Source organism: Tauraco erythrolophus, chromosome 1 (genome assembly GCF_009769465.1).
Source record: "Tauraco erythrolophus isolate bTauEry1 chromosome 1, bTauEry1.pri, whole genome shotgun sequence".
Lineage (NCBI taxonomy): Eukaryota > Metazoa > Chordata > Aves > Musophagiformes > Musophagidae > Tauraco > Tauraco erythrolophus.
This window is the reverse complement of record NC_141465.1, coordinates 56,731,526-56,875,704: the sequence shown is the minus strand read 5'-3', so window position 1 is coordinate 56,875,704 and position 144,179 is coordinate 56,731,526.

The window sequence follows — 144,179 nt, the reverse complement described above, 5'->3', positions numbered from 1 at the left end:
CAGCTCCCTGATATGTTCACTTTGGCTTTGTACGACTTTCTACACTATGTAGAGTTTTCCAGGATTTAGATCAGATCCTTAACCTGATGACATTACACTATATTAATGTAGCTGTTACCACTAATGCCAACTCAGTTGTAAATCATACAGCCAGATTGTTACAAAGTCTATCCCAGACTAAGACGCGTTGGTGCCATACGGCTTTGGGTTAGCTCAGAGAAAGAGAAGAATAAGGATACAGCTAGACCTTGTACACATAGCTTCACCCATATATATGATGGATGAGGCACAATTCATATTTTGAGAACACTTAGCTTGGAGCACAGCAGTTAATCACTTTGGGAAAGATTCATGTTGCCTAACTTTTGTCATCTAAAATGTAGGTGTTGGGTCAAAGCTTTCAGTATAATCAAAGTGATGGATAGATGTAAACATATCGCCCAACTTTTGAGCCGGTCTTTAGTCCATAGCTGAGACTCTTTGCCATAGTAGAGAAGAAAATAAGCTGAGCTAAATATATTACCTCACAAAAATCCCTAGAGGCTGAAGGGATAATCCTATGGCATATTCTGGCAACTGCTGCCTCTATTGAGGTTGCTAGGCAACAACTTGTAGATGATGTGCATGAGACCTATGGCTGATCCAAATGGAGTGGCAAACTGTAAGATTCCACAGAGATAAAAATCTCTTGTGGAATGTCAAAAAAAAAAGAGGGTTAGAGGGCTGTAGCTCCCTGAAAATACCATGATATTCCCCATTTATATCATGGTTGCACACACTCTTTTTTTTTTTTTCCTCTTTTTCCTCTCTCATGTGCTGTACTTGAGAACCGTTATGTTTATGGGATTTTCTGTTTGTGAAAACTTTAAAGAATTGTGTATTATTTTATATAACTGGCATGAAATTTATTTGTCTTTTAAATAAAGATCAGTAGAGAGATTTTAAAATTCTTTAACTTGAAGCATTATCTGCTTTATATTTTGGAATTATGAAATTAGCAGTCTGAATTTTGAGAAAGGTCAACAATGCACACACCTAAAACAATGCTTGAATTTTATTTTCAAAGCACATCCTCTGCAAGCCCTGGGCTAAAAATTCAAGTTGTGTAACTTGAATTGTGTTGATATAAAGTTACATTTATTTTTAGGAACAACGTTTTCTTCAAGGCATTAAAATCTTGGCTGCGAAGGCAAATGCACCTTTATTTGATGTTGATAAAGACATACAAGTGCTTTTATTTTCCTAATGCATGGTGAAGGTTTTCTGGTTCATCCACAGTTCTGCTATCCTGGGGGACACAAACAGAAGCATGCTGCACTAGCAGCGCAGCACTGGTCTGTTTTACTGCTTACAATGCACGGTGAAAGCTAGTCCATGTTTATTCTTTAAAGAGCATTGGAAAAGAAAACAGCTTAGTCTTTTTTTTGGATTTGTATGGATAAAGAAAAAGCTGGCACAGAAAACACAATATCTAACCTTTCAACTAAGAAAATAATGTAAAACATTAAAAGAAGAAAAAAATTTTTAATTTTATTAAATGCCAAAAAAAAGTCAATTTTGGAGTAGTTTTGTTTGAAAGACATTATAAAGCTAATCTCTAATACAATGTGCAATTATTTTTTTAGACAAGTCATAAACAGACTTGTTTTACTTCCAAAGCAGAAAAATGAAATTATAATGAAATTCTAATTAACTGATATTTGGAAGATATTGCACTTGTTACTTCATTTATTTCGGGCTTTATTTATAATAAAGAGCTTCCTTTCATAACATTTAAAGCTGTGTTAGAATGTAATAATAATTTTAATTTACATTCTGTAGTCACCCAAGGATGATTATAGCAGATATTAGTGAATGGAGCATACAAATTATTTCATGCCCTGCCTCCCCCTCCCTGTCCCCTATTTCGAACAAGTTAGAATATGGTGGTTTGGTAGAACTTCATTGAAAATTATGTACACAATGGAACTGGAAAAAAATTACATAATTTTGCAAGGACTAGCATTTCGAATCCACGCATTACAATCCAACCAACTGAATTTATAATCCAGGAAGTATATGAGGGAATTCAAGTCAATTGTAGGTGTACACAGAAGAATTACTGTTAACTAGGAGCATTTTATTTAATTAATAATTTGGTTTTGTTCTTGATTGTGATATTTTTCAGGCCAAGATAGTAACAAGTATCTAAAGCAGTTTCTCAACCCTATAGAATCAGAGCAAACAGCTGGCTTTGGTGATAGACAGCAAAAGGGGATCAATCTGAGGTTGGTTCAGGGGGTTTTATCAGAACTGTTTGGGAAAGCAAGAAAGACCATTGCTCTCATACAGCTCTGGAATATTTAGATGGCAAATACATGGATTCTGAGACCACAAAATAGACAAGAGTTGAGGAAAAATCTCTATTGTTTATCTGTGACTGTAAACCCGCAGTACAGAGGGCTTGCAGAAGAACATAAAACTAAAAAAAAAAAAATTCTTCTATTAAAACACAGGTGACAGAGGCAGAATGACGAAATCATTTTGAATAACACCAATATGCAGTATTGATCTTTTTTCTACAAGTCTTTTTTCTTTAAGTCTTTTCCTGATCTATTCCAAAGGCCATTTGTGCTCTGTGTATATAAACCAGGATTCATCTGACTTTAGTTTTTAAGAAATCTGTAGATTAAGATAGATAATTATATCAAGATTCATTTCTAGAGAAAAAAAAAATGTCACCCTGTGCCATTTGAAAAATCTTAGGGTATCCTAGTCATCTCCACAGTTCTGGCAGATCGAAAACACAAGACAAACTAGGGGAGCCAAAGGACTCCCAGGGCATCAGCTATAGGTCCGGTATCTCACAGTGCCCAAACTGACATTGCAAGCTTGTGTTTAAGCAACCAAATCTAGAACCAGATTTTACAGGTGGTGAATAAGGATAATTACTTCCAGAAAGTGATAGATCCCTGATAATTTGGACACCTTATTTAGGACGACATACATTTCTGGAGATGTCTATTTCTTTGTTAAATGAAACTGATTGAAAAATTTAGACTAAAGGTTTGATTCAGCCCAGCACTGGACACCTCAGCATAGTTTTCTGCCTAATGAAGTGCAAGATCTTATTCTACCCAATCTAGATAAGATAGCCTCTTACCTTGAGGTTGAGGCCATTAAGGGCTATTAATGCACTCAGTGCTCTGACATTTGATGACAAACAGGAACTTTTTTTGAGTTGTTTATAGGTTCCAAGAATGAGAAGTTGTCTAGTCCTGCTGATCTCAATGAAATATAGAGGACGATTTAGCTGACTGAACATAGGAGTTTACTTAGGAATAGTACTCCAAACTTTACCAACTGGATTGAATGATTTTCACTAGCTACAATGGGTGTTTAGATATGTGCTTCACATGTAGATATGTCTATTGTAGATACTTAGAGATATCTAAAACCAGATCTGAACCTCACTGTAAAGGCTAAATAGATTATACTTTTGCTTATCCTACTGAAAAAAAAAAAAAAAGGTTATTCCCTTAGACATGGATCAGGAACTACATCTAAGTTCTGGTTCTCACAACTCTTAGGTGTTACGTGAGCTCTACATGAGCTTTATCTTTTTGACAGGTTCAGTAAAACATATGGAACTCCGCCTTTTGATTCAGATAATTACAGGGAAAGTAAAGTCTAATTGTTTCTAATAGCAACACTACTACATGAGCTCTAGACACTGAGTGAAACAGTTTTCCATTCAACAGATTCTAAAATTTATCTTCAGGTTACAAAACCAAGGCCTTGCCAGTGTATTTTTAGCAAATGAACCACCAGCTGCTCCAGAAGTACTCACAGGTTAGTGACTTTTCTTGCTATTTGGCAAGACAAAATCAAGTCTACTCTAACATATCTAAAGTAAAGGCTCACACCTGAAGTCCAAATAATATGATACTACTTGTCATAGAGTCACCAACATCACAATGACTATTGGAAGAAACAAATTCCTTCTCCGACCTTATGATATCAGCTCTTTTTCTATGTCCTGTTCATGAGACAGTCCCTTCAAGATACAGTGGAGAATGCGCTGGGAAATAAAACATTTGTTAAGGTTTCTCAAGGTTTACAGATTTGTGTACAAGCTAAGGAATGATTTGGTTTTGTTTGTTCATCTTAAATCTCCCTTGGCTGATGCCAAAATAAAATTAAAATGCATATAAAAACATTTATTCATAAAATGAAAAATCAACAACATAGAAATTTAAACAAACAAAACCAAAACAAACACAAAAAAGAAACAACCAAAAGGAAGTGATCCACTTAAAGAATAAATATGCACAGCTGACTTAAATTAAGATTACTTCAGGAAGGTTTTATGTATCTTATCGCCCTGATTTACCATAGTTCTCCTGTTAAGGTGATATTTAACCTTTTAAGTTAATATATAACTTAATATATAATCTATAATTATAATATAATAAACTAATAAAGTTTCAGAATTTTTTGTATATATATGAACAGGTTGGACCTGATCAGCAGATTCTACATTTGACCTTGCCCGTAAAGGCAGCAGAACTCCAACACTTTATGGAACACTTGTTGCATGAAGATATGCATATGATATACATTAAAATAGATTATTTTATCCCTTTTCTAGATCTTAAATGTTTCAAGTGTCCAGAAAGTTTTGATCTCTCATTCAAAACTCATCCTACTTCTTCCTTATCCAGTAGATAACTGATCTTGACAGGCTTGAGATACGGGCCCACGTGAACCTCATGAACTTCAACAAGGCCAAGTGCACCTGGTTCGGGGTAGTCCCCCGTGTTACTACAGGCCGGGTAATGAAGGGATTGAGAGCAGACTTTGAGTACTGGTGGATGAAAAGCTGGACATGAGCAGGACATGTGAGCTTGCACCCCAGAAAGCCAAGCATACCCTGGGCTGCATCCAAAGAACAATGGCCAACAAGTCAATGGAGGTGATTCTCCCCATCTACTCTGCTCTGGTGAGACCCCACCTGGACTATTGTGTCCTGCTCTGTTATTCATAGTACAAGGAAGGCGTTGACCTGTTAGGACGGGTCCAGCGGAGGGCCACGAAAATGATAAGAGGTCTGGAATAACTCTCTTCTGAAGAAAGGGTTGAGAGAGTTGAGGTTGGTCAACCTGGAGAAGAGAAGGCTCCGGGAAGATCTTACTGTGGCCTTTCAATATAGAAAAGGCGTTTATAAGAAAGATAGAGATCTTTTGCCAGGGCCTGTAGTGACAGGACAAGGAGCAACAGTTTTAAACTGAAAGAATGTAGGTTTAGGTTGGACATAAGGAGGACATTTTTTACCATGAGAGTGACAAGACACTGGAACAGTTTTCCTAGAGAAGTTGTGGATGCTGCACCAGTGGAAGTGTTCAAGGTCTTTGAGCAACTTGATCTAGTGATAGATGTGATTGGTGAGGCACTGGAACAGGTTGACTGGACAACTTGTGGATGCTCCATCCCTGGAAATGTTCAAGGCCAGGTTGGATGAGGCTTTGAGCAACCTGGTGTAGTGGAGGATGTCCCTGCCCATGGCAGGGGAGTTGGAACTAGATGATCTTTAAGGTCCCTTCCAACCCGAACCATTCTATGATGCTATGTCTTTGTCCATGCTGGAGGGTTGGACTAGATGATGTCTGAAGGTTCCTTTCAATACAAACCACTCTGTAATTCTACGATTCCATGATAATCTTGTCACTCACTTATTGGAAATTAAAGGATTTTCCCCTCTCTTAGACTTGAAAATATCTTTTTGTCAGATTTAGGAAACTATTTAAATATTGCCTAATTATTTAAATAGCTTCTTAAATCTGACAAAAAGATATTTTTGAATCATCTATGAACTAGATGATCTTTGAGGTCCCTTCCAACCCTAACCATTCTATGATTCTATGATTCTATGATCCTATGATTCTATGATTCTATGATTCTATGATTCTATTCAGTGACATTTTAGATGTACCCGTGATGTTCACAAATAGTTAACAGATATAATGAAGGATCTCCAGGAGGCAATTTAGATGCAGTAGAATCTTGATGTTAGGTAGATGGACACTTGGGAGTTTTTACAGTTGCTCTAAAAGCCAAGTTTAAGCACTAAAAGTCATCTCCTGCACTTAACCTTACAACTGTTTTCCTCAAAGAGATATAAAAACTCCCCTTCTCTTGCTGTTTCTTTATATATTCTAGTTTAGGATAGCTTTGGGGTGTTTTTGGCTTTTTCTTATTTCCTATATCAGCATGATTATTAAAACCAAGCTAAAAACACTGAAATAGGAAAACTGTATATCATTCATTGCTGACTTGCATATCAGATGCGACAATAATTTATCACACTAATGTGGAAATCACTTTACGCTGTGACCTGTGATCTGTTTCTCTTAGGCACATAGTTTAATCATTTTCAGCAAGTGAATCTTGGAATGCCTTTCAATGGCATTTCATGGAGGCTATATACGTCTATGGAAAACTACATCTTTTTTTCTTTACTTGCTTTTTGCACCTCTTCAATGTAGCCTACAGATCTCTTACTGGTATAAGGAAAGCAGATGGAAATTTGTCATTGCATAAAAAAATACAAACATTTTGGGTTAGAATAGTTTAGGATATTTTAAGTAGTGCTCAGTAAGCATCTGAAATGTATATACAAACCTAGTTTACACAAAATAAACTGCTTTCTGACTTGTCGTTATGTATTGGCAGGTATGCATGTGTACTTAGCAACACAGTCACAGTGTTATCACTGCTTATTAGTGTCACTATGGACACTAATACCTGCCACATCAAATGACAGTTCGGACTTCAGTTTTTTTAAAAGAGGAAAAAGTTTCTTGGATTCAACTTGGGAATGAATGTTAAGTTGATTTTGAGGCCTTCTTCATAAAACTACATGTAAAATCACCAGGATGCAGCTGGGAGATTTTCAGCTGAAACATTAGCTAAAGAAACTGATATCTTCTCCATTTTCTGGAAAAAAAGGCCGCTTTATGGCACAGGCCATTCCTCCTGTCTCAACAACAATCGTTTCTCCATCACCTCGCTCCAAATAAACCACAGTGTAAATGATAAGAGATGTTAGTGAAAATGCAGCTTTACACACACTCAGTGCCTTGCTCAATATGTCTACTGGATGGACAATGAGGTAGAACAATGCTGTGAGTAGACCTTATTTCCTTCCCGACTGCCTCAACTCTCCTCCTGCTCTTGCTTCCTAGTATCATACTAAGGATATCTGTGTCCACACAAGATATCTAAATTCTGCTCAGCCTCATGGGTTTGTTTGTATTGATTTCGTTGGACTCTGGATCACAGCATTGTCTTTCTGATGTGCAGTGAATAAGTAAGCAGAGGTATTGGTTTATACCTAGGACTAAGACTCTTTATAACTTTTTTCAGTCATAAACACTAATGGGAGCTGGGAAAGTCACTCAGGTTATCACTCAAATCCTATAAACAAACATTGGGTGACATATTTTTTCATCAGAATTAATAGATGACCAATTCATGTGTTGCAAATAATTTATCTGAAGTGTAATCAATCCTGATTGCAAGATTCTGATGTTTATGAAATTACTTAGCCAACTATCAGTTCCCCCATCTAATCGTGTAAAGTATATGGCTACTTTTATCAAATTTACTGAGTGAAATTATAGTAATTGTCACTAATAGCAAATAAATAGCAGAAGAAAGAAAACAGAATTCTGCCACAATATTTTTTTTTTTCTGTTTCAGAGTTCTGTTTGCAAGCTTTGATCCTAAAGAGTTGCAACTGAAACCACTGAATTTTGAAAACAATAGTTTTTAATCAGAACTATATTTTTATTTAGGAAAAATATAAAGGGGCAGGATTATGTACATTCTAGCTAGCTTCTTACCTCAACCCACTCGTATGTAAGAAAATCATTGACAGTGTTTGTGGATTGACTACTTTGGCATTGGAGTGAGAAAATGAATGTGCTCAAATTCCAGTTCAGTTTATGAGGAAGACCCACATAAATCACAAACAAACAAACAGTATATTTACACACATGCATATATATTACATATAATATATGTTTGCAAATGGGTAAAGATATGAGAAAGGCAGAGATTATATAGATATAAATATAGACATCTATTTTTGTGCATACTTATTTTATGAAAAGCAATATACCACAGAGAGTGACAATAAATTTAATCTGAAAAATACATAAAATAAACAAAGATAGATTAAAAGCGTTGAGTTTTTTAAAAACAAACAAACAAACAAACAAGAAACAGAAGAGGAGAAAGTAAAAGAAAGATGAGTTCATAGATTAATCAGAAAATAAAAGAAATAATGGTTTGTTTCCTTGTTGAATTTTTTATTATTTCAAAGCAAATTTTACGTAAATCTACAGCTAACATTTTGTCTCCTTTTCTATTATTTCACATGCACCACAGGACTGAAATAGCAAAACTGACACTTAGACAGCACAGTATTAAATGTTCAACCATTTCTAGAACCTTTGTATGGTATGTCAAAGCACAGTCAACTTGCACCAGCTTAGTAAAACTACTGCATCACTGAACGTTAGCTCTATTTCATCCATTATGGTGCAGAGATTGCTTATTGTGTTCCCAGGGCTCTTTTATATGAAAGAGCAATAGTGCTGTCTGCCAAAACGGTCTTGCCCTGTCAGAGTAGTTTTAATTGAGCTGAGCCGTAGGACCCTGCCCAGTGCTATTACAGGAGCAGAGAACCGTTCAGTGAATAGCACTCTGTGAGATTACAGCTGTTAAGAGTATAATGGACAGTTACTTTAATATCCTACCCAACTAGGACACTATAAACATGTCCATAGGTAGTCATCTTACCTAGTTATCCCGTTTCCTGAAACAGTGTGGGTCTGATGCTTTGTGTCTGTCTTTTATGTGAAAATTACTGCTTGTATTGGCAACAAGTGTTATCCATTCTGTGGTTGTGGGAGGGAGATAGAAGAGATCATCTTTAGAAAGCAAACATTTACTGCTTAAATTCCTTCTCCTTCATTAGAGCAACTATATTACCCATGTAGAATGAAAACTAATGGGATTAAAACATTTTCTATATTTTTTCCAAAGAAAATATGTTAATGATTCAATGGAAAAACTAGTTGATAAGGAAAATATTTTATTTTCAAGCTTATGTGACTTGATTGTAAATAATGATAAATACAAATAACGATAAATAAGAAAAATTTATTTTTTCGATTGTTTTATTTGAGTAGTTCTGATATTTGAACATATATAACTTATTTTCAATCATTCTTTTTGAGTTTCAAATTGATTTACAAAGAAACATATCAGCAAAGCATGTCTGGAAAGAAACCAAACAGTAACTAAGTACTTCCCTGCAAGTTTATGTAAGGTTATGTATGAAAAAAAAAAAAGTCATCAAAATTGAATTAGAAATTCAATGTCTTTCTCCAGTTGTTGAACACAGGACGTAAATAGAAGCCCCCTTCATTTCATATTTCTTACAGACCACTGGAGATCAAATAAATAGATATGATGATTTCTCATGATGATGATGATTTGTGCAATCTCATTAATTCACTTTAATAAGTTAAGCTATGGCAGGCAGCAAACTGCTGTGAATCTGGGATGCATTTTACTTCTTTCTATATAGATGATATAATGTGTTTGTCCAACACTGGTGATGTACTAGAGAATCACAGAATTATGGAATTGTTTAGGTTGAGGATCATCAGTTTGCAATGGCACTGTGGAGACCTGAATCTGGAGGTGGGTTTTTTTTAAGAGACAAAACAAAAAAGCCCAACCAAAATAAAAAATAAAAAATAAAAACAGGCTGAGAATGCATGGGACAGCCTTTAGAAATTATTGAGGATAAGGTGAATTCTCCCCAACACAGTCTTTATAGCCAGGGGCGAGAAAAACAGACCTAAAGAACATAATTTGTTTAATGTTGTTTTCTACTTGCCGTAAGGATAAGAAGAATCACTGTCCAGAAATGCTTACTTCTTTTTAAAAGATTTTGACCTATGTTCACAAAGTATTCTTGAATGGTAAAGAAACTTAAGCAACCACCTGAAGATAGATACACTTTACATCTTCTTCACGTATTTTTGTACAAGCTAATCCAAAGAGCTCTTTAATGAGATTTATACCACTCCATGTATCTAAAGTGCAAATCCCAGTCTTTAAAATGTATAAGCATTACGAAAAAAGCATTTATACTTTGGGTATCTCTACTTCTCTCTCCAAGAAGGGCTAATAGGCACAGACTGTTTTCTGGAAAGTGCTGTTGTGGCAGCCTTGTTAAGACTTGGAAAAAAACCTAAAATTCAGATTGTCTGCAACAAAGGTAAACACAGGTACTGAATGAGTGTTCATTCAAAGAGATTATACTATAACAATGACATTTTAGCTCATAAACCAGAATGACAGCCACCTCTTCGTGAGCAACAGGACTAGCACCAGAAAACTGCCAGGTACATAATGTTATAAATTAAATAAAAATTAATAGCTAATTCAGAACTCATTACTTCCTCAAGGGCAAATCTACAATGAAGCCTAAACTTGTAATTAATCAATAATTTTCACTCCTACAGTGCTTTTCTTTTTGAAAGCACAAAACTTTCTACCTTTAAAAAACAATAGAAGCTGATGTAGGTCAGTTGTTGGTTTTACGTACATCACGACGACTGTAGTATTCCACTTTTCAAATAACATACAAATGTCTGTATTTTAAATCTACTTTTGCAAAATCACAACATGAAAAAAAAATTTCAAAAATTAGAAGTTTCTATTTACACACTTGGGAGAAGCCCTGGAAGACTATGTCTGTAGTAGTCTACCTCTTCTTCTGCTGAAGTGACATAAAGTGAACAGTTTGCTCTAATGCTTCCTGGCCCCTGGAGAAAGCAGTCCTATGCTACTGCCCTCCCACACTCCACTCCCACTCTTCCGACCTCATTTTGTCTGTGTGCTGTGTATGACGTTTTTCTAATCCTCAGTGAATCAATTCAGCTAACTGCACTGTTCAAAAAGTAAACACTTTCCCCCCTCCTTGTATGGCTGTTTTCCTACCTTTCCTTCCTCTGAGTCTCTCTCTTTGTCTCTTCCTCCTTCCCTTCCTCCCTTCCCTCATTCATCACTTTCTCTCTCTTTCTAGTTATTTTTCTTCAAGCTAACAAGGGGTTAGCTGCATGTCAGAGCTAGTGTGAAGAATTATGTAGGAATCCCTTCCATAAAATAGTACTGTTGCCACTGCATCAAAAGACCAAATACTCATTGGCGCCAGGACATGCAACTGACCTCTCAGTCTCAGAGACTCTTGCCCTGACAGGTCTAGCCCTGACCCTTGCAGCTGTAGGGTCTGTGATTGTAGGCTTGTACACATCTACAACACAATGGACCTGGAATGACCTACAAGAGCACTTGTCCTCACTGTAGAAAACTTGTAAAATGAAAGCAAGGAATGATAAGTCACTGTTGGAAAGAGTATGTGAAACATATTCTTAATCATTTTTTCATCACCAGGGAACCTGTACATTTTGGTTGAACATCGCTGTAGGGAGATAAGGCATATCACTCTAGGTCAAAAGTGAAATGCCAGCTGAATGGTGGAAATTATTTAAGACATTATGTACCAGCTATTTTGTTTGCCTTCTTTTACCCAATCTCCGTCAATGTCTACCAACTGTGTTTACACTAAAAACAGATCCCCAGAAACTTAACTGTGGTAGGACTCTATTTACTAGTCTTACTCAAAAGCAAATTTGGTTGATGTGGGGCAGGCGTTAAATAGTATATTGTGAGTTAATTCATCATCAATGGAGAATTTGAAATCGGTTCCAAATAGAAATGCAAACATCCAAGATATGGAAATTCCACTTTTTTTGAGCTGTCTTAACTGAATTATCATGTATTTTACAAGTCCGCATTCTTGAGTAAAAGATTGTGTTTTCCTCACAAATTAAATACGCAAATAGGCTCAGGCAGGAAAGTTTTAATCGTAGTGACAGCATATATTTTTGTTTTGTCTCCTATCAGTAAAAACAAGAAACAATGCATGCTACATTCTAAAATACTTTGTAAGACTCTTCTCGATATCTTTGACATTACCAAATGAAAATAATTTTCTCATTTCCATCATTTTAATAACTCCTGCTTCAATTTTGAATCCACAATGGAAAATAAAGGAAAACAAAGGAAACATCATTACAAAAGTTGATTACATATTGTACCAGGGATTTCAGTGAAAGAAAATTAATATAAAAGAAGCTGTTAGGTTGTCAGATCTGACACAGACAAATAGCATGCAGATATTGTGGACCTAAGATCTTTGGAAAACTAAAAATAGCTCCTTTACTATTTAAAAGAAGAAATTATTGTAGTCTTGGATATCACTGAATGACAGGAGCTGAAAAATGTATGTAAAAAGACATAGAAGGCCATTTCTTTACAAGAGAAAAAAGGACTGAAATTTAAAGAGAAACTTGGAAATATTTTCCACCAGTTGCTTCCATACATCATCACAATGAGTAGGACTACATAATACAAGAATAGTAGCATATTCAATTTCAGGAAATTAACTTTGAGTGAATTAAGAAAGCCAATGAGCAAAGTGTAGTGCATTAAAATAAATAAATTGGAAGAACTCTGAAAAATATTCAAAACAGCTCCTTGAAAAATGAAGTCTATAGGAAGTATATATGAGTCAATATGGAATTACAAAAGATTCCATGAATTATTGAGGATCAAAAGGAAAATGAAGCTGGAGAGGAAGAAGTGAAAAAAATGAGAGGCATGTTCAGGATCAATTAACACTCTTGATAAGAGCTTAAAAATAAAAGGACAATCAATTATTCTTACTTACAACCTGTTAAATTCCTGTAATTATAGTATGATCTAGAGCTCACTGTGACCAGTTGAATTTTTGTAATACCTTGAGTGGGTTGATGACAGAGAGAGAAATTTTCCTTTCTCATTGATTGCCAAGGGTGTGTAACATTTTAACAGTACTTGCAAAACAGAAATTAGGATAAAAGATGTTTTTGACTTGTTTCAAGGCTATTGTTTCTCAAAAGTAACAAACAATGAGATTCAAGGTTTTTCAAAACAAGAAAACAATGTCTGCGATTTTGAGATGGTACAATCATTCAAGTTTGGTGCAATGGTTTTAAGATAATTCCACAAAAAAAAAAAAAGAAAACGAGGCTTTAAAATTATTTATGTAACATTATACTGATCAAGTTAAGTCTGATATGCACAGGTAGGATATAGATAGAGATAAAGGAATTGTGGCACTAGTAAGGCCACCATATTATGGATAAAGTGATAGTTTCAAATTGAGTCTTTTGGGGGAGCAAATATTTTTGATTGGTAATAGTATCTGGTATATTATTTGAGTATTTATTGCATAAAAATAGTTGTTTTAAATAATAGATTTTAAAAAGAATTGACAACAATATTGTGGTTAACAGCTAAGACTGAATTAGCTCTTCAGTGAGTTTAAAGACAACAGATCATATTTTATTTCATGTACTTGATATAGGTTACTGTGGCTCCATACAGATGATGATTAACCTTGTGAATTAAAAGGAATAAGTATTTTTTCTCCCCAGCATCTTACATTCAAGAAGTGATCCTTTGTTTTTTCTAAAAACGTGTCTATGAGTGGTGACTGGTTCACTACCAAATATCCCTAGGGTCCTGCAAGTAGTTTTTAATCAGATCTTCCCACTGATTTAAACGATAAGTTTATTTAAGAACTGATTGTATGAAAAAAGCTCTTCGTTGTACTGTATCTCCAATGATAACTGCCATCCACAAACCATAATCTTTTTTTACGTCAAGCACATGCTAAGCAAGTAACGCACAAACATCTGCCAAACCCACTGCTCTTCATGGTAGTATGGAATGTTTTGCTTTTTCATATTGTTCTACTGAGAAATTCAGCTAATCATCTAATTTTGCTGGTATCTGGCTACAGACTGAGAAAAAGAAAATATAACATGAAAACAAATTGATTTTTACATGGTAAGAAATACCTTGATACCAGAATATTTAAAAATTGTCTTGTGTTCTCTCTGTGTTTCAATTCCAGATTTCTGTTATCCTCACTGATATTGATTAAAGCTATTTTTATTCAAACCCAAAATAAACAATAAGATAATCTGTGTTATCAGATGTAAAGCTTTTGTAATTACTTTGGAATAACTCAAATTATCTACAAGAAGAGCAAGGCGGAAGGAAAAGTAGGGGAAAGGAAAATGGAGCATTATGCCAAACAAAATGAGGAAAGATGGTGGATGATGAATACTTTTATTTGTTCAGTCCTTAAACTGCAGTTGGAAAACCTTATGCTGTCATTATTAGTTTTCTAACTACATTAGGATAAGATGGTTGAAAATGACTTGACATCTTTTGTCTTTTGACATTTTCAGATTTAATTATGTGTTAATTAACTTGGAGTAATTCTACCAGACATTTGTTGCCAACATTTTCCAGATTCCTGTGGATCTCAAATTATGGGGAAAGAAGCAATTAAAAGCATGTTGGAACATCCCTTATTGTTGCAAACCAATAAAACCTAATGTTTAATAATACAATTGTAAAATGAAAAGCCATGTGCTCTAAGCTCTCTTTGTGAGTCTGTGACTATTATTTTACAAAAAATTATTGGGAACTTCTTATAGATACTATTTAATAAAAATATAGGAAAAAAGGTTTCTTATTTAAATATATACATGTGAGAAGCTAACAGTAGCTTATCAATATGAATCAAATATAAATAATACTTTTGCATAATGCTTTGAAGAATCTACTTGCAATGCATTTCTGAAATATTTAAACTATGTATTTTATGAATTTTTATAAATATATATGTAGGCAATCTCTAAATATTCCTCTTTGCAAGTAGTGTATGCTTTCAAGAAATGTAACCAACTACTGATTATTGTAAGCCAAATTAGAGCTGACTATAAACTCCAAGCACTTTTAAAAATAGCCTTCTAGCCCCTCTGTTGGTAGAAAAACAAATCTCAGACATCCTAAAAACCTATAAGTTTTAATTAGATTAATAAAATATGTTGACAGAATAAATAAAAAGGATTTTTTTGTTCTAGTTATATAACTCAAACTCTACCTTCATATGTAAAGAAATAAAGAAAAATATCAGCTGTGATGGAAAACTATGAGCTTTGAGATGTCATTATGGATGAACTGGATAAAGAAGGTATAGAAGAGAAGGGAGGAAAAAGAAGAGAGTCCAGCTCTTCTTCCTTCCTTCAGGAAGGTAATGAACGTCAAATGATAAATATGAAAAAAAATAGAGAAAGGAAGATAAAAGATAAAATTTGAAAGAAAGAAAGAAATGTAAATTAATTTACTTTATATGTAAAGGTAAAGAAAGAAATATGCTTCATTCATTGTGAATAAAACGTTGCTTATGGCTCAGCAAAATCACAGTGCATACAACAAACTGGAGTTTCTCTAGAGTAGGACTGCACTGTTTCATAACTTACCTTCCATTCCTAGGTTTTGGTCCATAGTTGTCCGTCCTCCTTTGCCTTTTGGAGTAAACCAGCAAGCTCCCTGTGAACCAAGTCCAGTAGTGGCTCAGAGATAGTCAGCAACATTATTGCCCAGTGGAAGTACAGGTGAAACTGGATCCACTTTTACTGCCGTTTCTCTAAACACATCTCTACTATTTTACCAGCAAACATAAGCACTGGGAAGTATCTTTTTCTCATGTCAAACTCTTCAGGACATAAAGAACGTATTCTGAATAGTAATTAACACTATTCCTTCAACTTTTTGCATTTATGACAGAGAATGATATACTTTAGAACAAATGAATTTCTGCCACAAGTTCAAGGCTCGTAACTTAAGAATTCTTAAGGAGGAGGAGAAATTGGATTATTAATGTATAGTGAAGCTGTGAAAGGCAAGGACTGTTGTAAGATGCATCAAGAAAGGTAATTACATGAGAAACAGCAGGCACTGGTGAAATCTTACCTGAAGTAAGATTTATAATTCTGTTCAATAATGAGAAACATGAATTCAGACTGAAGCAGTTAGAGAGAATGTGATTGTAATGAACAGGTAACTGGAAAGAAAAGGAGTATGGCTTAACAAAGAAAGCTGGCACTGAATGTAATTGAGTTTTAAGTTCGCTAAGGGAGAAGACAGAGTGTAGTATTCATGAGGGAGAGAGAAGAGCTGTATAAGCTAAGATAAAGTAACAAAAAGTTATTCGATTAGATATGACAATATTGGCAGAAGAACACAGGAGTATAACCTAAATGCAAGAAAAATGGGTGCCAGTTTAGAGGACTTTAAAATGACATAGCTGTGGAATAGATTATTCTAGAAGACATGGCAACAAAAGTAAATATTTTTTTAGATTATCTCCATCAATTCTTGAAAAAGATATTACGGATCTGGTTCCACCAGCTCAGGAAATGTTGTTCAAATCCCCTGCCATTGTACTTCAAAGATAGTGGTTTGGTTTGGTTTGTTTTTTTAATTGATATACTGAGAAGGATTCTAGATATAACAATATGAGAATATAGCAAAGTAGAGGCAGCATATGTTATTCACTGCTATGAGAGGTTCTCATTCTCTTTGTTGTACATTCATTTGGGACGTTTTCTCTAAATAGATTAGATATTTATCTCAAAATAAGAAATAAACAGTTGTTTTTCCTTGCAACAGCATTGTTCGTGTCAATAAATTTTTATACAACTTTTGTTGGAGCACTTTTAAAATTTCAGCAATAAAATATTTATTGGCCTCAATAAAACAAACTCTAGAGAGGTATATACCTTGGCTTATTTCAGTAGAATAAAATATTGTCCAAATAGCAGAGAAATAGGTGCTATATTCATGTTCCTTTAAAGTAGAAATAAAACAATGGAAGTACGTGACAGCAATTCTACCTATACAGAGTGTTCCTAAACTAGAACAACTTACATAGCTTGCAGAAAAAAAAAGCATCATACCAGTAAGCTGAGAGGAAAAAAACAATAATAAACAACAATGACCTAAAATATACTACAATTTTTAAAGCTAGCTGAATAGAATAAAGCAACACAATATTTATTTATCAGCCAGACTGATATTTTACCATTCAAAAATAATGCTGTAAAAATTGCCACATAAGAAGTTTAGGGCACTATCATAAGTAAACCTGACTAAATGTTATAAACAAATAGAATCATAAAAATATTTTTCTAACTCTAACATTTTTTATGATGACACACAAGAACAAATTCTAACATCCTGTTTATACCTATACCTTATCTTTTTAAGTCATGAAACTGTAAGGCTGAAAGAGGTCTCAAGTGGCCATCTAGCCCATTCTTCTGGTGAAGGGCAGAATCATCTAAACTTACAACATCTCTGATAGATACTTTGAATTTGGTTGTAAAGAAGTCTGATAATGGAGACTGCACAGTCATCCAAGGCAATTTACTCCAATGTACATTATTTTTACTGTTAGAAAGCTTTTCCTAACACATGACCTGAATCTTCCTTCCTTTGGCTTTAGTCCATTATTTCTAGATGATTCACTGTAGACTTACAGAACAGATTGCAACCTTCCTTAGCTGTAGCAACCCTCACCTGAAGTCCATTATCATGTCTTCTTTCCTTCCTCTCCTCTCAATCCTTCAGCCCATCTGACTTCTTGTATTTAGATTAAATAACTTCCATTCTTTCACAAGTTACCTGATCACTGAATCATAATTTTATTTTTCAGTTAGAAGATTGCCAGTGATTTTTCTACTCTCTGTGTAAAACGCTATCCTAAGCAATGACATTTCCTGATTGAGGAGGTTGATAGCAGCAATCAAGAAGCATAAAATCCAGCATAATTTTTACATATGAATAAGCATATGATAACTGAGACTCCTGAACAGACTTTGGTTGTTGAATTCCAGAATGTCAGAATAAACATAAAAGGTTGAAGGAATAATATTCATTATAATTAAAGTAAATATTACGAAAAAGGAATAATATATTGGAAGGGACAAGATATATAAGGCAAACCATTTGTCTTCCAGACAAATTTTAAAAAGCACCTTCAAAGTAACCTCTGAACTTGTTACTGGTTACACAGAATTAAGAAATTACGCCAGTAAAAGTGCCATATCCAAGTATTGCTAATTTTGCTTCAATCTTCTTATCTGAACCTCTTTACACACCTTCAATTTTGTATATATGGTAAGGATTTTTATTCTACGTTATCAGACTCATTATCTTGGCATAATCCTTGAGCTTCTGTTTCATCACAGGTGAATAAATTTGTCAAAATTTCTGGTTAGAATTGACAGAATCAAACCACAGGTTTGATGAAAATAAATTTGCTACTACAATTGGATCTGAACAGCTCAATTTTTGCTACAAAAGACTAACAAAACTGGTCTTCATACATGGAATATCCTTACAAAAAAAGAAGAGAGATCCTTGTAGGTGGGCAAAACCGGGAAATGGCTACTTCTTAACTCAGAAGAGAGTAAAAATATTGTGAATTAAAGAAGCCTAGTTCAACCAATGCATTGAAATTGAGATTGCAGCAAGAACAGGTCTATCTGATAATTTTCAGAGACAGGGTCCCACTGGATCATTTTCTCTCTTGATTGCTTCAAATGTGTGAATTTACATTGATTCCACACCTAACAGAAACTGCTCTGTCATACAGCACTCACAGAAAATAAAGCCACTTTTCTTCCAAATAACAAAATACTCCACAGAGTGTAATCAGACATCAGTAAAGCAGACATAGATTTGTGTTTGCTATGCATCCGACAACTTTTTTTCCTGCAGAAAAAAAGTTGTCAGATTCTCAGTAGAAAAATTCACAGTAGAATTTATGAAACAATCTGCTAGATGTGCAGTGTATGTTCTGCTAAGGATCAGACAATGGAAGTTCTATAACCCAGGAAAGATCAACTTTATTTCACGTTTTTCATGTTTTCATTATACTATGTGAATATCTGCCATGAAACTGTGCTGGCACAGTGGACTGGAGAATGATGCCTGCAGCTGATGCACCTGTAAGATTGTTAAGAATTGAGAGATTCTTTAACACCTAATTCTCTCTGAAAAAGGCAGTTTTACTATCCCCAGCAAAGTTCTTCTCTATGTTGGGTTGATACCTTTATTCAATATAGGTCTAATTAACATTACTCAGTATATTTTGATGCAAATAGTATTGCCATGGTTTGAGTTTTGCCTTCATTAAATAGTTCCATTGATGCCTATATGCCAATTGAGTAGCTAAATTTGCATTGTAGGCCAATCCATAAACATCACAAAATCACATAAAACCTCTGAAGATAGCTCAAAATGTTAAACAAATTTTAACCAATTTGAATTAACATTCATTTTCAGCTTTTTTACTTGCTACATAAACTGGTTGAAAAATTCGTATTCTGTCCTGGTCCTGAACTCTGAAGTATTTCTATATTGTAATATATGTTCATCTGTTTGTATTAATTTACTAAATGGTTTATCTGGATACTATTCAAATTATTCATTTATTTTATTTTATTTTTTTTCCAAAAAATCTCTCTTTAATCTCTAACATATGGTCTATGTGACAATACCCAATAAATATTTCTATTTGTATCTTCCTCTAGCATAGATACCATTTAAACTTTGCATTTCTTAATATCTGACTGCTTGAGTTTGCCATTTAAACATCATACTTTTAAGTTATATTTTAGTATGACATTCTTGAATTGTTGGCTACTTTTTAAGTAAATATTTTAAAAATTCATGCAAAACATCATATCACTCACAGTAAATCTCATTAACAGATTCTGAACTCTGGAAATTCAGTAGCAGGAAACAAATATCTAGCAGCCAATTTCATCAGGAAGCTATGTTAACTACATGTTTCCTCAGAAGGAGTTTTTTTTTTTTGAGTAAAGAAAAGTTATCATACATTCTACAGCACCTTTCAGCATTGAGATAAGATTTGATTTTAAATACCTAATTTTGATAACTTCATTGTTTCTCCATGCGAGGCATATGCCTAGGCTCCTATGATAGTCAGTGGAATACGCTTATGTTCAGCTATTATTGTGACATGGTGCATGTATTTTTCTAGAGGGAGAAAAAAGAGATAAAAACAGTTTTCACAAGACTAGGAAAATTTGTGTATGTTTTTGAGGACCTTCTTCTGCACAAGTTACAAACATCAGAGGAGCATTTTGTAAAAAAGAGATGTGAGACTAATATGCAAGACAAATTTTATTCTTGTAAAAATATATAACAAGACTATTTCTTATTTCTGTGTAACAGAGAGGAACAATATCAGGAAGATACATAAATAAAATAATTCAGACAGTGCAGATATGCATCTCCACTATTTATGAAGCATATTTTTCATATGATATATGAAAGATTTTAACTTGCTATATCAGTGAACCGTGAGGTTAACAGTGTGCTTGATGTGTTGCTCACTTCTGTGCAAAAGTCATAGTTCCACTGTAGCTTGTAAAATTTTAGGTTTTGATAGTGAGTGGAAAATGTTTTGTGGCTCATGATGCACGGCCCTCTGGACTAAACATCTTTTTTTTACAGTGTCCGTGGCTACAGGGAGCTGGCATTGACTCAGATGTCCCTAGCAATCACATTTTCCTGGGAGCTTACTATTACCATCCTCAGTTTTTAATCTATGTTACCAGATATTTTACAGAAAAATATTCATTTCAAATACTTGAAAATAGATTTAACAGCTACTGTTATAGATTGAATTTGATGTGATGTTATTGAAACAACATATTTGTGACACAGCATGCTGGGATTCGTGTGCTGAACCCACAAAGCCTGATGTTCCATTTAAATTCATCTCAGTTAGCATTTCTTTGTCCATGAGAAGATACTAGCAAAGTTAATCTACTGAGTGGTTATCGTGCTTCACTGATTATCTGGATCCATTACATTTGCATAACTTTCTTATTTCTGAGAGTAACTGAAACTTCTAATCACTGGCAAGGGAGAGAACAATGAGACTTTAAAAATGGAGTGTTCATGAAAAATGTAAGAAGACTTGACAGGCAGAGCAAAGTGAAAAAGGTATTTTGCTGATTTGTCTCCTCCCCCTTTTATATCACTGGTTTTTAAATTAAGGCAGTATAATGACAGAAGTGGGGGAAAAAAAGCATTTTTGGCTGTTCTTTCAAAGCTTAGGAGATTGTGCTGGGGTTTTTGTAATTTTGTAATGGAATGAGTCACTATATAAAAACAATTGTAGTAATGAATTACATTTCAGATTGATTTTTACTATGTCTTCATTTCCATGGAAAATAGAACATTTACAACTGTACTTCAAAATTTTCCGATACAGTTGATAAAAACTGAATTTACTTTTGTGCACTATATAGTGATGTGCAACTGATTCTATTTTCTATATTCTATTCTGTAAAGTGACAATTTTCTATTGACACATACAAAAAATGCATTATCTCTATTCACTGTTTTACTCACCCTGATCAGAAAGTGGACAACAAAACAAAAGTTTCTCTATTTTTGGATTGTATCCTTCTGCGATCAACAGAAAACAAATAAATAAATAAATAGAAAGATAAAGAAATTTTACTTTTAGTATTTTGACATTTGGTTCTGCTCTTAATTGGACTTGCTATACAATACAGGTGAATAGGACTTTCCCCAGGAAGATTCAGCGTTTTTTTTAGCTCTTCAGCTAAAGAGTTTAGCTTTAGTCCAAACAAAATTTAACTACTTTTGTCACAGTGCAAATTGAAAAGAAACTGAGAAGCAGTAGTATCAGAATATTGTCTAGGACAATGACTAGAATCTTTTCTTAAGAGTCACTGCACATGAAGTCTCCTTCATACCTCTTTTCACCTTAAGTCTAAATTACCGAGTACCCCTTTTTGGCCAACAAAATCCCCAGTAAAGACTATTGCATAGACACACAAGTACACAAAGCTCTGTAATGCATTTCAGAGTCAGTAAAACAAAAAGTTACAGGAAGATATGATCTATTGTAATGAGTTGTTATATGTGGTAAGTTGCTACATGTTACCTCCATTTTATAAGGATCTGGTAGGAATAGACTTCCAGTTAAAAAAGTGATAGTTGCCCTGGCTACCTCTTCTAAGAGAAAGCTGAATTTGCTCCAGTTTCTAAGATGTTCTGAGACAATGCTATACTGACTCTTAACTGGTGTGTCAGGTACATTATTTTTATTTCAGCCATGAATCTCCTTGTCATAACTGGAATTAAGGAGGAAAACCATTTACCAATAATTCCTTCAAACTGCATTTTAGCTCCTCTCTGGAACTGCCCATGTGAGATATCCAATTAATTAACTATTCTTTCACACTGTACTAAAGTGATTCAAATTTAAAGTCACAAACCTTAACAGAATCAGGTCTCGAACAAGCTTAAATCTATTCTCCTGAAGTCCAGAGTTTATCCTCTGCTATTCTTTCTCACTCCTCTCAGGATCTCACGCCCCATCATTTCATTGTCATTACAGTCAAGGCTGCTGCTGATTACCACATCCCCAACCAGTTCTTCCTTGTCAGTGAACAGCACATCCAGCTGTGCACCCCTGGTACCTGGTTGGCCCATCCAGTACCTGTTTTAGCAAATTATTCCTGACGTACTCAGAAATTTTGATAACTGTTTGTGTCTTAGTGCGCTGCCCTTTCAGCATAAGAAGAGACATCCTTCAGTTGTTTAAAGACTCTGTCCATATCCTCAGCCTGATCTGTAACACACTCCTACCATGATCTCCTCCTTACCAATCTCTCTCCTGATCCTAACCCTCAAGCTCTCCACTGGTCTATTGTCTGTGCCATCAAAGAGCTCCGTATGCTTGAGCTAATCCTTCAAACACAGGTCAAGATCTTTGCCCCTTCATCTTCTCTGATGGTCTGTCCTAAAAAGCAGATATCTGTTCATTGCACACGGCCCATCATGTCATAGTTATTGCAACAGCGTTGTAGATTTGTGACCGCATTCTCATTCCTAGTTACGATTTCCAATGCTGTGCACATTTGTGAGCGTGCATTTGAGGAGGGCGTCCTTTCACCTTGTTTTATCTTCCCTGAGATGGCTCTTCTTACTGTGACCCTGCACACTTTCCTTTCCACTTCTGCGCACTGGCTATGGTTTTTCCTCTCCCATTCCCATATTATTCCTGGGTTAACAATCTCCTCAGTTTTTTGGCCAGATATTCCCTATTGTGGTGAATCTTGTCTCTCTCTACGAGATCCTCAAAGAGATTCCTGTTGTCAAAAAAAACCAAAACTTGTTAATGACACCAGCTTTCTAAACAGATGTTAACATTCCGCACATCTTTTGTGATAATATATTTAAGAAATTGTAAAAAATCACTGTGCGGCATCTGTGAGAGAAAAGTGAAAAAATGTGAAAGAAACATCCCTGCAGATGCCAAGGTCAGAGAAGAAGGAGGGGAGGAGGTTCCTTAGGTGCCAGAGCAGAGATTCTCCTTTCCCCGGTAGCCCATGGAGAATATCAAGGTGAGGCAAGTTGTCTCTCTGCATTCCTGAGGACCATGTCAGAGCAGATATCCACACTGCAGCCCATGCAGGGCATCATGCTGGACCAGGTGGATATATGGCAGGAGCTGCAGTTTGTGGAGAGGAACACACGCAGAAGCAGGTTTTCTGGCAGGAACTGTGACCCTGTGGGAGACCCATGCTGGAGCAGTCTGTTCCTGAAGAACTGTACCCAGTGGAAAGGACCCACGTTGGAGAAGAACTGTATTCCGTGGGAAGGATCTCACGCTGGAGCAGGTGAAGAGCTTGAGGAGGAACGAGGAACAGTGGCAAAGTGTTATGAACTGACTGCAACTCCCATTCCCCTGTTCTGATCAGAGGAGTGGAGGTAGAAAAGTTGGGAATGAAGGAGCAAAGTTGAGCATGGAAATAAGGGGAGGTTAGGGGAAGGTGGGTTTAATTTTAGTTTTATTTCTCACTATCCTACTTTATTTTCAATTGACAATGAATTAAATTAATTTTCTCAAAGTTGAGTCTGTTTTGCCTGTGAGCAATCTCCCTGTACTTATCTTTCCATCTGATTTTCTTCTCTTGTCCTGGTGTTGCGGTTTAGCCCAGCTGGCAGCTAAGCCACCACACAGCCACTTCTTCCTTAAAGAGGGAGGAATCCTTATACTCTTCCTCTGCTCCGTAGGGCCCCTCCTCATGAGACATAGTCCACAGACTTCTCCAAACTGAGTCCTTCCCACAGGATGCAATCCTTACCCATTGGATTACTCCAGTGTGGGCTTTTCCCACAGAGCCACGGCTTCTTAGAGCGCAGCCACCTGCTCCGGTGTGGGGTCTTCCACAAATGGCAGATGCCTCTCTGCTTCATCACAGTCTCTAGCAGTGGGGATGGTCCTTCTCATAGAGGCAATCCTCTAAGAACTCCTTGAGGCACAGGCATCTCTGCTCCAGTATGGCGTTCTCCACGGGCTGCGGGTGGATCTCTGCTCCACCATTAATCTCCATGGGCTGCAGGGGAGCAGCCTGCCGTCTCACCATATGCTGGAGCGCATAGCACAGCCATCTCAGGTGCCTCCTGAAACACTGCCTTCTGCCTCTGTCTGTTACCAGGGCCTGTTCTGTAGCTGCAGCTCTGCAGGCGGAGGGCTGCCTCAGTGCTGGAAGTCATGAGCTCACACCCTCTGTCACCACAGCACTCTTCATTTGCCACCCAGCAAACACAATCTTTGCCTGCACCGCCTGAAGGTTTGAGCTCTTCTCTTTGCAGGACCTCAGAGAAGATTCTGTCAGTTTCACTTGTATCTTCCTTGACTCTCTGCCATCTGCTCTCCTCTTGCCACAGCTCCTTTCCTGCAGACACACCTGGCTCCCACAGGCAAAGACAACACCTCTGCCAGCCCCAGCTGTGTGAGGAGCATCAGATGGTCCCATGGCCCCATGCCTGGGTGGTCCCGTCCTCCCTCCATCATAGTTATGCCATGCCATACAATCAGTGGGGACTGTGCCCTGTGGCACATCAGCCCTGTTACTGGTCTGTCCTGCGCTGCCTTCAGCAGTGTATCCTGCTCCTTTCCATACCCACGTACTGATGTGCCTGTTAGCTGCCTCCATTGATGCTACTTTCATTATCCTCTTATACCTTAAATCAAAGGACCCTCTGAGAAGTCAGATCTGCAGATCTCAAAACTTTGCTATAGTCTGTGAGAGAGACTATTTTTTACTGAATTATTGAATCCAAGGTTCATTCTACTACTTCTGCTTGCACATGTAAGGATGTAAAATGTTTCACTTTGAATGATTAAACTGTATTGAATTTGCATCAAGACTTTCCTGGAGCAATACATCTCCATTTATTAAAATCCATTTGATGCACTTCATTCTACATCTACTGCCAGTTCCTGTCTTCAATATAATGTCTCTCACGTTTGTAGAAATCACTGTTTCAGGCCATTATCATTTACATACGTTTTTAAGACATCAGAATTTTGTCCCTGAACTGTATGAGTTCTGAAATGAATCAGGAGATGTATAGCTAATATAAAACAATTTTACATTTTTGAAAAGAGAATAAAATTATTGTTATAACACAGTGAGTACTGTAACTAGCTTTTTATTGTTTGCATGATCATTCTTTTACCATAATTTCTGTTATAATTCCTTTTAGTAATACAGTAAATGAGGGGAAAGTGAAACAGAATGGCTTATAATATAACTTTATAACACAATCTTTATTCTTGTACACAACTCATAATCATGTCACTCAGCTCTATCTGACAATCTCACATATTTTATCTCTATTAAATATACTTACTGATATTATTACATGTATATTTAGTAATTTCTCTTAACTGGTAAGTTAGGCTGATTGAAACTTTTTCATATATTTTATAGGAATATACTAATTCTGTATTTTTGAAATATTTCATGCAAATATAGTCATTATATTAACATTTTCTAAGACAGATGTCAAAATAGTTTGTTTCAATGCAGCTTAAACAAATATTTTGTAAGACTAAAATAAGCAATTTTGAAATATTTTGTTTGGAAATAACCCTTTTCTCCTCCTCAAGTTCTCACATCTTTAATGCTGATTTGTACCTAAGTGGCATTTCAAAATTCTGAAACCTCAGAAGGAAACATTCCATGATTCCAGCAGTTTCATCTTTCTTGAAAATACTCAACAGATTTAAAAAAAAAAAAATCACAAAAACATGGAAATTTGTCTTTCTATTTCTAAATAAGTTGTAAGATATTCTGAGGAGTAAGAAGTCTGTTTAAACACAACCATGCACATAAAAGCACTGTAATCTAAATGGAAGAAATTGATTTGTAGTTCTACACGAGTCCATTGATTTTCATTCTGACAAAAGAAAACAGCCTCACTGAATACAGTCAACAGGAAATGAGGTCCCTTCTCTGAAGTTAAGTGTATACTTCAATGATCTGATAAACATATAATCTCTTCAGCAAGCAGATGCCATCACCTAAACTACAAAAAAACAACCAAACAGCAGCCCAATAAACACACTAGATACACTGTGCAGCATTACTCACTGCTATCATCATCACTGCACCCTTTTATGTTGAGAGGAGAGCTAAAGGTGATTGAAATGAAGAGTATTTCAAATCATGGCAAGCAGGTGATAAGTTTGTTACATACAATCTAGTCAATGATTTACTGTTTGTAGGTTTTATTAATTCTATCAGGTGATGAGACTTTCTAGAAGTCTATAACACAGGATTTGAAACTTAGCAAACATGTTGGACAAATTTAGGAGCAATGTAAGGTGGCTAACATCTACAAAGACTAATGTAGTCACAAAAGGAAACAAAGTCAACATTGCAGTGACTAACTTTTAAATGACCTAGGAAAAGCAGACAAATGCTATGCTGTGTTACTGTTGTGTTAGTGTTGATATGTACTGTCCAAGATGTAGACGTCTAACTCAGTTCTGTCCTTCCCAGAAATCTGAGGTGATGGTCCTTCTTTTATCTTTTTTCTTGATAGTCCACTTGCTAAGTACTCATGTTTATTGGTTTGAGTCTTACTCCACTATGTTTGGATTTGAATGAAGGTTAACCACTTCAGAAGACAAAGAACCGGCAAATAAGTGTTGCAAATGTCTTTGAGTGTCATCAGATGAAGTTGCTTCCTTTTGTCTAAGTATTTTGTTAATTTTTTAAAGAAAAGATCAAGATGACAGTCAGACTTTGAAACATTGCCATCTTAAAAATTTGCCTTTTATAATTTTCTTAATTTGAAATATCTGTAAAAGATCTAAACTCCGTGTTAGGTTGCTAATCACAATATTGTTAATAGTCCTCTTCATGAGTAAATAAGAAGTGCTTGTAAGATATACCATAGCTCTCTTTATTAGACTTATATTAAAAAATCCAAAAGCTAAAAACCTTCCAAACATCACCAGGATATAGTGTGATCAATGTTCCAAAAATATAAATAATTTCCATGGCTACCAAGTAAGATAGAATCTATGTTTGTTATCACAACATGAGGTGTTCTAACTGTATCCATAGTAGATTTTTCATTTGTTTGGTGTAGTTCAGGATAATCAACAATATGTATCCTGTTAAATTTAAATACAGGATAGACTGTATTTAATCACAAAATTTTTTATTACATTAGATATTTTTGAAAGATTTTTTATTTAACTAGTTTTTATGTATACGTATGACCTTTCATATGCATGAAATTACATTTAAATGATCTGTTTGCGTATTAAAATCTCAAATTTCTTCTCTATGTTTAGTAGAACACAGAAGAAAGGTCAAGAAAGTTTCCATTTCTACATTTCCAAGTATAAACCAAAGTTCAGTTTCTTAATAACTGGATAGGTGGGTAGGTACAGATGCCCCAGTCCCAAATAGGGATTTTTTTTTTTTTTTTAATGTAAACCATAGATGGAATAGCTGTAATAGTATTATATGTAGGGATGCAGAAAAGTATCCCTGTAGTGATAAGGTCAATACATGTCCTTTAAGGAGACCAGGATCATTTTGTCAGCTTTTTGTTATCTGACCAGGAATCAATGAATAGGTCTTAGGCTGAGACGTAAATATTTGTAGTTACTTAATGAAATAGTTGTGTTTTAAAGTAAACAAACAACACTTCCCCCACTCTCCACCCAACCCCACAAGGGTGTGGCTTTTTTTCAAGTTGGAGTAGTCCTCTTCAGGGCATTGAATGTCAAATTTCTTCTAAAATTGACCCAAAGAGAGAGTGAAATTTCACTGCCTATTACACTACTTTAAGACCATTCTACAAATAATTCTGAGTTCAATTTCACATAAATTAGGTCACAATTTCTCTACTGGCCTTGTCTTTTATTTTAATTTCTTATAATTTGAATTTTAAACTCAAGATATCCTCAAATATATAAAGAGTTACCATTAGAGAAATGGTCAAGTCTGTGGCATATTTTACAAATGAAGGACTACTTTTCCTGTCTATGATCATTAAAGCAATATGCATACAGTTTTAGTTGTCAACCTTCAATATCCATAGAAAAGGTAACAGAACTATTACAGTAATAATTTGATATCAATTTCATTACAACTTTTGAATTATTATCAGATCACTATTACCACCAGTGAATCTAGACTATCCACTACCAGGCTTGAGTCCAAATATGAGGTGCTGTACAAAGTATCTTTAATAAGTGCCTTGAAATGCAAAAATAAACATGTAAAATAGAAAATTTAAACAATGAAAACAGATAGATGACTTTGTAGGCATTTGGAAGGAAATTGTACCTTCCTCAATTGGTTCCTGGGGACCTAGATTAATATCTGTTCACAGTGCTGTATAGTGTTGCCCTAACGGAGATGATAGCTGAAGGATAGCTAAGTAATTTCCATTATGGTATGACTGACTATGGCATACATATTCCCTCAGGATTTGATCCATTTTTTTTGCAGTCAAACTAGCCAACTTGCTAGCTTCTAGCATAACCACAGAAAATAGCCTAAAATTTCAGAGGTAATGTGCATGTCCTTTCAATGGAATGACATGTTGCACACAGCAGGACGGTGAATCATTGCTGCTGCAGAGCTGTCTCTACTCCAAGAGCAGCAAAAAACAACAGGACTGACAGTGTCTTCCATTGTGGTTTTTTTGCCATGGGTGTTCAGGGAAACTTCTTCCTCACTTTAGGATTCAAAGTGCTCAAAGATGATTAAATGTTTTAGGGAAGACAGGGTCTGTGAGATATAATAAAGCTGATCTTTTTCTCCCTCTGAGACACAGTTTAGGGAGCTTTTGTGGAAAAAAAAAAAATATAGTAAGACATACGTTTACAGAAATTGAAAGTTTAGGCATCTTTTTATGTGACTTATTATAGAAATGCACAGTACTAACACAGTACTAATACTTTCAACTTATTCTATGGTGGTGTAAATTGAGATATATTAGCTTATCTGAATACAATCTCTATGAATTTTTCGTCTGTTTTATTTTGGGTTTTTGACAAAATAAATTTGGTTCAGAAATGAAAACAGACAAGATGGAGAAAGAGTACAAAATATATAAGGTATTTTATCACATAGTTAAAATTCCATCTAGTATAGTTTTCTATGATAAAGTAATAATTCAACCTATGGTCTTTACTTGTTACCTGTGGGCAATGTCTTTTATGTAGGGATATTCGTAACAGACTTCTCATATATTCATATCATGTGACTTCCATTATTAATAGAAGATTGCTAGAATTTTCCTCTACTTATTAATCAAATACAAAGAAACAGTTACTCCTTTTACTTAACATACGTGTATAGTCCACCTGAGTTAAACATAACTAATCATAAGAATAAAACAGTACGTATTTATGTTTCTATAGAATTGAAGCAGTGTTCAATTATAGATTAAAAAAAAAAAAATCCTTACTGATAATTAAAATATCTTATTTAGCAGTTCTCTGCCCAAGAAGTAAATGCAGCCCATATATTATCAAGTTACTTTTGGCCTATAAAATACCCTCATAATGCTCTAAACAGGGGTTGGGGGGGGGGGTGGCAGTGGTTTGTTTTGTTGGGGTTTTGATTTGGTTTGGCTTATTTTTTCTCTGTTTTCCCTGGAAATATCAGATCTTAAATTATATCTCTTTTCTTGACAATAATTTTATGACCCATAACTTGATTTTATTAATCATACTTTGAATATCAAATAACATGCTCAACTCCACTAAGAAGAATTCTGTTAATTGGAAATACTAGCACACCTAAATCTCAAGTTAAAAAAATGTCTTACTGCAACGTCAAAGCATATCACAGCCTGAATCTCAGCATAAATCACAAAATTCTTCAAGAAATCATATCGGAACATATCTAATATGCATTATGGCACTCCAATAATTAAAAATTATAAACATAGGATTTGTATTACTACTTTTTAATAAAAGAGATTGAGTTGAAAAATATTCTCATTCTTTTTTTTTTCCATTTTAAAAACACATTTAAGCAGTTGAATTGGAGGTATCTATGCCATTGATAGTTTAGTGTGCCTGCCACAAATAATTTACTGAAATATGGGTTAGAGGTGAAAGTAACATGTTGTATGCTGCCGGCATCAGCCTCCAGGTTCCCAGTGCAAAGAGTAATTCTCTCTCTTTTTTTCTTCCTTTTTTTTTCCTTGTTTAAGAACACGTGAAGTACAAGCTATCAATTCTCCACAGGTACTGAGCAAACTGCCTCTAAAATGTTCTTTTAATAACTTCTTCAGGGAGAATAGCATGGCCTTTCAGTCAAGGATACCTCTAATTGTGTTGGATTTACTTGACATTTTCCTAGGATCTTGGCAAGTGATGAGGAAACTGAATTTGACAATAAAGTGAAGTTTTTGACATTCACTTGGTCTCCAGTGAAGTTATAATAGTGCTATTAAAGAACTACTACCTCTCAGGATGCAGCAATTACTTTTCTCAATATTTTTTATTTGCTGAATAAGAGATGCAGATATTCATCTCTTACAAAGATTCTAGCAACCAAATTGTTCCTTTTTACTATAGAGAGGAATCATAATATAGACCAGACAACGGGAAGATGACTCATTGCTGAATTGCTGAAGCAAATGAATGGAATTAATCTTGAAATTATGCTCTGAAGAGAACAATCAGGTAACGTTCGAACGAGTATGTGTTGCACGGTATGTAGTTTCCAATAAAATTGTGTAATTTCCAAATTGTTTGTTCAGTCTATTTTAAAGTTCAAGGTTGCAGGACTAATATACAAGGAGAAATTCCTGTCACTTCTTGGCTTCTGACTCATTCTATAGCACACAAGCACTCACGAATTTAAGACAGAACTTAGTGTAAAAAGTGTTCAGTTTGATTCAAAGTTCCCAAGGCAGTTACCATCATTACTTTTATTTTCAATGAAGGCTCATGCAAGATCCCCCATGTATTTTATTTCCCCAATTACTTCCATTCCTACTGTTTTTGTCCCATTATTCTTCATTGTCTAGGGGTATAAGAGCAGCATTCATATAAATAAATCATAGAACTGGCATTGTCAAAGCTATTTTTACCATGTACTTGTTCAAGATGTTTCCTCAAAAGTGTGTTTATACACAAAACCCATATCACAGGCATTACATTTATAGGGCTTATCCCCACTGCGCAGATAGACGGTCCTGTAAGGAATACTTCTGAGAGAAAGTTTTCCTGCAGGTCTTATACTCGAATGGTTTGATGTCTGCATGCGCTCTCTTGTGCCAGTGGAGATTGTTTTTCTGAGTAAGTATCTTGCCACAGACAAGGCACATAAATATTTTACGCATCTTTGAGTGATTAACATAGTTTCTAGATGCCTAAATACTCTCGTATATCTACATTTCATAAGTGTAGATGTTTACAACTAACATTGTCATTTATATACCTTAGCAAACAACAGAGAGACACAGGGACACTTAAGGGTGTAAATCAGCATTCCCTAAAGTAGATAACTTGTTAGACTAAATGTCCAGACTCTGCTATATGCATGCAAGGAATGTATTTACTCAGTGAGACCTGAATACTTTGTTGGCATTCAAAATGTCCCAGGGCTTGAAGATTATTTTTTTTAATTTTATTTTATTTCTAAAAATGTATTCAAATCTTTTTTAACCAAAGCCGAACAAAATGCTAACTTTGCCAGCATATTTGATTGAAAATAAGAAGTCTGCCTATTCTCAAGAGCAAAGGATATTTTTAAATGATTAAGAATAGTGAAGAGGATATATTTTCTTCTTTAGAAGACAATAGGCTAAATTACTATTTGTGGTGAGCAAGTCCAGCTCCAGAGAAGACAAGGGGGATTTTCCTGCTTACTTCTTCTACTGAAAACATTTGTGTACTTGACACTAATATCAGTGAAACTGAATCTGTATAGATTAAGTAAATTTGTTCTCATATTGCTTGTTCACAATACTTTGGTTTAGTGCTATTTAAAATATACATCTTCATTATAGAAAGTAAGATTATATATTCCATGAATAATGAAATCCTTAAATTGAATAAAAAATAGCTCTTATCAGTACATTCCATCACCTGCAGCATGCTATTCTTCTAAATATATAGAAACTGTTCCCAGTGATATAGACAGTTCTGATAGTTAAAGCAATAGGTATTAAAGATGCCAGGAAGATGTTAAGGTAAGAATAATTTTTAAATATTAGGAAGTACGTTCTGACGATGTGAAGAGATAAACATTGAAGAAGCTTGTTGGGGCATTGTGCAAGCTTCGTCACTGAAGATATTTTAAATAGATCAGGCAAATATCTGTCAAGAATGACATGATACTTGCTGGGGATAGAGAGCTGGACTAGATACCATCTGAAGGTGCCTACATTGCATGCAACTTTCTTACTTTACCACCTGACTCATACCTATGAGTGTGCCAAATTACCTAGCTTAAATATTATAACTTAGTTAATAGGATAACTTCTGCAAGTAAACATTATTATTTATAAGTAGCTGGATATTCTTCAGCTTGCCAATACACATAGTCAACAACAATTGAAGGGTTTAATTTAATCTTTATAAACCAGATATTACTAGGCTTGTTTGTGTAAAATACTAATATACACCAGAAACTGCACCAGTAAAATCAAAGCAAGCAGAAAACAAAAAAGGAGGTTGGATATGACCTTGTGAATTAATAATACTTTTTAAATCTATACTGTATGTTCAATGTGTAGCTGAACATAATTGCAAATGTGAATTTAGGAGCAGTTTCTATTCTCAGATTCTAAATAATTGTATTATTTATAGCTACTTTTTAAATAATTTAATGAAGTTATATGGCTCTGAAGATCAAACTGGAGTGAAAAACCTTAAAGAAATCTTATGAAAATACTCTTGGATTTATGATGTAATCTTTGTTTAAAAATGAAAATCTTAAATCAAGACAGGAAGCAGTGTATGGTGCTTGTGAAGAACAGATTTTAATTTGAAAATAAATAGAAATCTCATGCAATTTTAAATAGTTTATCTATTTCTTTTAAAAACTGAGATGAAGAAGGAAAATATTGTGGAGGTTATTAGGGTTAGAATAATATGGAACTTTTATCAATGAGTGAATAAATAAAGATGTATTTATAATCCACCACATCCATCTTAAATTTGCATAGTCAAACCAGAGAATGTTTTGACATATTCTTGTGAATAAAATTGAGTTGTGTTCACTTTCTAAATCTTTAACTGTCATCTTTAACTGTCAGCCTCACCTCTGTGCCTGGCAAGGTCATGGAGCAGATTCTCCTGGGAACCATGCTAAGGCACATAGAGAGCAAGGAGGTGGTGGGTGACAGCCAACATGGCTTCACCAAAGGCAGATCGTGCCTGACCAACTTGGTGGCCTTTTATGATGGGGTGACAACATCGGTGGACAAGGGTTGACCAACGGATGTCATCTACCTGGACTTGTGCAAAGCTTTTGACACTGTCCCGCACGACATTCTTCTCTCTAAACTAGAGAGGCATGGGTTTGATGGATGGACCACTCGGTGGATAAGGAATTGGCTCAATGGCCGAACTCAGAGAGTAGTGGTCAACGGCTCGATGTCCATGTGGAGACCGGTCACGAGTGGCGTCCCTCAGGGGTCCGTGTTGGGCCCGGCCCTCTTCAACATCTTTGTCGGTGACGTGGACAGTGGCATGGAGTGCACCCTCAGCAAGTTCGCCGATGACACCAAGCTGTGTGGTGCTGTCGACACGCTGGAAGGGAGTGATGCCATCCAGAGGGACCTCGACAGGCTGGAGAGGTGGGCCCGTACCAACCTCATGAAGTTTAACCAGGCCAAGTGCAAGGTCCTACATCTGGGTCATGGCAATCCCAGGCACAAATACAGACTGGGCGGAGAATGGATCGTGAGCAGCCCTGAGGAGAAGGACTTGGGAGTACTGGTGGACGAGAAGCTCAATATGAGCCGGCAATGTGCTCTTGCGGCCCAGAAGGCCAACCGCATCCTGGGCTGCATCAAGAGGAGCGTGGCCAGCAGGTCAAGGGAGGTGATTCTCCCCCTCTACTCTGCCCTCGTGAGACCTCACTTGGAGTATTGCGTCCAGTTCTGGAGTCTCCAACATAAGAAGGACATGGACCAGTTGGAGAGGGTCCAGAGGAGGGCCACGAAGATGATAAGAGGGCTGGAGCACCTTTCCTATGAGGACAGGCTGAAAGAGTTGGGGCTGTTCAGCCTGGAGAAGAGGAGGCTCCGGGGTGACCTTATAGCGGTCTTCCAGTACCTCAAGGGGGCCTACAAGAAAGATGGGGAGAGGCTGTTCAGGAGGGCCAGTTGTGATAGGACAAGGGGTAATGGTTTTAAAATAGAGGGAGGTAGATTCAGGTTGGATATTAGGAAAAAATTTTTTACCGTGAGAGTTGTAGAACACTGGAACAGGTTGCCCAGAGAGGTGGTGGATGCTCCATCCCTGGAGACGTTCAAGGCCCGGTTGGATGAGGCCCTGAGCAACCTGATCTAGTTGGAGATATCCCTGTTCCTTGCAGGGGGGTTGGACTAGATGACCTTTGAAGGTCCCTTCCAGCCCTAATGATTCTATGATTCTATGATTCTATGATTGCATATTGGATCACTGCAATATTTTAGTTTATATGAGGATAAGTCATGCTTTGGTACTTATGTCCATTAAAAGCAAAGCAAGGCAATATTTCTTTTGTTTACAAAGTATTTGTGGATATTTATTCCTATTACCAGATGATTAATTGCCTTAAGGATATTAAGTGCAATAACATGATGTAAAGAACATATGTGTCTATTAAGAAAAAATCATCTTTCCAAACACTTTTATATGTATCTGACTTCTCAACACATAAAAATAATGAAAATAATATTGTTTGACAAATTTTATGGTGAGCTTAAAAGCTTTCATTTTCATACTAGGGCTTTTCTGTTTTGTTTCCGATGGAACTGGTGATCAGTAACTGTTCTGAGAAGGTCTGTTTAAAAGTAAAGATTCTGAGTGGCTTTCTAAGCACTGTTAGATTCTGGATTTACCTAAACTTTTGTTGAGTTAGTGTCATAAATTCAGTGTGCCTTTGTGACTTCTAGAAGAGGCAGGGAGGGCATAGGGAAACATTTAAAATACAAGATGGTATGGAGTTCCCAACGTAAGAAGGACATGGAGCTGCTGGAGCGAGTCCAGAGGAGGGCCACAAAGATGATCCGAGGGCTGGAGCATCTGTCCTATGAAGACAGGCTGAGAGAGTTGGGGCTGTTCAGCCTGGAGAAGAGAAGGCTCTGAGGTGATCTTATTGCAGCCTTCCAGTACTTAAAGGGGGCCTACAGGAAAGCTGGAGAGGGACTTTTTACAAGGGTACACGGTGATAAGATATGGGGCAATGGCTTTAAACTGAAGGAGGGCAGATTTAGATCAGATCTAAAGAAGAATTTTTTTTACGATGAAGATGGTAAAACACTGGCATAAGTTGTCCAGAGGAGTTGTGGATGCCCCATCCCTGGGAGTGTTCAAGGCCAGGTTGGATGAGGCTTTGAGCAACCTGATCTAGTGGAAAGCATTCCTGTCGGTGGCAGAGTGGGGTGGAACTAGATGATCTTTGAGGTCCCTTCCAAACCAAACCATTCTATGATTTTATGATTCTATAATATGTTGGCCACTTTCCAGAAAAGCCTTACTCTGTAAGTAACCAATTTGTTAAAGAGCTCTCAGCATTGCCTAACAATTTCATGTTAAATAACCTTCTCCACTTAGAAATAACTCTTTTGGGAAGACAAACTGTCTGCTGTCTGGAACTTCATTGGGAAGGTAGCTTGGGTGGATAGACATCTGAATTCCTCTGTGGAGGAAGTCAGCCTCTGGGAAGCCTCTTTCCAGCAAACCCCAATACTCCTTATTGGTATTACAAGCAATTCTGTTCATAGTAGTCAAGTAGCCTGAGTAGCAATCATCGACTTTTAGAAATAAGATTTGGCTTGAATATAGGTAACAGCTCTAAGTCCTTACTAAAGACATTCCAAGCCATATCTCCAGTGCCTGCCTAGATTCTATGCTGAAGTACTTTGGAGAAGAACATTGTCCAGCTTCCTAGTGAAGGTATTGTGTAACCAAAATTATGAGAATATTTGAGTCAGAGGATGAATGAATGATGTAATTTTAATTCAGTCTTAAAGCCAATGACTTAAAGTCCATGACTTTCTGATTTGTCAAGATTTCTAGAACTGTTTTTCCTTTTAGAATGTGAATGTTTGAGGTTTTTGAGAAGGAGGAAAGAAGGTGTATGGTCACTGCTGCCACAATTTTTTCTGATGCCTGCACTGAATGCCTAGCTTAAGAGACTGTAATCTGTTGAAGGAATGCTACTTCCATGCTCGGGTTCTTATTCTAAATATTGGCATTCCATACAGCTGGAGTTGTACCCATTACGACCTTTGAAACTTAAGACCAATAAATGAGACAAATACCAGAAGCAGGACAAAAATCATGAACTACATCTCCATAATTCCCAAATAGAGTAGGTATCCCCAAAATACTTTCCATGCATATCCTTCAATCTTTAGACCTTCTACCATTCAAGTGTTTTCCTGTCAGACTGGAGGGGACCATTGCCGAATATCAACACCAATAAAGAAATATATGTGCTGTGCTGCTTTTAAAAAAAAAATAATAAAACTTGCCCTTGGTGGTGTGGTGTTGCTGTTTGTTCCTTTTCCATTTTTTCATCTCCAATATTCAGTGTTTTTTATTTGTACTTTGTTGCATGCTGCAATTATCCTTTAGAAAGAAATAACATATTTAAATTCAACAATAACGTGCCTGTCATTGCCCTTTACATCAGCAAAACATTTTAGCTTTAGGATTAGCCACTGTATGTGAAACATCCACTGTGCCTGTGTATAAACGAAAAGGATTTAAACAAGTTGATAGTCTTTTACCATTGAGTCTCTCTCCTGCTGCTTTGCAGAATCACTTCTGCAACAGTTTTAGAAATGGCTTGTTTATCTGTGATTATGTAATGCCTGTTTAAAAATTTTCAAAGAAATATCCAAGACCTCTGTAAAATTTAACTCCTACAGGATTTCTGATACAACACATGTTTTCATGAACGTATCACATGTATATGATAATTGTATTGTTATCTTTTTCTTATCTTTTTTGTTTTTCTTTATCTGTTATTAGTTATCATGTGCTTAAATGATGAGTTTTTAGGAATCTTCAATTTCACATTTATGTTGTGGATGGCACAATAGGACCTGGAAATGCAGAGTTATTGTAAGAAAGCACTACAAATAATAAATGAAAAATAAAATGCAGCTTCTCTCTGAATTTATGTGAACTTAATGTACATAAACTGAAGCATGTATGGGGGCTTAAGCAATGTAAGAAAAAGCATACTAACAATTTATCTGATAGAAGCAGATGACATTTTCTGATTAAAAAAGAAATGAGTAGCAGAAAAATCATACTAGCTTTTCTTGACTTCGGTAAGCCATTAAAGTAGGACTCAATTAAGTTCAAGCTGCTGATTAAATAAAAAGCAAACTTGACGAACCTTTAAGTGGTGTGACTACTCTTCAAGAGACTGGTTGAAGAGATGTTTCACATAACACGGCATTTCCCAAATCTGAAAAGATTATGCAACTAATTTAACAGAACCAGCTATGCCTATAGCTTATACTTGTGTTTTCAATTAACTGTTTTGTGCTTTACTGGGGTATATGCTTTACTGTCTCTTAGTTTTTATTATCATAGAATCATAAAATGTTTAGGATTGGAAGGGACCTCAAAGATCATCTAGTTCCACCCCACTCTGCCACCGACAGGAACGCTTTCCACTAGATTAGGTTGCTCAAAGCCTCATCCAACCTGGCCTTGAACACTCCCAGGGATGGGGCATCCACAACTCCTCTGGACAACCTATGCCAGTGGTTTACCATCTTCATCGTAAAAAAAATTCTTCTTTAGATCTGATCTAAATCTGCCCTCTTTCAGTTTAAAGCCATTGCCCCTTATCTTATCACCGTGTACCCTTGTAAAAAGTCCCTCTCCAGCTTTCCTGTAGGCCCCCTTTAAGTACTGGAAGGCTGCTATAAGATCACCTCAGAGCCTTCTCTTCTCCAGGCTGAACAGCCCCAACTCTCTCAGCCTGTCTTCATAGAACAGATGCTCCAGCCCTCGGATCATCTTTGTGGCCCTCCTCTGGACTCACTGCAGCAGCTCCATGTCCTTATGTTCAGGACTCCACAGCTGAAAGCAGTATTCCAGGTGGGGTCTCACGAGAGCAGAGTAGAGGGGCAGAATCACCTCCCTTGGCATGCTGGCCACACTTCTTTTGATGCAGCCCAGGATACGGTTGGCTTTCTGGGCTGCCAGTGCACATTGTCAGCTCATGTTGAGCTTCTCATCCACCAGCACTCCCAAATCCTTTTCCTCAGGACTGCTCTCAATTCATTCTCCACTCAGCATGGGATTGCCCCGACCCACGTGCAGGACTTTACACTTAGCCTTATTGAACTTCATGAGGTTCTCACAGGCCCACCTCTCCAGCCTGTCAAGGTCCCTCTGGATGGCATCCCTTCCCTCCAGCGTGTCCACGGCACCACACAGCTTGGTGTCATCTGCAAACTTGCTGAGGGTGCACTCGATCCCACTGTCCATGTCACCAACAAAGACGTTAAACAGCACTGGCCCCAGTACTGACCTCTGAGAAACACCACTTGTCACTGGCCTCCACTTGGACATGGAGTCATTGACCACAACTCTTTGATGTGACCTTCCAGCCTATCCATCTTCAACAAGAAGTATCATAATTTATTTCTAGACATGCAAAGACAGCAACTCGCTTACTCCTGACAGAACCAGAGTTTCTAGGAGTGAATAATCCACTGATTGCATGTAGAGAACTCTGTCTGCATAGAATTTTTTAGGACAACAGCAGGACTAGATCTTGCCCTCAGAGGCCCCTGGTGTCAGTCACCAGCTAAAAACAGTTGGAAAAAAAACCAACATATCCTCAGCTTTCTTATAGGAATGTCCTAGTGTAAAGAAAATTCTGCTAATTGTGCCTATAGTATAAAGAAATGGCTAACAGCACAACTATTTCTTTTCCTGATTTATTTTATGATAATATATCTTAGCAGGTTGTAAAATCCGCTATGAAAAGATAAACAGTGGTTAGCCTGGTGGGCTGGTTTTGCACAATTGTGTGGAATATTCAGTAAGTCACTACAATTTTTTTTTTAGCAATAAGTGTTCTTTGGCAGAGATTTTTCTAATAAGTAAAACCATGTTACATTTCGGTTTTCAGGGAGCGGAAATACATAGACTACTCAAATAAGACACTTAGCCTTCCAGACCAGCTGTTGGTATTGCTCTCTCTGGGAAGAAAGATATCACTGTTGTTTTGTGTTTCTTTTTTTTTTTTTTCTAATTCTCATGATTTAGAGACTGCATGCTGAATTTTCATGTCAGAACTGTGAAGGAGAGAAGACTTCAGGCTTAGGAAGAGGATTATAGTTTTCACCAAGACAAAGACATTGCTTCATCCAAGTCTCACATAATAGAAGCTACTTTCAATTTCTTTTTGCAAAATATGACCTCATTGCCAATGTAAACTCCTGTAACTGATCTTAGTCCACTTTAAAAGAGAGTCTGCATATGAAAAATTGAGAAGAAATCAGAGAAAAAAAACTCAAACCAATAAGGACCCTTTTGCTCATAATGCACTGTTTAAGAAAGTCTCTTTTTTTGAAATGCAACATCAACTGTTCTATAAAATTGTATTTTATCTTATCAGTATTGCATTAATAAATTCTATTTATGCATTTATATTTAAGGTTATATTACACTTTTCATTATAATCTTTATTTTCAAGTCCATAATACCAATTATTACCCAAGCATTCCCGTTCTTTATCTGCTTATATATTTTCCTAGAAGAAGAGAACTTATTATTTATGGATTTATTTTCAGTGCAGAGTTATTGAGGTTTTAATTTATATCAGCACATGGCTTGGTCACAAAGTGCTCACTGTGGTAATACTTTCACCATGGTATTAATGATTTGACATTTGAGCCTGTAACTGGCCACCTGATCACATGCTGTGTAGTCGTTGCTTGGATGACCTCATCTTCTACAAGGGAATTTCATTTTATCATTTAAAAAATGTTATATTCTCATTAAATAAATCTCACCTGTAGGCCTGAATTTAATCTTCTGAAAATACTTACACAAGAAACTTTCCTTTTGCGATACTGAAGGAAAATTGGTGTGGAAGTCCCTCTTTCATTAAATCAGTCTATTTGTGGCAGAAGGATTTCCGATATTTTAAAACTATATTTATAAAGGTTAAAATATGATCTCCAATAAAGAGTATATTCTCTTTTCCATTCTACTTTTAAACCAACAATTAATTTTACAAGAAAAATGTAAACTTACTGACCTCTTAATAAACTGTAATTTGCATATAACTCGAAGAACATATATCCTACATTTTTATGCACCCTTAAGACAGACATTTCACTTGTACACAGGTATGTACACACACTTCATATATATATATTTCATATTCTCATTTTAACGTGATAGTTCAGTATCACTTGCACAGACAAAGAATCCAAAATAACTCTTATTTTCTGTAGTTTTCATATTTTCAAGAACTAAAAAATCCTACAATGTAGTCAAGCTATGCTTTTTTTCTGTATGATACGTAAATAATAGGGCTAAATTTCTTCTCCTATTGATGTAAACAAGAATTTTGCTCTCTATATGAGTAGGAAAAGAATTAATCCATTTTTTTAAAAATTTATTTCTGACTTTAGTGAGATAGATCTAAATTATTTTTCCATCAGACTGAAGTAACTATTTATTAGATTAGAATTACACAGTCATATCATGCTGTCTCGGTTTGAAAAGACAGGGGTCTGCTAAGGAAAGCAGGAGCCTCCCTTGAAATGGAAAATGTAAACCCCCCTCCCTCCGAATTGCTAGAATTTTGAAATTAAGAGGCTCTCAGGCAAAGATATGGGAGTAGGAACAACAGCTCTTTACTAGGAAAATTAAAGAGAAGGGAAAAAAATACAAATGCAATAGTACACACACACACAAAAAAAAACCCAACAAACAACAAAACACTGACCCTGCGTGTTGGCAGCAGTCCGATCAAACGGTGGCTGCAGCCCTCCTGGAACGGCAGACGTGGCTCCGCTGGAGCAGCGATCCCGCAGAAGGGCGCAGGCTCCTCCGAAGGGCCGGCGGTGCTGCGGGGGGGCCCGGTGTTCCTCCGGGAACCCGGCGGAGAAGAAAAGCTGCTCCTCTGCAGGGTCAACGCCGACCGACCCGGGCCCCCCCGGTCTGAGAGGAAGGCACACAGCGGGCCTCGGGTGGCTGCGCTGCTCCAACCAGGCACCCAGCAGCGAGCGGTGCCCGTCTGCCCCCGGTGACCCCAAGAGCCCGACCGGCCGCCGCCGCTTTTTCCCGCGGCGGTCCCCTCCTGGCTGGTTTTCCAGCCCTCCCCTCCTGGCTGGAACATCTCACAATGGGGCTGATGTTATTCTGGGAGTCTGGCGGCGGATCCTTGATTGCCCATTAAGCAGAGATAGCTCCTGGAGGGAGTTATCCATGAGTCACCCGGCAGGGCATTGATGGGCCCATTAACAGAAGATAGTCTGGAAGGAGGAGGCAAGGAAAACATTGCCCCACCTGGTCTCAACAGCTCATGAAGATGGTGATAGAATACATATTTTTTGGGCACATCTTACATTGTAACCTAGGACACATGCTGTTCGATGTTTTCATTGCACTAATATATAGACTAATGATGGTCAAAAGAAAAATCACAACTTGGTTGCACACCTACAGTGGAGTCTCAGATACTGCCTAAAGTGTCTTTCTACGCTTTTAAGAAATATTCTTTGTTCTGCATTAAGAATCACTGCTTCTCTGAGTAAATGTTCTACTTCTAACCTAAATTCTTACTTTACTGATCAGAGATGATTTTCCCATTGCATTTCCCGTAACAACTAAGTACTAACTTCAGCTATTAAAAATCTTTACTTGAGAGCCTTTCACAAAGAGTTGTAAACTTATGGAGGATTCAGCAGTTCAGTCTGTAGCCTTCTTACTTTATAATCTACTCCTGCATTTTAAGAAGAATATAGTGATCATGACAGCAAAGTTTTAAAAGCATAAAATTGAAGGATGTCAGTATAAAATGTGCAACATTGGACATAGAGACAATTGTAGCTGACAAATACGGATTTCTCAAATCAACTATGTTTGGTTTAATGTATTTTCTAATAGTTCTGAGAGATAACACTTTCATTTATGATAGACTGTTCCAGAGCCTTCCGGCAATTGCTGCCTACTCTAAACATGGAAAGAGTACAGCGGATAGAAACTGCTGGCAAGTGTGTAAAATAATGAAGAAGCTTCAGATATATAATTTTCCACAAATTAATTCTCTGCAATCCATATGTGTTTTCTGTAGTTCAACAAACTCTCTAAAGATGAATTCTTCCATTTAAAATCAAATAGTCAGAATGACAATTGCCCATTTTCTTGTTGCCCAGGAGTCTCTATTGATATTTTTTTTCTCCTTCAGTAGTTAGTTTCTTCAAAATAATAACATATCTAATGCTTGTTGAATTCCAATTAGATCCAAAAAAGAATTTACCATGGGAGATAACTGAGAAACCCCATACATCTTCATGATACAGACTCATTTAAATATCTCTGTTTGCACTGTCTGCTTACATTGAATCTGCCCTCTGGTTAAGTTGAAAACAAATAAGAAATGCAGATATGTATTGAATTTTGTATCACTGGTTTACTTTCTTATCATTTAAACAGACATTTCAAATGAAAACTTATATGAAAGGGTAAGATATCATACACACAGGTGTTAGAGAGACAGAACTTCCATATCAAGAAGAAATGTATGGACCATACAGTTATTTGGTTTTAGTTCAGGGGTTGTGGTTTTTGTCTGATCAAACTTATCAACACTGCATGTCTTCTTACATAATCCTGGTATTTTCCAAGATTCAAAGCATTCAAACATATTGTGTTTCTCAATTAGATTTGTGATCATGATGAGATTTTGGTAAGACCTTCCACAGATTTTAAGCAATACTCGGTGACGATATGAATGAGTTCAAGCCTAGGCTTTCACAATCTCATTCTTACTCCACCTTTACCTTGACTTTGCGTCAGCTTTGTTACTTTCTGGTACTACCTGCTGGTCTGTATATTGACTCCAATACAGAAAAATGGACCCGATGTCCTACAATTTCCAGTCACAAACACCTAGCCACAGAATTAATATCTTGTGGGGTTTTTTTGTAAAACTTTGTAGATTAGTGGAAAAAAAAAAAAAAAATGCTGTGTGAGCTGGTTACAAAACTTGCAAATTTGAGGCTATCTCCCAAAGCAATTGAATTTTACTGATAAATAATATCGTCGTATACATCTTGCTGTTTCTTCAAACCTAAACCTGTGTGCAACTGTTTTGGACTGGAAGTTAAGGAGAACTTTTCCCTCGAAATAAGACTATACTAAAAAGAGTTTGCATAGGCACCAGATTCACCACCAGAGAGAAGTTTCCACCTATCATATCAGCATCTAAATGAGGACTGGTCACCTTCTCACTGGATAATTCCTGCAATTTCGTGTATGAATATTTCAAAGTGCTTGCATGTGTTTCAGGTGGTAGAAATTATTTTTTTTTTCCTGATTAAACTTAGTAAAGGAAGTGCTAACAGTCTCCCTTGTTTTTGGTTTATTTTGGTCAAGGTCTGCAAGCAGCATAGCCTATGTTTTTCTGGTAACAAGCCAGTCAAAACAGCTGATCCAGCCAGAGGCAAATCTACAAGAAAATTGCTCAGCTTTCAATCAGATCACCTATTTGAGTTGCTGATCCTTTCATGAGCAGCAGTACCACAAGGTTGTGGAAGTACAAGGACAGATGACTCAGGGAAGTATGAGGAGAGAAAGAAAAAGAATTTGAACTGGTTTAATCTGAATTCGACTGAATCCTAAGAAGGTTTGTGTCCTTTATTATCTCTTTTTGGACATGATCCATTAGATGTCATAAAAGACAATGAAATTACAGTAGCTTTTTGTACTTGGAGACTCAAACCAGAACATGGTACTTCAGATGAAGTCTCAAAATTGTAGGGAGGAATCACTGCCTTGTACTGTTGGCTAGATTCTTGCTAATGAAGTCTAGGATGATATTGGCCAACTTTGCTGACAGGACATCCTGCTGACTTATGTACAACTTGTTGTCCTCTAGGAAAGCTGGACTCTTTTCTACTCAATTGGTCTCCAGTTTACACCATTGCATGGGATTATGTCAACTCAGGTTCCAGACTTTGCTCTTGTTCACTTTGTGAGGTTCCTGTCAGCTTTCTCTAGCCTGTCCTGTCCCCTCAGAACAGCAGTCTTTCCCTCCAGAGTATCAAATGTTTGTATATATTTACATCTGGAATGAGAATTTTTAATTAGAGCTTCAGTATCTTGTTGATTTGTTATCTTCGTAATTTAACAGAAAAAAAAAATCCTTATTTCCTCAATGCCTAATTCCAGAGATTGTGTTTGTCTCCCTACCATCAGAAAAGAGGAAATACATTTCAGGTAAATTAGACTGCCAATTTAAATTAAGTAGAAAAGAGTTTAGGAGAACTGGTATTGATCTATTGCAGCAAGAAAAATGTTGACAGAACGATGTTTATGAATATTTCTCATGGATATCATCAACAAATGAATTTCAAATTTCTCCTTTCTTCATCTAGCTCTGACAGCTTCCTCTTCCTGGCCTCCTTTCTCATCACTCACTGAAGATTTAAGAAAATGTTTTTCTGCTTATTACCAAAAAGCACCAAAAGTGAAAAACCCAAGCTCTATTGCTCATCTTCCTTAGCTATAAAACAGTACAGCAGAAGTGAGAACTTTTCTCCTGAGATATTGACAAGTTGCAATACTGGAAAGGCAGTCAACATTGTGACTTGTCAAAAGTGTTTGTATTTTCATCATTTCTCCTGGGGAAAAAAATGCTGGAACTCAATACAAAGATATAGATAAAACATTGCAATGCTTTAGAAGCAGTTGCTCACTGCAGCAGAAGTCTATTTAAATTTAAAGTCAGATGCTAAAGATTCACATGTGAACTGGCATTAGCCAGATGTTCTACTTGCCAGAATTATCCCACCATGTTAGTTACTTAAATTCATCTCTTTTACCCTAGAGTTTCCTTGGGTACTTCATGTACTAATAAACACCTCTTCTGGACAGGTTTCTGGACAGGAGCTAGCCTCCAAGCTGCATGATCCTGTTTTATACAGACAGATAACCTGAATTCATTCTAATTTATACTGCAGACTTTGGGAAGCTAGATGCTGCCAGGCCTTCTGAAGCAGATGGTAATTCTAACTTTTGTGTAAAAGACTAGTGAGAGTACTCATTCAGAAAATATAATCTGAATCCTAAAACTTACTAAGAATAGAATGCACACAATAAGGTATTAAGTATAGATGAGAAAAAAACCCACAACCCTTTCATGCAGTCGGGCAAAGAAAATGTAAAAAAAGTAGGCAATGTTTACAGTTCCTATGGCAAAGGACAAAACTAGGGATATCATCTTTCACAGAATCATGGGAAGGGAAGGGAATAGTTTCAGTTGTAAGGGACTTACAATGATCCTCTAGCCCAGCTGCCTGACCAATTCAGGACTGACCACAAGTTAAAGCACGTTTTTAATGGCTTTGTTCAAATGCCTCTTAAACACTGATAGTCTTCAGGTATCAATTGCCTCTCTAGGAAGCCTTTTCAGTGTTTGACCACCCCTCTCCATAAAGAAATACTTCCTAATGTCCAGTCTGAACCTGGCCTGATGCAACTGTGAGCCATTCCCATTCATCGTATCGCTGGATACCAGGGAGAAAGAGCTCAGGACCTTCCTCTCAACTTCATCTCCTCAGGAATCTGTAGAGAGCAATGAGGTTGCCCCCAGCCTTCCTTTTCTCCAAACTAGACAAACCCAAAGTCCTTAGCCTCTTCCTCACAGGCCATGCCTCCCAGCCCTTTCACCAGATTTGTTGCCCTCCTCTGGATGCAACATTCACATCCTTCTTCAATTGTGAGGCCCAGAACTGTATACAGTATTCAATGTGAGGCCACACCAACTCTGAATACAGTGGGATAATCACCTCTTGAGCAGCTGGTTATGCTATGTTGATACATCCCAGGATGCAGTTTGCCCTCCTATTGAGCCTGCTGCCAACCAGCACCCTCAAATCCCTTTCTGCAGGGCTGGTCTCCAGAGACTCCTCTCCTCACTTCTACCAGCATTACGCCATCCTAGGTGCAGGAATCCAGCATTTTGACTTGTTAAATTTCATCCCATTCTTCATTGCCCAGTGCACCATCTATCTTTACAGATTGTCAGACACTGAAACAGGTTGCCCAGGGAGGTTTAGGAGTCTCCATCTATTGAGGTGTTCAAAACCCAACTGAACATATTCCTGTACAAACCTGCTGTAGATGACCCTGCTTGGGATGACCCTTCTTGAAGTTGAACTAAGTGATCTAATGGTGTCCTTTCTCACCTAACCTAGAATCTGGGCTTTAAACTAGAAATGACGGGGGAAGGAGATACCGTCAGAATTGGCAGCAGGTAAGCTGAGATTGACATGACATTGCCTGAGGATGGCAATGCTAGTGGGAACATTTACACTGCTCCTGGGAGCATGAAGGGCTCAGGAGCATATCTGAAATGCTTGTACACCAATGTACACAGCATGAAAACCAAGAAGGATGAACCGGAAACGTTGATCAGCTCTCAGAGCTACAATATCATTGGTATCAGTGAGACTTTGTGGAATGAGTCCTGTGATTGGAGTGCTGGGGTGGAGAGCTGCAGGCTATTCAGGAGGGACAGGCAGGGCAGGTGAGGTAGAGGTGTCGTGCTATACGTAAGGGAAAGGTTTGATTGTACAGCTCTTACAGTTAGTGATGATGACATGGTTGAGAGCCCTGGGTGAGGATTAGGGGATGGAAAACAAAGGAGATGTTGTAGTGGGTTGTCTACTACTGATCACCCAGCCAGGATGTAAGCATCAATGAGTTATTCTATAGGCAATTAGGAGAAATTTCAGGATTGGTAGCCCTTGTCCTTATTGAAGATTTCAACTTCCCAGACATCAACTGGGAATATCATACTGCTGAGACAAACAGGTCTTGTCACAGGTACTCAGTGAGCCAACTAGGAAAGATGCCCTCTGGATTTGCTGTTTGTGAATAGAGAAGGACTTGTAGATGTGATGGTAGGTGGTTGTCTTAGCCACAGTGATCATGGAATGGTTGAGTTTAAAATTTTCAGTGTAATGAGAGAAAGGACTACAGAGTTGCTATTCTGGACTTAGGAGAGCAAACTTCAAGCTACTTGGGGAGCTATTTAGCAGAGTACCATGGGAATCTGCTTTTGAGATCTTAGGAGTCCATGAGCCCTGGTCAGTCTTTAAGAATCACCTTTTACGAGCACAGGAGCAGGCAATTCCATAGTGTCATAAGTCAAGCAAGCAGGGCAGAAGACCAGCTTGGCTAAACAGTGAATTTCTTGTGGGGCTGAAGAGGGAAAGAAATTGTATGATTTCTGGAAGAGAGGTCAGGCTTTGCAGGAAGATTACAGAGCTGTGCTTCACATATATAGGGGAAAGCCATTGAAAGGCCAAAGCTCATTTAGAGCTGAAACCAGCCAGCGTTATGTCAGATAACAAAGGCTTTTTAAGTACGTTAATATCAAGAGAGAAGTAAAATACGTTTTCTTGTGTTCAGAGGGAACCTCCTGTGTTTCAATTTGTGCCCATTGCCTCTCGTCCTGTCACCGGGCATCACTGAAAAGAGCATAGATACTCTTTCTTTCTTACATTCCATTAGGTATTTATATACACGGTTAGGATTCCCTCTCAGCCTTGTGTCTCCAAGATGAACAGTGCCAGCTCCACTCAGCCTCTCGTGTTAAAAATGCTCTTCCTATTAGATCTCATCCTTTATCCTTGTAGAAATATTTAATCCAGTAATGTGAATATATTTAAAATGCATATTTTCCTCCAAAGGAAGCACTCATTGCCAAACTTGTATCATTCCTCTGCTTTCTCACTTTCCTGCTTAACCAGATGTTCACCTTCATAAGGATAGGATTTATGGCTAGTGTGCCCAAGAAGGTTATGAAAAACAAGAGTTCAAGGCAGGAAGTGCTGGAAACAGTGTGGCAAAAAATCCTTGATGTGCTTAATTTCCTTTGTGTGTGCTCTGGTGACTGTGCTATTCAGAAAAAGTTAGCCCCAAATGCTTCAACAAACACCTGTCTGAAGTCATTGAAGAACATTTACGCTTCCTATCTGTTCTCTGTGCTTTCAGGAAATAGGCAGACTGTATCTAGCCTTTGTGCACTGTGTTATCTTCTTGAGATGCTCAAGTTCCTTCTACAGTTGATGGATGGATGAAGGCTCCTAATTTAAACCTTGTTGGCTCTTCAGATGTGCCCAGCTTTCTTTATACCAACTTTGTATTCACTTAGGTGGTTATTATGCAAAAAAAAGTTTATTTTCCTAAAGTCACATCCATTTTTCCCACAACACTTGGTAAAGATTTCCCTGCATTTATCTTGACCCACAAACTTTCTCATTCTTGTTTTTCCTATCTGTCCTTCTGTCTCACCGAGAAGGTGAAGTGAGTGCACTTCTGGGTTGGAGTTTGGCTAGTAGCCAAAGCTATTCCACCACAGCATGAAACTCTACTGAAGCAAAGGATGTTTTTCTCAGTAGCTCATTCCTCAGTCTAGAAAAGACACAACTTTGGGGAGATAGCCATCTAAGTTTCACTAAAAGAGAGTGGTTTAGATCTAATGTCATTACATTAAGCAGGCTTTATCACTGCTGATTAAGTGGCACAGTTTCTCACAGCATCCTATTTTTTCTCTGTCAGAGATCTGCTGCATTTTAAATCAAAAGAGCACAGCCACTTGAAGAATGTAGTGTTAACATACAAATCAGCATACTAGTAAATAGATTTGTACAAAAATTTTAAAAGAAATCTCTTGACAGTTATTATAATGAGATTTACAATGGATTTTTGCAAGGAAAAAAAAATCCAGGATGTACATAGAGAATTTAAAACAGAATTAGCTGTGATATTTCTGTAGCCGGGGAAAAAAAATCAATAGAGAAATCTATACCACAACATAGTTTCCCAAGTCTCTCCATCTGTCTTAAAACGACATTTTTTAGAGGTATAAGAGAGTCTTACTATGGTTCCTGTAGGCACTTTGCCCCAAAATCCCTCTGCTCCTGAGTCTGATTTTCACAAAATGTGACAAGCATGTGAAGTGCTGCTGCATTATCTGAGAAAAAGAGTGAGAGAAGGACCCTGTAGAATTGGAGCCCCATGAGATGGATTGTTCTGTAGTCTATTCCTGGAGTTAGATACAGCAAAAAACAAGTAGCTTAATTGCACCTTTCTTGTGGTTCACTGAATCTCTGGGCTGATCAGAACTTTTCGTATGACTCTAATGCAAATGGAAAAAGAAACACTACAGGTCATAACCTGTGGATCAAAAACTTACTTGCCTGGAGCAAACTTCACACTATGTCAAAGAGATGTTCAGCCCTGTTGTGGGCCAGGGGACTTTGGGAGCATGTGACTAGAAAGAGCAGAACTGTGGTGCAACTACACATTCTTTAGCAATGTAAATAGTGAATGAAAAAAACTCAGAACAGAACATACCAAGTACACCAAAGTCAGTGAATTCTGACCTTAAATCTGGGAGTTACGGTAGAAAAAGTGAAGGTTTTAATACACAAACTGTATGGATGAGAGACAGAAGGAGTTAAACACTTTTCGCTGCCCACTACCTATGACTCTCTACTACCAGCTTGTGAAAAAACAAATCAGTATCTTATATCTGAGTTCAGTTTTGGAATAAAAAAGGAATCAATAGACAAATGAGTTTTACTGATTGGTGTGGTCACTATAAGTAAAAGGAAAAAATGGTAATTAGGAACAAATAAGATAAGCACAGAAACAGGAAGTAAAACCAGAAGCAGTACCCTGTCTTGCTAAAAAGTTGACATTTGGATCATTAGCAAAGTATTAGAAACAATACTTAGAGAAACTGCTAGCTATTTTCTCAGTCCAGTATGAGTTTTCTAAGCTATCACTGATTATCAACACATGGGAAGAAAAGGATAAGTTCAGGATGCTTGTTTTCCAAGATGGCAAATGCTTCCCTAAAGAGAAGCAATGGTGGTAATATGTGAGGAATGAACAGGAAAGCCAACAAAAATCAAAGAAGGGACAGAATGGATAAAAAATCAAGGAAGGATATCAACTAGCAGAGGATGCAGTCCTTCCAGGAGCTGAATCACTTGCTACAGTTAATACCTAAAGTATTGGGAAAACAATAACTTTTCCAAATGAGGACTTAGAAATAAAGGAGATACTAAAGATAAAGTATGTCAGAGCAAATATAAGATCATAAGGATGATACAGAAATGATAAGGGCAATAAAATTGGCTGTAATGGAAAGGAAACCAGGGGTTATTTAATATGATATGTACATGAACAAGGATTGCAAGCATGGAGGAGAACTCTAAAAAGGATTCTGCGTGCCAAACGGTGCTGAAGCATCGGAAAAGATGACTGATGTGGTTAAGCAACTCTTTGATAGGTTAAATGTGGATACTTGTGGTAAAAACAAGTATCTTTGGTATCAAGAAATAATTGGTTGTTTGGGCAAGAATCCAACATTACTTATAACTAGAGAGAGAAAAAGTATATGTAGTTGAGCCCTATTGAGAATGCTTCCACAAAAACAGTGTGGGAAAAAAATCTATGAAAATTAAATTATGTGAATTCAGGATGAAATCCAATTTTCTTGTGGTTACAATCATAATACAGGTGGGATCAGGGCTGTGCCTGTGTGAGTATCCAATGCACTCAGTCAGCAGTCCTTGGGTGGTGGAGGAACTCCACAGAGTCTCCGCCTGGATGAGGCAACAGGCTGGTTTGAGTCAGCAGACTAACTGAAAGACCTACTAAAGTCCAAGTCAGTTCCATAACAAAGCATTTTGACTACTTGTTGTAGCACCTTTTCAACTGGGAGTTTCAGTCTCTTCTGAAGAATACTCCCAGGAAGCCCCTACTTTCTACACACCAATTCCAGAGACACTATTTATATGCTTAAATATTAACACAGTCCCAGGTACTCACCCAGACAAATCCTGCTGCATAATTCACTAAATACGCACAGGTACTTGCACACAATCAGTAGAAACTGATTTTAGCAGTGTTGTAGTCTAGCCTACCAGCAGTAAACACCACACAGCCCAGGCGGGTGGCGTGTGGTGGGGAATGGGGAAGAGAATCAGTGGAAAAAGAAAGGAGATTTGTGGGCTGAGATGAAGAAAAATTTAGTAACAATAATAACAATAATAACATACAACAACAACACAGCAACAACAGCGATGATGATGATGATGATGATGATGATAATAATAATAATGTGTGTATAATGCTAATAATATATACAAGCAAGTGATGCACAATATAATTGCTCACCACCTGGTGACCATGGCCTACCCATCGAGCTAACCATTCCAAAACAGATAAGTCCTGACGCGCAATCCCAGGCAAGCAAGGGGCCCGAAACGAGACGAGAGTGAGATAACACTTCGAGAGTCCAAAAGTGAGTGCCCACAGAATAGCAAAAGCCCTTCATAGAATCATAGAATCATAGAATCATAGAATCATAGAATCATAGAATCATAGAATCATAGAATCATCTGATTGGAAGAGACCTTCAAGATCATCGGTCCAACCCATTCACCCTGCACTGTCAGGGTCCCTAAACCATGTTGCTCAACACCAAATCCAAACATTTTTTTAAACGCTTCCAGGGATGGGGACTCCACCACCTCCCTGAGCAGCCTGTTCCAATACTTCACAACCCTCTCTGTTGAAGAAATCTTCCTGATACCTAGCCTAAATTTCCCCTGGCGTAACTTGAGGCCATTTCCTCTCGTCCTGTCATCATAACGTGGAGAAGAGACCAACCCCCGTATCCCTACAACCTTCCTTCAGGTAATTGTAGAGAGTGATAAGGTCTCCCCTGAGCCTCCTCTTCTCCCGACTAAACAGTCCCAGGTCCCTCAGCCGTCCTCATAGGACAAGTTTTCTTAAACCTTCACTAGAATTGTTGCTCTTCTCTGAACCCGCTCCAGCACCTCAATGTCCTTCTTGAAGTGAGGTGGCCCAAACTGGACCAGTACTCCAGAGTTGGCTCACCAGTGCTTCTTTCTGATCAACCCTCATTTTTATACCTGGCAGACATTGCATGATATGGAATAATCCATTGGCCAATTTAGCCCTCAATCCTAAATCTAAGTTCACATCATAAGGGGAGTTGTGGAACTTCGTCCTGGCCATGCTCCACCCAGCCTTTTGTGCTCCTGCACACTGGCAAGAACGTGGCAGCTGAAAAGTCCTTGAGACTCAGTGCCAACCTATAAACATCAATGTGCTGTCAGCGTTCTTCTCAGAGCAAGTCTCAGACTAAACCAAAACACAGAGCTTTTCTAACTGCTAAAAAGAAATACTAGCTCTGTCTAAGCCAAAATCAGGACAAGCAGATACATAAAAGGTCATACAGGAGAGTCTTTTGTGGGTAAGCAAGATATTTAGGATATGTTCTCCACACGGTTTAAGATAACTAACAGAAATGATCATAGATGTGTTAGAGTGCTCACATAGGAGCATAGAACAACTGTTTATAATAGTTTACTGGAACAACTGAAGGATATGAAGGTCAAGAAGACATCAATTCAGATGAAGTTACAAGTTTGTTTTTACAGCCCATTAATCAAAGACTTCTCTGAAATTTTAAGTGTTAAAAAAGATAGCATACAATGGGTCAAGATGTAGCTCTAGGTAAGCAGGGAGATTAATAAACATTGTGTTAAGCTTAAAGAATGATGGTCAGCAACCCAGGAAAAGACCAGGATAAAGGATTTCTAGTCATCCTAATATTTTTATGTTTGTTCCTGCAACACGTGGATTTGTCCACCATATGGGAAAAAAAAAAAAATTGGCTGATGTACGAGAATCTCAGCAAAGGAAAAGTGGTAGAAACGCAACAGATGAACAGCAGTCAGAAATAGAAATAGCTATCTAGATAAACCCCTAGCTGGATTAAAAAAAAAAAAACGAAAAACTAACTAGGCAGGAAAAAAAGAAGCACACAGATACATAAGGAGATGTGAAAAATATGTAAACCATAACATAAAGGAATTTGAGGTATGCAGAACATTAAAGTGAAATCTTCCATGGGGGGGGGGGCGAGAAAAGCCAGTTCTACAGTGTGTCAGGCAGAAATAACAAAACAGAAACCAAACCAGCCTTAGAAGACACAGTTTCCATATAAGATGTGGAAAAATGCATATGAATTTTAGCAGGGCTTTTCACAGAGTCTCCACAATCAATCTTTATAAGCAACAGGGCATTTACAGCTTCGACTAGGAAGGGGTTGGAGCACATGACGTATCAGGAGAGATGGGTTTATTCAGACCTGAGGAAGCATGGACTAAGGGAGATCTACTTGTTTTCTTTGACTACATAATGAGTGCTTATAGTAATAGAGACAAAATTTTCTCAGAGATGCACAGCAAAAGACTTAGAGGAAACAAAAAATTGCAGCAAGGGAAATTCTGTTTGAATATGAAGAAACGGATCTTCACCATGAGGCTGACCAAATACTGGAATGGGTTGCCCAGATGGGGTATAGAATCTTCACCCTTGGAAATACTGAAACCTCAGCAGGACAAGGCACTGAGCAACCACATCTGTCTCTCTAGCCAGCACTAAGTTTTATGATGGTGTGCTTCCCCCCACCCCCCTGCCATGACCTGACCTGTTCCCACAACCCTGCTCAAGCAATAACCACCAGTGGCTATCCTCATGGATGCGTCTGGTTTTGATGACTGCATCTGGCTCAAAGTGGGTTTGGGAGAGACAAGTAACAACATAATAATCAAGGGCCAATTTATTATAATGCGCCCACCTGGCCACAGTGCTGGTTGGTGTCTGATCAAGCTAAATTTGGAAGAAGAAACTGTCATCTGTAATCAGTATATGAATATGACTGTAAGTCAATCATCCTGCTCCACAAATAGCGAGCAGCCCCAAAAGCCCTTGGAGCTCTCCTGCGTGTACAGCGGGCTGTATGCCAGGATCTCCCCTTGCATAGGGATGCCTCTCAAGGTACTCCTGAGGTAGAGAGATTCCTTGCCTGCAACAGATCCTTGGTAAGTGACTAATAGCTGGCTAACTTTGAAGCTTCGTTAAGATTATACCTGAGATTGGTTGTGCACAATAATCCTTTAGACTTAAACCATTGACCAAGTCTGAGACTAGGAGTGGATCCAGCCTCACCTAGACTCCTCTCTAAGAGGGAGTTTAGAAAGCAAGGGGTCCTTCTGAACCTTGTGACTCAATGGGAGAGTCTCCCCTAATAGTTTTGTTTGACCTTGTCCGCTATGCAGCAAATAATCAAGTGTACTTTGCCATCAAAGTGGCACACACTGTCACATTTACCATTTAACTTTTTTCACTTATTTTTCTAAGTCAATAAGTATATTGTTGTTTCTTCTGTGAGTGAATACTAACTCCATCCATGACAACTTTGAAGTTGTCACTGCCTTGGCTTCCAAAGGTCTCTTTCAATTTAAATTTGCCTGTGTTTCTCTGGAACTAATCAAAAGAAATCAGAAACACAAAGGAAAAAACGGTGAAGATTCAAAAAAGGTATGAAGAGTAAGGAATCATACAAAATGAAATCATGAATAAATAAGAGTAAGAAATTGAGAAAGGTTCCTAGCTGTAAAGAAAATATAAATTCTTCCATGTTTACACGTTTCAGAGTACTTTTAAAGGAAGCACTCAACCACTTACATGGCAGACTGTTTAATGCTAAGGTTAAAATATGTTCTATGATAGCATATAAATTCTATTTTTAAAGGAGCTCAAGCAACATCAGTATTCTCTATCTACAGTTCAAATCTTAAGGACAAGGCTGTTGAGGAGTCAGAAGGTACTTATGAAATATTAATAACTACATCTGTAAGACATCTCTGTAAAGAAAGTGATGTTAACCTTTGCAAGGCAAAGGACCTTCTTCTATGTGCAACTCTGTAGCCTGTCACTTTTAATATTGCAGCATGCTTTCACTTCTAGTTTATAAACTCACACCCTCCCTCTCCTTGGCTTCTGTGGCAGTCCTTTCCCATGTATCCAGAATGGTCATGTCCTCATGTCCCTGAACTTGCATAAAGCTTAATAGACAACAATAGTAATTACTAATAATTAAAATAGCCAATAATAAATTTTATACACAAAGCTTAGTAGTTAATAGAGTATGCAACATCTGCATCCACTCAAAGCATTTTCTAATCAGTGTCATCAGCATAATGAGCAAGAGCAGCCAGTAGAGAAACTGAGAAAATTCATGAAATCTGAAGAGGATGTCCAGGAGAAGACACTCATCTGTGAGGATCACAGACGTGTTCCAAACCAGTCACTGCAGGGTGTTTTCCTTTTTCCCTTCTATCTCTTTTATTTGAGTTGCTGAGCTTTTTGACTTGTTTAGGGATTGGAAGTGGGGGAGGGGGCAAGGAGGCAGTTCTCAAAAGTAGCCTATGCTGTTAGGTTCAATGTCTGCCATCAGCTATAGATATTATTGGGCCTCTATGTGTCTCCGTCATTTCCACAACAGTAACAAATTAAACCATGTTATATTAGTAATTGCTGGATGAACTAGTTAACTGTCTTCAGATTTTATAAATGCTATATGAGAGAGACAAAATAAGACTTCCTGAGGCAATTGACAGATGATGTTGCTAAACTATTATCTGTCATATTTGAGAAGTCGTGTGGTGGTGAAGTTCCCACCGATAGAAAAGAAAAACATAGCCCCATCTTTAAAAAGGGACAAAAAGAAGTCCTGGGGAACTACAGGCCTGTCAGTCTCACCTCTGTACCTGGCAAGATTACGGAGCAGATCCTCCTGGCGACTGTGCTAAGACACATGGAAATAAGGGAGTGATTGGTGACAGCCAACATGGCTTCACTAAGGGAAAATCCTGCCTGACTAATTTGGTGGCCTTCTATGATGGTGTTACAGTGTTGGTGGATAAGGGAAGAGTAACTGACATCGTCTACCTGGACTTGTCCAAAGCATTTGACACTGTCCCACACAACATCCTTGTCTCTAAACCGGAAAGACCTGGATTTGTTCAATGAACCACTCAGTGGATAAGGAATTGGCAGTATGGTGACACTCAAAGAGTTGCAGTCAATGGCTTGATGTTCAAGTGGAGGTCAGTGACGAGTGGCGTTCCTCAGGGGTCAGTACTAGGGCCAGTGTTGTTTAACATCTTTGTTGGCAACATGGACAGTGGGATCAAGTGCACCTTTAACAAGTTTTCTGACGACACCAAGTTGTGTGGTGGTGTAGACACGCTGGAGGGAAGCTGACAGGCTTGAGAGGTGGGCCTCTGAGAACCTCATGAAGTTCAACAAGGCCAAGTGCAAAGTCCTGCACGTGGTCGGGGCAATCTCAAGCACAAGTACAGGCTGGATAGAGAATGGAATGAGAGCAGCATGAAGAAGGGTGATGGTGGTTGATGAGAAGCTCAACATGAGCTGGCAATGTGCACTGGTAGCCCAGAAATCCAACTGTATCTTGGCCTGCATGCAAAGAAGTGCAGCCAACAGGTCAAGGGAGGTGATTCTGCCCCTCTACTCAGCTCTTGTGAGACCCCACCTGGAATACTGCGTTCAACTGTGGAATCCCCAGCACAAGAAGGACATGGAGCTCTTGGAGCAAATCCAGAGGAGGGCCACGAAGATGATATGAGGGCTGGAGCACCTCTACTATGAAGAAAGTCTGAGAGAGTTGGGGCTGTTCAGCCTAGAGAAGAGAAGGCTCCAGGGTGATCTTATAGCAGCCTTCCATTACTTAAAGGGAGCCTACAGGAAAGCTGGAGAGGGACTTTTTACAAGGGCGTGTAGTGATAGGACAAGGGGCTTTAAACTGAAAGAGGGATTTCGATTAGATATAAGGAAGAAACTTTTCACTCAGAGGGTTGTGAGGCACTGGAACAAGTTGCCCAGAGAAGCTGTAGATGCCCCATCCCTGGAAATGTTCAAGGCCAGGTTGGATGAGGCTTTGGGCAACCTGGTGTAGTGGAAGTTGTCCCTGCCCATGGCAGGGAGGTTGGAACTAGACGATCTTTGAGGTCCCTTCCAACCCTAATCATTCTATGATTCTATGATTTTAATATTATTGGCACAGATTGCTGGTATATCTTGAGTAACTGTAAACTTTCTAGAATCTTGTTCCGTAGCTTGAGTTTCCTGAGCTGTGCATTTATTATTTAACATGAAATCTAAAATTTTTCTACTTCTTTTTTACTCTTTAGTCTGACCTCTTTCTGAGGTAAATTTCAGTAATAAAGAGCAGATTTTTTTACTTCAAACAGCTTATGTCATTAATAAGCGCTTCAGAGTTTAAGAGAGTGAAAAGCTCCATTGTCACCTTTACAGTTAAAAAAGAGATTCGCTTAGTCAGCATGGAGATAATAAAGGTTATATGAGCATAATTAAATACCAGATTGAGTCTTGTGAGCATCAGACACCCCAAATGAATTGCAGATGAAAGAAATGTGAGAAAATGGGAATCTCTTTTTGTGTGGAAACCAACAACCAAGAGCTCTAAAAGAATTTTTTTTTTTTTTTAATGATGAAAGGGACATTTTTGTTATAGATGGCTTGCAAAGATGCAAGGGAAACTAACTCCATAATTTTAGGAAATGTTGTAGTAGATACTAGTTATCCTTATTTACCAGCAATCAATTTATATTTCATCTTGCATAATGTTTTATAGATGAAACATTTGCCTTTTTTTTTTATAAAAGGCATTGCTTTCCACTTTTCCTTCTATAAGCTAGAAAAAAGAAAGCCACAAAAGTTGTTGTTGATGAATCCTTAGGTTATTAAACTAGAGGATTTTGTTTTGTTCTGTTTAGATTGTTGGAGTTTTTTGTCATTTTTGGTTTTGTTTGTTTTTTTTTTTTAAAGACCCTAAGTTATTTAGGAATACCTCATACTCATAACTGGAGCATTCTAATTGTCTTTGTGTAGCAGAAATGAAGGATACCTGTAGCACATGTCAATCAGTATGGACTTGTTAGCCATGCGCTCTTTCCAGACTTTTGGAAATGTCAACATTTCAATAACAAAGAAAAATAAATCATCAGTGCAAAGCATATTTCCTTTAGAAAGAGTTATCCAAATTTTCAGATAGAAAAAAATCATATGGACTTTTTAAAACAGAATTACTGGGCCCTTGCAAGCGTGTCAAGTGACCTCTACTTCTTATTACACTGTTTTTTACACAGCTTTGTAGCTCAGGGAAATCCTGGTGCCCAAGACCTTCAGGCACTCAGCTGGAAGAACTTCAAGAAAACTCAGGAATCCTGCAAGTCTGAAAGCATCATAGCTCCTGGGAGTTGGACTAATAACTGAGAGAAACCTTGTAAAAACTGCATGATTTCCACAGAATTTTTTTCAAAATAAGTATTTCCTTACTGAATGCTTTAATGTGACTAAATGATCGAAGAAATTTTTGCACAGAATGTGCTGAAAAATATTTGAAAAACACTTTTTTTAATGATCAAAGATTAAAAATAGCAATCACTTTTCTCTCAACAATGGCAACTTCAAATACTCGATTTTGAATTCCTCTTCAGGAAAAATATTCCTCAATTTTTGCACTCGACTTTCAAAACTATGGTGCTGGATCAGTGCTAAGTGTCCCCTTTCCCTTCATTTGTCCTCACAGATTGCTTGTGCACTTGAGTGAGTGCTCTCCAGATGAGCCTGGACTCTCTTTAAGCTCTGTGACTCATTAAAATCTAAGACCTCAGAATGAGCCACACAGAACATGAGGCATATCTGCTGAATAATCACATTTTGAGCTCAACTATGTGAACTTGCCTTGGGCAATTGCAAAGCATGACACTTGATTATGATAAATGGGAATAGAGTAAGTTGTCAGGATGATACCACTGCAGTTGAGGTACACAAGTACGATCACAGATTTATTAGTGTAGACAGTCAATAGGATGGCAGAGAGAAGACTGCCAGATCCAGAACAGTTATTACAGCCTGGCAATTCAGCCCACTCATTTTGCTTTAAGGAATCTCGCTTTCACATTCCAGCAAAAGTGCTCCCAAATTGGGTTTATCAACACAGCTCAAAATGTCAGCCAGTATGAAAAAACACACTGTGTATTTGCAAAGAAGTTTAGCATAAAATAAACCAAGTTAACCAGCAACAGCCCTGTTAGCTGCTCATACTCTGGTGGCTGACTCAATCCCCTGTTGACTGTTTAAGTCAGTTTTCCTCCAAAAGTACACTCCTAGATTGCACAATCCATGAATTCAGGGCACGTTGAAAGCTGGCCCTATGGCTGTAAAACCAGTTATCATACAGATGTTGAAATGACAGGATGAATGTTTGAAAAGAAAGAGTGCTGGCTAGAAGCTGGAAAAATCGATAGAAATGTTACAAATGGAACATTTTTTCAAATATGTATGCATCCGTATATTTAGGAAAAAATAGCAACGTGGTAATTTACTTTAAGTATTCAAATTTACATTTACTTTAACATTTTATGTATAAACAAATGTTAATGAATTTGGCAACATTTCATTTCTAAATGATGTTAAAGCATCTGCTGACTCTACACCCATTTCTGAGACATCATTTGTATTCTTGTTCTATTAGAAGAGCTAACAAATCTAATTTAGCCTGAAGCAATTGTTTTGTTGCTCCAGTACAGTGAGAAGCTTTAGGTTTGGAAACTAAATTAGATTTTAGTCCAAATACTGAACATAACAGATGATTGGCTTTCTGTGATACACAGCTATCTGGAAACAAAAGCCCTGAAAAAGATATTTTAAAAGTTTGACCATGTTTTCATGTCCAAGTCTAATCACTGTTACTGACTCTATACCAAGATTTACTGGAGCCATTTGTTAATCATGGGTAAGTAATGCATTACTGCTCTATGTATACTGTTTGCATGGATTGATTGCTTGTTCTCATAGCTTGAATTTTGGCAGAAATCTCAAAATCTTTTGATAGAATAGTACTTTGTAGAAAGGTGTACTAAAAAAAAATCTCTATAGAAACTGTGTTGTCAATTTAGAGTGCTTTAGCCAGTGTAAGTATCAGCCTCTTTTCATAAGAATGCAAATCAACTGGTTTTACCCGTCTCTGTTAATGTATGAAACATACTAGTGAAATATTGTAAATAGATAGACTATTCAATCACTGGCTTATACTGTAATTTTCTAAGACAATTAGACCAGAGACTTTCTGATACTTTCCAAAATGCTTTGAGCTTTGATAATCAAAAGGAAAAACTGAAAAATGAAAACTGTCTGCTTTTTACTACACTTCTGTAGTGTGTTTGGTGGCAAGGTTTTGGTAGTGGGGTGGGGCTACAGGGGTGGCTTCTTTGAGAAGCTGCTAGAAGCTTGCCCTGTGTTCAATAGAGACAAGGTCTTGGACATGGGTCAGGGCAGTCTCCAATACCATTACAGACTGGGCAATGAATGGATTGAGAGTAGGCATGCAGAGAAGGACATAAGGATAAAGGTGGATGAAAAATTAGACCTGAGACAACAATGTGCCCTTGCAACCCAGATAGCAAATCATACCCTGGGCTTCATAAAAAAAAAAACATGACCAGGAGGTCAAGGGAGGTGATTCTCCCTCTCTGTTCTTGTGAGACCCCATCTGAAGTATTGTATTCAGCTCTGGCATCCACAGTACAAGAAAGACATAGACTTGTTAAAATTCACAAAAATGGTCAAAGGGTTGGCACACCTCTCCTATGAAGAAAGGCTGGGAGAGTTGAGGTTGTTCAGTCTGAAGAAGAGACCTTTCAATACTTTAAGGGGACTTACAAGAAAGACAAAGAGAGACTTTTTATTAAGGCCCGTAATGACAGAACAAAGGGCAACTGGAAGAAGGTAGATTTAGCTTGGCTATAATGAAGACATTTTTTACAATGAGGAAGGTGCGACACTGAGACAAGTTGCTCAGAGAAGTTGTGGATACCACATCCCTGGAAATGTTCAAGATGAGGTGTGATGGGGCTCTGAGCAACCCGATCTAGTGAAAGATGTCCCTGTCCATTGCGGGGGGTTGGACTAGATGATCTTTGAAGGTCCCTTGCAAGCCAAACCATTCTATGATTCTGTGAAATATCTCAAGCATACAAAATTTCTAGTCTGATTCCTCCCCTCTGACATATCATATTTTAACTGTGGAAAACAATGGTTTAATCTTTTAAGATCCAAGTAATTAATTTTCTTTTTCGACCTAAGACATTTTAGTTATCTACTTTATATAGTTAGCTATCTAGTTAGCTATCTCAGTTATGTGTTTTATATAGTTATCTTTTTAAATATGATATCTGAAAAATTTGAACCATAAATAGAAGGAACATTGCTACCAAAAATGTCTACAGGCGTATCTAAACTTTAATATTCTAAGTATTTTCCAGTTTTTGGATGCAATTGCTTATCCTAAGTGACTCCTGCCTGTGTTTCAGGATGGACCTCCACACTGTTGACCTGTATGTCTTTTTTTTCCAATAGGAGAAAGAAATTGGTGTGGAAGAGGAAAAATTATATATTCAGTAGCTCTCTTGAACTAGATTGATAGGGAATCAAAGCTTGGGATACAAAATTATGTGCACATGTCCCACGGTTAGGGAAATGTCTTAAGAGTTGCTGGCAGACTTGTGACAGTAATTACTATCATACTTTCAAAATTTGTAGATTTAAGTTCATGTTTCAGAGCAGAGAAAAAAACCCACAATTCGTTTTTAATTAAAAATTTTAAAGCAAATGTCTGATTTCTTCTATTAGAACTCAGCAGACATTAGTGTAGTTCCACTGGAACTGAACTTGGTCCTTTGTGCTCTTCCCTGGCTTAGAAGTTGGAACACTAAAAACCAATAGGTCTAATTTTGATCAGAATCTATCAGTCTAATACATTTCTATTAACTTCTGTGGATTTTTTGTATAATGGAGATCAGAATTTGTCGTGTGGTCTGAATGTAGTTTAAAAGAATTATGCAGAAAGAAAAGACAAGTAAAGCTGCTGTCAAAAGTTTAGAAAAATCAATAGGCAGAGCAGAGAATAAAATAGTAAAAAAGGAGTCTAAAAAATCCAAAAGTTAATATGACATTTTAACATGGAAGAGAGGAATTCTGCTGAGAAACTGCTGAGTTATGGCACAAGCTATCTGAATGAATAGACAACCAACTTCATGGCTGCTGGAAGACATGCTGCCACAGTTGTGTAACATAGACCTGATTTGTACCCTTGGAGTAAGTCAAAGTCTTCTGAGTTAATTAACTCTCCTTTGACACATGAAAGGGCAGAAAAGAGGTTCCCTTTCCACTAAAACACAAACTTATGTTTTCTTTGCTCTCTCTTAAACTAACTATGAATTTGATAGTCATATCCTTTTCCTGAGATGAAGCAACAGGTATTATTTATTTATTTTCCTATCTGTTGACATTTGTTGATGCAAATAGTTTTTTATCTCAGTTAAAAGTATTATGAATTATGTGGGAATTTCTAGTATGAAATAATTTGCTTAGACTCTGTTATAACACGTTGCATTATCAAGACTGTTGGATGATTAACCAAAATAGTTATTACAGTCTTCAAGTTTCAAATATTTTACAGGTTTTTCTCTACATATTTTATGGAAATATATCCTTATTTTAGATGAAACCTTCTCCAGTGTTTTCATATGGATTTGAATTAGATATCAGATCTTAAATGTAATCACATTAAAAATATAACAGTCATCTTTTTTAGTGAAAAAATGCATATGATCTTGATTTTTAGTTATAGTATCACTTATCCAGCCTGGTCTTGATAAACATAGTTTTTCTTTTATTTCTGTAAGTTTAATCAATGCAATTATGATATGAATTCTGTATTATTGAAGTTCAGGTTTTAGACAAAGTTTGAATCTTGGTTCACTTTTATCTGGGACTATCTCTTTCTAACCTAGCAACTGACAGCATATTGTTGTACTTATACAGCACTGTCTAAATTTAAGCGTTATTCCCCTTTTTTATTTGAAAAAGACGGAACCCTTCCTACTGTTTGATAACTCTAGAATTCAACAAGATTAACTGTAGCTGTTGTAGAATCTCTTCTATAAAAGTCCTGAATAATCTTCCTTTCAGATAAATCATACCATCTATTGGAAGGCCTTTGCATACGAGAACTCCACATCATCAGAAGGCAGCATGAATTCATATCACAGAACCTTCAAGAACTCCTGAAATTAAGAAAACTCCATAAAATCCATTTCCAGTGGAAAGGATTATCCTCTGAAACACATAAATTCTGTTTTCATAATATCTACTAGAATAATTGTCCAGTAACACTGGACCATGTGACAAGAACCCTTTAGGTTAGCAACCAGGGAATTTGTCTGGAACCACTTAATTAAGCAAGATACTAGTACGCCACCTAACTTGCAGGCGAAAAGAACTACTGTAAGACTTGTCATTAAAATGAAATTAATGTATACATCAAGAGAACAAAGAATTCAGCTGTCATCTAAAGTGCTTACCTAACTTTTAGGGTTTTTTTTTAAACTTATTTTTCCCCAAAAGTTAAAATTGTGGTTGGTATTTTCTACTATTGGATTCAAAGTATGATTATGGTATATATCACCTGGCTGTCATGTACCCACTGCATTTCTGGATGGCTTGTATTGGACTCAATCTCCATGAATGTTGTTGAAAAATAAATTTGGCCTAGTTGGTGACTGCACTTGTTATCAGTATGTTCAAAGATGGCTCTACTGTTACTTCTAAACATATTCTGAACATTTAGCAGAACGGCAAATTTCACTTATCTGAAGTAGTTGGCAGAAATGTCACTTGCAGTCGTGTGAAAACATTGTTTGAAATTTCATAATGAAAAGGTCATAACATTTTATCAGACACTTTGCAGAGGGAACAAAAACAAATTAAATCCTAGTTTAAAAAGAGCTGAACTGAATAGTAATATTACCATATCCAAGGAAATGCAGATTTGTGATACCGACATTAAGCAGCAATCTTAATTCAAAATTAATATACAGACTGTTGTGTTTTTCCCTCCAATCATAAAATTCTTATTGATATAGAATAAGAAAGAAACTAGAGAATATGAAAGAATGTCTGAAATGAAATATACTTTGACATTGAGCAAACATCAGTCATAGATCTCACAGCTGTATTCTCAAAAACATCCCCTAAAACCTGACCTGTACCCACTGATTTAAAAGATATTCACTCATAGATTAAATCCAGGGACTGACCTGATTACAAGTTATTGTGTGTTTACATATAATACTTCCACACCAATAAACTCATTCCACTTATGTCACTCAAAAAAAAAAAAGAAAACTAAAGTATGTTGTCCTACTGTTTTGCCTGTCTTCTACCAGATTCTGAAGTGAAAGTTTTAAAAGAAGTGTTTCTTATTATTGTAGGTTGAAGTCACTGTGAAGAATGTAAAATACCACAAGAAACGCATACTAGTGAGTCATAATTTCTTTAATGACACTAATTAAAGTCTGGTATGCCAATTGGGCATACCTCATGCTATACCACCAGTTTTGACTAATACATAACAGACAGGTGTATGACCGATGTGTAACTATTGTATACACAAGTTTTCTACACTTTATTTTTTCACACTCTTTTGGAAAAAAAAAATATTTCCATCCCCATGGACATTAGTTATGCAATATGGAAATCTGATATCAACATTCAAACTTACACTGTTCAGATGAAGTTTTAACTTGTATCAGGACTGTCACTGAGGTCAATAGAACAGTTAGATTAATAGGTAGACCAACATGTCATTGATAAAAATAAATTAAAATATTGCTATTTTTTTATTATTTTTTTCCCTTTGCACATTGTATGTTATTAAACTAAACTATGTATTGATAAGCTGAGTGGATTTACTGGTGATCACTAAGGAAGTTTAAAGCACCATCATTATCTCCTGACCTGACTGCTACAGGACAGTCCAATGTTTGCAGTCATAAGAATACGTATCCACACTCGATTTGTTCTTTTCTTTGCAATTGTATTAAAGAATTTTCATTAATTGTTTTCTATCTTACTACACTAATTGCTTATCTAGTACATGTTTAAACACACATACATTCAGAATAAAGCTAAAAATGTTTTCCAGAATTGAAAATATGAGCAGATTTCTTCCCTTTAGGCGTAGACAAGACTCTCCTCTGATATCAGAGCAAAGGTAGTTTCGAATTTGTTCTTGACTCTCTGCTACTTCCTTCCTCTGTATCAACATAAAACTCTTGATGTGTGCAGAGATCAAAAAGCATTGATCATATCTGTTTTAGGAAGAGGTCAGCAGCCTGAGGAGTGTTCCTGGAAATGCACAAGAAAAAAACCTAACTTTGCAGATCTGGAGTTTCTGAAGAACAAATATTCTTTTCCTTTCATGAGTGATCACAGAGGACTAGAATCCATTTGAAATAGTACAGACGGCAATGTTTATGTTTAGAGAACCCAGTGACACCTTTCTACTCAAATGTCAGCCAACAAATAATGAGCAAACAAGATAACCAATACACAGCAAAAAATCCACATAGCAAACCAAACCTCCTAACACCAGGATACGTTCACATTTAGCTTTTTAAAAAAAGCCTGTAATAAATCTATACTAAATTCCATTCTCGAAGTTTGTGTTTTGGGGTTTTGTTTGTTTGTTTTGGTTTTGTTCTTTTTTTTTTTTTTTTATGGTTTCATTACCTCTACGCTGACTAATTTGATAACCTCTCTGATTAATGTTGTTCCATATACTTGGAATCTCAGCTCCTATACAAACCTGCACCAAATAACAGATATTACATAACATACCAGTAGAACATCATGATGAAATAATTAGCATCACTTTTTTAATTGGAATAAATCTTTAAGAAGCTGGTTAATATGCTCAGATTTATTGGAGATATAACACTATACAGTGTAAAGAGATTCTGTGATTTTCCAAATGTTACTAGTATTTGTACGGGCAGTCTTATCAGTGCTTCTTTGAATCCTGCTTCTGTCTCCAGCATGGACTGTCTTTTAAAATTTATGTGACTTATCTTTTAACTTGCAAACAGAAGGAATAAAATAATAACATCTTTACATATTGTCATTTATTTATTTTTTTTATTCCTCTAAGACTATACTTACCTGCAGAACATAATTCAGTTTTAGCGACTATGGCACTTGTTTCCTCTAAGTACAGACATTTCTTGGCCAGAACTGGCCAAACATATTTGATGGTTTAATTTTTTTTAGTGATGTGTTTCAATTAATTTTCTGAATAATTATCACTGTTAAGACTGGTTTTCTTTAAATGTAAACTTCAAATTTGGCCATTGTCATCTGAAATGGAAAAAGAATAAGATCTAACATTTTCTGCAAATTTTGCCACGGAGCAACATCTAGAGAATGGATAAGTTAATGGACATTGTGGAGAGCGATGCCCTGAGAGGTATAAATTTACAGTCAACTGGTATTTTGTGTAGTCACTTTTCTTTCTTTTTTTATAGCCATTACAGGTATTTTTTCCATGTTAACGGTATTCAAAGCATAAACTGCATAGCTATGTCTTTTATTCCTGTGGTTTTTGAAGACACACTCTTCTGTAGTGGGGGTGGAAGTGTGAGGTGAGAGTGAGTTGGTGCAAGGCTCTTCCTGGATCTCAATAAGAAAGGCCCTAACATTAAAGGGGTTAATAAAGTAACCACTTTAATAAGACAGAATAAGAGGAGGAATACAGTAAAGTAAACTGTAAAGAGGAGTACAGCTAAAGTAAATCTTATGTCCCTATGGGCACCTGTGTTTGGCAGCATTGAACAGAACCCATTTGGATTTTCAACTGGTGCGCTGTACACAGAAGAGACCATGAACAGAAGCTTTCCTTTTGGTCCTTCAAGCTACTATCTAATTCCTTTTCAAGAAAACAACTCTATTCCTAAAGGATATTCTTACAAGAACTTGTTGTTAGACAAAGGCAAGGCCACACAAGTGGCATAATCTCTGGCACCGAGTGGGACCACACTGCAAAGAAGTTTATTTTGCATTGCTTTTCTTTATTTAAAATGTAGGAAATAAAATTATTTAATTAAATAATTTGTAAAGGACAAATTAAGCTTCATCCACTTATTTTACAAATATGAAACAGAATCCAATAAGAAACATGAAAAAATCCAAGAGAATCACATTTAAAACATTGTATGAATTATTCCTTCATCTGAATACAGCTTCAAGGACAACACAACACAATTATCCAGTGCTTCTGTATGATGCAGTGCTCTACTGTTATTCAATATTGTCCTTACTACTTCTACTATTACTATTATCACTATACAAGCAAAAATTGGGTTCTATTCTTAGTTCTCATCATGAATCACTTTATAAGTCTGGATGAGTTTCCTGTCTTTATCTGTTTCTTGTTTTTTTTTTTAAGAGAAGAAATGATAATGAATAATGCCTTTCTTTAGAAGATACTTTAAACTCTGCAGGTGAGATGGCTTCATGGCTTGATCTAAAGCCTACTAAGTTCAGTAAGAAGGTTTTTACTGACTTCAGTGCATTTTCGGTTAGACCACCTATGTAAAATGAATAATACTGTGCAACTATATTTTTCATGTGAGTGCATCTTATTTTGGGAGATGTTGCCAAATTTATCTTCAAATTTAATTCATGACATTGTTTTATGCTCACTCCCTTTAAATTATAACATTTCAGGTTTTAGATTCTTAATGGAATGCCAAATATAACTGGCCACAGTAGAGGAAAAAGGAATGTTAGTATATGTTTATCCTAAAAGGATATTTAAAATATCAGCTGAATTTGAATGTGCGAAGCTGGTGCTGTTATAAAAAAAATCTGAAAAAAAATTCTTTTTTTTCTTTACTGGAACAAAACCAGTTTCAGAAGGCGAAGAATGGAACATTTGCAATGTTGTGTTTCAGCACATACTGACAAGTTAACTTTTCTAAAGTGCAGAAAACATTGGTGTCGAATGGAGAATTCTGTGCTGAGATGAGAATTAACACAAAGAGCCTTCTCTGGATTATAATAATATTCCACCTAAGATCCTGACATGAAGAAACACAGAAGGAGAGCTGATTCACTATCCATTTTACTAAAAAAAAAAATTGAAATAAAAATAAAAGTCAGGAAGTTGACACTTGTGCAGTTTTCTCCTTTAACTGAACATATTTACTGACTTAAAGTTTAAACAGATAGTATATAAGTAAAATTTTTAAAAAAATGACTGAGCTGCTTATAAAAGGAACAGGGAAAAGGATGTGAAATGGACTGTATTTAAATGGTGTAAGTTCAGTGGAAGTTTAAAGTTTTCTTAAAAACAAAAAAAACCCTAAAACCTAAAAAAAAAAAAAACCACCCAAATAAAAAAAAAAAACACAACCTAACAAACAAAACCAGAAAGAGCTAGCATGTCTAAAAGAGCTAGCTATACTTTTTTTCCTTACCTTCTGAGTAATGCCTTTTGATGGGTAATCCAGGCAATGAGTTTTAATTCCTAATTTTTAAAATTATTTTAATCAACAATTTTTATATTTTTAGAAAAATTTAATGAATAAACATGTGTAAAACAGTTACTGGAAACCTACAGTAACTTTCTGAAGGAGATTACCTGAGTTTGCTTCCAGTTTGCCCTTTAACAAGGGCAACTAGACTTCTAGCACAGCAGAAAAAATGAAGGTGGTGTGAATTCCCTCTTTCCATCTTCAAAATAGTTATGCAGTTCTAATACGATTTTATTTTAGGTAGATATCCAGTTACAGTTTATCTGTGTGAATTTTCAGTTGATAGCAGCAGCAAAGATAAGCAATCACAGTTTAGCATCTGTAAAAGAAACTGTGAGACACTATAAAACACCTGAATGTATGAATGAAGCATTCTGTTTCATAAGGGAAAATTATAATTTAAATCTGTACCTATTTCAAGTACATTTTAATAAGATTAAAATAGGTCACTGAATGTGGAAATTAACATTTGATAGCAATCACTTTGCATAAAAGCAGTAGAAAGAAACTAGCTAATGATTTGTGGTGTATGCGGTTGGGCTCCGCATTGATTCCAAATTGCAGTTCCCAGACAACTTCCAAAAGGGTTCCTGTGTGTGGTCAAACAGCTAGAGTCATCACTCACATGTTTAAAAAGCTTAGCTGACTCTCTGGCTAAACAGAACAAATGCAGAAGTACCCACTGGGCATAATATCACATTCAATACAGCTAAGTGGTAAAAATAGGAAACTTTTCACCCCCTGGAGGGCCTTCACATTAAGAGCACATGATTTTAAGACACTGAGGCAGTGGTATGTCAGTGATCTAAAGACAAAAGTTAAAAAAAATAAATAATGTGCTGGTATAAGTTGAATAAGAATTATGCCATGGCCTAGTGCTAGAGGGATCTCAAAACCATAAGAGATTAGAGTCAGAAATCCCAACAGAAAATAAAGTTAGATTTTCATACTGCTTCAGTTACTAACAGAACCCTTGCTTTATAGCAGACACAATTTATCAAACACATTAGGTTTTTCCACTATATTTGTATAACAACAAAACCAGTGAAATAACAAATAAACATGTTTTATTAGGATAAGGAGGAAACTAAAAAAAGAAATAACTCCTTAATATGTCTGGATCATTTCCACAGTACTGCCATATGGCAGATTCAGCTAGCGTGCAGCAGAGCTGCAATAATTTGTGATTGTTTTAGGCAGATCTGGCAACTGTTTACTAAAGATAGCAGCAACTAACCCTTCAGTGAACCTAGAACTATGTTCTCATCATGCACCATCTTCAGATGGTCCCAAGTGTCTCAAGGGTAGAGAGCTGATCAAACGGGTTACAATGATCGTTACAATGATCACAGTTACTTTTTTTTCCAAATAGTCATGGTCAAAGAATGCCTGGAGCTTTCTTTCTGCGTCCTTTGACGTGAAAAAGGGAGGTAAATGCCATATAAGAATAACTCTACATACCCAACAGAGGAAAGAAGAGGACTCACCAAAATGGCTCCTAGGTCTGTAAACGTGTGCTGTACCTTAAATGCTGATATAATAATAAGTAAATAAACAGCTTCAACTCATCAACAGTTTTGCATAACAAAGCAGCTCTGAACTATTGTGCTGGGTTTATGTGATGGGGTTTGGTAGCAGAGGAGGGGCTTCAGAGACATTCCCTGTAACTTCTCAGGCTCCAAAATCAGTCTCTGGCCAGGTTGGACCCCACATCCCCTCAGTCCAGGGTAAAGCCAATCAGAGCCTCTATGAACGCCCTGTTTAAGTCAGGAACAAAGGAACCCGAACCGGGGCTGGTCCTGCAGCCAGGATGAGGAGAGGCAGGAGAGGTCCCCCCTCCCTTGGACTCCGGGGTGGGCAGCTTCCCGTGCTGGGCTGGTGCCACCCCACTGGAGACGGCCGCGGCAGCGCAGCTTGGAGAGCTCCTAAATGCCTCATTCCAGGAAGCCCGCTGGGCAGAGTTCGTCCTGTCGGGCTGGTCAGGCCAAGCACAGCTGCAGCAGAGAGAGAGAGAACTGAGATCTGAGAGAAATGGCCACACAGACCATAAGGTCAGTGAAGATGGAGCGGGAGGAGGTGTGCTGGAGCTGAGATTCCCCTGCAGCCTATGGTGAGAGGGCAGCAGCCCCTCTGCTGCCAGTGGAGATTAACGGTGGAGCAGAGGACCCACCCGCAGACCATGGAGAAGGCCACGCTGCAGCAGAGATGCTTGAGCCTGAAAGAGGTCCTAGAGAATTGTTTCAGTAGGTTACTGGAAATTCACGATTAAGTAGAGATGAATCTGCAGTTCATGGAAAACCCCACGCCGGAGCGGGTGACAGCTCCCTAAGAAGCCGTGACTCGGTGGGGAGGAAACCCACACTGGGGCAATCTGATGGTTAAGGATTGCATCCTGCGGGAAGGACTCAGGTGAAGAAGTCTGTGGACTGTCCTGTGAAGAGAGGATCCACTAGAGCAGGGGGAAAAGAGTGTAAGGAGTCCTTCTCCTTTAAGAAAAGTGCAGCAGAAACAATGTGTGATGAACTGTCCTGCAACCCCCCCATTCCCCTGCCCCTTCTCCACTGCTGAGAGGAGGAGGTAGAGCCAGGAAGAAGGGCAGGGTGAGGGGGAAGGTATTTTTAAGATCTGGCTTTGCTTTTTTTCTTGTTATTCTCTCAAATAACTTTTAATAAATTAAATTGATTGTCCCCAAGCCAAGTCTGTTTTGCCCAGGACCATGGTTGGTGGGTGATCCCTCCCTGTTCCTGTCTCGACCTTCAGGCCTTCTGTTACATTTTTCTCCTCTCCACCTCACCAAGGGGGAGGAGTGAGCAAGTGACTATGTGATAGTTTAGCTGCCGGCTGGGATCAACCACAAGTACTTACAACTGCTTACATAAAAAAAGATTCATCCTGACACATGCTACCTAATTGTTTTATCAGACCCTAGTTCTGTCATAGTTCAAGCCTATACTCTCCTGGAGTTCAAGTTCTATACTCTCCTGGACTTGTATTAGAATTATAAAATCAAAGAATCATAGAATGGTTTGGGTTGGAAGGGACCTTAGAGGCGATCTAGCTCCAAGCTCCCTGCCGTGGGCAGGGACACCTTCCACTACACCAAGTTGCCCAAAGCCTCATCCAACTTGGCCTTGAACACTTCCAGGGATGAAGTATCCACAACTTCTCTGGACAACCTGTGCCAGTACCTCATCATCCTCAGAGGGAAGCATTTCTTCCTTAGATTTAATCTAAATCTACCCTCTTACAGTTTAAAGCCATTGCCCCTTGTCCTATCACTACCCACCCTTGTCCTATCACTACCTGCCCTTGTCAAAAGTCCCTCTCCAGTTTTCTTGTAGGCCCCCTTTAAGTACTGGAAGACTGCTGGAAGGTTTCCCTGGAGCCTTCTCTTCTCCAGGCTGAGCAGCCCCGACTCTCTCTGCCTGTCTTCTTAGGCCCACATTTTCCCTAGTCCTTTTTGCCACTGACGTACCTATAGAAGCTTTTCTTGTTGCCCTTGATGTCCCTGGCCAGATTTAATTATATCAGAGCTTTAGCTTTCTTAACCTGATCCCTAGCTGCTTGGACAATTTCTCATTGTTCAGAATCACAGTGACCTAGGATTCTACAAGGTTAAATTTCGTAATAGAGATTTTAGATTAGAATTAAAAGCAGTGTTAGGACACAGAACAAAATCTTTTGACGGCACTGTTTTCTATGCATAGACCAAGTATATTTGGAATATACATGGTCTGTACAGGTTAATATCTTGTCTGTGCTATTTGCCGGAGACTGAAGAATATACCTCTCTATATTAAGTCCTTCTCTGCAAAACTGAAATGTAACATCAACTCACATATAGATTTTTGTTGAATGTTTCTGTAGTTTAACTGGTGGGGGAGAGGGAAAACAAACATGAAAAGAAATAACATGGCAAAATGCAAACAAGCAGAAGCATTAATCCATAGGTAAATCCCTTCATCCTTTTAATAGATGAACTGTAAGTGGTGTGGATATTAAAGTCTTGGGATGTTAGGGGATTATTTTAATTAAATAAGTTTCAAGTGGAGATAGCTTTAGTTCAATGTTTCAATATTGTACTATTTTTGTGGTGTGGGACTGATTAACTATATCAGCTATTGACATGTCATTTGTTACTTTTTAGGAGTTTATGTTAAATTTATCATCAGTCAGGTTTCCTAAGATAATTGTATGGGCTGTGTTTTTAGTAGAGCATCCAACAGTAATAAAACATTTAAATGTTTTCCACAAAGAACTATATTTAAAACTGGTTCATGGAGTGCAGCATTTAACTGTACAACGTTAGTGTCTTTAAACTGTGAGATAGAATGCCAGTTCTCCTAGCATTTGGTCTTTTTACAATCTTTGAGGGTATTTGTTTGTTTGTTTTTTAAAAGCATATGTGTAGTATTATTTGCAAATTGCGCAGGATAACTTGTGTCTCTGGTCAAGGCAGTTGAGGAAATGGTTTGCACTTAAAATTTCTGTTTCTGTCGAATCCACATGAAGGACTGCACGCAGATGTGAGGTGAGTAGTTGATTTCAGAGAAGTAATGGGAAGACGTTTTGGGGAGGAGATTCTTTCTATTTATCTATCTCTTTTTTCTTTTTCTTTTTTTTTAATAAATTGGGTTTTAAGAAAAAGACTGTAGTATCTACCAGCAAATTGTCTTCAGAAATATAATAAAAACTTCCACAATCGTGTCACTCAGACTCGAAGAATAGATTTTTTTCCTGGGAGGTTGTCAGAAGTTCTGAAAGAGGAAAGCTATATGAACATGAAAATTGAGGGGAAACTACAATGACTTACTTATATGTTACATATCTGGAATAAATATGTCTTTAATACAATTTTCAAGTCAAGTGCAGTCACAGCCATTCACAGGGTTGTGAGGCCTTAAGAAAAAAACTGTGCCTGTAACTGGCACTGTGGTTACCTGGAATGGGACTGTCTGTGTTTGTGCTATTGAATACACTTGAGTCTTTGCCTTTGCCCTTTGCTCGGATTTAGATCAGCCTGCTCACCTCCAAATCATGTATCAAGAATTTGTGAGCTAAATCCTAAAACATGCTCCAAAGTCTTGGTAAGTGCTCTTTGGCCTGAAAGAAATCTATACCAAGGAGTCTTCTTACAATTTAATAATATGTAATATGGTGTTCTGCTATACTAATACAGACACAGCCATTAGATGCTCTCGCTGTGCATTGCAAAACATGGCTACTGACACAAAGGGAAGCTGTGTATTTCTGTGTGTGTGAAGTTTATTGATTGATTTCAGAACATGAATAGTTATGTCTATACTGGCAAGCACTGTCCATCTGCAGAGCAAACCAGCTAGTAGCTGGTGCTGAGGGCTTGATAGCCAAGTGTTTACTTTGCCCCATGGACTGCTCCTCTTTTATGATTGTCAGAGTGGCCATTTACACCTATCCACACTGCCAGGATACATCTTCCAACTTAGCTTCATCTGAAACTATTTTTTGACCAGTAATCTGCCACATTCTCCATGCACATCACAACTAAAAACTTATACTTACTAAACCGGATTTTATTAGATCCATTGCTTCACATAGCACAAGAGAGTGGTATCCCATCTCATCCCTCATGATATCCCCTTGTCTGTGTGTATGTGTGTGCAGTTAAAAACATGGTCATATAATTCTGAGACACCCTCATCATACATATGCTTGTGCAATTATTACTTCCAAATGCATTGGAATCATAGTAGTTTCTCTTCAATCTACTAAAAAGTAGGCCTTATAGCATAATGGTTGAAATTCCTTTGCTGTTTGTATTTTTTCCATTTCTTTTCCATTTGGAAGTGCATTACAAATTTTCTTCAAAGTAGCTCAATACGTGATGTATATTTGTGAATAAAGAGATGTTGTAAATCTGATATTGAGATTCTGATTTTTCTTCCTTTATTAGTGGAAAAATCATTATTTAACTATATCTGCGATGCTACTCAAGCAGTAATAAATTATTCTCAGAGGGCATAGTGTTCTAATACTTTGCATTATTTCTTTTCTTTAATTGTACATTAGCAATTCAAACACAGACATAAACATTCTGGCAAGATCCACCCAGGTAATTAAGTTCTATTTTAAAATGTATAATCAGTTTAAATCCTGTTTAGGTAGTTCATTGCAACAGTTCAACTGAGTTTGATTAATTAATTGTCTCAAACACAGAGCAATGAAGGTATCATGAAGTAGCATTGAATTCTGAATTAAACTATGTGATTTCCTCCACTGTGCCAGTTAACTCTTGTAAGAGTATTATGGGCTTGTTCAGGCTTGTTTGTCACTCAAGACAAGGCAGCGATTGAAACAATTATCAAACAATATGCTCAACATATTAAGAAACAACAAAATGTAGTGATTTTATCTGGTTCAATCTGAAGCTCAAATACTTATTTTTCTGGTCAAAAGCAAAACAAGGATTTTTAATAAGTGACAGACTCTCTAAGTTGTTAAATTCCTCACTAAAGCTTACTTCTCCAAGTAATCTTGTGGAAGGCAGTGAGTGAGATGACAGATTGCCTGATTCAGTTTGAAAGGAGAATAGTGCTGAGCTTCCTGCTAACAGCTAGAAAGCAAATATTTGCAAAGACAATTGAATTAGTGTTTAAATGCCAAACATTGGGCAAAAAGTGCTAGAATCGGTATTGCCACTAGAAGAAACACTGCTGAAGCAATTACATTGTAATACAGTACATTTACATTGTAAACACAAGTAAATACATTTTAACATATTCCTGTTACTTGGTCTGGCTGGGAGGATTTCCCATAAATATCTACAAAGCCACACCATTGATCTGCTTGAAATCCCTCTTGAAAGTCATTCTTTGACAAGAAAACAGCTATGTCCCCTTGCTGAATGCACTGACCCACAGGCAGACCTCTGTTACTACTGCATGACTTTCCAATTCTCTGGTCTCCACATGTCTTTATCACCTTACTCAAGTTAACACAGAGTTTACAATATCTTTTGTAGGGGTAGATTTTTCATCAGCTTCTGTACAACACCAGCTGCAGAGGTTTTAAGTATTTACTTTCTGGATTACAGGGTTAATCACCTAAAGTCAAGAGAAATGTGAAAGGTGGCAAAGAAAAATAAGCTTATTTTTGACTGACTTCAAGTTCGCTATTCAGAAATCTGCTTCTCCAGTGGAAATATTTTATCAGACTGCAAAACAAAAATGTTGAAAACCACTGATTTAGCAAAATTGTATAATACTCAATGACTTTGATTCACAGTCTTGCAGACTATGGGAAGCAGTGTGAATATGGACTGTGTGCAGGACAGTTTTATACTGCGTACACCAAACTTTTTGTACATGAGATGCTCAGCTAAGCTGAGTTGTAGCTGGCACATGTTATGACATTTTCAAACTGGAAGTCAACTTCCTAGGTGTCCTAACTCTGTCCTTTAATATAGCCACTAAACTCATAGTAGGAACAGTCTTTGTAACAACATAATTATATGATGAGGTATCAAACCGTCCTGAAAATTAAGTCTTTATTCATAAAGATTGTGAGAAAAAACATGTAGAAGTACAGGACGGGCAGAGACTGGATTGAGAGCAACACAGAGGAGAACGACTTGAGGATGCTGGTTGATGAGAGGCTCAACATGAGCCAGCAATGTGCACTGGAAGCCCGGAAAGCCAACCGTGGCCTGGGCTGCATCAAAAGAAGCATGGCCAGCAGGTCGAGGGAGGTGATTCTGCCCCTCTACGGTGCTCTCGTGAGACATCACCTGGACTACTGTGTTCAGCTCTGGTGTCTCCAAAACAAGAAGGACATGGAGCTGTGCGAGTGAGTCCAGAGGAGGGCCACAAAGATGATCTGAGGGCTGGAGCACCTCTGCTATGAAGACAGGCTGAGAGAGTTGGGGCTGTTCAGCCTGGAGAAGAGAAGGCTTCGGGATGATCTTATAGCAGTCTTTCGGTACCTAAAGGGGGCCTACAGGAAAGCTGGAGATGGACTTTTTACAAGGGCGTGTAGTGATGGGACAAGGCATAAAGACTTTAAACTGAAAGAGGGTAGACTAGACAAGATCTAAGGAAGAAATTATTCACTGTGAGGGTAATGAGGTAGTGGCGCAGGTTGTCCAGAAAAGTTGTGGATGCCTCATCCCTGAAAATGTTCAAGGCCAGGTTGGCTGAGGTTTTGAGTAACTTGATGTAGTGGAAAGCGTCTCTGCACATGGCAGGGGGGTTAGGACTAGATGATCCTGAAGGTCTCTTCCAACTCAAACCATTCTATGTCTCTGTGATTCTATGATTTGAGAAATTTATTGCCAATTAATAATTATGACTAAATATATAAATACTGATTCAAAGGAATAAATAGCAAGCAGATAATATGCAAGCAAGAGAAGTTCAAAAGTCTTAAAAAAAAAAAAAAAGAAAAGCTTTTTGACTTTGAGTATCAAAACTTCTATAATGAGACATTTGTATGAGGTTAATAACCTACAGGGAATACGATGACGAGGTTCTGAAAGTCAGAAAGCCTTCTGGGTTTTTTTTGGTTGTAGTTTCTAAATAATAATGATAATGATAACAACAATATCAATAATAATAATAATAATGATCTATGTTCATTTATTCAACACCTCTTTTGTTTTGGCCATTCTTAATTAGCTCTGAGACACAAAGATGAATTAAGTTGATTATGAACAAGCATTTTAGGTCTATATTAGTGCTAGTTTTCTATTTCAAGTAAATCTTTCATTTCTAACACAGTCTTGCTTTTCCATATCCATTTACGTAAAACAGAAGGATAATTTCCTGATGTTACTATGACAATTAAATAATATACTTGGGCATCATTATTTTTATCAGTACTACAATAAGACATTAATGGCACAATGATGAAATCTAGTAAAGCTAACAAGTAATGACCAGAAAAAAAAATCAGAGTCTCAAGTACACAGTGTTAAATACCTTTCTTCTAGTACGTAATGAGAACTGTCATTGACCTTATTCAAGTCACTTCTCACATTTAAGGTACTTTCTCATTTAACACATCAGGTCAATTTGCAAGATTTAGTATAGACTAAGATGTCTGTTCTTATTGGCAATTGAAAGAGCTCTCAATTGCTAAAGCTGACAATAGAACTGTTGTATTTCTCTGGTTTCAGGTTTAAGATCCTTCAATTACTGTTTTTGAACACATTTATTAGACTGAATTTGAAAATACATCTGTCCTTTACTATTCTTAAACTGCTGAAATATTTAAGTCAATATATTGTGTAAGACATAATCAACTTTTCTTTTTTTCTTAGTGTGACAGAAATCCTCTTAAGCAACAACAACAAAAAATCCTAAAGAGGTTAGCACTGAAGAACCATTTTACTGACTGGTGAATTAAAAACCTGCTGGAAAAGTGCAAATTAGCATCTCTTTCCTATATTTTCCAATTAACCACTAGAATCATTGATCAAATAGGGACAAATATATTTACAGACAAAGGCAAATGCATCAATGTTCACCCTGTCTGTAGTCCCAGAGTGTTGCAGTCCAATGTTTTTAACATTTGCATAATAGTGTCCAAGACAAATAAACTTACCAATTGAGCAATACAGCATTCTGTGTATTTCTTTTTTGTTTGAATAAACAAAGATTGTGCAAAGGATAAAATAAGGAATACTTTAAGCACAATCCAGTATTTTCCAGAAAGCATTGCTGAATAATTTTTTTGTGCTTTAAGAAAACTCAGTATTGTTGAGAATGCTTCCTAGCATGTATGGCAATGCCATTGTAAGAATGGGCAAATGAGTCAGATTTGATGCCTAACTACAAAGGCAAATGTTAAGCACAACTTGATGCAAAATTCAGTGCATGAGTTGTTCACCTTAAAAGCAATTCTGAGCTCCTAAAGTTAGAAGCTGATGTTTCTCATTTGGTCAACAGAAAAAAAAAAAAAAAAAAGATGCGTCCAGAGAATGAACCTAATAATAAAGGCAGGTGTTTAACTTTAGACTGTAAAGTCTCCCTGCCATTTTACAACATTTATTATCGACTTTAAATTAGTTTTTTGAGTCTAGTCATCTGCATAGCTACAGGAACAAACTCTGCTGGCAATTTAACAAACCATGCGCAATCTGAAATATATAGTCGAAAAAATTTATTCTTACGGGAGACGGTTATTTCAGAAACCTTTGACCTAACTCTTCTGTCACCTATTCTTGTTAACCGCTTCCACAAAACTTTAATGTTATTTGGTCTAGTACTTCAGAACATGTATCCTTGGTGTTACAATTATGTGGTAATGCTATCCACCTTCAGCTGCAGTAACAAGAAATGCAAGACAAGATGCATGTTCTGTTTATTTTTTAAACCAACTATCCTTTCTTTTAATAGATATTTTGCTATTTCAACACAGGCAGCATGGATATTTTCTATTACACAGAATATTTTGTCATTTCTTTAAGAACAATTGAAGAAGGAAATATACCAGAGACTAAAAAGTCTGAAGGAATTAGATTTTTACTTTAGGAATCTGATATGTTGGGCAGTACTACGTAGTAAAATGGCCTGATGCTATTAAATCTGAAGTCCCATTAGGCTGAGATCATAATATTATACACTCACAAACGGGAAAAATCTGAAGTATCTTCAATGAACAAAAAAGAATTTCTGAAGGTTTTAAATATTTAAACCAAAATTTCCTTATAGATGATTATGAGAATGAACTAAAAAGAAATTGGTGTGTTGTATTTTATTGTTCTGCTTTTATTTTTCTTCCTGGTGTTAAGGGAAAAACAGTGCTTTTTACTGCATAATTTGTTTAAAAATATGATTAAAACATTTGTATTAGACTAAAGTCATTACATATTCACTTCTACTTATTTTTTCTGTGTGTACCAATATTTTATATAAATAAGTTTGAAAAACTCCTTTGATTGTCAATATAGAAATAAATAATGTAAACTTAGTATATTATTGTTCTGCAACAATCAGAAGATAGTTTTCTGTAAGCAGTTTACCCATCTGATGGATAAACCATGGCTGAGATATCCTTAAACTGCACCTATGGGTTGAAGCATCTCACTGTCCTGCTCAGCCTCCTGGCAGTCTGTCCTAGTTAGAATTCAGTATTCACCATCCCACCATATAATCTACTGGGTGGTTTTTGATTCAAACCACAGGTGCAGAACCTAGGACAGGAAATGGTGCCTCATCTCTCTTGTTCTAGATGAATGGGAGATGAGGAGTGAGGAAGGCACCCACCTTGGATTACATACATATTCAAGACAAAGTTGTTCTAAACCAGCTTCCTTCCCAGAAGATTGTCATGGACAGTATTAAACAAATGAGGGTCCGCTTTCATGTAGAAACAGGACAGATGTTTTGTTGTGACTCAGAGATTGGTTCTCTGCTCTTCTTGTAGCCCAGAGAATACAATTTTGCCATTATCGCTGAAAGGCCACAGGCTTTGTATCAACCTAATAATGTAGGACTTGTCTCAGGACTTGCCTGAACAGGTCCTGACTCGAGATGATTTTAGGTCGGTTTGGCTCTGATGCTAATTTGGTCAGGTAACAATACTCTAAATTTGTTTTAGCTTTAGTATAGCTTTGTGCTACTTTCTGGTTGTACTTAACTGTTGTAAGCAATCACAAAAATGACAGTTCTTCAGTGCAGAGTTAACTATCTGTGACCCTTGAATAAAAGTGTGATGTAGAAGAGTACAGACCCATGATGATAGCAGAGGACCCAGACTGTAGACCATGAATCAGAAAGGTCAATTACCACTTGTTAAAGGAAGGCAATCTTGTGAGTCAGGTAAAACTGATTTTAAAGATAATAGAGCAAAAAGCATGGTATAACGTGGAATTTCAAATCAGTGAAGAAAGCACATCCAAGCAGATAATTAGGAAATGTATGGAAATAACCCAAGTAACCTTAAGATTGAGGAGGAAGAAGCTCACACCATCACCCTCATATGTCTCTTGGCAAAGAGCCCAGGGTGCCAGTGACCAGGGGTAAGCTGTCAGCCACCTCATGCACTGTCCACTCAACTTTTCAGTATCAATTAGGTAAATTGGACTATGAGAGTTAGTATCTTCATAATTAAATAGATAATACCAATAGTCTACTGTATTTTATACTAAATACTCTTAGATCTTTGCTTAGAATGTGTTCACGTTTTGACCATTAAAAGATTTTCAATGTAACATTATGTTACACCCATACAAACTGATTTGATATTTAAAAAAATGCTGGATGTGAATGTGTAAGCTCATAAAAGTCAAACCAGTGCTGAGTCTCTTTAACTGTCTCTGCTTAGGACCACTCTACCCAGCTCTCTTAAACATAAACTTGCTGTAAAACCAACTATTCCTAAGCAATATGGACACTAACCAATCAGTGCAAGAGCTTTATAGCCAGGGATTGACATTTGTCCCCAATTTTCTTATTGGCTCTGTCAGTAGGATCTTGTTATCTGTAGTCTATGTCTCTTCAAAGACATGTAGGTAACTTTACATTAGATTACTAGAATACCCCTTAAGACCTACCTCATCTCCTCTGTTTAGCTTATCAGAATGTCAATGTCTCAGATAAAGAAAAACTGATCATATGAAGGACCTCATAGCCAAGGTCTGGTTTTAGCTATGTAAAACAACTACATTTAAATATTATTGCTACTGCAACAAATATTGTCATTCCAAATAGAATATGAGGAGTATTTTCAAGGACTTTTCTGTTTCAGGAGGTCAAAATTGAATATCTTATTGGAATTTTTTGTTGAAATGCTTTTCTCTGTTTGTTTGTATGTCTGTAGAATTTGTTTGTTTGTTTGTTTTTTAAGAAAAGCATCAGTTTTACTGGCATTGATTTGTTCTTCTTGGATCTTATCAGTGATAAGAAGAGCACTAAAATAAGGTAACAGAGAAGAAGACTGAGAGATACTTACATGATACCTGATTGAAAAATAAATGTCAAAACAATTATTTAAATAATGGAAAATAAGGATGGGAAGAACATATAATGGTCTTCAAATCCATACCTCTGTCACAAGAGGTAGTGAACTATCTTTTGGGCAAATAAAAATAACAATCTAAAGATAAAGAAATTAAAAAATATAGAAAATGAAATACCAAAATCAAACAGCAAAATTACTCAAGTTTTTAAAGAAAAGACTCTGAAACTCAACTCCATCACTTTACTTGTTTTCCATTTTCTAATTTCGCAAACTACATTTAATAATTGACTAATTACAATATTAGTAATGTGTAAAACTTCCAGGTACTAGAACAGTGACAAATGGAATAAGACAATTTTCAAAACTGTTAGGTAAACATGAGACACAAAATCAGATTAGTGAAATATTTTGAACTGTAATGAAATGAGGCAAAGATATTACTGAAGTAATGGTGTGTGACGGGTATCATAGACTACCGTAACTGAGGGCACAATTCAAGCGTGTTGAATGGTTGCAACTTCATGTAATACAGGAGCATTTACAGTATCTAATGACACTGTTCCTGAGTGTGAATGCTCAAAACAAAAGGACAACAAAGTTCAAATATCCAAGCAATAACAAATTTGATTAGAAGTCAGTTTTAACAAGGTTTTCCTTGTTTTCTCTGTCCTCTGAATCTGTTGTTCCATTTTAAATTAGCATTTTATTACGTTATGTGTTTTTTACTGTGTTATTAAGTTAATTAGCTGATCTTGTTTATTTAGATTGACCTTTTATTTGTTTTTGGATTCAGTACTGAGTTCTCTAGAAGAAACCCTGATCGCAACTTCAAAGTGAATTTGCAACTACTTCTTAAAAGTAGTTCTTTACTCTATATTCAATCTGTAACAATTATTTTTCATACTGAAGACAGACATTCTTCTAATGAGTTATTTATCATGGTCTGCAGTTGTGGTTACCAAAGCAGTTGCCTCCCTAGTCAAGTGGAAAACCAAATTAAAATTGCATAGTTCACATTTATGAAATTCACATTCTTTTAACATAGTTCCTATTAGCAATTCAGAAACTTTATTTTCTTCCCATCATTAATCAGTGTTCCATTGTTCAGCTGTTTTAGAGACAATTAAGTACAAAGAACTTAAATTTACATCAGTAACACTACTTGTACTTCCACTGCTGGTACATTAAAAAGACATTCTAATGAGTTACCATTCTATGATAGTTGTAATCTTGACTTTCCCTAAGAAATTATATGTAATAATAGTATCATTGCAATTTTTTCAGATATAAAGGTAGTCAACCAATGACATCGATTAAGGAGAAGATAAGAAGTATTAGAAGTGGCTGACACAGCACATTCACTCTCTCATCAAGTCACAGGAGCAGCGGGGACATAATTTTAATCATGTTGGATTGGAGCTTTCCTCTCTGCCAGAATACTTCCAGAATGAAGCATTCCTAACTTTTTCTTTAGCAGAGTGTATACTTTTTCCATTAAAATGGGAACCTTGAAATGGAGCTTTTACTGAGTCTATTTTTAAAGAGGATCATTGTTTAAGAGAATTCATATGGAAGGAAATTTCCTTCAGGGCAAAGAGGTTATGAAGGTTTTTTTAACTATATAGTGTAAATGTATATCCCAAGACATCTATTATATTTGCTACAAGACTTCTGTCATTCTTGTGGACCTTTAAAAATTAATTATCTTTTATCTAATTATTTTCACTGTTCTGATAAGCCTAAGATAAAGATTTAGATTACATTTGCACCACTAGGTAAGTTAGAATTTCATAACCATGCATGTTAGAAGACAAAAAAACCCCCAAACTTGACCAAATTAATTTATGGTGTATTTTATTTTGGTAAAAATAAAAATAATCATGATTGTTGAAGATTTTGTGGGTTTTACTTTCCAAGAACACTACCAGCTGCAAAAATTCTCTTTTTAATTGCTATAGCAAACTCTGGAGATAACCATATAGTTAAGAAGCTTGTGCAATCAAATTATAAATAAAGTATCTTAATTGAAATTCTGATCTCTGTGGACAAATTTAGAAATCTAAGTATAAATTTTTGAGAAAATAAAAAGTATATTGGAGCTGACTTTTGTTCAATTCATTATGGTCTGGAAAAAAATAATATAGGAGGAATTCTGCCTAATATTTGACACCAAAAAATATTTTGCAAGGTGCCAACAACCCTATACTTCATTGAAGATGACAGAAGTGGAAATTTCAGAAGAGTTCTAACATGACAACAAAAATTGTAGTCTTTTTTCCCCACTTTTTCAAAAGATAAAGCTGAATACAAGAGGAAGAACAGATGGATGATGTAATATAGAAAAAAAAAAGAAAATTTATTCGTCTTGAATAGTACTTTTAAGTGTTACGGAGTTTTTTCTGTACAAGAAGCTTATTTAGGTTAACATCTCACCATCACTCTCTAGGAAATAACACCTTTCAGTATTTACAGTTTTGTCTGATAGTAATAACACATTATCAAGGAATCACTCTTAGCTTTTATCGAGTTTGTAACCATGATCTTTTTTAGTATAGTCATACTTGGTCTGCTACTAGAGAGGAAGGGGAAAACCAAACAAAACTTGTTCTGCTCTGATGTCTGGACTGTGCTTTTAGGAGGTTAGAAATCATAATTGTACATTTGCTTCTTTTTCTTGCAATTCTAACTGCTACATTATGGAATAATAATTCCCTCTTCCCTCTAAAAAAATAATAAAAATTAAAGGTTAAGGCTTGTTAATTTCTGTATGCAGTTACATTTTCATAGTTATGCTATCTAGCTCTCCACATTGAAGGTTTGTCTCAGACAATATTTGACAAATTGAATATGAACTACTAACTCTGATTCACTTCAAACTACTATATTTATGTCATTATCTGCAATTTCAATACAAGGAAAAAGAAAGAGAACATCAGAAGTTGTTCCAGGCATTCCTGATTTTGTTAACATTTGTTAGCTTGTTTCTTTTCTGTTTTTTAGCTTAAATGTTCATTGCCTTTTCAAAAGGCTTTTATAAAAGACATCAATTAAATTTAAAATTATTAACTTCCAGGGCACTAAGCTTCAATTAAAAAAAATCCATATAAAGATCTTTTTCAACATAAGTAAGCTGAAGATCTGAATTCTTCAGAGAAAAAAAAAGTGAATAATAAACAAATTTCTGGTATAGTATCAGTTTCCTTTAGCTCAATATTGATTTCAGTCTACTAAACTGTTCCTCAGCGCTAAGCCTACCTTATTTCTAAAGCATACAGACAACAACAGACAGCTTTACTCGTGTTAGTTTTTTACCTTACAGACATGAACCTTTTCTGAGATGCTTTTACTGCCTGATTCTTCAAGCAGAATAAGAACTGATGTGGAATTCCAGAAGAACAAGAAGAAATGGTATGGAAGTTGCACATAATGTATTTAGACTCTCAGTTAAGATATAGTAGCTCATTTCCATCATTAATTAAAATTCTGTCTAATGTCTTGCAAATAATTTGGCTAAACTTACAGATGGAAGTCTTTGCACCCTGACCGAAACATTACCTTTGTCTAGTCAATATTTCAAAATGTAGGATTACGAAAAGCTATCAAATATATGACATTTTTCTCTTTATTAATGTGTTTTGTGATTTTTGTTTATCATATCAGAAAATTTGAAGTATTTTTCCATTGATATTCCCTATTTAAAGACTGAATGAATCAAAAAAACCTGAAAAAGTGTTTTGTAAATTGGGAAAACACTTTTCTAGGAAAAAAGAGTGATCAAGCCTCTGAGAATTTTCCAGTAAGATATACTCAGCATGCAAACTATAGATTTTTTCTTCTATACGTGATGTAAATTATACATTGGGTATTGGGGTAGTTTGTTTTTGGATTTGTTCTTGTGTGTTTGGTTTTTTCTCCTCCCTTCATTTCCTCTAGATATGAATCTCTCAGAAGAAAAGGAAAAAAGCCTTTGACAGTCTTAGTGAGATGCATGCATAAGCAAAAATGGTCATAAAGTAATTGTATAAAATATGAATTCTTATGCTTCTTAATCTAGTTGGTCAAATATCCTTTAGCTAACTCGAAACAGCTCCTCTAAAAAATATTAAACTTCATGGTTAAGGAGCTCATTTTGCATCACGTTGTTTTAATAGATTTTTTTTTCTTGAATGAAAACCTGCAGTTTTTCTTAAGATTTTCTCGGTTAGTAAGATAAAATTAATACTCATTTTATGGATAAAAAGTTAAATCTGTTTTTTATCTGAGTTATCTTTTTCTGAGTTGGAGTTCTATCCAAGGGGTTCTGACAATGCTAATTTATTTCTTTGTTAATCATGCCACTGCATTTTATGTAAATAGGCCAAGTACATAATTACCGCTGCTTGTCTGAAGTACGTCATTAAGAATTCCATTAAGGAGAGGGAAAAAAAAAGGAGATGTGGTTCGATCCTATGAGTAAAATTTATACTTACCTGACCTATTCATATCGATATGAATCAGGACTTTGAAGAACCTAGAGGATACTCACTTGAGGCTTTAGAAACTAAGATACTGATATTCTCTTTGCGTGTATCTCAAAAGATAAAAGAAAAGAGCAAAAAAGTAACTAGAATAGAAGGATAAAATTCAGAATGGTGATTTTGGATGACAGACAATGATTTTAGAGAGACAGAGATCTTATTCAGTATGCCTTAGAATTGTTCCCATGCATTTCAACGTAGTGAAAGCATAGATACTTGCTGAAGATATTTTAGTTGTCAATACTGCTAAATCATTAATTTCACTGTGAAAGAAGATTAAAACTGATTGTATATCATTTTATTACCAATACTTTTTTCTATAACAAGGGAAAAAAAGGAAAGAAGGTGAAAGACAAAAAAGAAGGAGGGAGAAAGAAAATGTGAAAAAAAGGGAAAGGAGGGAGATGAGAGGAGATGGGAGAAGGAAAGAGTAGTAGAGAGAGGAGGGGAGGAAAAAAAGGTTTGTAAATCACGGCAGAAAAACAGATGCATTCAAATCTGGTGAAGACATAGCTAAGCACCTTGAATATGCCTGCTTTGAAAACTTCCTATGAACCTGATTTTGAATCTTTGAATGATTCCAGTGAGTAGATTTAGGAAAAGCAGTATTACATTTTGCCTCCTGCTGCTCTAGACCTTTACAGTCTGATGCTTGGTGCCAGCTGTCTGAGGAGAATGGTGGGCAGTGCTCCCTGCTGTGCCAACAAGTGCTCCACAGAAAATAAACCACCTCCCTGCACTAGTCTTCACTAGATAACGAAAAATTATGGCAACTATGAAAGAATTCTGGATGATATTTTCTCCAAAAGTACTTTTGCAAACACTAGACAGAGGCAAAAGACATCTCCTAGCATTAACACTAGGATGACTCTATCATCATATCACCAACTCTCGCTACTGCTATGCACAGGCAACAGTAAGCTGCTGCACACAAATATTAGTCTGATTTGCCCAGGAAAAGAAACCAGGGATTTGCTTTTGACTACTGAGACCACATTTGACAAATTCAAGAGTACCAGCAGTTCCCAACTGCACGCTGGCCTGACATAGTCGAATTGATCAACAGTTCAAAGGTAGTGTTGAGAAAGTCTTTTTTTATCTTTAGAGATAGACATGGTTTTGATAAAAATGAGGATATTCCCAAGAAGCTTTTCAATGCTTATAGGACAGGAGGTGAGCAGGAAGCAGTGGAAGATAAAGGCAGTACACTTTAAATAAAACAATCCTCCTAGATGTGTACTTCTAGTCCAGTTGGCCTGTGTCATACACATTGGTCCTTTCTCATGGCTTGCTGCTTGAGTAAATGGGACAATAGCCATGGAAAGCTATAGAATCACAGAATCATAGAACGGTTAGGGCTGGAAGGGACCTTCAAAGGTCATCTAGTCCAACCCCCCTGCAAGGAACAGGGATATCTCCAACTAGATCAGGTTGCTCAGGGCCTTGTCCAACCTGGCCTTGAACGTCTCCAGGGATGAAGCATCCACCACCTCTCTGGGCAACCTGTTCCAGTGTTCTACCACTCTCATGGTAAAAAATTTTTTCCTAATATCCAACCTGAACCTACCTCCCTCTATTTTAAAACCATTACCCCTTGTCCTATCATAACTGGCCCTCCTGAACAGCCTCTCCCCATCTTTCCTGTAGCCCCCCTTGAGGTACTGGAAGACCGCTATAAGGTCACCCCGGAGCCTCCTCTTCTCCAGGCTGAACAGCCCCAACTCTTTCAGCCTGTCCTCATAGGAAAGGTGCTCCAGCCCTCTTATCATCTTCGTGGCCCTCCTCTGGACCCTCTCCAACTGGTCCATGTCCTTCTTATGTTGGGGACTCCAGAACTGGACGCAGTACTCCAAGTGAGGTCTCACGAGGGCAGAGTAGAGGGGGACAATCACCTCCCTCGACCTGCTGGCCACGCTCCTCTTGATGCAGCCCAGGACGCGGTTGGCCTTCTGGGCCGCAAGAGCACATTGCCGGCTCATATTGAATCATAGAATGGTTTGGGCTGGAAGGGACCTTAAAGATCATCAAGGTCTAACCCCCCTGCCACCGGCAGGGACACCTTCCACTATACCAGGTTGCTTAAAGCCTCATCCAACCCCACCTTGAATAGTTCAAGGAATGGGGTATTCACAACTTCTCTGGACAACCTGTTCCAATGCCTCATCATCCTCAGAGGGAAGAATTTCTTCCTTAGATCTAATCTAAATCTATCCTCTTCCAGTTTAAAGCCATTGCCCCTCGTCCTGTCTCTACATGACCTTGTCAAAAGTTCCTCTCCAGCTTTCTTGCAGGCCCCCTTTAGGTACTGGAAAGTTGCTAGAAGGTCTCCCTGGAGTCTCCTCTTCTCCAGACTGAATAGCCCCAACTCTCTCAGCCTGTCTTCATAGCAGAGGTGCTCCAGCCCTCTGATCATCTTCGTGGCCCTCCTCTGGACCCGCTCCAACAGCCCTGTGTCCTCATGTTGGGGGCCCTAGAGTTGAACACAGTACTGCAGGTGGGATCACATGAGAGCAGAGGGGCAGAATCACGTCCCTCTACCTGCTGGCCACGCTGCTTTTGATGCAGCCCAGGATACAGTTGGCCTTCCAGACTGCAAGTGCATATTGCCGGCTCATGTTGAGCTTTTAGTGATTTTTGAAGCACTATTATATGCCACTGGAGATTCAGATCAGCACCATATATCTAATAATAACATCCAAAGAGCACTGTGAAACATTAAAAAATAACAATAATTTAGAAATTCAGATTTTTTCAATTAAATAGAATAAGTAACTTGTAGAAATCTTTTACAGTGTTTTGCTCAGTCCTCAGTTAATATAATTGTGCCTGACAAAGTAGGAACAGCTGTTAATATTTGCATGTGCTGTTGAGTAGGGCTAACATTTTCAGGATATCATAGAAGAAACACATCTGCATAAAAATTTGAATTGCAACTGGATCTCAACTGTTATATATCATGCTGCCTGAGTTAAAGGGAAGGTGAAATTAGATTTTTTGTTGTTTTTAAGAACGCTTCACTGTCCAGATATATAATTGACCTTATTTTAAAGACAATGTCTGCTTCAGTAGATTTTCCTCTTTGACCTGACTCTATCTCAATTGTGAAACTATTTTGATCTCCTCTGTTAATACAAAAGAAGTATCTGAAAGTCTTAATAAACTCTGGTAACATTGATGATTTCAGGTGTACAGTATTTGTCATTTAGATTATTTTTTGTATAGGTAATGAAACTAGTAGACAAGAGGATGTTAATGAAGACACCTATCTTCCTAGATGTCCATTTCTCAAATCAGTGTTTTGTTGAATCCAATATTCAAAAAAACAGGAAGTCTTGTATCTAAAGGGGGGAAAAAAATATAAAAACCTTATTGATTTTCAAGCTTCACTTTTTCCTTAAGGTTACCAAGAAAAGTAAAAACATGAGTCACAACTCAGTCTCAACTATCAGAAACAAACAAAAAGTGGCAAAAGAATAAAGAAGGTGAGAAGACGAAAGAAACACCAATTTTAACTTGCTGCATAGAGATCACATTGTAATGCCTGTTCCTATAACTTGCTGAGAACATGCTAGGACAGAGATTGTGACCAGCTGTCATTAAACCGGAGGATATCACCAGACTAACAAGAGGGAAAATCCAGCGTTGTCTAGACATAGGATCAGTATCTGTGAAATCTATCAGAAAAACACTGTACAGAATTCAGGTTAATTTAATACCAAATGATTTTGTTTCAGGTTGCAGTGACCGGGAAATACACAGGGAAAATACTTTTGAAAGGCAAAACCATCATGCTGCTTCTTAGGATTTCTGAGCCAGCAGCAGGATTCCAAATTCACCTCTTGGGTTCTAGCAGTGAAATCATACTTTTGGTTAACAATGACAACAGCTAAGAAGTCTTCCTGATGTTCAGTATACCCTCCAAAACCTTTCCAAAATACTCTGGATTGTAATGTACTGCACATCCATGTTGAAAGAGCTGGATATTAATTTTACGTTATAGGATGAATAACCGAGAATTAGGAGATCCCCATGTAGTAATACCTTGAACCACAAGTTTGGGTTTTTTTTTTTGTTTGTGTGTTGTTTTATAGAGGTAGAGGAGTAGAAGTAACGTTTATTTTTTAACCATGCCTGAATTTAATTCAAGGTTTCTTTTAAATTCTACTGGTTTTGCCTAAATTGCCCACTATGCAGTAATTCTGTTGGCCTTTTATGTCTTCTAGTGAAGACACCAAGTTTACACCTCCTCTCCTTTTTATTTTCTGAGGAATTTAAAATGCTGAAAAATATCTGTACACAAATTCAGTTAAATATACTCTGGTGAGAAAAGTGCTGCATTTTCACAGAGACCTGGTGGACTGAGTAAGGACAAAAGCTTTTTTTTTTTTTTTCATTTCAGAGAGTGATTTCAGATAACATCCTTCACTTGTTTTCTGAAAGTACAATTGAAAAGAAAAGCTTTGAACAAGTATCCTTTACTTGTTTTCTGAAAGTACAACTAAAAATAAAAGCTTTGAACAAATACAGTAACAGTTTGCTCTTTTGCGGAATACTTTATTTGTGTTAGATTTGGTAACAGTTTTTTTTTTTTCCCTCCTCTCCAGCTCAGTACTCACACAAGAGAGAAAATAAAGATAGGGAAGTGCCATGATCCGCAGTCTCTAAGTTACTGATACGTGTGGTCTCCTTAAGCAGCAGCATAAGTCTCTCAAAAAACACCAAACTGAAACACTTACTTGCACAATCCAGTTGTGTTTTTTGTACACTAACCTTGGAACTGAACATATCTCAAAATATTCCTTAATGGTAAAAATAACAAGACAGAAAATAAGAGATAGTCTTAAGAAATCAATGAAAATAAACCCCACCCATATATAGACTCATCTAATTAAAGAGTTTTCTGTGGTGTAGTGAATACATCTTTCTGGGCATCAATGCATTAATTCAGCATGTGGGAGACTGTGTTTGTGTATAAATTAGTTTCTCATTTTGTTTTCAGTGTTTAAAAATCACTTTTCCCAGCTGATGAAGTATTCCTAACAACATACACATGTCAATACCTTGTTATGATTGGTCTAATGATTTTTTTTATAATTGACCTTTATTTGATAAACTCAGTGGTTCGAGTCACTGATTAAAGGTAGGGCAGGCACAGGGGACATAGTAGTAGCGGTCTGCTACAGACCACCTGACCAGGAAGGCCGAGTGGATGAGGCCCTGTACAGACAGATAGGAGCAGCCTCACGTTCATGAGCCCTGGTCCTCATGGGAGACTTCAACCACCCTGGTATCTGTTGGAAGGACAACATAGCAGGGCAAAAGCAATCTAGGAGGTTCCTGGAATGCATTGATGATAACTTCCTTCTCCAAGTGACAGAGGAACCACTGAGGAGAGGTGATTTGCTGGACGCTGTTCTCATCAGCAGGGAGAGGCTGGTGGGGAGTGTAACGCTCAAGGGCAGCCTTGGCTGCAGTGATCATGAAATGATGGAATTCAAGATCCTTAGGGAGGCAAGGAGGGTGCACAGCAAGCTCACTACCCTGGATTTCAGAAGAGCAGACTTCAGCCTCTTCAGGGATCTGCTTGATAGAGTACAATGGGATGAAGCCCTGGAGGGAAGAGGGGCCCAAAAAAGCTAGCTAATATTCAAGGATCACCTCTTCCAAGCTCAGGAGCAGTGCATCCCAACATCGAGGAAATCAGGCAGAAGCAACAGGAGGTCTGCATGGATGAATGAGGAGCTCCTGGACTAAGTCAAACACAAAAAGGAAGCCTACAGAGGGTGGAAGCAAGGACAGGTAGCCTGGGAAGAATACAGAGAAATTGTCCGACCAACTAGGGATCAGGTTAGGAAAGCTAAAGCCCTGATAGAGTTAAATCTGGCCAGAGACATTAAAGGCAACAAGAAAAACTTCTATAGATATGTCAGTGACAAAAAGAGATCTAGGGAAAACGCAGGCCCTCTCCAAAGGAAACGGGGGACCTGGCTACCCGGGATATGGAGAAGGCTGAGATTCTCAATGACTTCTTTGCCTCAGTCTTCACTGGCAAGATCTCCAGCTGCGCAGCCCAAGTCACAGAAGGCAAAGGCAGGGACCGGGAGAATGAAGAACCGTCCACTGTAGGAGAATCATAGAATCACAGAATGGCATATCAGGTTCAAGACCATCTAAAGAACCTGAAGGTAAACGAGTCCATGGGACCTGATGAAGCACATCCGTGGATCCTGAGGGAACCGGCAGATGAGGTTGCTAAGTCTTACCAGGAACAGAAACGAGTAGCTGCACTGAATCATTCAGGCAACACATGGTATTGGAGGTTTTATTCTTCCAAATATTATAAGACAGAAAATAACAGCATTTTACAGAAATAAAGGGGTAAATTTATAATGGAAAAATATTGCTCGAAAGAGAGAAGCCTGCTTGGTACTGTTTAAATACCCAGAGTACACCACTACAAGTGGAAGAATTAATTTATACAGAACCTTTTCCTCAGCAATTAAAAATTGAAGCCTTGATATTGCTTATCTTCTCTTTATTAAAACTGTCCTCACTCACAAATTTCTGTTCATCATGACCTGCCAATTTTCATCTTGTGTACTTCCAGTTCAAGCTTTGAAACATAAACAGAGAATAATTTGGAAACAGCTTGAAATGGACAATGCAAACACAGAGAGATTGTGGGGATGAGTCGACGTGTAACGTGACTACATGTTGCTCACCAGCCTGGGCTGCGGCACCAAGGATGCTGTTGCATCCTCCACAGCCAGGAGGAAATGGCCTGCCTCTTGTAGGCAGGATAGGTACCTTGAGTTGATTAGTAATTAGTAGTTCATTATCTCAACTCAGTCCAGCTGGGTAAGAATGATTGGTGCCATAATTCCTCCTTTTTGTTTTACCATTTTTTGTTTTCACAAAGGCTTTATGGTGAGCAGAGACCCGGCCAATTCATCCAACTCCAGCACACTTCCCTCCCGCGAATACCACATCGGGGCTTGCGGCTTTACCTTCTTCTCCGAAGGACTCTTGCTCAGGCTCCCAGCTCCGGCTCTGGCTCTTTTGGCTCGGGTTCTCGGCTCGGCGAGGGAGTCAGGGCTTCCCAGGATCTCACGGATGTATCACGTCGGGGTCACCAGTTGTTGCTCACCAGCCTGGGCTGCAGCACCAAGGACACTGTTGCATCCTCCACAGCCAGGAGGAAATGGCCTGCCTCTTGTAGGCAGGATAGGTACCTTGAGTTGATTAGTAATTAGTAGTTCATTATCTCAACTCAGTCCAGCTGGGTAAGAATGATTGGTGCCATAACTACGTACTATAGTGCATTCAGCATCTTCTGTAGTTCTCTCCCCCACTGTGTATGAACAGGTCTTTTGTAGTATCTTGAGCATCTAGGAAAGCCAAGAGTAAAATAGAATTAAATTTTTTCCATAAGAGGTGGAAGTCCATCATAACAACAATTCAGTAGCCTGTCGTCCCAATTATCTATGTCCCAAAATAATTTCAGTGATTTCATTCATTAATTTTGCAAGTAAAATTCCATAAGTTGTATTGTCCTCCCATTAAAACAACCAGCAGGAAATTCTAAACTCCTGATTAAAGAATTTTTCTCTTTGACTATTAATATAAAAACACTACATTTTTTTTTCCTTTTATTTAACATGAGGGAAAGAGTGAGTTGACTTTCCGTATCAATGAAAAGAAAAAGTCTTTTTTAAAAAAGAAAGGAAATAAAACTCCTGTTACCTTCCTTTAGGGGGTACTCCAGCCTTATTTTTACTGTCATCTCTTGAAGGCCTTCAACAATTATCCACAAAGTCTTTTTAGAAAAGTAGTAACAGGTAGTCTTGGGTAGTTCTGTCACGTTTATGACCTCACATCTTATTTGATTTCTTTTTTAATCTTTTGCATTATGGCTTTTGTTTCAGCTTGTGACAAAGGGAGAGGGAGAAAGAAGAGATAAGAGGTTGGATTGCAAGTCTTCTGAGTATTGTGAGACTTGAGTTCAATGCATGAGTTTGTATTTAAGAGTTATATCTGGGTTGATTAATGTTTTTCTGTCTGTAGTATACTGAAAGAGTTCAGAAGAAATTAAGTAAAACTGGTGATTTTTCACTCAGAGTTTTCAGACGGAAACTAAAGCACAAGATAAAATCGAAAATGTTAATTCACCTGACCCTAACAAAAACATTGAAATCTAAATACCGATTGCAAATAGAAACCACAAAGTTTTGCTACATACATACCTATATATATAAAAAAAATATATTTTAGGTGATATGAAAGAACACTAGAAATGTGATTTGTTTCTTTTTTTCTATAACTTTGATATCAAAATTACTAGTTCTATTCTTCATATAGATATCCTTTCAACAAATTCTTTATGTACATTAAAATTTGCTTTCTTATGGAGAAGACTAAGGCTAAGATTCGACCTCCCCTCCCCCACTCTTTTTAATCAGGGACACAAAGATAAAGTTAAATTCTGATGAAAATACTGACAGATATTATTCCTGGAGATAACAAATGGTTTATACTGCAAATTATTCCATTACACTGCTACTGAATGACTATTTATTATGCTGAGAATTTCTCGTGATAAAATTAATCACCCCCAAATTTAGCCACGTAAAAATGAACTTCAAGTTATTCACCTCTTGTCATTGCAGAGGTGATCATCCCAACCTAAAATATGAGTTTGACTCAGGTGCACATATGCAAACACCTAGAGTCACCTAAGATGCTGTTGACTGTGAGATGTCAGATAGTGGCTAGCTGTGGCACACATCCTCTGGGGACCTTCCTGAATAGTATCCGGAGGTCAGACTGGATACTGGAAGGCATCTCAGTGAACTAGATGCCTATTTGTAGGCAGCTGAACTACAGTCTACCTACCTCAAAGAGTTTGTATTAACTGTCTTCAGGGAGTCTGTATATCTGCATTGTCTATAGCAGAATGATAGATAATTCAATTACTTGGAATATTGTACGATACTAGTGAATACTAATTTCACTTAACCTATAAAGTTAAGTGAAATAAATCCTTGTTAATTCTAAATCTAATTATTGAATAGGATTTCCAAGTACTGTTTATATCTAATGAGAATAAGCTAACAAGATTCAACAAGCAGAATGAGACTCAGTTCTCTTTCTATATAGATGCTAAATTAGAGACTAACCAGAACAATGCCTTAAATCAGATTTGAACATTATACATAGTCTTCAATGTGCAGTTTCAACACATTGCAAGAATATTACTTTAAACAATCACAGATACTGAAAAGTTGTTTTGACTAGTCCTCAGTTCCAACTAAATGCACGTATGAAACTATGTTTTACCTTCTCACAGCATAACAAACAATAAACTTCAAAGGAATTCTAACATAAATTGACTTCTACCACGTGTGCTATGTTATATGTGTTATTTCTTTCCAAAATAAAGGAAATGAATTGCTTGTTTCTAAATTGTAAAACTTTAGGCAAACAAAAACTCTCAAAAAATTTTTTTTGTCATTATGTTCAGAGGAGGTTTTTGATAACATCATCTTTTTCCTCAAAGTAGATATAAAATATGGGACTTTCCAATAGACATGTTCAGAACATACTTTAAAGGGCAAAATTATCAAGAAGAAATAGAATCACGCATACATAAATACAATTTCAAACAGAAATTTTCCTTAAATATCTCCTTATAATTTCTTTATAGCTCACAACAGAAAGATAAAATTTGGGATATTTAAACTTGTTATACAATTGAAAGTATTTAACTTTACAATCCAAAATTTGTATTTCTTGGAAATAATTATTTTTTATGAATCAAATACAAACCTTAAAATGCTTATGATTATATTTAGTCACAAAAAGTAAAAATTATTAGAGTGGAATAGAAGTTAATTGTACAATTCAAACGAATTGCAGTGCAATGCTAAGCAGAGTATAGCTGCACAAAAACTACAAGCAGGAGAATTATAGGAAAATAAAATCTAGAACCACACATTATTAGAAGTTATCAGGATAGTCTTACAAAAAGCAGCATTTGCTTAGAATGTAAAAAATAAGGAAATTATATAAATCTATGGGGAAAATCATTCTATTTTACTTTTCATTAAATACTATATACAGTTTAATACAGAAAATTAAAGATAAGGAAAATCATAAATGTGCATAAACATATACATAAGTACATCAGGAAGAGTTGGGCAGATAGGCAAGAACGACGGGAGATTTAGAAGCTACTACCTGTCAGGAAAGATTCAAAGACTTGTATTTGGGTGCTTAAAGAAAGGGAAGAATAGGAAAGTTATAAAGAAAATAATGACTAATTGTTCTTTTCATCCATGAAAGACAGATAAAGAGGATATCAGATGTACAGGTTCCATAGCATAAAACTGTTTCTGATACTGTGATGAACTTGCAGACACATCTATGGTCAGGGAGGTGATAACTAGAAAGCCAAACTGCAAAAATTATTATGCACGCAGAAAAACTAGATTTTGTGATAAAAAGTTGTCTTCAGATGCCACACATTAATCAATATGAATTTAGGATCATTGGGTATTGGACGATGATTTCAAATTGACAATAAAGGAGCAGGGCATGAAAAGAGAGAGATGGAAATTTCAGGAGCAATTAGACATTTCCAAGCCCCTGAAGTTTTTGCTAGAGGTGCTGAAAACCCTGTGCATATATTCACTTGCTATTTGCAGAGTGGATCCTGAGTTAAAGGACCAGGATTCTGCGCTTTAATCCTGGGCATCACATTCTTCCACATGCTCAAGATGATATGGAAGAAGTAAAATAAGCTAAATAGTTCTGTATTATCTCTTGTACCTTGAAGGCACACTTACCATATTTGATGGAATTGTCTCTTATATTCCGAGTTAATCAACCATCTTGTGAGAAAATTTCTCTTTTCCCTGGAGAAACTATGCAGATAAGCAGCTTTGGGGACTTGTGTCAACTGTGATATACTCTTCCTCCCTTTAGTTGTACTTCTGGTCTCTTTCAGTAGAACTGAATCTGTTATTCAAGGGTAGAAATTACTACCATGTTCAGAGCCTGCCCCACCTTAGGAGAGTGTGAGGATATAAATTGGCTATAAATAATATCTGTGAGAAAGAATTGCAAGATTAAAAGAGCCAGAAAGAAACAATGATGAAGGAATGTTAATAAAACAATCTACTACTTATGAGCTAGCCATAATGTGTTCTATAATCTAGTCTTTCGTTTTCCTAAGACTGAAACATACTGTCTTACATAGCCTTCATGCATGTAAAACAAACAAATGAAAACCAAAACAAAAACAACAACAACAACAAAGACAAAAAATACTAAAACAAAACAAAAGAAAACAACAACAACAACAACAACAAAGAAAAACACCAAACAAAGCTGCTTAGGAATCAAGGATTGCAATTCAGAAGTCCTTGTTTGTAGGTGAATGCATTAACCAAAAAATAAAAGTAGACTTACGTATATACATTCCCTTTCTGGTTCCATGATACTTGTACAGCTTCAGTAGAGCAACCCATAAGATGCCTTAATTTCTATCTATAGAAATTAGAGCATGACCTATTCTGATTCTCTAATGATACAGAAAGCACAAAATAGCCTTTTACTTTCTGCTAGTTCTATGATTATTATAATATCCTATGGAAAGTAAAAGCTTAGTTAAAATATAATCATTGTAAGACTTTGAATCTCTTTGCAATTCTCAGTAAAGTCCTTCTGCTGCTCAGACCTTTAGAAGCACATGTATTTTTGTTGTTCTTTTTCAGTAACTCTATGGGTCTCCTCTGCTCAACATGAAGAAATTATGGTTCGTTGTTGTGTGCTGTCAAAGCTTCAGCAACATGCTCTGGGGGATCAATAGCTAAGAGGAGTTGGAGCAATGTAGTTTATTTACAGGAGCTTGTTCTGAAACACTGGTGTAGTAAACAAAACAAGTAATAACATGCAGATCAAAACTCCATTTTTTAGATTTTTAAATTTTTTTAGAAGTTCTTCACAGAGTGAAATTCCTTATTTTCACACACTGCAAATTATGGGCACATGCCACACCACCAGGAGCAAATAAAAAGGGATAAATAAAACTTTTACCAGCTACAGCATGCTGCTTTTTTTTTTGTTTCCCCTCCTTTGGTCAGCATTATCTTGAACTTTGTGTTGGTAGGTAGCAAACAGAGTAAAGACTCTTAATTATACAGGTTAGTTAATTAGGAGTTGTTAGCCAGTAGGCTGGAACAGATGCTGTTTATGCAATTCACTCTGGTAGGTACAGGTTTGAAAACAGTAGTTGCAGATTTCAGGTATTCATTTTCTGTAGCTGCATGAGATACAAGCTGTGCTCTATTTCTGCCCTACCTTGTCATCTTACTCCAGTAATTTGTATTACTGACTACATTTTATGCTAAAAATAGCAAGTCCCAGGACACATAAAGCCTGTAGAGAGACTTGACAATTGGTTAGATCTGATTATTATATCAAAATGTTAAAATTCACCTCATTACCCAGTGTACTTGCCTCAATTATTTATCCCATTAACCTGAGGCTAAAGATGCTACATATGATATCAGTTTCTCTAGAGGTTAATCTCCGTGGATCTTTGTCAAGGTTAAAGGCTTGTTACAGGATAGACTGCAGAAATACCGCTTTTAATAATAGCCTGTCATGTTTTCTTTTTCTTTTTTTTTTTTTAATTCAATTTAAGCTTCAGATTATGCTATTAAAAAGATATGCCTCCATAACGTGTTCTGTTATAATTTTAAGTATTTTTAAATGTTAAATAGTATGATGTTACCACATAGGAAAATTTAATCAGTGAAGATAGAAAACTACTGAGTGTTCTGACAGTTTGTTTTGTGGGGCTGATTTTGCTCTGTTGCTATTTTGTCTAAATTTTGTTTACCTGCTCATGTGAGAACTTTGGCTCATCAAAATTCAAATGTTTTCTTATCCAAGCAGTCCCAGCACTGGTTAACGTAACTTATCTTTCATAAATTATAGATTGTTGCTAAAAGAAATATTGGTTACTATCCAATGCACACCACTTTAAGTGCTAATGCTAACACACCTGAATATCTGAAACAAATTGAAGACCTCACCTACAAGAAAAATAGAATTGTTCTGTACTCCAGTTATTTGTGATTTTTCACTTAACTCCTCCCCTTTATGTACCTCTGCAATCCATTCCTATTGATGGTCTCTGTAATTTTTGTCAGCTTCTCACACCATGTTTGTCACTTTCAGTTTTGCATGCCTTATTTAGTTAACCTTAACCCCAAGTCAGGGCTTAGTTGATTGATTAGTCATTTGCCTGCAGCACTAGTAAACTCTGAATTAAAATTCCATTGAATAGAAGCAGCATACAGAGCAGCTTTTGCTAACAAAAGTCACTTCAATCTTTAGAAAGCAATATAAAATTAATGTAATAACTATTGATTTAGATGGGAAGAGACACTGGAAATTTTTTCTACACACAATTAGAATCATATTTATCATTTCCTTTCAAAATAGCAGAAGAGCAGATGTGGAAGCAGAGGAAGAGGAAGACAGTGGAAGAAAGTAGAAAAGTAAGTAGAAGAAAGAAGAAATACGAAGACATAGAAAAGACAAAAGTAAGAATGTTTCTGCCTAGGAGTTAAGACACTGTTTAGTTTGTCTTTATTTTCATAATAAATCATATCAGTCCTAGTTTCTGTGCCTGCAAGCAACAAATTAGGGCTCTTAAAACTAGCTGTGTAGTTAAGAATTTCTTCCATGACTCTCGTGTCTTGCTAAATAATTCAACTCCATCTATTTAGCAAGACTTTTCTTTTAAAAAGGCTAGAAATTGTTCCAATAAGTAGTGACCTGATTAAATTATCCTCTGCTAATTTGTTTGTAACAGGGACAAAGAAAGGTGGCTATGGTGACCAAAGGCTGATCCCCATGTGCTCTGACACGGGCCAGGAGGAGCCCCAGCAGCCCCCGGGTCAGTGGAGCATCCCCCTCCCTGAGGCTGCAGGAGTCCCTGGGGAGCCCCAGGGCAGGGCTGGACCTACCCAGATGCACCTGTGGGAGAAGCTCCATGGGTCGGGGCACCCTGTGGGAACTGATAGGGTATGAGCAGGGGACAGTCAGTCAGTCGCCGTACACAGCTGTGCCTGTGCCAGCTCCTTTTCAGATGATTTTCCTGGGTGAGGGGCAGGAAAGCAAACATGCACAAGGAGAGGGGAACTATTTTTCTTCCCAGTTGGAAATAACAAGTCTGTTCAGATCTTCAAAATAATGAACTTACTTTCCTTCTAGAGATTTAAGGATATTTTTAACAGAAAAAGTATTTGCACTGTACAAAAATCATAGAACATCTCTCTTGTGTCATAATAACCATAATACTATCTTATATGCTTTTTTCCATGTTCTAACAGCTTAGAGATACGATAAAAATGGATTTTGAATGTCATTGTGAAATAAAATTCACTATTGAAGAATTATAAACTGACAATATGAATCCCTTTAAATAATACTGATGTTTTATGTGAGTTAATACTAAACCATTTTAAGAACTTAAAATTTGCTTGCCCAATTCCATTTTAATTATTGATTATTTGTATCCATTGATTTTGTTTTTTCAAACCAGCATTGCTAATTAATCAAATGAAGGCTATAGAGTACATTTTGAAAGCAAAAGATAATTTCTTAAATTTTAATATAAAATTAGATTATTTATAATATTTATTCAGAGGCCGTCAGAGCCTTATCCAAAAACTGATGAAGGCAAATGGCTGTATCAGTTTATTTCATCAGGTTTTCAGTCAAGCCTCCTAGAATAAGAAATTATTATAAGTGTCTGACTGAATTATGAGTCAGGCATCCCTGAAAGAATCTGAATAGGACTTGAAAAACTTATGACATTTTAAATAGGCCCTTTTTCTATGAAAAGTTAATTTGTGACCTAATTCAAAGGCATTGGAAATTGTCTGAATCAAAGAAGTAATTGTTATATCTAAGAAACAGACATAAATATCTACAAGATAAATGTTGGAAATCACAAGGTGAGATTCAACTCTGCGTTCAGATCCGTAAATATGAATTTGTGTCTGTGTAGGCAAAGTGTAGATGTCAGCTAGATGAGCTGAATAAGGCTCTGGATTCCTTAGACTGTATTGACTAGGTTGTAATTTGAGATCTACATGGGAGCTTAGACAAGTTTTAACAAGTTATTTCCCATCCTAAAAGAAAAGTTAATACTGGGCAGTGTGTTCTCAGTTAATGTGGTTATACGCTGTTTCATTAATGAATACCCCTCTGCAGAGAGATGTTCTTGCCTGTTTATTTCCCTTTGAAAACATGAATCCAGCACTCCTGTCTGTGCGATGGCTAAGCATCAAGTGGGAGGAATGGACAAAAAGCTCGTATTTCTACAATGCAGAGATTTCATTTAGGTTAATGTTGTAAAGAGTAAAAATTCTGACTATCAATCAGGGCTTGACTTAAGCCATCTAAATATGGCAAAAATCCATTGTTTTTTACAGGTGTATATGATTCATTGCATCAAGGATAAATGGTGTGATGATCAAAATGTGATAGTCAGAATACTTGTCTAGACAATTGTACATAAAGTTGATGTTAAAGTATTTAATTAAATGTCAGAAGTTTTCCATGAACCATACTCAGGAAAACAACCAATTTGTTATATTCTTGAAAAGGATATTACAACACGTAGGGAAATCTCCATGTATTAAAACTTCAAATATAGAGTTCTTTTTTTCAGATCTGTATTTATTATTCCAGATAGACACTCTACTAAAACTGAAAAGATGCTGAAGCTGAAAGCTCATTAATATGTGATCTGAATCCAAACTGCCATTCTTAAATGAGGGATTGAGTCTGTCTGCCTACTGATACTCCCTGAGAATAGATACAGCTGATTAACCTAGTGTTACTGAGCCATCGCACTTAATGAAGTTGGCTGAAAAAGTGTTATTTTTCATCCTTGGAAACCTAATACTTACAAAACAAAGAAGTTCAGGCTCCAGGAGGCTTCCGTAGTACAGTACACTTCAGCCAAAAATCTAGCAAAAGAAATTGTGTCTCTCTAAAATGTAAAGGCTGCATTGATGGCTTTAAACTGAAAGAGGGTAGATTTAGATTAGATATAGGGAAGAAATTTTTTACAAGGAGAGTGGTGAAACAGTGGAACAGTTTGCCCAGGGAAGTTGTGAATGCCCTGTCCCTGCAAGTGTTCAGGGTCAGGTTGACTGAAGCTTTGAGCAACCTGATATAGTGGAAAGTGTCCCTGCCCATGGCAGGGTAGTTGGGACTAGATGATCTTTAAGGTCTCTTCCAACCCAAACCATTCTATGATTCTATGATTTGTAAGTTCTAATCTACACAGACCATCTAATAGGAAGAAAATGATACAATTTAAAAATTAACTTCTCTTATACTTCTAAAAATTGTATTAGATACTGTACTTTAAACACAAAAATGGTTCAGAGGATTACTAAAAATCCTGAGCCAAATATTTTCTTTTATATTTTAGTAGCTGACAGGTAGCATATTCTAGTAGGAAACTACAGTAAAATGTTATTCATATTAAGTTTGAGTAATGAAAATCTTTAATCTTACTCTTGTCCTGAGGATTAGGAAATGTGTGTAAGTTAGCATGACTAAGTATGAAATGAAAACAGAGACACTGTTGGAATTTTCATATGCCAAACATCTGTTTTCAGGTATTACATTACTGATGTATTTAAAAATTTACCTTTATTATTAATATTTTAATTATTGGGGTTTTTAGGGAAGAAAATAAGGGGAAAGTTTCTACTGACAATAATTAGCTGATATAGTGATGATGGCTTCTCCTTTTAAACATGTCCAAATATTGTACAGTTATAGTGATCAAGCCTGAACCATAGTTTCATAGTAAATCTTAAACATCTTATATCGAAAACATGGATCGTGTTCTGAAGAGATTTTGTCCAGCTTCTGTAGAACTAGAAACTTCCAAGGTTCATCTTTATGGAGATGTTAGATACAGTACCCACACACACAGGTTCAATTGGCGATTCTTGATTAAATACGAATAAAATTATTTTTCACAAGATTTTCTTGCCCTTTTCTAAACCTTACCATCTTGGCCTGTATTTTTGAATGAATGTGTCTCAATTGCATAGATTATTTTAATCAATAAAATTTATTAAACCATTCCAGAAAAACAGAGTATTTGTGAAGTTTCATTCTTTTCAGTTCCAAACCCCTCGTAAGAGATTTTCATCTTATGTAACTTTTATCTTTTTAAATATTACCAAATTTTTCTTTTTATTATTTTGCATTGTAAAAAAGAGAGTTCTTCGTTATTTAAATATTTTTCCTTTAGCCAAGGTTTTATTTTTATCAAGATGTTCCATGCCTAAAGTGTTTATCTGTTTCAATGTCCTAGGCCTTTGTATCATTTGTTAGACAGTAACACAACTTCCAAACATATTTATAGGTAAATTTCCTTTGTATATTTGAACTAATGTCATCTGCTGGCAAACTAAACACAGGGAGAAAGCTGAAATGCTTTAGTCTGTGACTTTTGAAGTGCCAAGGTTTCTATCACTCAGTTATTTTCTGGATGAATTCTTTCAAGATACTATGATTGAGTTTCTTCTTTCTATTCTTCCAGCTTCTGTCCAACCGGTGTTAATGTGACACAATTCTTTACTGCTGGAAATAGCCTGTCCCTTAGTCCTTTTCTAAAATACCTTTTGTGTTTTGACACCAGAAAACACATCTCTACAGCTCACATTGAACTAGAAAGATAAGTCCTCTTAAGCCTAATTAGTGTTTTAGCCACTATTACTAACCAATGTCATTAGCCAATATTTAGCTACTTCCAGTCACACCTTTCACTTGAAATGGTGCTGATAGAATTTAAAAAGAAAAAAAAAAAACAGAAAAAAAAAAAAACAGAAAAAGAAAAAGCTAACGAAGAAATAGCTCCAAAGAAAGAAAATGTGATAGATAACATGAGAACAGGTGTGTGAGAAAGAAAAATGTACTAATTTGAGTGTTATTCTAAATTTAACACTAAGAAGGAAAAGAATATGAGGGATAAAATTATCTGTAACTCCAGTCAAGCTCTTCCATTACACACACCCTGTGTAACAAAATCCAGCTGAGGCACAGGCCAGTTTGTATAGTTGGGATAAACACAATTTAGGCAACAATAAAAGTGCTGTCCTGTCAATATTGACTGTTACTTTTTTTCTCCTCTATACAGTTAACTAATAAATGAAATTGGGGCTACATATAAACATTACATAGTCACAGACGGCAAAGGGACTGTGAGGATGAAGAACCACCCACTGTAGGAGAAGATCAGGTTCGAGACCATCTGAAGCACCTGAAGTTGCACAAGTCCATGGGACCTGATGACGTGCATCCGCGGGTCCTGAGGGAACTGGCAGATGAAGTTGCTAAGTCACTACCCGTCGTATTTCAGAAGTCGTGGCAATCTGGTTAAGTTTCCAATGACTGGAAAAGGGGAAACATAACCCCCATTTTTAAAAAGGGAAAAAAAGAAGACCCAGGGAACTACAGGCCAGTCAGTCTCACCTCTGTGCCCAACAAGATCATGGAGCAGATCCTCCTGGCGACTATGCTAAGGCACATAGAAAATAAGGAGGTGATTGGTGACAGCCAACATGGCTTCACTGAGGGCAAATCCTGCCTGACTAATCTGGTGGCCTTCTATGATGAGGCTACAGCATTGATGGATAGGGGAAGAGCAACTGATATCGTCTACCTGAACTTACCCAAAGCATTTGATACTGTCCCACACGACATCCTTGTCTCTAAACTGGAAAGATGTGGTTTTGATGGATGGACCACTCGGTGGATAAGGAATTAGCTGGATGGTCACACTCAAAGAGTTGTGGTCAACGTTTCAATGTCCAAGTGGAGGCCAGTGACGAGTGGTGTTCCTCAGGGGTCAGTACTGGGACCAGGGTTATTTAACATCTTTGTTGGCGACATGGACAGTGGGATTGAGTGCACCCTCAGCAAGTTTGCAGATGACACCAAGTTGTGTGGTGTTGTGGACACGCTGGAGGGAAGGGATGCCATCCAGAGGGACCTTGACAGGCTGGAGAAATGAGCCGTGAGAACCTCATGAAGTTCAACAAGGCCAAGTGCAAGGTCCTGCACGTGGGTCGGGACAATCCCAAGCACAAGTATAGGCTGGGCGGACAATGGATTGAGAGCAGTCCTGAGGAAAAGGACTTGGGAGTGCTGGTGGATGAGAAGCTCAACATGAGCCGGCAGTGTGCACTGGCAGCCCAGAAATCCAACTGTATCTTGGCCTGCATGCAAAGAAGTGCAACCAACAGGTCAAGGAAGGTGATTCTGCCCCTCTACGCTGCTCTCGTGAGACTCCACCTGGAATACTGCGTTCAACTCTGGAATCCCCAGCACAAGAAGGACATGGAGCTCTTGGAGCAAATCCAGAGGAGGGCCACGAAGATGATATGAGGGCTGGAGCACCTCTGCTATGAAGAAAGTCTGAGAGAGTTGAGGCTGTTCAGCCTAGAGAAGAGAAGGCTCCGGGGTGATCTTATAGCAGTCTTCCATTACTTAAAGGGAGCCTACAGAAAAGCTGGAGAGGGACTTTTTACAAGGGCGTGTAGTGATAGGACAAGGGGCAATGGCTTTAAACTGAAAGAGGGCAGATTTAGATTAGATATAAGGACGAAATTTTTCACTCTGAGGGTGGTGAGGCACTGGAACAGGTTGCCCAGAGAAGTTGTAGATGCCCCATCCGTGGAGGTGTTCAAGGCCAGGTTGGATGAGGCTTTGGGCAACGTGGTGTAGTGGAGGGTGTTCCTGCCCATGGCAGGGGGTTTGGAACTAGGTCATCTTTGACGTCCCTTCCAACCCTAACCATTCTATGATTCTATGATTGTATGATCTCTAACCTTTTGTGAACAGACTGCTGTGGATTTAATAGAAGTGAACACCAGCATTACATGTGTATTTTTATTTCCATTTCAAAACTTAGACTATTTTTGGTTGATATGTTCATATCTCTATAAGCTTCAGGAAGGAGATAAATACAGGTAGTGGAAGAGGAATGCAGTTTTTCAAGGACATTTGTATACATTCTCAAAGCCTTTTTCACTGAATCATGTTTTTCAGTATATCATTATGATATATAATGTTTAAAAAACTCTTATAGAAAATAACAAATAAAGCTATAGGAGCAAGAAGAAAAGTAGGAATTAAACAAATATGTTGTATTGAGTTTGTGTGGCAAGGTTTCGGTAGCAGGGGGCTACAGTGGTGGCTTCTGTGAGAAGCTGCTAGAAGCTTCTCCTGTGTCTCATTGAGCAAGTGCCAGCTGGCTCCAAGATGGACCCACTGAAGGCCAAGACCAAGCCCATCAGCGATGGTGGTAGCACTTCTGGGATAACATATTGAAGAACGGGAAAGAAAAACTGCACAACTGAGCAACTGCAGCCAGAGAGAGAAGTGAGAATATGTGAGAGAAAACAACTCTGCGGACACCAAGGTCAGTGAAAAAGGACGGGGAGGAAGCGTTCCGTGTCTCCTTGCAGCCCATGGAGGTTAACAGTCGAGCAGAGATCCACTTGCAGCCTGTGGAGGAGCTGGAGAACAGGTGGACAGTTGAAGGAGACTGTGACCCAGTGGAGAGCCTGCACTGGAGCAAGCTCTTGGCAGGACCTATGGACCTGCAGAAAGAGAGGAGCCCATGAGGGAGCAAGTTTGCTGGTACGATTTGTGACCCCACGGGGGACTTCACGCTGGAGCATTTTGTGAAGAAATGTAGCCCATGGGAAGAATTCATACTGCAGAAGTTCATAGAGGACTGTCTCTCGTGGAAGGGACCCCACGCTGGAGCCGGGGAAGAGTGTGAGGAGTCCTTCCCCTGCAGAGGAAGGAGTGGCAGAAACGACATGTGACGAATTGACCGCAACCTCCATTCCTTGTCTCCCTGTGCAGCTGGTGGGGAGGAGGTAAAAGAAATTGAGAGTAAAGTTAGGTCTGGAAGAAGAAGGGAGCGTTGAGTTGAAGGTGTTTTAAGATTTGGTTTTATTTCTCATTATCTTACTCTGATTTGATTTCTAATAGATTAATTACCCCAAGTTGATTCTGTGTTGCCTGTGACTGCAATTGGTGAGTGATCCCTCCCTGTCCTTATCTTGACCCACAAGGCTTTCCCTGAGGAGGGGAAGTCATCAAGCAGCTTGGTGGGCACCTAGTGTTTAGCCAGGGTCAACCCACCACAATACACTTGACAAACACAGCAAATGTTTAACGTAAGTCTCATGATTAATTGTTACAGCTTTTGACTATTTCTTTTCCTCCTTTTTCTTCTTGTACAGCTTTAGCAACTGAAATCAATGCATTCTACTAGAATCTCACACTCCATACAAATGCTTAAAATATTAGTGGATATCTTGGCTATGAAATATGAACATGATTAGGACTATTAAAATAAAAATTAAAAAATAAAAAAGTTTTATACTATAAGTTTGTGGGTTTTTTTTTTTTTTAATCTAGCCTCACGATGTTTGAAGCCTCCCTGCTGACTGTTGTGTATATTTGACAGTCTGTTATGCAATATGTACTGATGAAGAAGTCTTTGTTGAACAAAGATGTAATCCTCTTTGCTGCACTGGTGCCTAAGACACAATCTTTCCTCTTTGTCAAAATTTCTATGCTCAGGGTTGTCATCTGTTTAGAATATATAGATTAGAGAATTCTTCTGAACTCCGGGGTCATTCACTCAGCTGTCAGACCCTGAATGATTTGTATTACAAATATTTCACCTTCTATAACATCAGTTCTGTTGCAAAAATGAGAATATTGTTTACTGAAAAGATAGAACAAAATTGTCCATCAGAAAGTAGTTATGATGATGTTATCCTCACATAGGAAAGACAGTATAAACACTTTCACTATCCAGCTTTTGAGATTTTAAGTATAGTGACTGCTATGATATTTTTAAGCTCACCCATTTCCTCCTCCAACATAGATTCATCAATAACTGACTAATTTAAATCGATTTTTCTTCATTATTCTGTTAAAAATTTGTACTGATTAAACATTTTATTTCCATATTACTTCAGTGAAGTTGTGTTGTCAAAATTAATTTAATCTAAAAATATTCAAGTTCTAATATGAAATACTCAAAGAGTTAAATGTAGCTTCTGATTTCCACCTTAAATATTGTTGATAGTGTTAGTATCCATTTGTCACTTTCTTCCAAGACATGGTGAGGCAGCAATTTGTAAGGTACTAGCTCTAAAAATTAACCATTGAAGAGTTATTGTTTAATTTCTCTTGTAATATCTTCATAGTTTGACACAGACTTAGATATATCTCTCCAATGTGTTTCCTGTTTCTTAATGCATCTGTAGATTTCAATACTTTGGAAATTATATGCACTAGTGAGTAAAATGAAAATCCATCAGTGTATTCTAGTTATTTAAAAATAAGTTTTAGACAAATACAAAACCAGTTTAAATAGAAGAAAAAAAAAACAGTCAAAAGGTTTCATCAGGCTGTTTTATATCTTAGTGTTAATTTCTAATTTCTAGGCTTTGTAAACAAAAGTGCATGTAAATGACTATTTCAGATGTGATATTTCTTTTATTCACTTTGTTGTTAAATATGCTATCACTGCAGAATAAAAAGTAATGTTTTTCACAACATTTTTATTTAAACTTTTTTATATAGATTTCTACATTTGAAATTAAACATATCACACAATTAATTACACCTGAATTTATTGAAATAACATTATTTTTTATTCCAAAATAATTTTTTTCCTTCAATAAATAAATGCACTAAAATAATTAAGAATGTTTTGAGATTAACTCTTTTTTTTATTTTGAGAATCTGTATTATTACTGTATGATGTGACACATTTTAGATCAGGGATCCTTTTTTAGCAGCTTTATTGAGATAAAACCTCAAACGATAGTCATCCTCATGCTAAGTGATGTAGTAGCCCACTTAGAAGATGCCCTCTACTAGAAACTGCTTATAATACATAAACTTTTAAGTGGTAATACATATACTGTATATAGGCTGAGCATTCTGGCATTCCCCCTGCACGTTATGAGAGCTCTGAGCAGAGAAATATAAAAGGTGCTAATGAATCAGAAAATAAACATTGGGAAGGTCACAAAAGTACATTTTACAATTGTGTTTGCTAAAATATATGAGGCATTAAAATTTGAATTCTACATCCTTGTGACAATGCCTATAATGAGAACAGAAAATACTATGAGCCTAATCTATTTTCCTGACAATTTAAATACAACTGTAACCCAGTTGTTATCTTGTACTTCTTCTCCAATTCCATAAATAAGGAAGGTCATAAAGATAGTGAAAATACATTACAGAATTTAAATCCCTGATGTTTTCTTAAACTGATGGACTAAGAGAATACGTGGATAATATGATATGACTTTCTTTGGAGGAAGGAATTTGGAGTAATAGCTAACCTCTCCATCAGTTATTTTTGTGATTTTTTTCTCATTTCAGATCACATTATGTTGTGGTTTAGGCTGATCTGGCAGCTAAACTCCTCACAGCCACTCACTCACCCTCCCCCACCCCCCGGGGATGAGGAAGAAAATTAAAAGAGAAAAAGAAAAAGAGACCCGTGCGTTGAGATAAGAACAATTTACTACTACAGCTACTATGTACAATGATAAATATACACAAACGAGTGATGCATGGTGCTCACCACCCCTTGACCGAGGCCCATCTCCCCCGAGCTAACGATCCTGAAACAGATAAGTCCCGATACTGCAATCCCAGACGAGCAAGAGGCCTGGGGGGAGAGAGAGAGAGAGAGGGAGGGAGGGAGAGAGAGAGAGCACTCAGAGAGTCTGAGTGAGAGTCCCAGAAGAGCAAAAGCCCTTCTTTCTGGCTGTCCCTCACTTTTATACTGGGCATGACGCTGCATGATATGGAATGCTAATTGGCCAATTGGCTCTCAATCCTAAATCTAAGTACAAATCATAAGGAGAGTCGTAGACCCTCTCTGTCGGCCATGCTCTCCCCATCCTGTTGTGCTCCTGCACACTGGCAAGAACACGACAGCTGAAAAGTCCTTGAGACCTCAGTGTCAACTATAATCATCAGTGCACCATCAGCGTTCTTCTCAGACCAAGTCTCAGACTAACACCAAAGCACAGGGCTTAAAAATAAAATAAACATAACTTCTCTGTGACAGTTATCTTTACATCCTAAGGCTAGAACTCTGAGAGTTAGTTTTGTTGCTGTTTTAATAAAGGACTCATCTTGCTTACCCAGGCTTTAAAATATTTTATAAGTAGAGGTTAAATCTAAACTTCTAAATCATAACCAAATTGGGATAAGGTTCCAAAATTAATATTTTGAAAACTAGTCCTTTCTACTAATATGGTACTTTACTTCTGAGGTGCCTTTATTTTTTGTTTCTTATATCTGAACATCTATAAATGTAGAGGAATTTTTTTAGTGATATTATTTATCAACATCATAGATTCATGCATTCACACAATGATCCTAAGTAAAAGGATATAAATTACAGTCCCTACAGATGATACACTACAAACCCATTTTTTACAAATTATACAAGTTCAGCAAAAATAATTTGTCCAAGGTCTGATCTTCTCCATCACCACTGCTCTTGGGTTTGCCTTTCAGTAAGTACAGGCTGTTTCTGAACAGGGGTGTTACTGTATGTTTATAAATAATGAAATACGAGAGAGAGTTGTTGCTATCCATCTGTTTGCAAGACAAGAGTCTGACCTGCAGAAGCTGCTGGATTCTGATCACTGTTATTGGGGAGCTGGATAATTTTAATGTAAACATAATAGCCAAGCAGAATTGTTGTTTCTCTCTGAGCCAAATTATTTATACCTCACTGAGAAGGTTAACACACTACCAAGACCTTCTTTTTAATGACGTTTTAACTATAGCTGTACTCTCTGAAGCAATTCCATGGCTGAATTATCTTTTCAGATCCAAGTTGTCAGCTATTCTGAACTGGGATTGCTCTGCATGTTTTCTTGGATTTTTCTCAGATGTTTACTGAATATTTTTGTCATGGTGACTGTTTTAGATTCATTTATCAATTTTATTTCTAAATTCATGAGAAGTTATGGTATAGCTGTTTCGTAACGAGCTACTCTGAAGCAAAAGGTTATATTTCCTCACTACTACTCTGATGGCATTACTATGCATGTCCTTGTCATCCAAATCTAACTTTCTGAGGAAGTGGTAGAGAACAGGGATCATCTTAAAATGTAATATTAATACCAATTAATTTATTCCCAGAGTGTCTAAAATCAAATCTGTAATAAATTTCTTCATTTAGCTACATGAAATTTTCTTGTTATATGGAGTACTAGTTAGAGTGGTAATTACTTCTAAATTATAACTGTATGTTTTATTTTCTTTGAACTTGGATCCAAGTCCCACGAAGACTTACACAAAAGAAAAAGCTTAAGTACATTAGCATATAGCTTCCCTTATAACATTTAGTTTTCAGGCTTAGAACCATAAAGTATAATTTCATATATAACTACTATTTAAAACAAAAACAAACACACAAAAGAAACTAATATGCTTTCACAGTTTATTTAGCATTTATTACCCTCAGTAATTTTTACACATTCATTACAGAAAGAGAAGTTTATTCTTCAGACATCCTGAAGTTTAGAACTTTGCTGCAAATATTATTTTGAAAATAAAGATTGCTGTGGATAAATGTCATTGAAATTTAAACATGGCTGGTCTTATCCTCATGTAACTCAATACTTTGATTTTGTTCTTAAAACTCCCTCTGGGATACAACCAACAAAAGCAGTATTGATGACGAGATGGAATTTTAAGTGCACAATAGAATTGCTCAGTGTAAATATATTCTCAACTACTACTTGAAGACAGCTTAAAGTCTGTGTTTCATTGCCCATAGGGCATGGATAGAGAAAAATCCAATCAAATACCTGGGAAAATTGGATCTTCAGAAGATCTGAGTGATAGAGGTTAGATTCACAGTAAACCCATCTTTGTCATAAATATCTGGGTTTGAATTCCAATTACATGGACTTTACAATCCCATTTGCAAAACTTTGCCTTAGATTTCAGTTTTCTTGCTTTGCACATGGAACTTTAGGTAGAAGAGAGAAAGATAAAAACTTCAATAGTGGTAATGTCAAACAGCATGCTCTCAGAGTTGTAGGAGACTGAGATGCACTGTATTGAATTAGTTCTTGATGCATCCTTCTATTCTTCTGCATTAAGATGACCTTTACCAGAGTCTTACTGCTGGTTACAACCACCTGGGAGTAAGGAACAGCAGAACAGGGAAGCTGGATGCCTGTTGTTTGGGGCAGGAAATTCATCTCACTGAATATGCATACTTACATCAGAGCTGCATACACTAGGATTTTTTCTAGATAATGAAGAGAAGAAAGTACTTTGAAAGCTCCATTCTTCCTACCCTGAAGCAGATGTCTAAAATAGGTCAGGTTAACACCTGGTAGGTGCCTGTTAAGCATAAAGGTAAAGGGAGTAGCTCTGATGTAGGTTTCTGTACTTAGACACTGAGGATGTTCTTAAAATAAACAAAAAAGACCATGAGACAGCATAAGCTGAGATACTGGTATGCTTTTACTATCATCTTGATAACATGAATACTGATTTACTGTAGTCTAATTTGATCCCTAAACATACTTTTTTTTTCCAGGAGGTATGATCTTGACATTTTGAGTGAGCTTTCCCCAAAAGTCTCAGCTTTGTTTTCAGTTATGTTATGCCTGTTTGGATTGTATTTAAAAATCATTTTATGTTTGCTGGTTCTCCATTCCCCATTCACTGTTTGTCCTTTGTTAGAGAGTGAATTGCAGTTGCACTAAATGTTACTAGCTGTCTGTTTCCCTTTTCTTTCTTTCCCTGGGTGTGTTCTGAGAACAAATGTAACACATTCTGCCAGTGGCATTGGGGAGGATGGGAGCTGAACCAAATCCTGTGAAGTATTCTCTTTGGAACAGATTGCAGCTCTGAAGTCAATATATTTTATGAAGCAATAATACTGAAAAGAATTCCCTCCACAACTAAGCTCAGGCTTCTTTTATGTCTGAAAAAGTGGCTTTTTTTTCCCATATGAAATGTTATATTCCTGCAGTCTTCTGTATGAAAACATTCTCTTGAGAAGAGGACATGTGCAGGGTAACAAGGATCTATGAAGCAAAATGAGATTTTCACTGCAAAAAAAAGAACATCAGCCGTTTGTCACCATTGCGGTTTCAGAAAAATAGTTTACACGAAATTCACAAAAGGTTAATTAGCTAGAGTTGGAGTGATTTTGACACTTACCTGGTATAAATCAGCAACACTATGTGAATATGTGCTTGCTCTAGAAATCTTAACCAGTGATTAGCCAAGTTTTTACCAGTTTTAAGTGATAAAATGTTCATGATATTCAAAGTATAGCATTTCACAATAACATACATGTTAGTTTTGACAAGGTCATTTATGTCTAAAAACCAAAGAAAGGACCGTCCAACCTGCCTAAAATAGCTCAAGATTCAGGGATTAGAGAGATCTTTCACTAGCTGTGAAAGGTCTAAACCCTCCGAACATGCGTTTTTTCGTTTATAGGAAAAAGAAGGATTGAGAGTGGGCATAATGGTCCGATCTGAATTATTAAACTGTTTCTTTGAATTTCAGCTTCCTGTGCTACAGTCGAGTTCTCTAGCTAACAGATTTCAACACACTGAATAATGGAGGGAAGTTATGGGGTTTTGATTTTAATGCAGGAGGTGGGAGGAGGGGTGAGAATGTTTTCTTTTTAACACTTAGAATGTTCCTCTCTCATGCTAGACAGGCAATGGTACAACAGATGCAATCTGTTTCTTAGGACAGGGCAGTTTTTCTCCTGCTGTGTACTCCTACCTCTCTTTATGAACTCCAAGCCTATCAGAAGGGCAAATATGACTACTGTTTCACTATTATTTCCAAATAACTCTAATTTTTCAAACCACAGTTGAACCTCTTCAGAGCACAGATTATCTGTTGATTATTTTTATAAAAATGCAGAAAAGATCTTGAACCTTGATGGATAACTTCTGAAAACTCAAATAATAAAAAATAATTTAATACAAATAATTCTGAATTTTTATTATCTTAATAAAGTTTTTTGCACAGAACACAGAAACTGAAATCGTATTGTTCTAACATGAAAATGAGATTAATATAAATAGACAAAAATATATAAATATATCTAAAATACTTCTATGCTTCTATGACTATAGAAAAGCAATTTGTTTCATTAGCAGAGGAGCAAACAGAAGCAGATGACTTGCGATTTTGCCTGCCTTGCTACCTGTCACCCTTCGCTCATAACAAGGGTAACACTAATTCTCCCTTCGGGTCTTTGTTGTCACCATTGATTCTTTCCACCAAACAGAAAACAACAGATGATATAACTTGGACAGAGCTGTGTGCATTTGGCTGGCCAGGGAAAGAAGCTGTTCTTTAGGCACTGACAGAAAATAAATACTTATAAATTCATTTTCTTTGTTTTTTTCTTCAGTTAAGGCAATAATCTGGGTCTCTCCCCAAGGCTGCCATAAAATTTCCTTAAGATTATACTTTCTTGGATTAGTGCTGTTTTTCCAATTAATTGTCTTTTTAATGTCATTATATCTTATAAATACATTCTGATTTGCTTACAGTCTATAACTAGCTACAAAGGGGGATCAATACACAAAATGGATAGACACATAATGGTATTGGATATACCCATTATTCCTACAAACTGTGCTAAGTTTTTTTAATTTTAAAATTAATACATAGAATCATAGAATCATAGAATCATAGTATCATAGTATCATAGTATCATAGAATGGTTAGGGTTGGAAGGGACCTCAAAGATCATTTAGTTTCAACCCCCCTGCCACGGGCAGGGAAACCCTCCACTACACCACGTTGCCCAAAGCCTCATCCAACCTGGCCTTGAACACCTCCAGGGATGGGGCATCCACAACTTATCTGGGCAACCTGTTCCAATGCCTTACCACCCTCTGAGTGAAAAATTTCTTCCTTTCAGTTTAAAGCCATTGCCCATTGTCCTTTCACTACCTGACCCTGTAAATAGTCCCTCTCCAGCTTTTCTGTAGGCTCCCTTTAAATACTGGAAGACTGCTATAAGATCAGCTCAGAGCCTTCTCTTCTCCAGGCTGAGCAGCCCCAACTCTCTCAGCCTGTCTTCATAGCAGAGGTGCTTGAACCTGATCTTCTCCTACAGTGGGTGGTTCTTCATCCTCACAGTCCCTGCCCGTGCCTTCTGTGACTTGGGCTGTGCAGCTGGAGCTCTTGCCAATGAAGACTGAGGCAAAAAACATCATTGAATACCTAGCCTTCTCTATATCCCAGATAATCAGATCTTTAGTTTTCCTAACCTGATCCCTGGCTGATGAGACAATTCCTTTCTGTTCCTCCCAGGCTTCCTCTGTAGCCTTTGCTTCTACCCTCTGTAGGTTTCCTTTTTGTGTTTGAGTTTGTCCAGGAGCAACTTGTTCATCCACACAAGCCTTCTGGTGTTTTTGCCTGACTTCCTCTTTTTTGGGATGCACTGCTCCTGAGCTTGGAGGAGGTGATCCTTGAATATTAGCTAGCTTTTTTGGGCCCCTCTTCCCTCCAGGGCTTCATCCCATCTTACTCTACCAAGGAAATCCCTGAAGAGGTCGAAGTCTGCTATCCTGAAATCCAAGGTAGTGAGCTTGCTGTGCACCCTCCTTGCTTCTCTAAGTATCTTGAATTCCTCCATTTCATGATCACTGCAGCCAATGGTGTCCTTGAGCATCACGTGCCCCACCATCCCTTCTTTGTTGGTGCGAACAACATCCAGCAAAGCACCTCTTGTTGTTGGTTCCTCTTACGTAAGCAACTATAAATGAAGTTTGTGATAAAATTGTCTTTTTAGTTTAGGGAGTGCCATTAGTCTGGTAGGAAATAAATATTTATCATGCAGATCAGTTCTGACTGAAGTCAGACCATTCGACAATTTTGTCAGTGTTGTAACAAAGCCCTTCTCAAAGCTTCTTAAAACTTATGTCAGGCAGGTTTCCAAGCCTTTGTGAGTTTTGGCTTGTTCCCCTACTTTGCTCTTTTGGCATGAGAGGCTTGCAGAACTGCTCTCAGGTCTCCACACTAGTTTGTCATTGCTGAAGCAGCACATTTTCACAACAGCCACAAAACTCTGTTTCCGTTCTCTTTCTTGGATTAGTGCTGTTTTTCCAAATTGCAAAGCATCAGCATTCTGTATACAAATTGTTATTATACCTTCCATGAAACATCTCCTGTTCTGTATTAATTCGGAGATTGACCTTGGATCTGGTTCATTTCCTATGTTCCATTTTTTTTCTTTATGAACCAATGGGACTGAATAGTTCATTCTCGGGGGGGGGGGGGGGGGGTGGAGCGGAATAAAAGACATAAAAAAGTTCTCAGATAACGATTGGTCTTTGAGAAGTGAAGAACGTCAAAAGATAGAGATTAGAGATTACACTGTTACATCCTAAAGGGTTACTCTAGAGAAAAGAACCTTATTAATGTAACAACAGAAGAGATCACATTCTTTCTAGCAGACCAAACTCAGTGATTGAGACCAACTTCTTGTGCTGATTTTTAGCCTAAAAGTAGTACAGTTTTCTTAAGAGAATAGGTTACTGTTTGCATTCTCATTTAGGAGAAAGTATAAAAAACACATTTGAACATTTCAAACATTTGAACTTATGGGCGAGCAATGGCACACACACAAATATGTGTCTATTTATAACAATGAATATAAGAAAAAACTGCTGAAATCACACAGAGTAGTTTCAACAAACTGAGTCTTTTATGGTTCACTATAAAATTCAACATGAAAGATTCATTGACTAAATTATCTGGAAAAATCTGCACACTCACAATCGTCCTTCTATTACTTTGAGAGGACCACATTCCTAACAGCATTGATACCAATGAACAATCACCACCACCATGTCCTCCCGAAAAATTGTGGCTGGGGCAGCAGTTTTAAAATACTACAAAAATAAATAAAAGACAAGTCCTTCATGCCAAGAAATATTTTCTAGATCCAAGAGTTATGGCATTAGCTTGGCTAATGTCTACACTATCTTCATAACAGAGTTGCCTTCGAGTTAGCACAAGTAGAACCAAGGAGAGAGGTAATGCTAAAGCAGTGTGGATGATCATTGCAGTGCTTGAGACTGTTCATTCTCCAACCCTCTATTTACCTCATACGGATGCATGCAATGAAAAAATGGAACAATCTCTTCTGGCTAAAAATAGTGGAAAAGTGTAACTACGTATAAACTACTGAGTACTGAGAAACCAGGCAAGTATGCTGACAAAATTCTTCCGTATATATGACAATCACAGCACAGCCGTAGTTCTCATGGAAACATAGGTTTGCACAGCATAATATCCTGGCATTTTTAGGCTAGTTCTCTTTCCTCAGCATCACTTTGGGTGAAACTCTAATAGAGTATGATTAGAATTGAATGTGAAGTGATTTATTTTTTTGCATCCCACATCTCTGTGATTTCAAAAATTATTTATCTTGAGGCAGAAGCCATAAAAGAAGTATACATAAACACTGAAGATAATTTTGGCTCTAATGAATGGAAATACTTCAGTTAAACAGCACAAACATTTTTATTTCATTTTGGCATTTTTACTTAATAGCTTTTTTCCTGACCATCATGTCATTTAATTTATTTTATGCCAATAAAACCTAATAACATTTCACAAATTTTACTTCAGACCATGTAAAAAGACCATCATTTTCATTCCTTACCCCATCCTACCTCTTGCCTCTGTGCTTTTTTTGAATAAAGTCAAACTCAAAATATATTTGCTAGATTGGAATATCTGTATTAGACAAATTATACAACCCAATTATAATTATGGCAATATTTACTAGTTGAATTATACCTCTAATTCTCATAATTATTATTCAGTCTGCACTACACCAAATGTACAGAAGAAATATGGCATGTTTGATTGATTTTATGTGCTTCAGAATATGGTTTTTCTGATGAAACTCTGAGCAATAATTAAATAGGAATGGGCTGAGCAACACTGCCTGAAAAAGTTTGTAAATGCGCAGAGCAGAGATTTATGATTCCCACACACATTGCAGATCACCGAAATAAGATAGATGAATATCCAAAATGTTGTACTGTCAGCACTTCACATGTCAAGCCAGAAGAATATGAAACTATGAAAACTGTAATGTACTTTAGGGCCTAAATTATGGTTCATAAAACTGTGAAAAAGATCCATAAAGACAATCACTTTCAACCTGCAAGAACCATTAAAGGAGATACACTCCATCTTAATACCAGGAAAATGTTGTGTCTTACCTTTTTTCCTATTCACAATCTTGAATTGGGCAAATCTGAGTAGTTCCTGGAAGCATCTAAGAAGACAAAAGCCTTAGATATAATTGTTATTCATATGAATAACTGCTCATTGACACAAACAGAGATAAATAACTTGCACTTCAAAAACGAACAAAATCCTCCATTCACTTGTAACTTCTTGTGAGATCTTATTTATGGTGTGAGCTACAAAAAACCCAAATTTTTTTCCCACCTTTTTTCTTCTCTTTTTCTAAAAGAGTTAACTGATCACACATCTTCATAATTTATTCTGATTTGTGTTTTTCAGTAATGAGCACTTTCTTTGTCTCTGGATGCATAGAAGATTTTGACCCGTTTCCCTATTTACAAGGTAGAAGCTTAGTATTTGTGAATGTGTGTGGAAGAGGCGAGGCAACTTCAGCTCCTTGTCCTAGTTCCAACCAAAATTGACGCTGACGATGTATTCTCAATAGGCACACACAAATGGAGCATAAATGTATGCTATGTATGTGCATGACCAGCCACAGAAATAACAGATGCAAGCACAGATAGAATTCACATGAACACAGACAGCACCAACAGTCTCAATGCTCCTTTCTCTGGCTAATGAGGATGGAGATGCACCTATGGGAACATGTATATACACTTGTATGTTGTGGATCCCTCCAGCACACTTGCACACCCAAAGCTGTCCAGGACTCCCCTGGTCTCCAGTAGCCAGCTCCCCTGTGGTCTTACCCTTGGAGATATGTCTAGCTCCTAGGTCACCTCACCGAGTAGTGCACCTTCAACTTCATTAGCTATCATATCCTCATTCACTCCAGCCGTTGCCACTACAGACACATGGGCTCTCCACTCCATAGTCTGACTTCAGTTGTTGACACTGAGATCCCCATTTATACACACACACACAGAATAGATATCCTTCAAACAGGAAAAAAGTTATAAAGGAATTTTATAAGGAGATAGGACAGAGTGTGCTATCAGGTGCAGGGCATGGCATGTCAACCAGGCAACTATTTACGTGTGACTAGCCCCTTTTATCCCTTTACTCCTCTGTATTACCATACTTGCCCCTTCCCAAACTATCAAAATGTAACCCTCTTCCCACTTTTGTTTCCTCCTCTAAATACCCCATAATAAAACTTCTACAATCCCAAAACTTTCTTCCCTTGCATCCTGTCTCCCACACCCCGAGGCAACAATATCCCCCAGTCAAAAGGGTGGCTCTTGTATTCCCTCATCTTGATGGGTTTTAGGCATGGGCACTGAGGCCAAGAGTGTCCTAGAACAGCCCTGGAAGGGTCTGGGTAGGGAGTCCCTTCTGAGTTCCTGTCTGCCTTTGGGAATCTGGGTTCCCATGTGCCTTTGTGCTTCTCTACTCCTCCGGCCTCATGGAGAAGCACCTTTAATAGGCTGATGGGCTTTTGATGGACATGAGAGCAGGTGGGACAGGGTACTATTTGGGATCTCCCACCTGCTAGCTTCTGTGCTACTTTATGGACATACAGATGAGCATTTATGACATAACCTAAGAGTAAAATATTTTCCACAAAGAGAACTGGACTGCAGTAATGCCTGTAAAGACACTAGCAAAAAATTCTGCTTGTTTCAGCTGACAGTAGAACATGACAGCTGAGAAAAAATCACTGTTGCCATTTTCGGTACTGGACCATTTCCTTGATTTTGATATATCACTTCTAAAAAGACCCATTGTCTATAAGTAACTTTTTGCTTTGAAAATATGTAAACATTTACATGTAAGCACACATATGCTTGCATATGCACGCACATATGTGTTCACTGATATATACGTATCAGTGTGACCACGCCCTGGAAGAACTGCATGTGTTTTCACCAGTCAGTGTCACTTTCACTTGTTCCCATGAAATATGGGATATAAATTTTCCCAGTATAAAAAATCCTTTTGTTTTAAAGGAAAAGAAAAAGGCTTTGAAGAACATGCAAACAGAATTGTGCAAATTTATCATTTTATCCTCTCCCATTTTGATGTTTGTGCTAACATTTCTCAGGGGGCTTATCAATGACTATTACTATTGCTGGAAAAAGAAGACTGCAAGAAAATCAATAATTAAAAGTTTAGAACAAGATTTGAACAAAGTGCAGTTAATAGGGAGGGCAAAGACTGACTATAAATCCTAAAAAATTTATTATCTTCATCATTCAATAAACCTTTGCAGCACATGAAATGAAACAACCGGAGATTTCTGTGGAAGAAAAGCATAGTTAAAGACTATTTTGTAGTGCATACAGAACTGACCAGGTGACTTTGATACTTGTATTTCCTAACTCTTATGATCTTACCTTTACAATACAATATTTTAATGCAATTGCTATAACTGAAGTATTATTAATGCTATGTGAAAAAGCAAAGCGAGATCACTTATGTGTCGCTGCTGTCTCGGGGACGGAGAGAAGAACGACACAGAATTCAGGTGCAGGAGAAAGAGCCAACGCCAACAGCAGGAGCAGCAGCAGCAGTATCAGCAGCATCAGCCGTTTATTAATTACAAATCCGTATATATATATAATATGGTTCACAAGGATGGCCAAGGCAATTGGTCGCTTGACCATCCACCTCCCAGAGTGATTGGCTAAATGCTACAACACCCATTTCAAAACAACTTTCCCAGTGTGCCATAAACAAGACTGCATAACAAGCTACAGGTGCAAGATAAAGTCTTAGTTTACAAAAACCTCAAACTGTTTCTCAGCTAGCCTGCATGGGAAAAAGAACTTTCACAGGACGCTGCAGTAGCTGGAAAATTTCTGTTTCTAGCCTTTTTGTATCCACAATTCCCCCTTTTTGTTTAAGACTAATTTAAAGTAGGCAGAGAGATTCTCCAGCAATGCCATAAGAGATACACATATAGCAAACCCAGTTATACGTCCAGTCATTAATTCTAAATAGCCTTAAGGGCTCTACATTCTGACTCCATAACATAAGAAACTTTAAGTTCAGTCTCTGCTTGTAGAAGGACCGGGCTGATGGTCGATGTCTTGGTCGTCATCAGGAGGATCATCAATCGAATGATCTGCATTCTGGCCGTCATTTGAAGGTTGCCTTGGAGGTTGCCTGTTCTGCTTCTGGTGCCGCAGGTCAGGGCGAACGCATCTTGCAGGCAGCCATCGTACCCCAGTATCTGTGGAAACGCAAGCATACCCACGACCCCAAGCAATAAGCTCACACGGGCCTTCCCACTTCTTAGTGAGTAGGTCCCGTACCCAGACTTTCGCTTGAGGCAGGTGCGTCTCGCCTGAAGACTGCAACGAAAGAAAATGATTCAGAATAACAGGATTATTTGAATTTGGTGGCACTGTAAGATGATTAATTGTATATAATGCTTTTTCTAGTCGACTCTGTGGGGTTTCTCCATGCATTCCCCCTTTTTGTTTATCTAAAACACGCTTCAAAGTGCCATGAGCGCGTTCAACAATGGCTTGGCCAGTAGGAGAATGCGGAATACCCAAGGTATGATTTACACCCCATAGGTGTAAAAACTGCCGTGTCTTCTGTGAGACATAGGCCGGGCCATTATCGGTTTTCACAGAAAAAGGCACGCCCAAGACCGCGAAGGCGAGTTTCCAATGGGCAATGGCATCGCGACCTTTCTCCCCAGTATGAGCAGATGCCCACATAGCTGAGGAGAAAGTGTCAATAGACACGTGCACATACTTAAACCTGCCAAATTCAGGAACATGCGTTACATCCGTCTGCCAAAGCTGCAGGGCCTTTAGGCCCCTGGGGTTTACCCCCGATGGCAGAGGTGCCGCAAGTCCGTGGCAGTCAGCGCAAGCGCTGACAATGTCCCGAGCCTCAGTGGGCGTTCAGTGGAACTGTTTCTGCAGGGTATGTGCACTTTGATGGAAGAAACTATGCGATGCCTTGGCTTGTGCAATTTTGTCAGGCTGAGGCGCTACCCACGCAGGGTTAGCTAGCATGTCAGCCCTGGCATTGCCTTCTGTTATAAAACCTGGCAAGTTGGTGTGACTATGGATATGCAAAATGTAATACGGATGAACTCGAGCTTGAATTGCACACCACAAAGTTTTCAATAGTGAAAACAGAGCCGCATTATTCACTTCCTTCAAAAGTAAACAATCTAAGCGTTGGGTTATGTCTGCTACGTAGGCAGAATCAGTGACCAAATTCAAAGGTACCTGAGAGAACCGCTGAAAAGCCATGGCAACAGCCCTCAGTTCAACCAACTGGGCTGAGCCTGACTCGTGGCCTTCCAGCACCTGCCACTCAGATTCCTCCTTCCAGGTAACAATAGCTTTCCCGGTTTTCCCGGACCCGTCGGTGAAGACGGTGGGTCCTTGCACTGGCACCCGACTATTTTTTGGCCGCAAGGTAAAGCTTGTCGATTTTGCCAATTGCAGTAATTTATGGCTGGGCAGATGATAAGCAATCTGTCCCGAAAAGTTTTGCAGCGCACTTTGCAGAGGAGCACTGTTAGTAAGGCTCCACTCAAAGTGTTCCTGCTGTACTGGAAGAACAATTGTCGCAGGATCCGCTGCCATTAATTGCAAACACCTTTGGCGGCATTTGATTATCAGACAAGCGATCAATTCAAACAATGTGGATGCTGTCTTTTTTGGCTGATGTGGCAAAAAGACCCATTCCAGAATATGCAAAGGGTCGGGCCACTGTTTATTCCACTGGCCAATGATACCTGTAGGATGAAAATCTGGAGTGGTAATGAAAACAGTGATATCAATGGAGGGATCCACTCGATAAACCTGACGAGCAGAAACAGCCTGTTGAACCTCCTCCAGTGCTCGTCGCGCTTCAGGAGTCAATTTCCGAGCTGAATTCAACTCGGGGTCCCCCTTTAAAATATTAAAAAGCGGGGAAAGTTGTGCCGTGGTTAGCCCTAGATAGGGACGTAACCAATTGATGATACCCAGCAATTTCTGAGCATCATTCAGGGTTTTAATAGAACCCGAGAATTGCACCTCTTGGTGTTGTATAGTTTGATCCAGAATTTTGACTCCTAAATATTTCCAAGGAGGATGCTTTTGAACTTTCTCCGGAGCCACCTGCAATCCATAAGAATGCAGAGCAGCGAGCAGCCGAGGCTGTATCCTCAGCAGCTCGTCCTGGGTAGATGCTGCCACCAGGATATCATCCATGTAATGGTAGCAGTATGCCTCAGGAAACTGCTCGCGGACTCCGGACAAAGCTTGAGCGACATACCATTGGCAGATAGTCGGGCTGTTCTTCATGCCCTGAGGTAGAACCTTCCATTGATACCTCTTCGCAGGTTCGGCATTGTTAACTGCAGGCACAGTAAAAGCAAATTTTGGCTTGTCATCAGGATGTAAAGGAATAGTGAAAAAGCAATCCTTCAAATCAATGATCAGGATTTCCCACCCTGCTGGAATCATGGTGGGTGAGGGCATACCAGGCTGCAATGCCCCCATACTTTCCATCACTGCATTGATTTTTCAGAGATCCTGCAACAATCTCCATTTTCCTGATTTTTTCTTAATTACAAAAACAGGAGTGTTCCAGGGACTAGTGGAAGGCTCAAGGTGTCCCTGTTGTAATTGCTCCTGAACTAACTGATGAAGGGCGACTAGTTTCTCTTTTGGTAGGGGCCACTGGGGTTGCCAGATGGATTTGCTTACTAGCCACCGCAAAGGCAGCGTAGGATACTCTGCGCCCTTCAGCACAGTGGCCCCCATCAAAAATTTGTCCCAATCCATACCCCCCAAGCCGCCAATACATCCCGCCCCCAGAGGTTAAGTGGAGCTGTAGTGACATAGGGCCGAACTGTAGCTGTTTGCCCCTTTGCATTTTTCACCACCACAGGTTGTTCGCTTAAATAGCTCTGTGTGGTTCCCCCCAACCCTGCAATGGCTGACCCCACAGGGGCTAAAGGCCACCTAGGAGGCCACGCAGAGAAGGAGATGATTGTCACGTCAGCGCCCGTGTCGATCAAACCTCGGAGCTGAATCCTGGACGGCTGGGCATTTGGCAGGATTAGGGTACATGTCATCTGTGGCTTTTGGCTAGAGATGTCTGCGGTCCAGAAGACCTGTGGAAGTCCCGTAGATCCAAAGCCGCCATCTCCACGACTTCGTTGTTCTGTCCTGGGAACACATGACTTGAAAGGCACAAGTTGAGCAATTTGAGTCTTTTCAGGAATAGTGACAGGGGGGGTGGGTGTGGAAACCATAGCACAAATCTGGCCTGTAAAGTCAGCATCAATAACTCCTGGGTGTACAAAGATCCCTTGAGGGGTGACACTAGATCTTCCCACCAGCAATGCACCTAGTCCCTGTCCTAGGGGCCCGAATACGTTCAAGGGAACCTTATTAACATGACAGGATTCTAAGATGACTGTTGCTGCGGTGTGCACATCCACTCCGATTGATCCCTGGGTGCCGGCTCTAAGCTGGCTGAGTAGGCCTGTGTCGGTGCCATGCCCTGGGGAAGTATTTGTGTCTGAGCGCACATCCCCTTTGCGCTCCTGGTCGAGTTTCCCGAGTGTGTCAAGGGTCGACCATTGGCATGGTACATAGATCGACAGTATTTTGCAAAATGACCTGGCCTATCGCATCTCTCGCAGTGAGCAGCTCCCCTGTTCTCCTTCTTCTTCTTCTTTTGTCTAATCTGTTTCTGCTTGCTCTCAACCTTAGGTTGCCTTTTTAGTCCACGATCAGAATTTAATTGAATAGGCTGCAGAACTGCAGCCAGAGCAGACTTAGGATTCTCAGATCCCATTTTGGAACAGGCTTCAACCATGTCTGTTAGCGTGGGTTCCCCTGGCAAAGCATCTATGATCTTTCTACACTCATCATTGGCATTATCTCTTGCTAGTTGTCTGCACAACAGCTGCCGCAAGGTCTCATCTTCGACCTGCTTCTCGAGGGCCGCAGCAATCTTTTCTACGAAAGATAAAAAATGCTCTTTCTGCCCCTGAGTTATTTTCACATATTGTGTTTTAGGAGCAGCCATGTCTATGCCTTTTAATAGGGCTCCCATACCAATCTTCTGAGCCTGCTCAAGGACCTGAGGATGCCAGGTGGCTTGAAGATCAGGATCAGAAAAGGCATTAGCTCCCATAAGAGCATCTGCTGGAACTCCATGTCTAGGATCAGCTGGAGGTAGTTGCATATTCCCAGCCGCAGCTTTCTCAGCCATCTTTCTCCAATTGGCCTCAAAAACTGAATATTGTACAGGTTGAAATAATACCTGACCTAAATGCCTAATATTAAATGGAGGCAGCAGGTCAGTATTCAGCACTCTAATAATCTGCATGACTTCAGGAGACCCTAGCCCATATTGTGCCACTTTGGATTGCAAATCTTGGACCACTTTCCAAGCGATAACATCATGTGTGTCAGATTGACCTGAGTTAGGAAGAGCTTTCTGTACAGGAAAGGCTTGGATGATACCCTCTGTGGGTTCACTACCACCTTGATCTACCTGCGCAGCACTTTGAGGCACTATAATAACTCGCTCAGGTCCCTTTTCATCTTTAGGCATCCCGACTTTCTCTATTAAATCCCAGTCCCCAACCTCCAGAGCCCGCCTCTTGACCGATTCCCAAAACCGCTTTGAATTTTTTGGACGCACAGTCACACTACATTCGGGAAGCGTCCATGGACGGTTGTGGGTCAGCTGTGTTACTGGTTGCCGATGTCTGACCACCGCCACAGTTTCCCGCAGAGTAGTAAGTGAGTCCGCAGTAACACTGTTTGCATCGTCGGGCCTCATGGATGAGGAAGGCTGGCAGGGCACAGGTGCCGGGCCAGCGGGCGGTGTAGCGGCGGAGGCTGTGGACGGTTGCGGAGCTACGCACGGCAATGCAGCTTGAGGGGCTGCGGCTTGCGGCGGCATCACTGTCCGTGCAGGCGCCGCCGTCGGGGGGGGTGCCGGCGCCGCGTTCGGGGCCGCGTCCGGGGCCGCCGTCGGAGGGGCTGCCGGCGCCGCACTCGGGGCCGCCGTCGGGGGGGGTGCCGACGCCGCCCTCGGCGCCTGTCTCACCGCCTCCGTCAGCACCACTAGTTGCTGTAGTATTTCCCGCAAAAGCGCCGTACGCTGGTGTGCCGAGAGATCCGCTACCGGCGTCTGCGCCGTTTGCGCCGGGAAATGCGCGGATGCTGGCGCGGGACACAAAGGCGCCGGAGCCGACGCCGCCGTGATACCTCCTGCCCCTCCCGGTTGCAGTAGAACCCCGGCTGCCGTGCCTGGCTGCGGCAATGGCAGAGCCGTAGGAAGGACAGATCCCGCTGCAGTCACTGAAGCAGCCGGCTGTACGGACGGCCGTAGTGCGGAGGAGGAGGGGGGGGCCGCTGGGGCGGAGGGTGGGGGACGCTCCAACGCTTTGCTTTGACCGGTTAGTTTTGCTAACTGTTCCACTGGTGAGGGGTACTCAGGCGGAACATAATCCCGCGGGGAGGGGTAGGACCTCCGCGCAGTCCCCGCGAGTCTCTCAGTGCCCGAGGGCAGCGGAGATGCGGCAGGTACGCTGCCTGTGCTGTCCGGGGTCAGTGTTCCCTCAAATAACTCATCGTCCCCTTCAGAGCCTTCACCCGCAGATTCGTCAGAGCCCGGTAATTCTTTTCCTTTTCTTCCTGCTGTCCACTTCCGCATTATACCGTATAGGGACCACCACGTACATAGCAGGTCAAGTACACTCTTATCTCCAAGCATGATCTCATGAAATAACTTATCCCCTAACAGTTCCCAAGCTTCTGGGTTAAGGGCAGTGTCCGGATCAGCTACAAACTCATGTTCTGCTGCCCAGTTTAGCAATTCACAGAGAGCTTCATCACTTATGTCAGCTCCTGCGATCGTTATCACATTTTTGAAGGCAGAAAATATCGTGCTTTCTTTCACGGAGCTTTGCCCCATCTTCTCAGTCTAGAGTTTTGTCCCCGGAGCCTCGGGGGAAGCACGTACCTTCTAAATTCAGTTGCGGTTGTATCACGTCGGGGTCACCAAATGTCGCTGCCGTCGGGGGACGGAGAGAAGAACGACACAGAATTCAGGTGCAGGAGAAAGAGCCAACGCCAACAGCAGGAGCAGCAGCAGCAGCATCAGCAGTGGCAGCAGCAGTATCAGCAGCATCAGCCGTTTATTAATTACAAATCCGTATATATATATAATATGGTTCACAAGGATGGCCAAGGCAATTGGTCGCTTGACCATCCACCTCCCAGAGTGATTGGCTAAATGCTACAACACCCATTTCAAAACAACTTTCCCAGTGTGCCATAAACAAGACTGCATAACAAGCTACAGGTGCAAGATAAAGTCTTAGTTTACAAAAACCTCAAACTGTTTCTCAGCTAGCCTGCATGGGAAAAAGAACTTTCACAGGACGCTGCAGTAGCTGGAAAATTTCTGTTTCTAGCCTTTTTGTATCCACACTTATGTACAGTAACTATGTGAGAGTGTTAATAGTTTATTAATAGTAGCATTTAATTTTATTGCAGAACTGCAAGGAACATCAGCTAAGCTCAAGTTTCTGGCATCTGGAAAAAATCTAATTAAGAAGTTTCTGCTCCACGTGTGTAATCTAAATAAGCAGGACAGGCAAATGAAAGTCAAAAAATGTTATTTCCAAGACACATTGAAAACCTGCCTAAAGCCATTTAAAGAAACTGGATAAACACCTTTACTTGGCAAATAATCTTCTGCCATGAGACTGTTCAATAGAAACCTCAACTCTGTCAGGACATCTGCCTATTTGAATACAAATAAGTCTTATATTATCTTGTCAGTAGTGTTAAAATGTGTAAACATTTTTTTTGCATTAAATGTTTTTGATGTCAGTCTACTTAAATGATATATATGTGTGTTTAATGTTTCGGACATATTACACTTTTTAAAAGTGGCCAATTATATAGAAATCTGTATATATATAAGGAAAGATGCAGTCACTTGACAGTAATCTAGTCCTCTGTTTTGAAATATCAGATTGCTATTTGGACTTAATTTAACTGAGAGCATAACAGTTATGATAGCTTTCATAGCAAATAGATTACTATCCATGTTAAAATAGGTAAAATGGATTTCAAAACCAGAAAACGTACCTTTGTGGGTTAACAGCTAGACAGATGTTGAAAAAGGGGTTCCTTGAGTGACAGTAGTAACAGTATCTAAACCTTGCTTTGTGTTTGGGTTAAATTCTAAACATTCTAGACAGTTTATTGTGGAAATTCGTGTGAGCATTATTTGTCTCTTTAGCACAGAAATAAAAATATGTTATATATGTATACATACACATTTACACAATGTTATTTAAAATGCAAATGAGAATGTTTTTTGAAGAATTCACTCATCTCTATTTAGAGATGAACTGATAAAATGCAGAAAATATATGCATTGTTATTTGACAAAGGAATTATGTAAGATAGATTTAGCATACTGAACTAGATACCATTAAGAACACTTTCTTTTACAGATTCAATAGATCCACTTTTGAAACTCATTAAGAACTCCTATTGAGTATTTCGTCAGCTGAACGTACTATAACACAGTATATTTCAAATAAATTTATATTGTAATAATACAGACTGGTACCAGTTCAGATCATAATGTATTCACATTTTGTTTAGATAGTACTAAGACAGAAAATGATAAATTTGTGCTGCATCTTGTTCATACAGAATACGCTTTCTTAATGCTAATAAACAGCTTGTGATTGTAAGCCACTATTCTCCAGGCTTACCAGACTCTTGCTCACTAACAGTGCTCAAGTAAAGCTCTCCCTGTCCACATGGGTGTTCGGGCATCAGCTTCTATGCTGTGAGCAGTGTGATTTCTGAGTGCATGATTTTTGAAAAAATTTGAGTTTGAGCTGTAAATTTCACAGGGACAGAAGAGCATCTGCATGCGTTTTGCATCTCATGCATGTGCATTAATTTCTTCTTCCACCACTTGCAATAAGATACAAATATTTCCTGTTAATTTATGCTGTTTGTAGAGCCTAGCACTTGTGCATGGAATCAGTGGCAGTGGTTAATGTACGAGGGAATCAGAGGCTAAAGTCCAGTCTAATTCCTCTTGCATCTCTGCAAAGGTGATGTGTAAGTGTCCAGGTGCTGACAGCAGATGGGCTGCAGGGTGGCCTCTGTGCAAAGAGGCAAGGGGCTGCCCCACGCTGAACACAGCTGGTTCTAGACAGCTCCAACAGACCCACCACAGGGCACAGCTGAGCTTGTCAGCCATGGGTGGGGCACCTCTGGGAAGACATAGTAAAGAAGAGGCAAAAGATGCTTCTCAGTTGGTGAGGAGTGATGAAAAAAAGTGTGAGAAACAACCCTGTGGACACCAGGGTCAGAGAGGGAGTTTGAGAAGATTCTCCAGATGCTGGAACAGAGGTTCCACTGCAGCTGAGGGAGACACTATGGTGAAGCTGGTATTTCCCTGCAGCCCTTGGAGAGGACTGTGCCAGAGGAGATATCCATGCTGCAGCCCATGAAGGACCTCACTCCAGAGCAGCTGCTAATTTCCTGGAGGAACTATGGTATGCAGAGAGCCCATGCTGTTGCGGAGCAAAAGTGTGAGGAGGAAAGAGCGGCAGAGAGAAGCTGTTATGGACTGATTATAACTGGCCCCGTTCCTCATCCCTCCCTGTGCTGCTTGGGATGGCAAAGAGGTAGAGGAGTTGGGAATGAAGGAGTGGAGTAAAGTCTGGGAGTGTGTAGGGAAGGTATTGTTTTAATTTGTCTTTTTTTTTTTTCTTACTATCCAAATAGATTATAATTGTCAAAAAATTAAATCAATTTTCTTCAAGATGATTCTATTTTATTTTACCTGTGATGGTAATTGGTAATATCCTTATCTTTACCTTGACCCAGGAGTTACTCCAGTTTAAGGAGGGGGAGTGAGAGAGAAATGATATGGGTTTCTGGCAGCCAGCCAAGGTCAACTCACCTCAGAGGAGGAGATGGTAATGTGTTTGGATGTTAACTCCTTTTCGTCTATATAAAGGTTTTAAAGAGACTTCTTTCTGTCCCTTTCAGCATGGTCATAATTGTGTTTGATAAGTATGTCCTCTGTTAGCTTTTCACAACAAAAAATGTCCCGTTTTGTGTTTACTCAGTGCTTTAAAAAATGGAACCATTGCCTTGACTGATTTTTAGCACAGCTTTAGTTATCATGGATATTTTATCTGACAATCTAATACAATTCTACCATTTCATCTGTCAGTTTACACATATATATATATATATTCTTCAGATACATGAATGTGTGCCAGTATGTTATTGAATTCAAATGGAGGTAATTAATGCCAACATTACTGTTAGGGTTTTTTTTTATGGAGTTGATCAAGTACCAGGTTAGGTCAACGGGAATTTTGTTACTGATTTGAAAACTGTGGTAAGAATGAGTAAAACATTTTAGCCCGCATTTAATGCAATAATGTATGTCTACCGTTCTTTTTAATCAATCACAGCTGGAATGCTAAAATGACCTTATGAAGCACCTGTTTTAAATTCAGTTTATGATTGACAGCTTAGTTCACCAAATGCAGAATTGAACATCTATATGCTGCTATATTTTTTCATACTTTGGTGTGTAATAACTTGATTTGTATTTAATGGAGAATATTTTGTTCACTGTTATTGCTTTTAAATAAACAATCTTGTAAAATTATTGATTTTTCTTTTGATACTTCGGCTGGCAATGGAAGCTTTTGTAGTAGATGGGATGCAACACCTACAACGTTGTGAGAAGAACTGGAGAAAGGAATCTGTTAATAGCTGAAGAACTTATATTTTCTGAGAATATGGCCTACCTGATTCTGGTGTTTTACTTTGAAATTCTTTCTTGATCTAAATGCAAATTGAACCAAAACCTGACGAAATTTTCAAAAGAGAACATTTATAAATATGTGCATATGTATATACACACAAATAATTTTAATCTCCTTGTACATAGTAACATTTTTAAATTTGAAGGTGCTTTCTGTGATCTACCCACAAATATATTTCTGGAGAGAAATGTAGGCAAATTACTTTACATTTAAGAATATCCGATACTGTTTTTTCAATATATAATTACTATAATGAGCTCTGAATGACACAACTGTAGCATTTAACCTACTCACTGACACATACAAGCTTTTTAATGTACTTAAAGGTTCTTCTTCCAAATGTCATTCTGTGCGTATTACCTTATTATATTTATATGGAATTATAGATGAAAAGGTGACAATATCACACTTTTAAATCTGAAAAAATAGTGATCCCAAATGAAGCCATTGTCCTTTGTGCTAACATGGATTTCTCAAAAGAATCTAGATTTAAAAAGTATAAAATATAGAGATACACAGTCTAGATGTAACTCAAATCTGCCATACAGCTTCATGACTAAAACTACTTTATCTAATGAGGAAGTAAATGTACTTGTGTACATTTGTATCACCACTAACAGTTGAGAACAACAAATCTCACAGGTCTCAGGAAATATGGATTTGAATTTGTGAATGTTATTGTATGATAAATTGTCATGGTTTGATGTGGGGGGGAGGTTCTGGTGGCAGGGGCTGGCCACCAGATCGGACTCCCATCCCCCTCAGGGCTTGAGCCAATTGGTGCCTCTGTGAATTGCCCTATTTAAGTTGGGAGAAAGGAACTGGAAAGGTGTGTGCCTTTGCCCAGGAGCGAGGAGAGGGGAGGGGGGCGCTTCCCCCGGGCAGCAGCCTGCACTGGGCTGACATCACCTGCTGAGGATGGCGGTGGTGAAGCCACTTGGGGAACTCGAGGAGAGCCCCGCTCCCAGGGTGCTCACCGGGTCGAGTTCACCCAGAGAGGACTGAGATCTGAGAGAAACGGCCACACTGACACCAGCTCAGTAAAGATGGAACAGGATGAGGTGTGCCGGAGCTAAGTTTCCCCTGCAACCGGTGGCGAGACAGCAGGTGGCCCCCCTGCAGCCATGGCAGTCTTTGGTGGAGCAGAGACCCACTTGTGGCCCATGGAGAACCCACATCAGAGAGGAGATGCCTGGGCCTGAGGACGGTACGCATCTAGAGTCCGTGGGACGACCCCCGTCGGTGGGGAGGTGTTTTGTTTGAAGGAGATGCTTGAGCCTGAGGACAGTTGTGAAGCATGGGCACAGGTAGAGACGCATTTAGAGTCTCTATGATGACCCATGCTGGAGCGAGTGGCAACAACTCCCTAAGAATTCAAGACTGTGGTAAAGCCCGCATCGGAGCAATCCGATAGGGAAGGATTGCATCCTGCGAGTAGGACTCACGCTGGAGAAGTTTGTGGATTTTCCTCGTGAGTAGGGGATCCACTGGAGCAAGGGACAATGGTGTAAGGATTCCTTTTCCTTTAAGAGAGGAGCGGCAGTAACAACATGGATGAACTGACCTGCACTCCCCCATTCCCTGCCCCCCTGCGCCGCTGGGGGAAAGAGGTAGAGCTGGGAAGAAAAGGAAAGGGGGGTGGAGAGGTGTTGTTTTTAAGATCTGGCCTTTTTTTCTTTTTATCCTTTTAAATAACTGGTTTTGCTTGTCTTTATTCTTTTAAGTAACTGTTAACAAACTGTTTTGCTTTAAGAAAGCTGAGTCTGTTTTGCCTGGGACCATGGTTGGTGGGTGCTCCCTCTGTTCTTGTCTCGACCCTCAGTCTTTTTATTATATTTTTCTCCTCTCCGCTTTACTGGAGTGAGAGAGCGGCTGCATGGAGTTTAGTTGCCGGATCAGCCTAAAACCATGACATAAATATTTTTATTATATAAGAAATCTAGTGTTGTACACGATCACTGATCTGTTTGAAAATACAATGCCCATTGACAAAAAGGTAGGCTTCCAAACTTCATTTAAATAGGGAATGGGGTCTTTCCAGAAAAAAATATTAAAGCTCTTAGTTGGAAAAAAGACTACAGGAAAGAAAATTTCAGAGAGCATATAGTTCTTTATTAATCCTTTGGAGAACATAATTTGTGTCTGCAAAATTTAAGGCACCTGCAGATCTCCTAAAGATTAATATTCTTTGCACACTAAATAGAAATAAGGAAAAATAGATCAAGGTCAAATAGTACAGCTAAATCTATGAGACATGCTAAGAACTATTTTCTACATTAGTATCTACTCTGAAGGGGGACTTCTGCATCCAAAGAAAAAGTATAATAGAAAGAATTGGGTAGCATATTAGAAAGTAATCATTAAAAGCAATAATTATTATCCATTAGAAGAAATAAGCTTGCCAAATTATAATGGAGTCATATTACATTTGTTACATGAAACAGTGACTGATTGCTTCAGGCTTCATTTGAAAATGTCTGATAGCCAACAGGTTAAAATAATAGCGTCTTAAAAGAAACACAGATTTGTTCACACAGTTCCAGACTTCAAAAACAGAGAGAAGAAACGAACAAACAAAAATTAACTGAAATGTAACCATATTTAATTCTATCCTTTTTATTCTTACATTTTTCACTATTATCAAAATCGGTGTTGAACAAATTCTTTATAGAGAATCACGAAATAATGTAGGTTGAAGGGCATCTCTGGAGGTCATCTTACTCAGCCTGTTACTCAGAGTCAACTTCAATACTCGCAGTCACAGAACCACAGAATAGCTGAGGCTGGAAGGCAACTTTGGAGATCATCTAGTCCAACCTCCTCTGCTCAGGTCAGGGCCAACTACAACAGGTTGCTCAGGTCTATGCCCAGTTGAGTTTTTAATATTTTTAAGGACAGAGACTCCACAACCTCTCTGGGCGACTTGTTACACTGTTCAATCACTCTCATGTATGGGTGGTGAACCATACTTACTTTCAGGTGGAATTTCAATTTGTGCCCATTACGTCTTATCCTGTCATGGGCATCAACAAGAAAAGCCTGGCTCACTCTTTACTTCACTCTATAAGCTATTTATTTGCAAGTATAAAATTCCCCTGAGCCTTGTCCTCTCGAGACTGAACAGTCTCAGCTGTATCAGCTTCTCCTTGAATGATACATGCTCCAAACCCTTCATCACCTTTGTGGCTCTTTGCTGGACTCATTTCAATATGTTCATGCCTCTCTTGTGCTGGAGAGCCCAGAACTGGATCCAGCAAGCTAAATGTGGCCTCAGTAGAGCTGAGCAGAGGAGAAGCATGATCTTGCTTTACCTGGCGGCGACATTCATACTAATGCTGGGGGCCGCCTTTGACACAAAGACATATTGCTGGCTCATATTCAACTTGTTCATCAGGACCACTGGTCCTCCTCTGAAAAGCTTCTTTCCAACCTATTGGCCCCTAGCATGCACTGATGCGTGGGATTGTTCCCCTCCAGGTGCCAGGTTTGGTATTTCCCTTTGTTGATCTTCATGAGTTTCTTCCCTTCATCTGCCCAGCCTTTTGAGACCCCTCTGAACAGCAGTACAATCATCTGATGTACCAGTCACTTCTCCTAGTTTTGTATCCTCTACTTGGGCCCATCATCCAGATCATTAAAGACAAACTTAAACGATATTGGACACAATATCAACACTCTGGGGTATAACTCTAGTGACTGTCCTCCAGCTGGATTTTGTGCTGCTGATCACAAACCTTATGACCTCAGCTGTTCAGTCAGTTTTCAATCCATCTCACTGTCCTCTTATCTAACCCATGTCAGCTCTCTATGAGGATGTTATGGGAGATAGTGTCAAAAGCCTTGCTAAAGGCAAGATAAACTTTCTACAGCTCTCTGCTTATCCACCAAGCTAGTCACCTCATGGTAGAAAGACGTCAGGTTGGTTAAGCATCACCTCCCCATCATAAATCCATGTTGACTATTCCTGACGAGTTTTTAGTCCTTCGTATGCCTGGAAATGGTTTCCAGAATTAATTGCTGCAAGACCTTTACAGGGACTGAGTTAAAACTGACTTACCTGTAGTTCCTATATCCTTTCTCTTGAAGATTAGAGTGCTGATTACTTTCTTCCAGTTTTCAAGAACCTCTCTGAACTGTCACTACCTTTCATCAGTAATTGAAAGTGACCTCACAATTAAATTGACCAGCATCCTCAGCACACATATGTGAGTCCTGTCAGGTCCCTTGGACTTGTTTGTGTTCAGTTTGTTAAAATGTTCCCTAACTTGATCCTTTTCTGCAAAGTCTAAGTCTTCCTTGCTCTGGACTTTCTGATCTCCAGGGTCTGAGATTTTCGAAGGCTGGTCTTACCAAGACAGAGTTACCAAGCCACCGAATACCTCAACCTTTTCTGTGTCCTCTGTCACCAGAGTCCTGCTGCATTCAGCAGTAGGGCCAGGTTTTCCTAATTTTCTTTGACAGCTGCTGTACCTCTCGATACCTTTCTTGTTACTCTTCACATCCCTTGCCAGATTCAAGTCCAGATGGACTTCAGGTTTCCTAATTCCAAACTACATACTCAGAGAGTGTTTGCATATTCATCCCAGGGCACCTGACCGTGCTTCCACCTCCTATATACCTCCTTTTCATGTCTGAGTTTAGCCAGGAACTCCTTATTCATATGTATAGACCTCCTGCCACCTTAGCTTGACTTCCTGCTCTTTGGGTTGAATCATAGAATGGCATAGGCTGTAAGGGACCTCAGAGATCATCTAATCCAACCTCCCTGTCATGGGCAGGGATGCCTCTCAACTAGACCAGGCTACTCAAGACTCTGTCCAACCTGGCCTTGAACACCTCCAGAGAGGGGGCATCCACAACTTCTCTGGGCAATTTATTCCAAAGTCTTCCCACCCTTGTACCGAAGAATTTCTTCCTAAGATCTAATCTAAATCTGTTCTCCTTCAACTTAAACCCATTTCCCCTTGTCCTATCAGTGGACACTCTTGTAAAAAGTCCCTCCCCAGCCTTCCTGTAAGTTCCCTTCAGTTATTGGAAGGCAGCTATTAGGTTCCCCCTAAGTCTTCTCTTTTCAAGGCTGAACAATCCCAGCTCCTGCAACCTGTCCTCGTAGCAGAGGTGCTCCAGCCCCTGGATCATCTTTGTGGCCCTCCTCTGAACACACTCCAACAAATCTATGTCTCTCTTATTGAACCCTGAATATCATTCAGCTGTCTTGGACCCTATTAGCTCCATGGTTGTATCCCACAGGATTCTTCCAAGGAGATCACTGAAAAGATAAAACTTTCCTGAAGTCCAGGGCTGTGATCCTGCGTTTAAACCTGCTCTCTCCTCACACTATCCTGAACTTCAGTAGGACCTATGTTTTATTTTAGTGTACAGAGGTATACTTGATAAAATTTCAGTGATTAAGGAAATATATAGACAATGTAAGACATTTTTCATAATATGACTGTAGAAAGAGTATTTAGTACAGATCTTTAATGCTGACTATATGTTTTGCAACATTCTTCCACTGTTGCCTCCAGTTTTCAGTTACTGTATTTAAATAGTTTCATTATGCAAATCCACTTGACATAGCAACTATAATATTACTTTACATTTACAAAGAACTTTTCATTTTATAATTTTTCAGCAGCAGCAGGGTAAACGCTGCTTCACTGCATTGCTGAATTTCAACATCATCTGCCTGCTTTTGGATTAAAAATGTGGCAGCCGTTTTGCAGCAGTAGTGCTGCAGAAAAAAGGTTAAGTAAGAGGTTATAAAGGAGAGTAGATTTTAGCCATGTGTTTAGTCTTGATTTTGGCACTTAGACTTGATAAGTCAAATCCTAAAATTCCTATTGTTTTTTGAAAACTCTGAAATCCTCAAGGTTCTCTGAGAACAGAGGAAGAGATTTATGTCTCCAGACTTCAATTTTTTCCTATTTAAAGAGCTTTGGTTAAATATTGTTCTTTTGAGAGCACTTATTCTTTTGCAAAATGCTATTATCGATATGGTCCGTTTCACTAGAATATCACTATTTCAGAAGGAAGTCAAGATTTCCTTTTAATACAAAATATGTTTTAAAAGATTATGCCTGTTATTAAACAAACCAACATATTTTTACAAGATTTATACCATTGTTACACAAGGCTTCCACCACAATATTATCACCTACAACACCAAGGATTTTCCAGGAGTACAAAAAAGGGCTTTTTGTTCTTTTGCTTTGACCACAGCTGGAACTGTCAAGTCTTGGTCTATGACTGCAGTTGCTGGGCCTAATACTCAATAACAGAAATATGTGATAAGTATTAAGAAAAACAATGTCCAGTTAACTAAGTGTCATCTGATATTTTCTGCCAACGTATAAAATACACAGCTTCGGATCAGTGCAAGTGTGCACAGAATGTCTTCAGTCATACCTGGATGCTAATCTTTCCAGATATTTTAGCTCTAATATAAAGAAGCATGTGTTCTAAATACTTTAATTAGAAAGCATTTTGAAAAGTTAGAAGAATCTAAAGTTTTACATACATGCATGTAACATCCCATTGTTCTTTGTATTGTATGCTTCATCATGAAAAGAAAAAGCCATTAAGATACATGAGAGATTATTCTTATAAGGGAAGTTCTCAAAGAGAAACTGGAACAATAATTCAGGCAGAGCAAAAACAAATAGTGAGAGAGGAAATAATGCACTACGTTTCGGCTACATCAAGTGCAATACAAACTGCACTGGCCTCTGTGGATCTTGTACTTGAGTTAATCCTATGGACTGTTTGTTCATAAAACAAATACTGAAGATAAATAGATAATATACACATACCATTAACAAATATTCAAGAAAACTTCATGAGATGGTGATGATTTCAGATATATAGTTATTTATTACAGAATAGATTGAAAGTATGTATATGACAGAACAGCTGTATAAAGGAGCCAGGCAGAAATTTTGCATATTATATTATCAACTAAAACAACTTCTTAATTTCTTTTTATTATCACACAAAATGGACTCCACCTTTAAAACTGTTCCATGCTATGAAAAACGGATCATTAAATAGTAATTACTTTGAAACATCTTTAGGCATATTGACTTGTATAGGCTGTTAATAACCTCTAAGCTAAGAACATGCTGAAATTGGGCACCTCACTGAATCACTGGAAACATTTTATTAAAAAAAAAAAATAAAACAATGGTGATTTGAGACTCTGAACAAGTATAGAAAAAAAACCACTAAAATTTTATTAGTTTACTGTTATTTCCTATAGACATTGATACATTTATCTTGATAATATAAGCAATACAATGAAAGATATGCATTGAAATTCTTTCACTGTTTCTACATCACCTTGTAATACCATTGTATTGGACACTCTTAACAACCGAATACATTGTTTTGCTATCTAAGACTCCAATGCATTCTCTGTAGACTTGCAATGAAATCCTTTCAAAATTGTAATCTCGAATTAAAAGAATGACATGAAGAAGTTTGAGGCCTTTTTTAGTGACATTGCTAATAATCATTTGGGGTAACTGGAAAGATACTATGGCCATTTATTTTACATTAAAATGGTAAAACCAAAACAAGTATCAAAATTATACTAAATTTTGTTTATTAGTATGTACTTCTGAATTAATAGCTACCTAATCTTAAAGCTTTAATTTAGTTTTTGCAACTGCGTGTACTTATCTTGAAATGGATAGTTTAAACTGCATAGTGACTTCAATAAGAAATCTGATTATCAGAACATGTTCAGAGTCCTCTCTAGCAGCCTATCTAGACAGATAAAATATTTTTTCCTCTCATTTTTAAATTTGATGTATACAGTTTTATGTCATCATGCCTCTCAAAGTTATATTTCTCCTCTTTCTATTTTTCTTTCTCAACTTCTTCTCTGCTCTTGCTCACTGATCTTGTCTTTTCTAGTGTAGTTAGTTTTAATCTGTCAAACACCTTTTTAAAAAAGCATCATTCAAGTGGCGGAGAACGATGATGCTTATCAGTAGGTATTTTCACTGTGTTCAGTAATATATAGATCATCTCCTGAAAAAAATAACATACCTTTTCAGTTTTTTATTTCTTTTCCAAACAACACAGTCATTTCTGTACGATTTCTCAGGTTAGACAAGATGAATAATTAAAAAACTTCAGAGCTTGTCTTAATACAGGTCTAGAAATTATATGCCGAAGGATTAATATTCAGCATTAATATTCAGCCTATTCTCTTCTGTAAAGACAGTTTATTTTTCTATGTGGTGAACAGAGATTTATTAGACAGTTAAGTGAAGGTAGCTAAAAAAAGTACCTATCTAAATTGTCATATGCTGAGCAAATATGTACAACACATTGAGCTTGTTAAATAAAAATCTTTAGGGTTGCCGTTTGCCCTGATTTCAGCTGGGAAAGAGTTAGTTTTTCTCTTTAGCAGTTAGAAGAGCTCTGTGGTTTGGTTTTAGTCTGAGATTCATTATGAGAAGAATGTTGATAGCGCACTGATGTTTATAGTTGGCACTGAGACATCAAGAACTTTCCACCTTGCCGTTTTGCCAGTGCGCAGGAGCACAACAGGCTGGGGGGAGCATGGCTGGGACAGAAGGTCCACAACTCTCCTTATGATTTGAACTTAGGTTTAGGATTGAGGGCCAAACTGGCCAATGGAATATTCCATATCATGCAACATCATGCTCACATAGAGATGAGGGTTTACTGGAAAGAAGGGCTTTTGCTCTTCCAGGAGCTCTCATTCTCAGACGCTCAGAGTGCTGTCTTTCTCTTGTTCTCTTTTCAGGCCTCACGCTTATCCGGGATTGTGGTGTCGGGATTTACCAGTTTCAAAATCATTTGCCAGGATGAGACAAGCCTTGGTCACTGGGTGGTGAGTGATTATACTGTGCATCACTTGTTTGTGTATATTATATTATTATATTTATATATATATATTCATATATTATAATTATTACTTCTAATTTTATATTACAGTTATTATTAAATTATACTTATCTCAACTGACGAGTCTCCTTCTCTTTCCCCCTTTAATTCTCTTCTACATTCCTGGGCGTGGAAGAGGGTAAGCTAGCACTATGTGATCTTCAGTTGCTAGCCAGGCTAAACCATAACAACTTCCAATAACCTGATATTTAGTCCTTTCAAAAATGACCCTTCATTTAGATAGATTTGAATATTCTTTGTGTCCTACCTAATCTCTTTAAAGTCAATGAACTCTTGGATAATAAGGCATTGTGACACTATAAAGCAGTAACATAGTCTTATTTTATCTCTATTCTTCTTATTTTGGTTAGTGCAATTTTATATTTCGTGGTTCACTGTTTAAACTCTGCTGTCTCTTGGCCAAAAATCTTGCATGTAAAATCAGCAAATCATTTTTAAAACAGATTTTAGTTATGACTCTTTCTGAACAAGGGATTGAAGCCTCTTTTATACTGAATTGTTTTCTTCAGGCTGTATATATTTTGGGGAAAGTAGGATCTATTTTATCATTGAAAAGGTTTTTCCAGTGGTAGTGGGTTTATCCTGTACTTTAAGCAATATAATAGTGTACTTTTTCTAATAAAAGGTGTAAGTCTGACATGTCATGACACATACAGCAGAGGAAAGAAGAAATGGGACTCACAGTCTCAAAAGTTGCATTACTGGAAAACCAAATCAGTCCTTTTGTAACTTACTTTTCTTACAGATTCTAAAATTGCACTGATTGAAGATACAGAAAAACACTTTTTCTGAAGCTACAATGTATTCTCACTGATATGTATATAAATCTCCAGAATTCCCTTAAGCAAAGTAAATTCTTCAAACTGCATGGACAATCTACCCATTTTGCATATTAAAACAGAATTAAAAAAAAAAACAAACAACTGATCTCAGACATTTACTCTTAAACAGGTAAAGTTCAGGTAAATCAAATCTATGAAATGGCTAATACTTCTTGACCTGAAATCTCTGAAACTATTGGAAAACTGAAGTTAGTAACTGAAGTTAGTGAAACACGAACTTCATAAAGTGTATCACTGTGTTGAGCATTGGGTGCATAGTTGAATTGTGTAATTTCTGTCAATTAGTGTAAAGTGTTATTCTTTAAAAAGCACAAGACTAACTGTGCCAAAAATGATGAGTTCATCAACATTCTCAATAGCTGAAAACGGAATGCTACACCATCTGCTTGCTGAAATAAGATGACATGTTAAAATTTCCTGGTAGAATGCAAATTAAATCCCAATTTTGATTGATAGTCCTAGGATTTGTACTATTATTATTATTATTATTATTATTATTATTATTATTATTATTAGTGTTTTTTCCTGATACTACAGATCACCTTTACAATAGAAAAAGACGCCTTCATAATAGAAAAAGATGCTTTGAAATCAATACTTTTTCCCATATCTATGAGAGCAGAATAGATAAAAATTAATGGAACCTTTTTAGGTATTTGATTTCCTTTCCTTTCAGATAATCAAAACTGAGAATATGGTATATAAATGCAAATCAAAGTAAAATTAGCTGTCACACATAACTGTTTTAAAAGTAACAAAAAGAAAGAATTAGAAATCTCACAAGAAATTCAACTCACTTCTGTTGCAATTTGTGAAATGCTTTTGGGTTTGATTAGCTTTCTGAGAAAGAAATAGCTAGCAGCAGATAAAGTGAGAACATGTTGCTGTCAGAACTGCCTTTTCTACATATATGCATTATACATTACACACTATATTGAAAAATTATGTTAAAAGTATGCCAGAGTTCAAAAGTTAGGGATTTCAAAACTAAGGATGACAATATTCTCAATCTGCCTGCCTGTGCAAATACAATTTGATGCAGTCTTTGCATATACAATCAGCTAATATTTTTATCCACAACTTCTGTCTCTTTCAGTAAATATTAATTTTGATACAGACATTGCAGAGCTTCCATTTCTACAGGCATACACACTTAGCCTGTTACCATTTCATAGTCATGGAACACAGCAGCTCATGCTTTTAATCTTCCAAACACTGTTGACATCCCAAATCATTTGTAAGCTATACACGGCCTTTTCTATTGTCAGTTTATGAATTACTGTCAGAAATTGATTTTTAGAGTTGGTACCACTATTTTTCAAAACAGCCTTTGCAGCAGTGTTTCACCTTTAGAAAACTGAATTCACGCTGGAGGACTTAATTTCTCCAAAGATGATACTCCATTATTTCTGTAAATATCTTGTTCCCAAAGCAGAGTGAATTGTCTATGCAGATAACATATTTGTTAATGGATAAACTAATATGATAAATAGTAAATATAAGTTAAACGTTAAAAGAAGGTTTGCAGTCTTTTGTAACAAGATTGCAAAAGTAAAATAAATTTGAAAACTGATTATACATTGGATGTGTAAAACTAAACTCAAGATTTCTAAGAGATATTTTGCAGACAAAGAATAGAAAAAAAATCAAACACTTTGTGGGAGGAAAGCTTTTCATAAGTATTGAAAAAACATGTGGTTATGGACCACATTTTCAAACGACTGCCTCATTCTCTAAGTATGTAACATAGCATAGGAGACACAACTGTGTATATTATTTTTTGAGATTACATCACTTTTCTTGCAGTGCAAATGAGCTACAACAGGATTGGACAAATCTTTATACTCCTTATATTCCTAGAATTCACATAGGTTAATCATTGTATTTGCACAGATAACAGATAAAATTATAGATAAGATGTATAGACCTGTTTGCTTTTTAATATAAAGATATACTTATATTTATATGTGTATTTTTTATTATTTTTTGTATTTTTACATACGTATATGTTTCTGTATAAATATATACATACACATATATAAGCATATGTATGTATATATAATTTAGCCCTGGTAATGAGACTGCATAATCTGCTATTAAATTCAGGATTTTATTATCTGTTATAGTTATTCCTTTACTTTGAAAATCATTTTGGAAGCCTGTAGATAACAATCACATTTCTAAATAGTTATGATTTTTTTAAAAGCACCTGTTTTATTCACTAAGTTGCACTGGGATCATGCCATCAAAAATAGTCACCTAAAATAAAAAAAGCTAATTAAATAATAAAAATAAAAATAACTTCTTAAAAAAACACTTTCTCTAGTTTGGGCAAACTTTCACTAGCCCAGAAGAAGATTTCTATGCCTCTACCGTCTGTCAAATAAGTTGCAAAACATATTCTCACTGAAGGTATTATTTTATTTTACTTAAATATGGACAAATTATAAGTTTTCCCTT